The sequence below is a fragment of the Molothrus ater genome, chromosome 6 (assembly GCF_012460135.2).
Source record: "Molothrus ater isolate BHLD 08-10-18 breed brown headed cowbird chromosome 6, BPBGC_Mater_1.1, whole genome shotgun sequence".
Taxonomy (NCBI): domain Eukaryota; kingdom Metazoa; phylum Chordata; class Aves; order Passeriformes; family Icteridae; genus Molothrus; species Molothrus ater.
The window spans coordinates 6047181-6191359 of NC_050483.2; the positions used below are offsets into that span (position 1 = coordinate 6047181).

At 39.0% G+C, this 144179-nt stretch overlaps 1 protein-coding gene across 1 annotated transcript; it reads left to right on the plus strand.

Annotated features, from left to right (window-relative positions):
- The first annotated feature begins 36200 nt into the window (after positions 1-36200).
- METTL15 (methyltransferase like 15) lies at positions 36201-114728 on the plus strand. The gene is made up of 6 exons (XM_036385059.2): positions 36201-36275; positions 37627-37906; positions 66957-67093; positions 103517-103708; positions 106524-106702; positions 113587-114728. Exons 2-6 carry the CDS (start codon positions 37643-37645, stop codon positions 114030-114032), a joined length of 1218 nt encoding a protein of 405 aa, XP_036240952.1. The 5' UTR covers positions 36201-36275; positions 37627-37642; the 3' UTR covers positions 114033-114728.
- Positions 114729-144179: the final 29451 nt, after the last annotated feature.

Consider the following 144179-nt stretch of genomic DNA (forward strand, 5'->3'; position numbering starts at 1 on the left):
AACTGTCCAGCAAAGAACATCCATTGAGAAGAGGGAGAGTTTAAGAATTAAGAGATGGATCAGGCAAAACCAAAAATACCTCTTTTTGACCACTGTCTCTCCTGTAGAGATGGAATGGGTGTCTCGGGAGACTGACAAATCTTCGCCTCCTGCTCTTCTGTTCCATCCTGCTGCATGCCAACCCTTGAATATTTCCCACAAGCTTTCCAGCTTTCCCTGTGCTTTAATTCTCTGAGCAGGGTGAGGGATGTAAGAGCTTTTTGAAGTGACAAATGCTGCAGCTGAGTGTTGGAACCCCTGTGCAGGGTCTCAGTCCTGCTGGCTGTGTCTCTCCCTGTGAATATGATATTTTGCTCTACATACTGGGGAAGTTCCCCAGCAAGAGCCTCAAAGGATACCCCATTCAGCCTGACATTGTTTCAGGAGGGAATTAGCCTGGGAATTTGGACCTGTGAATTCAAACTCCTTAATTTCACAGAAGGGGCCAAGCTAGTCAGAAAGAAACACATGATTCACATTTTACATGCAAAGCTCTTCCCTCAATTATCAATAGTGCTTTCATGTGAACTAGAAAGCAGCTGTTGCAAATAAAATTCAGTGTAAAGCAGAAAGGTAGACTAAACATTGACTCCACAGAGCTGTTTTTATCTGGAGGATGGGTTTACATCCATTATATGTGGCTGCAAAGGCTGAACTGTCCTTTTTAAAGCACTCCATCTGCAGTGTGTCAAAAATAGTGCTGTCCTGCACATGCTTACATTTTTGGCAGCAAAGTGACAGCTTAATTTCTTTTACAGTAAATATATAGATATATTACACAGTGATATGTAGAGCAGATGTTTCTAAAAATGCAAAGAAATTCCAGTCTGTTCATGTTGATGTAGTAGCTTTAGTATTTCAAAAAAAGAGATGGTTTGGCAATGCAGTCATGGTGCAAAGATGAATATTTGAAGAGCCTGTATACAAACACCTTGTATCACTGGGTATGGCCATGACATCTACAAATAAAAAGAAAACTTATTTTGAATTTACCTATGGAAAAAATGAAGCATTCCTTTCAAAAGTTTTCAAAGTGAGGGACAGTTCTTGTATTCAGAGTTCCAGCATAACAGGCTTGACTCATCGATAGATGACACATCAAGCACAGGGAATTTGAAAAAGCACTGCTTAACCTCGCTAAAAAAAATCATGGTTTTGAGAACAGGAAAGAAGGAAAATTGCTTTCTGATCCTTGACTCCACCATGTTCAAAAAGGGTAATGAATGTTCTGATAAAACACACTTCATTGGACAAATAAATCTGGTTCAAACTGACAATGTTATGTAAAGGGGTTGTTCAAGCCTGTTTAAAAATCATCCTGAAACAGAAAAAAAACCCCAAGCAAACCAGAAGGCCAGTATGAGATAAGAAATTAAGTTTACAAATGCATTCATTTTTTTGGTTGTTTCTCTTGTAAGACCTTTTTAATGACAACCTTCACTCAACAGTATAAAAGTATAGGAAGAGAGGAAGGGTACCAAAACCAAGCCTCTAAATTACAAAGTGCCCAAAAAAACCAGACTTTTAAAAAAGAACAAACAGCGCCACACACACACAGATCCATCAAGGCCCAAGGACTACACTCAGCCCTTCACAGGGGGCAGCCCCAAGAATGAGGATTTCTGTTTTCTCTCACACCAAATAGAGCAAGGTGGTACCTTGCATCTCATTTACAGCTTGAAATTAATTATTACTGGCTTAATTCAGTTGCTTCATTAGAAGCATCTCTTGCCATTTAAGGTGCAGTGGAGTACCTGAGACAGATGCATGGGGTTTGGAGATTGTGACCTGTGGAAACATTTAATTAAATTCTAGATTAGCAGCCTGAACATCACAGGACCTGTCAAAAAGCACTGGATATCTGTTAGATACATTGAACTATGTGTTTTCACTGTTTTCATGCACCTCAAGCATCTTTTGAAACCAAGGGGACAGTAATTCCAGGATTACTTCCTTGAGCCCTAAAATTGTGTCATTGTGTATAGCACAAATTGTGTCTATCAGCTTTTCCCAAGGCTACCCTCGTTTGTTAAAGGTGGTATAAGTTATTGCAGCTGGAAAATATATGTTTTATATAAAATTATGGTTTATATATATATAAAAATATAAATATTTATGTATAAAATTATGTTTTATAATATGGTAATGATTTATGGGACACAACCACCTTTTCCTTGCTTTAAGGTTGACGAATGAATAGAACCAATGGAAGAAAAAAAAAAGAAAACCCATCCTTTGCAAAGCAGTTTTTGATTCCCCCCATGATAAAGGACTAATTACATGAAGCGACGAAAGACATAAATATTTATGAAAAATTGAGGTGTTGAAAAGCATATCTAATTGGGTAGATCATGCACAGATTTGCACATCAAAATCTAATATAAAGCATGTGTACAGAAATTATGCATAGGAATATCTGGGAGGCCATTCACAGAAGGGAAAGTAAGGCAAGCCATTCTGGGAAGCAAGCCATAAAAAATATGTCCACAGCTTTTCATGAAGAAAAATGTTCGTTCCAGTAGACAAAAAAGGGGTTAATAACCAGGTGCTGCCTGTTTTAAGAATCACACGAGTGTCAACTCTTAATTTTTCAGCAAACAATCTAAATGCAGCTTCCAATTGCATCCATTTGGGAGATCTCCTCAACTTAGTGCAGTCTGACAGCATGAAAAAAAAAGGCTTGAAAGTGTTTGCATTTTCTTCACACTTGCTGAGCAAACTGACAAAACATTAAGCATCACAAGTGTTAACACTATTTGTTTACGATGAAATAGTAGGTTTTGCTGCAAGAGCAGAAAACAGCAGTAGTGAAATATCACATGGTGCAGCTAGAGAAACTCTTGGGAGACTTACAAAAAAGCTAACAAGACAGGAATCATCAGAGGAAAGATTTGTCAGCCAGCTACTTTCTTCTAAATTTGTGATGTATGTTTAATATCTCAATTTCCCTTTTGCAAAACTGGGGACTTGCACACATCTGCTGAAATGTGCTCTCACATTGTTGTCTGAAACATCATTGCATATAAGAAAAAGAGTTTAGCATAAAAAAATTGAGAGCATTGCTTCCAGTTGTCTGGGTGATATTTCATCCATAGATTCTCGTGGATGGAAACAAAAGAGAAAAATAGGAATATCTGCTATCTATAGAAATAAGGAAGAATAAAATTCTTAAAACCCTTTACAATTTGTATAAGCAAAGGTGTTTTGAAACATTTTTTTGTATAAGTTAAGCATACCATCCCTAGTATGTTCATCACCATCCACAAAAGTGAACTTTCTGACTATCTCTTTAAAATATTTTTTGTCAGCAATTCTCAACCATTTATTGTCTCCCCTGTTGTGCAGAACAGAAGGATGTAATCTGGTATGAAGACAGCTGAGATTTATTTAGTGTCCATGGTCAAGGAGGGAATTAATCTCTAGAAATGTTTTCTTGGAATCCTTCCCCTCAAAAGCTAAAGCCCCTCAGAATCTTGACATTACATACACATGCAATATAAAGATAAACTTGTTTGGAGCTCATGAGATTTTCACTGAATAGTTAAAATTACACAGATGTACAGCTGAGAATTATTTCTTGTTTAATTGTGTGCCTGGAAATGGATTTTTGGGTACTGACATTTGAAAATGTTGGCCTTTGCATAGAAATTATTCCATGATAAATCTGTTCAATTAACGAAATTTTATGTCCAAATATCTGTCACAGATAACAGAACCAGCATTGATTCTATGTCTTAAATTCAAGTTATTTCTAATATTTTGTGAGTTTTTTTAGTGTTTTGTAGGCACAGTTTGTGGTAATTGGCTGCAGCTGTGCAGAACAGGTGAATGCTATTGAAGGTGAGGAGCCATGGAGTGCCCAGGGGTGCTGAGCAACCACACAGGGAGCAGAGGGCTCACAGGGGCAGGGCATCAACAGGAGGGGATAAAAGGGTGAAGAAGGGCAGAGCTTGCAGCCTCCTGAAGTGGTCTGGTGTTACTCTGTATGGGCTGAAGCTTTCTGATATTTCATGGAGACGCTCTGGGTATCGTGGCCGTCTCAGCTGTGGCAGGTTTGGCTTTCCCAGTAATCAAGGTAGGTACAAGAGCTTCTTTTTCCAACACGTGTGGTCAAAAGAATTAGTAAAAGTCCTAAGGCTTCCAAGCAGTTCTGCAGATGCAATAAATTTCTTGACTGAGGAAGGCCAATCATGGTAGACTGGAACTTAAAACCTTTTCTCCTGTGCAAGTTGAACAGTGATGAAGGGGTTTGAGCTCTATTGGAATTGAAAAACAATGGAGATATAAAAGATGTTCTGAAGTTGTTCTAATTTTTCAAATGGGAATTCTAAACTTTTGAGATATTTTTACATACCTTAGTTTTTAATTCTTCTTCACTCCCCATTTGTTTTTCTTTTCTTTTAGTGAGAGGGTTGTAAAGCATTTATGAGAGGTGGGGATGGAAACAGTGGATAGAGGAAAGTGGGCTAGCTAATATTTCTATTGGTCTTGTCAAATGAACTGCTAATGAAACTACTTGCAAAAATCAGGCATTGCAAAGCGTGTTTTTTGTACTTTCACTGGAAGCAATTAACTTCAGTACAACTGTAGAGTCAGTGTTGGAAAACAGTATCCTACTTATATATTTATACAGCTGAACATGAAGGAAGGCATCTATGACCTGGGAGGGCAGGAAAGAGCAGGTACAAATTGAAATGTGAGATATTCAAACTGTGGTTCAGGGGAAGCCCTTTTCACCTTAGGGACTGGAACAGTAGAACAGGTTGCCCAAGAGAATTGTGTGTTCTTCATCTTTAGAGATCTTTCAGGACATGACTGCATCAAGTCTGGAGCAACTGTGTCTTATTATATGGCTGACCCTGCTCCGAGCAGGGGTTTGGACTAGATGAACTGCCAAAATCCCTTCCACACAGGGGCTTTCCGTGTTTTGCAGATCCTGCATTCAAGCTTTTGTTGTCTGAATATCCACAAGCCTTCAAAAACTTTTTTTTCTCTAAAATTAGCGATACTTGAGTGTGCACACCCAAGAGTTGAAAACCTGAGTGGCTATGACTGCTGGCTACAAAACCAGCATTTAAAATAGGTCCTGGAGCACGGGCTGTGATGGGATTCAGTGAGGGACTGAATCTCTGATCTGGCAGCCTGGTGGTCAGTGTGCATGGAACTGTTGCCTAAATCACACAGGCACAGTATATACAAGAAATAGAGATATATGAAGGAAAACTTGAGCTGAGGGATGGCCATCTCTGGTTCCTCTTGTTGTCAATAAAAGAGTTCTGCTTTCTGGCAGAGGCTGGAGAGTACTGCAGGCAGCTGTGCTGGTTTTTATGGTCGTGCCTCGAGTCTATAGTTCTGAATTTCTTGTTACTAACACCTGTAAGGTCCTTGCCTCTTTACTCTCACTCCTTGTTTTCTTCATTGAGCAAGGTCTCTGTGGAATGGCGCTGTGTGAAGGTATCCACAGATATGAAGTGTTTACACTGAAGTGAGGAGTTTGAGTTGACCCTTCATGAATATTTAATGGTGATAAAACTTCTCAGATTAGTACAACCCAGGTATCAGAGTTGAAAAGAGTTACTTTTAACACTCTGTGAAAAAAAGCAAGGATTGATTTTTGTCCACCTATTGAACTGAGTCCTAATAAAATACAGAGATGCTTTCAAGAAATTCCAGAAGGAAAATATTATGTGATACATCCCTGAAAACAATTCTGTTTACCCAGATAAAGTAACAATTTTGGCTGTCACAGCTATGAAATGCCTCTGTGACTGTGTGTGCACAAAAGTTAAGATGAGCAAAGAAAGTTCAGTCCATGCACTCCTGACAAATCCTTGCACTTGCTGTGCTCCATAAATAAAACTCCTGCAGAAGATACATTTGAGGCAGTAGTTCATTTCATGCCAACATTTTTAATCTATTTCTTCTGTGAAGTTTTTCAGAGTTGTTGCAGTTATTTTCTTTAAATGAGAAGGGGATACCATATTTAATTTCCTCCTGTCTACAGATCAATAATTTTATATTCTTCTTGACATTGGGTAGGGTGGTTTTTTTATGCCTCCCACACTTAATTTTAAGCTGCTTTCATTGTAATAAAAGAAAATTTAAAAGCATAAACCAGTGCATTTTGAACATCAATGTATGAAAAATATGTTTAAATGGTTAACCACCTCTTCTGGCCAAGTATAGAAGCGCTCAAATTAAAGGTGAAATTGAACCCATTAAATGTTTTTCATATTTCAGAGTTCAGTTATATATCCCAAAACCAAAGTAAGCCACCTACACTTGAACATGTTTGTATTGCACTACACAACATTAAAAATGGAGAAAATTTTATTATCTAGGTATTTGTTATGGAAATGTAGATTTGATTCTTATCTTTTGGCTCTCTATGTCCTTTGGGAAATATCCTTTCCATTTGGTGATAGATGGGAGAATTATATTAATAGAAATAAGATTTAGCCAAGTTATTAAAATTCTCAGAATCTTAAGTTAGGACTACGAATAATGCAGCAAGGCCTCTTTCCATTTTCAGTCCATAGAAATTTCCTAAACTTAGATGTGAAGCAAAGTATTTACCTAGTGGGTTGAGGAAGGGGCTGCAGGTTAAACATTCTATTCAAATACATTGAACTATTTATTTGTGTTTGGAATATTTTATATACTGAACTTTTTATTTGTGTTTGGAGTATTTTATCAGTTCAAAAAGGAACTGTTGCTCTCTGTTTTTTGGGGGTTTTTCCCTCCTCCCAGTTACTCCTATATTTTAAATCCCATTATATTTATCATTTAGTTGTAGAGATGTTTTACTCAGGTTTGCTCCAATATTTATTTAATTTAGTTATTCTACTGTAAAGTGGGCTTTACGGACAGGACACTGTTCTGCCCTAAACGTATCCTTGTATTACCAAAAACAAAACCTGCTGAAGAAATTGAGTTTGCATCCTCAAGAGCTGTAGAAGACACTTCTTAATTTGAACACACATCTTACTTTTCCCCTTCCTCGGTGCTCTTCAGTGCACTCACTGCTCCCTGCACTGAGAATGTTTCTCTTCTTGGTGTGTGAAAAAGGCTGCTGTTCTTGCCAGAGCATCACAAGGATTTGTTTCTTAGCCTTCTATGTCTATCACATGTGAAGAGCTTCTATTTTAGCTGTTTTCAGAAACATTTCATTTTGGTAGGTTTGAATGTGCTTCACCTAGTTTGCTTACTTCCTCTTCATGCTAATGTTTTCAAAATAAATGTAGATAAAACTGGAGATAACAAATGGTTTGAAATCACCCTAGCAGATGTGTAGGATAGCGGTATTGTGTGCCTTATGTAAGAAAATTTGGATATTGTGAGCTCATATTTGACATTTCCAGAGATAGAAGTAATCTCCAGCCTGTCCTTGCACATAGAGGATTCTACAAGCAATTGAAGTTGGATTCCATAACTCAGGGAACTGATGTCTGGGGAGCTTCCCTACTCTGCTTTTTTGCTTGATGGGAGGTGAAAACACAGCTCAAATTAATCAGGCACAAAAGGAAACTTCACTGTCTATTTATTCTTCCCACTTTCCCCTCCTAAGTGAGTGGAAATGATGAAAATCTATGAGCTCCTGTCAGTCTGGAATTGGAGAAGTTAATTCTTCCCTGAATCCCATCTGTCATAGCTTGACATTTGTTTATTTAAGCCCAGGCTTTGATGCCATGTCTGTGTAATGAGTTATCTTTGTGGTGGACACCAGCTTGTCACCTAAACCAGGGTAACCTGCAGGAGATGGAGCCGAGGCCAGAACTGGAACACAGTGTATTGAAACATCTGGACCATCAAATCAAAACCCTTCTCACTGTCAATTCTTGCACTATCTGCCTCCATTAAGTTAATGGAAACTCATCTTAAAATAAATATTTTTGTTCCCACTGAGGATCTTTTCCAGATCCTTACTCCTTTGATGCCTAGGAGGCTTCTTTTAACCTTATTTATGGACAGCTCATGCATATTTGTTCTGTTGACACGTTGACCTTTCACAAAGCCCTGACTGATTTCTTCCTCTGGCATGTTTCTAGGGAACAAATTTATTTCTTTCCTTGGCTTCTCCCTCTTCCCAAAGTTTTTATTCTACTTGGAAAACTAAGCCATTTTAGTCTAATTTTTCCTTTCATTACTCTATCAATTCTTCTGTTTCCTTCCTCAGTTAAAGTTGTTCTTATTCATGATGCAGAAAAGCCAGGACTATTCCAGGTAGGACTTTTTTATCCTTTGAGAATCTCATGCTTAAAATTCAACCAGTGATAATGATAATGATTTCCTTCTGATAATGATTTCCTTCTTTTCAGAGAGAGTAAAGATGCCACAAGTAAATATTTATAGCAAATGAAAGGTCTGCTTTTGCAAACAATGGCACTTAAGGTGGCATACATAATTGCATCCTCTGCTGTCAGACAAAACTACTTTTACTCCCTAAAACAAGATACAGAGTCCTTGCCTGGGGAGGAAAGTCTTGATCCAGGTGTTTGGCCATCTTCAGCAAGTTTTGTACAAATAGATATCATATCTGTATATGAATGGATATTAATGATTTCTACTCCAAAATTATGGGCCTGATTCTCTCTAGAAACCAAGTAAAAACCATATATATTTTCATCATAAAATTCCATATTGGTTGCATAATGTATCATCCACTTCCCTTTCAGACTCCTTATTAAATTTCCCATCCAAAAAGTCAATATATTAGAAAATTATAATAGGAATTTTACCTGTTAGATATCACAGGCTGAAGTCTCATGACAACACAGGACAGGTGCATTAAGACACTCAGTTTGTTATACATTTTTAGACCTACAGTGTAGTAATTACTGGAATAATTCTAGTCAGCCTTTGTTCAGTAGACATGTATTCATAAGACCCATGAAAGATCTATCAGGACCCAAAGAACAGGTGCAGCACAGCCAGTTCATTCCATCATAATGGGAAGTAAATTTATTTAGTCAGTTGTCTTTGATGTTTTTTATTTCTACCGACACCTTGTGCAGGCTGCCCTAGAGCAGGGGCTGGGCAGAGCTAAAGAATCAAGCAGGGATTGATTCAAAGCATCTCCTCCATGGATCCACCTTGGGCAGCACCAGAGCCCAGCCAGGCCTGCACCCAAGATGAACCAAAATGGCCCCAAAATGCCCCAGCGCTCCCGGGCTCTCTCCCTGGGATCAGTTCTGCTCCATTTGCATCTTGCAGTTCATTGTCCCATTCCAGCTTTAGCCCCTGCAGTCCCACCCTGCTTGTTTTTCTCTCTCCAGCCCACGGGGTTTGTGCTCTTGGGCTGAGATTGGGATCATTTGTCCTTGGTGCCCAGCTGGAGCAGGAATTGTTTTGTCTCCCTGCTCTGTGCACAGAGCTCACCATCCCCTCATGTGAAGCTCAGACCCACCCACTAAAGCAGCACAGAATGGGAAAAACAGAAAAGCTGAACTTGAGGCATCCAAAGGATTCCGTGTTCAGGTGTATCAGTGTGGTTGGAATGTGCCAGCTGGCTGGCAGCAGAGGTGGCACAGCTGTGGCCAGGAAGGAAAGGACAAGGAAGGAACTCTGTGGGTCACATCCAGGCTCCTTCTGAGCCTGAAGCCCAAGCGTTTTTCATCACACTCTATAAAGGCAGGCACCCTGTGGCCCGTAGGGGCAGGACTGGGTTCTGTCCTACCTCCCTGAGATTCCATCCTGTGCCAGCTTTGTTGCCCAAATCACAGAAGCACAAAATCAATTATTCTGGGAAAGGCCTCTGAGATCTATGTCCAAAGAGCACCTTGTTGCCCCGAGCATGGCACTGAGTGCCACCTCCAGCCTTTCCTTCCACACCTGCAGGGACAGTGACTCCCTGGGCAGCCCATTCCAATGCTCAATCACCTCTTCTGTAAGAAATTCTTCCTCATGTCCAACCTGAACCTCCCCTGGCACACCTAAAGGTCTTCTTGTCCTATTGTTGGTTGCCTGGGAGACAGTCTGACACTTTGCTTCTTAAAAAAAAAAAAAAGCAAAAGCTCTATGACAGAAAAATATAAGGTGAATTTCTTGGGGAACAGAATAAAATAACCTAGGTCTTGCTTATTCCATTTATTTGAGAGTAATCTTTGTCTCATATCCAAAAATCTGCATCTAAAATGTTAATATTGCTTGGAAATGGTTATTCTGGGTGTGATGTTACATTGTTTTGCAAGTGTTAACTTTATTGAAAATTAGCTAATAAAATTATCTAATTTTATTAGAAATTAGCTCTGTGAAAATGTAAATACTTTGCTAGATGTGTATTGGGTAAATACTTAGATTGACTGCCAATTAATTGGATGTTCAGCAAGAAGTTTAGGCAAGGTTTCTGTGTTTCAGAGGATGTAATTATGTATGCCACCTTAAGTGTCATTGTTTGCAAAAGCAGACCTTTCATTTGCTAAATATCCACTGATGGTATCTTTACTCTCTCTGAAAATAAGAAGGAAATCATTATCAGAGCAGCACTGGCTGAATTTTAAGCATGAGGTTCTCAAAGGATAAAAAAGTCCTACCTGGAATATTCCTGGTTTTTATCCATCATGAATAAGAACATCTTTAACAGAGCAAGGAAACAGAAGAATTGATAGAATAATTAAAGCATGGTAAAATAATTAAACTGAATATTCAGCAAAAAGTTTAGGCAGGGTTTCTGTGTCCAGGGTTTGCTCATGACCCTGCCTGGTACCCATAAAATGGGATTTGGCTGCTGCACATAGGAACAAGGCATAGAAGAGCTCATTGGGCTGCACCTGACCCCCAGAAGTTTTATTTAGTTTATTTAATTTTATTACTGCTGAAGCTGCACCCATGGACAAGTAAGGGGTTGTTTTTTTGTTTTTTTTGTTGTTGTTGAGCATTGCCTAAGATGAGACAGGATTGTGGATTTCTGAAATCTGCTGAGTGCTAGGACCTGAATCAGCCTGCAGGGCTGGCCTTACTCTGGATCTCTGTGGGATGTTTATCAGCTTAGAGCAAGGAAGCTTCACTTCCTTTTGCTTTCATGATTTACTTTTACTCTTTTTCATGGTTTACTTTCCTCTTGAGAGGAATGTATTCACATGTAAATGAGTATCTTTCAATTTCACCTACATTCTTGTATCAATGACCAGATGCACTATGGACTATTGCATTTCCTTTCTTTTTTTTTCCTGTAGCTTACACCTTCATTAATTCTCCTCTACAATAGAATCTCCCTGAAATGTTTCCTAGGAACATCTTATTAGCAATGCTCCCAAATTGCATTTGCTCTCTTGCTAGAGGACTATTAGAAAGTCACAAGGTTAATTTTCCACAATTAAAATGAGTTGTCCTTAGTCACAGCCTTCAATCTGCTGCTCCTCTGTCAGGAATGATAACTTTGATAGAGCAAGGCCCCCTGGAAATTCTGCTTTATTGGAGTTGGTCTTCCCCCTTGAGAAGCCTATTGTGCTCAGCTCCTTCTCCAAGAGGGCAGAGATAGAAATACTGGTTCAAGTCTACATCAGCCTTCAGAAGAAGCCTTCTTTTTCAATATTAGAAAGATCAAAACATTGGGTGACAGAGTATCCAATTTATTACACTTAAAAGATAGTATTAGTTTTACGACAGACCACAGAATAAGATTTAGATTGAATAAGTTCATCCATTTTCAATTTAATTCAAGTGTTTTGTCTTGAGAAACTAAGAGGATTTTAATTTCAGTTTAACCTCTGTTCAGCAAGTAAATTAATTCTAAAGTTAATACACTTAAAATTTATTTTAAAAAATATTACTAGTCAATTCATTCATTCCTTCACAAGGCAAAGTGAAAAAATACTACTGCCCCTAGCAGAATATTCAGAAAAAAAAAAAGTCTAAAACATTGCTAGTGTGTGTTATTTTGAGATTTTTTTTTTTCCTAGTATGTCTGTATTGTGTTCCTTTCTGGGGACCTCAATTTAAATTTGTTATAATTATCCATTTCTCCTTTGCTGCAGTGATACTGTACACAGGCATGTTATTTTTAGGAGATTTTGTCCTTAAATCAAATCTGATGCCTGTTCCCTTCATGACCCCTTTTTGAGATCTTTTTTCAGCAGCACCAGTCATTCTGCAGTCTGTTGGACATGTGCTGATATTTAGCAGAGAAATGTGAGCAATGCCTCCCCTGAATGCAGAAAAGAGCCTTTCCCCAAAGCAGCTCTTGATGCTTTCCAAAACTCTGACTAGATTCTCCAAGGGAATTGAACTGGTTTCTCTGACTGAGATCTAGATGTGCTCGATTGATTTCCATCCTAAAATATATTTTAAGTTGTAAAAAATGCATTTTGTTTAAGTCTCTTTGTTTAAATTTGTGGGAGGGTACTTTTTGGGGGGTGGGGTAGTTCTTATTCCATGTGATCAGAAAAATTATAATTGATCATTTTCAACAGCATTCTCTGAAATCTTAATCTTCTGAGAACAACATTGTGCTTCTTCACAAGAGTGATGGATACAAAGCAGCTTTATTTCCTTCAGTGGCATTAATTAAAAATTAAGTTCTTAATTTTACCTGTGTTTAAGGGCTTTGCAAGAATATGTACAAATCACAGTGGCACTGTGGAACCTTGAACACAGGTTTTTCCATTATTTTAATCCTGTTTTCCTGTCTCCTGAAGTTTGCTTTTTGTACTTGGTTCCCAAAGCTGGTGTTTTTAACTTGAGATGAGTTGCCTGGAGCTGGCTTTGTTGGGCTGTTTAAGATAAAACGCTTCAGCTATACCTGGGAGCAAATAGTGGCATAAACCTGACCATTTTTTCTTAAAATAAGTTAGAGTCTTCCTGGAAATTTTATTGACATCAGCTCCATACTCAGGAAGAAAGATTAAAAATTAATTAAAAGGCTCTGAAATCCTTATTCAGCATTCTTTGACATGGGCTTTTGAAAGCAGCTTTCATGAGTAATTCTGCACAGCACTGAAGTGGTTCAGTCATAAAATTCAGAAGCTGATGAGGGATTTTCTCTGAAAGTGCAGTAATGGATTCTTATTTTGTTTAGAGGTTATAGTTCATTTTAATATAAATTAATTTTAATGCAGTGGAATGCCACAAAACAGTAGCAAGCTGCAAGCAAGTGACTTTACTTCCAAAACAAAAATCTGTAAATTGGAGAATGATACATTTAACACTTAACAGAATCTTGTAAAATTATTTTCTTGGTGAACCAGTAGTTGTGAATTAGCATTGCATCATGCTAAGGAGACAGAAACAGTGATATGGATCTTTTTGCATGTTTAATGGTTTTGCATAAGTACCACAGTAGCTTCCATGAGTAGTTTTCCAACATTGAAGGCAGCTCATCAAATATAGCAAGTATCACAGACAGAAGTTTGTCTGCAGCAGAGACATGTATCTCCTTGGCAACTCTAACTCCCTGCTTGTCTCTCCTGTCACTTTTTGGGAAGTGAAGTTTGTCACTGAGCTCCATCCGTGTGAAAAGCACAACTGCTGCCTCAGAATCAGCAGGGAGGACTGCTCAGCACTGTTGAAAAAACACAGCCTGCTCTAGACAAAGCAGGTGATTAAGATACAGCCAGAAAGTCCAATGTGGTATTTATCTGCAGTAATAACAGGAGAAAAAGTCATGTTGCAGCTCTTGGTTAGGCACAGTGAGAATTTAAGAAATAGGCTGTGTTTTGTTGTCTATAACTTAATTATTTAGAGTTAAATTCTGTGGTGGTAGCTGTCACTGTGATATTTTATGAAAATCCCTTCGCCAGGGTTTTTCTCCTGAGAAGCTGAGAAGCCTCAGGAAAGAAATGTAAGCAATGATTATCTGATTGCTTGGAATGTGCTCTGGAAGCTGCTCACCAACAGGTGCATCTTGGATTGGTTCCATGGGAATTGCTTTTAATTAATGATCAGTCCCAGTGTTGGGCTGTGTTGGGACTCTGGTCGGTCACAAGTTTTTATTATTCATTCTTGTCCAGCCTTCTGATGTCTCCTTTCTCTTTCTTTAGTGTAGTTTTAGTATATAATTTTCTTTTAATATAATACAATATCCTAAAACAATAAATCAGCCTTCTGAGTACTTGGTGTCAAATCACATCTCACCTCATCCTGGGGACCCTCACAACAACACCACAACAGGTAGCTCCCTATTTTTGCAGTGGGAAATAGACAAAGATATTCACTATCTGTCATTTTGTTTCTGTCTGATCTGGATTATCCCTGGGAAAAAGAACTTGCAAGAGTTGCAGAGTTCCAATTGGAAATGTATTGGGCACCCTGTGAAAGGAGGTCTTGCACAAGCTAAGGGGAGGACAGAAGATGAGGACAAAAACCTTTTTTCTTGATCTTGACCTCGACCTTGAGTAGTCTTTATTATAAGGATGAGGGAGTATATTCTTTTCTTTTCTTTTCTGGAGGGTGCTGGGGTTTTGGGTTTTTTTCAGGCTAGAAAATGAGAACATTTGCTGCTGACCTGAACAGATGTGTAGAAAACGCCTTGTGCTGAGAGGTATTACAGAGAAGTTTGGTTTGTGAAATGTCAGTGTGGGTGGACCTGAGAGGATTGAAAGGAGGGATGTCATGAATTCTTTACAAAGATAAACTTGCCCCAAACTCCATAGCACTTGTGAGAGTTGTTCATCCATGGTATGAATAATCTTTTGGACTGGATCTCTGGTGTGTCCTATTATTGTAGCGCTGCAAATTCTGTGAGAAATGGATGCTCCATGTCTCTTGGAGAGATGGTTCTTTGTCAAACATTGCCATTGTTGTTGAGCTCTGAAGTTCTCTTGGTCTTGCAGGTTTTTCTGGGTGTAGTGGGAAGAAGTTCTTGTTGAAATGTTTTTCAACAGGAATTGAGACACAATGAGATAATAGAAGCTAGGGAAATGAAGGAATCTGCAGTTCTGAGAATATTGCCAGGAATAAAAAGATTCTGTGCAAGAGTCATCTCCCACTAAATAGGTACAAGGAATGTGGGGTTTGTGCTCTCCAGCACGTGGAAAAGCTGCCCCAAGTAAGTGGCAGAGGTGAATTGCCTTCCACCTTTCTTGTGCTGCACCTTCTGCTCATGAAAGTTTTCAGATTTGGAAAATCCAGTGTATCTCTGGATTTCTACAAGGCCCTGGCCACCACCAAAACTGGCACATTAATAGGCATCCTAGGAGAGAAACGCAGGGAAAACTGTTCAGGAACAAGGATCCTGGTGGATCTGGACTATGAAAACAAGCAGGAAGGAAAGAGATTCTGCTAAGGGTAGGAATGCTTTCAGAAGCACTCTGAAAGTACAATTGTAGGGCTGCAGCACTGTTAGGGGAGAGTTTTCCCCACTCAGGAAGGAGGCAGAGAACTCTGGTGTAGCCTCAGCCAGCTGAACCCTGAAATGAGCCCTTACCTGCTTCCAGCTGAAACAAACCCACCCAGAAACAGGGAACAACCTGAGAATTAAGAAGACTGAATGCTTTATAATTAACATAATCTTAAAATAGGGTTCAAGAAAAAAAAAAAAAGTTTTGCACTTAGAATACTCCAGACTGGGTTTGAAATGGTAGCTGGGAGCAGTGTCTGTGGTAGTGAGTGAAGTTGCACTTACCATGATGTATTGCACATTTCTGCCAGCATCACTATGGAAATATGACTTTCAGAAGCAACCAAAAATACTTGCTCTTTTAGTGAGTAGCAGTTTAAAGCACAACTCTATATGGGACAAAAGGCTCCTTGGAAAAAGTAAAACTCCTAGTACCTGTCCTGGGAGATGGTGCATGCCAAAAAGGAGATCAGAGCTAACTTTCACTTCTCCAGCCTTGGGATCTGAGTCAAAGCCATGTTTTCAACAGCCACCAGCATGTTTTATTTCCAGAGATAGGGCATGCTAGTGTAAGGGACAATAGTGTGCATAAAGGATGGATGCTGAAGCAGGATAGAGATCAGTGACTTGAGGAACCAGTGCAAGAGATAAATGTTTGTGTGGGTTTTGTGTAGGCCTCAGGGTCCAGCTTTTCAGCACCACTTGGCTGAGTCCTTCAGGTTTCTATAGAAACCTTTTGTATGAGCCTTTAAATAGAGGCTCTGCATGTACCAAAAAAGTAAGAATTCAAGAATTCTCTGGTGTCTTTGGTTACAGGCTCCTTCTTTCACCCAAAAGTCAAGCCTTACAATGTTGAGAAGATGAGAGATACTCTGGAAGGAACAATGCTACAATGATAACAAATATCTGTATGGTTGCCATCATTTTGTGATCTTAGTTCATGTTTTATGTACAAAGCCAAAAGTTTGTATGCCTCATTTAGTAATACATGAATATTAATTAATTTGCAGTTTCTTTAGGAAAGATAACTATTTCTTTACAATTCTGGATGTTCATTAACCAATATCTTCTCTAAAAGTTGAACAGTATTGGTAGATTTATGCTTAAAGACCATGAGACAAATTCTGTGCCTGAGAGAATTGTCCAAACACTTCTTGAACTCAGGCAATCCACATCATCTGTAGCTTTAAAAATAATTCTCTCTCTCTCTTCCAAGAGGTATATTGTATAGCAATTTGCCCAGAAGAATGTAACTGTGCTAAGCACAACCTTTCCAAAGCTCATTCTAATAAAATAAGTAAATAAAAATACTGAGCCGTGGTTCTTTGATGCCAGTCAGTTTTCCTTTCATGAGTCTTTCCATCCAAGTCCAGCCACCTCCAGCTAACAAAATTTTTTTTTTCTCAAAAATAGATAAATGTCTTACAGTGTTTTTCATTAGTGAGACTTTTATCTTGAGAGGGTTTTTTTTCTTGGATGGTCCAGTTTTCATGCAAAATGAGCAGAGGACACTTTTTTCCCCTTGTCATGCTAATTTTGCTAGAAAAGGAGTTCAATTAATGTTTTTCTTCCCCCAGACAAGGTACTTTGACGTTTCACTTGAAGGGAAAAAAAACCCCTAGAAATTGAACTTCTATTTTCTCATTTCTGCTTCACATTTCCACTGCTTTCCAGGAAAAAGAAGTCATCCAAACTTCTTTTGAGGAACAGAGTAGCCAGAGCCAGAGAAAAGTGATTATTTTGGGTTCATTAACTCACTGCTCCAGCTTTTGATGGCAAAATTGCTGCCTTCTAGAGTGACTGGTTTTGAAAGGATTAGTTCTTTACCAATCAATGAACTCTTCCTCTTCCTGCTATTTCCTGTGCAATATTGGGAATTTATTGTGAAATTATTGCTTGTGGGGTTTATTTGTTTTTCTGGGGTGAATTCTTTGTCAATTTGAGAGATGGGTAAAATGCACAATTACAGGATTTGGATTTCATAGGAGTGTTATGCTCTTATATGTCCTGTAAACTCAACAGGCTCTCAGTGGTGAAGAGCAATTGAAAGATGTACTTGGAGCTGGTAAATTCAGGTAAGACCCCACATAAGGAAAACTTTCTCATTTTAGTATCAATGAAACTGGCCAATACAGCTTTTAGGTATTTTTTTAGACAGTTTTTAGATAAAATTTACAAGTCATTTTTAGGTATGGACCTGTCAGTTATTTCCTACAACTCCATAAGTTATTTAGAGAGCAGGATGGGGGAGAAGAGACTTGAGTAGTTCCAGCTGGAAGGGACCTTCAACAATCCAATTGTAGCCCAATTGCAAGTAGTGGTGGGCAGGTAAATTGCTAGGAGTGTTTTGGATGAAAAAGCCAACTCTATGCTCCCCCAAGAGTTGCAGCAGAAATAGGAGGGGGAAAAAAAGAATCATTAAAATCTGCCTAGTGGAGAAGCAGACTCAAAGCAAAACCAGGTGCTGTCAGACAGCTTGGCAGCTATCTCAGCTGAGCTCTCTGGAGCAAATTTAGAGCTACTTGTAAACTAGAGCTACTTGTAAACTCTAATCAGGTGATAATAAGTGTGCTACATAACTCATGATGATTTACAGGTGGAAAATCACCGTGAGTGTACAGGTGAGGGGCCTCCTGCTGCAACTATTCCATAGTCCATGGATGTATAGTTCATGATTCCAGGGGACAAAGCCTGTTTAAAATAAAAGCAATATATCATGTTAAGATTATCCACTTAATAACCACGTGTACTAGAGAGATGTTGTCATGCACATCAAAGGAGAACACACATTGTTTCATAGTCAGTTTTTTATTTTTGGTGTTCACAGAATTTCAGGATATGGTGCCCTCAGCAGCTCCTCACACTCCTTCCCCTTCCCGTGGCCTCCTTGGGATGGTCTCTAATGGCCTCATCTCTTTTTATGTTGTGGCACCCAAAACTGCCCCAGCACTCGAGGTGAGGCCACCCCAGCTCAGAGCAGAGCAGGACAATCCCTGCCTTGCCCAGCTGGCCATGCTGTGCTAAATGAACTCTGGTTTGGTTTTTTTAACCCTCTGAATGACAATATTTTGTAGTTGAAGTAGCTAATAAAGTACATCTAAACCACTAACATTTTCAAATCCTGATTCCTTGATCAGCCTTGTGCATGACTTTGCATGCTGCTCAGCTCCAAGATCCATGAGGATGAATCTCTCAAACCTTGCCTGCTCAGCTCATCCTCATTCAGAGACAAGATTGTGTCTTGTTGAAATGCAGAGGAGCTGCAGATGAAAGGTTCATCACAGTGTCAAAGAAAGAAGTTAATTTGGATGAAGGTGCAACAGCGTGTTGTGAGCCAGGACAGAGGAGCAATATCACTCTGTTAAATTGCACTAGTTAAATTCTGTGTCATCTTTGGTTCAAAATTACTTTCAGCTCTATGATTTAGACATTTCTGTTGCCCTATGACTACTGTACTTCCTTTTTCAGATGCATCTCAGTAAGGTTTTTGCTTTAATGTGGCATTTGCCAAATTTCTCATGTGCTATTTGATAGATCTTTCTCTTGTTGTTGGTGTAAGTTGGCAGTGCTCAGGTAGAAGAATGTGTTTGTGTACTAGGAAGTGTAAAATGCCTCAGCTCCAGGAAGATGCCTTCACTGGCTCCTCCACGTGGTGTTCTTTCCTGAGAGCTGATTACCTTGATGGGGGATGGATGGCCCAGGTTTTAAAACAGGACTTCATCACATTTCACAAAAAATAACCCAAGTAAACCCTTCTGCTGACAGCTCTGATAACTTCTTAGCTGGTGTAATAGTCACTTCCCAGAAAAGTGATTTCCCTTTGCTTAAGTCCCATGTGGCATATTTCAGATGAATCCACTGAGCTAAGCTCCATGTTCATAATAAAACCTTACCAGCAACAGGTGCTTTCTATTGAAGCTTGGTTAATGTGGGATTTTTTTTTTAACTTTATATGTTCCTTTTCAATGCTCATGGAACGCTTGTGTCTCTAAATATTCAGAGTTTGTTTAAAATATCCATGCAGCAAGCGAAACATTCTTTTTCTATTTTACCTTCAGGATACAACTTTGCAGTGACTGGGAAAAAATGTCAAGCTTTGAAAGAGCATTTGCTGTGTCTATGAGAGAGAACTGCATGAAACTCAGGTAAGAAGGGTCTGGAGCCCACCCTGGTGCTGGGAATTTGTCTGTCACTCACATCTCCTAATTAGCCAGCATGATGCTCCCGGTGAACTCGGAGTTAGGAGCTGTTCCCTGCAGAACTGGAGTCCAGCAGGAAAGAGCCAGGTAATGGCAGGAATGTGAGACACAGGCCTGGCAGCAAGGGCTCCCCATAGAGCAGGGCTGGAAGGAAGTGTTCCATTACAGCTCTCTGCTCTCACACAGCCACATTCCAGGGTGTGTGCTGCACCTTTGGTGACACAGAGCAACTTCCTGCAGCCACTGAAGAGAGTGGATTGGATATGACTCAAACCATTACCAATGCCTCCTAAAAATGGTGCTCATAGTTGATAGAAGAGTAATACAAGCTGGAACTTTGAACTGAGTTGGCTTTGCTCATGTTTTTGGGGTTTTTTAGCTGTAATGGCCTATCTGCTACCTACTGACTTGGCATCTCTTGAGATGATTCAGAGTAATATTTTATTTATTGCTGATTGCCTTGTGGTTTGTAATACTGAGTAATTCATAGAAAGAATTATCTTACCACTGTGACCTTAATAACTTTGGCCACCAGGGAAAGAAGTACATTCAGGAAAGCAGTTATGGAACTAATTGTTCAGATGGGTTTTTTTGCCTGCCTCCTATTTGTATTTACTTTTTGGAAAAGAGAAATTAAGTTTGTTTCAAATTGTTGTCTAAGTTCTGTTACAGGCTTTTTTTATCAGCAGTACCTTTGGGTTAGATACTTATTTTTCAAACTGGATGCAGAGATGGGCTGTAGTGGTTTTGCTTTGTTAATTTGAGATTTTATTGATTTTGAGATTTTTTGGTTAATGTATCAATGAGCGTGGTGGGTTTGGTGTTGGTTAATTACTAGTGTATTTATTTTTTGCTGTGAGCTAGGATTAGGACTAGGTAAAGTAGATTTAAACTTTTAAAGTTTTATTAATAATTAAATATTTTATAATTTTATTATTAAATTATTTCTATAACATCATTATTAATAAATAATAATGATAATTAAAATAAAATGTAGTAAGAATTCAAGTAAATTTTTTTACAATTTTTAATAGTTTCTTATTGATAATGTAAAGAAATAAAATGTCAAATTTTTAATTAGTTTATTATTTTGAATTTTTGGGGTTTTTTCGTTTATTTAGGGAGAGAAGTTTTTTGGGGTTTTTTTTGGTTTTTTTTTTTTTTTTGGTTGGTTGGTTTTTTTGTTAATATTATGAAAAACTCTCTATGGAGAGCTTTTCAAAATAGAATACAGTTTTCCAAAATTATGACATGGGCCCAGTATCAAAGCTATGTAATATTTGCATGTGTTGAATGATTGATAATTCCAAACCCTACCAAAGAGCTGCAAACTGAATTAAATTCCTTGTAGGCTTGAGAAGGATTCTTTTGCCAAGGTGCAGGTGTTACACATGCATGACCTGTGGCACATGTGATGATGCAAACAATATAATAATGTGATAGTTTAAATCAAAAAAGGCATGCAAAAAAACCAACAAAAGTTCATTTAATGAGATCTCAGACTATGGAACACTTTAAAATTGCATAACCAGGCAGCCTATAACAAGCTGCGATTTTAATCAAATTAATGAGTCTACAGATGAGCTCTGCTGATGACTCAGAAAAGTCTTTCCCTACAGCACAACTTCCTAACAACCCTTCATGTATCATTCATTAAACTCACTGGAACACCACCTGAAGCAGAAGGAGACACAGGACAAGGGATTTTGGAAGTGTAACCATACACAATTTTGGAAAAAAACAGCTTTATATCAAGTTCTATAAGAACAGTTCCTTAGTATGCTTGTTACAAAAAATCAACTCTTTGTCTTCACCCCTTCTGTGAGCACTGCACGTGTCCTCAAGTTTCTTTCTATGAAATACTCATATTCTCAGTATTCTTAATGCTTGTTTCAAACATGAGAATTTTGAAAATTTTATTCCACAACTTTTTTCTTTGTTTAACTAAGTTCAATATTGACATAAATTAGCCAAACCATCAGAAATCTGAGACAGCCTCTAGCCCAATAATGAAGCCTGAACTGAAAGAAACACCACCAATATGAAGAAAGCTTCCCTGAAGGGTGGTTATATTTGAAGAAGGAAGTAAATTATTTACGTTGAATTCAGGTTTCTTTAGGTTTTTTTATTGCCCCCCTGTGCTCTCTCCTGCTTCTGATAAGTTTTTAATTACTGAAGTTGCCATGAATCCTATCACATGGTTAGATTTCCAAACACAGGGTACAATTACAGCAGCGCAGGCTCCTCAAAGGATGTAGAAGAGCTGAGTGCATGTCTTTAACTTACAGGCTGCAGAATTATCATCCAAGTGCTGAGATAAAGCTGTTTATTGTTGGTACTTCTCCAGTAAACAGGTTGGTGTTTGATTTTTGAATAACCAATATTTAATATAGAACTATTTTGGATGGAAAAGAGCAAGTAAGCCTTGGACCCAGATCCATTTTTAAATCGTTGAGGGGGGTACTATCAGCTTCACCTCTGTGGTTTTGCAACCCTGGTTTTATTTGCCAATGTGAAGAGCTGCTTCTCTTCAGAACTGGCAAGGCAACATAGAGCAATGTCTTTGGCACCTTGCTGAGGTGATGTTTCCAACACCACTGTTCACTGAGGCCTCAGGTTCAGCTTTTCTATGTTTCCCATTCTGTGCTGCTTTAGTGTGTGGGTCTGAGCTTCACATGAGGGGATGGTGAGCTCTGTGCACAGAGCAGGGAGACAAAACAATTCCTGCTCCAGCTGGGCACCAAGGACAAATGATCCCAATCTCAGCCCCAGAGCACAAACCCCGTGGGCTGGAGAGAGAAAAACAAGCAGGGTGGGACTGCAGGGGCTAAAGCTGGAATGGGACAATGAACTGCAAGATGCAAATGGAGCAGAACTGATCCCAGGGAGAGAGCCCGGGAGCGCTGGGGCATTTTGGGGCCATTTTGGTTCATCTTGGGTGCAGGCCCTGGCTGGGCTCTGGTGCTGCCCAAGGTGGATCCATGGAGGAGATGCTTTGAATCAATCCCTGCTTGATTCTTTAGCTCTGCCCAGCCTCTGCTCTAGGGCAGCCTGCACAGGGCATCCCCACAGTTTGCAGCTGCCACTGGCTGAGCTCCCTCCTCCCAGGAGGATCTCCCTGGGAATGTCCCCAACATTCACAGCCTCACGTCCTTCCCCAGAGTGCTGCCTGACTGGGGAGCATCTCATAGAGTTTGCAGCTCTGGGGAAAATTACAGAATGTGCACTATTGTTGTGAAGGACTTGGTTAACAATGCCAGTGCACAGCCAAAGATGATTATCTTCCTTTTAGGATACTACAGAAATTTCACATTTTCCATAGAGGAAGGCTGAAAATTGTGTATGTGACATTTATACAGGTCTGTAACGTGCCATGGTCTCCAGAAATCTGCAGGTATGAAAACAAAAATTAATGAAACTTTATTATATGATTCTCATGGTACAATTTATAAAATGAGCAGATTTTGAAGGTGGTATAAATTATGTGTTCCTCTTCACCATCCTCTGCAAGCATGAAATGTGCTCTGATTTTTGATAGCATTGCAGTGGTACTAAAATGATATATTCAATATTTGTTGTGTTTGGGTTCCTTTTTTCTTTTAAGCTAGTGAGAATTTATGCTATTTAAATTTGTATGTAACACTAGTTTAATTTTGAAGAAAACAAATATTTCTTAAATGTGAGCGGGATGTTCTTCCCATGGACAAAACTGCAGTTTGTAATTCTTAATGGTTTTTTGTTGCTTAACTAGTCATCTTTTTGCTCTGACAAAATACTCTCATTTTATGTGTGTTGTAAACTTCAGATTAGGAGTGTAGGAGTCTAGTTCCTGAAATTCACTGCCCGCTTTTATACTGCATAAAGGAAATGTTATATATTTGTTTGGTTGGTTTTTAACAAAAAATTAAACCAAAACCTAGTGTTTTTCCATTTCTGCAGTGCTCATCTGTTCAGGTTTCATTTGTCATTTTAAATCCAAGGTGACAGAATTCATGAGCTACACAACATTAGACTCTGAATTCTGAATTGTTAATTTTTATTTTGTTGTTGAGTAATTTTTATTTTCCTAGCAAGTGGAACTGCTAGGCATTTTTTCAGGAATTTTTGGCAAAAAAGCGAAAGGGAATTTTTGGGGAAAATTGGGAATTGTTGGGACAAAAGTTGGGATATTTTGGCCAAAAACAATTGGGGTTTTTTTGGGGAATTTTGGGCAAATTCTCACCTGTAATAAGAGATTCCTTCCTTAACATGGGAATGCTGTTGAGCATTTTTGTCATTCTCCCAAAAACAAATTTTACCAGGACAGGTCATCTTATGTTTTGTAGACTGGGAGAGGTACACAAGCCAGGCCACAATTAATATTAATACAAATGAATATAAATAAATTACAATTCTTCCATCTCCTCTATTCCTTTCATCATCAATGTGCTGAAACTTGTGGCTAAAATGACAGAAAAAGGAATGTACAATGCCTTCACAAGTCATGTTTCTGTATTGAAACATGGTACTTTCCTTCATGGAAAAAGTACAGGAGTTGCCCTTTCTGACAGGTAAATATATTCTTCTTTATATTGATATATTCTTTATTGGAGTTCTGCATCTTTTCATTCTTGGCTAGAAACATTTTTTTGTGTGTTAGAAGCCATGTTGGAGAGAACCCCTCTCTTTTTTTTTCCCACACACATTTTTTTGTCTCTTTTGATGTCACTTTCAGGAAGGTTGCAATTACTTTCTTATCCCAAATTCTAATTGCAAAATGCAATAAATGTAGGTGGAATAATGGCAGCTAAACAGGGAACAGCATACAGGGAGACAATATTTTAAGATGCTCTCCTGCTGTAATGAAATAAATCAGTCATTCTGTATTTAGTGAAGAAATTTCTAAGAATTACATCTCCCCTTTTCCATGGCAAGGAAGGAAAATGCTCTGAAATTTTCAGTCTATTTTATTTTTTTCTGGTTTTGAATGAAGAAGAGTTTGTGATTGTAAGCTTTTGTGTCCCACACCATTATGTTGTGGTGTTGTGGGTTCATTTATTTTCTTTTTTAATTTTTTTAATAGTATAACATGCATTATGTTCTTGTATTTCTTATTATGAATAATCTTTTCTGAATGGAGCTTCATCATAATTCAAGTGCCCACTAAAATAAAGGTTAGATTCCCTGTATGTAACTTTGGTGGAGAAGCTTTTATAAATTACTTTATTGTTCCACAGGCCTTGGAGAGTGCTGCTGTGGATGGCAATGAGTGTGACTCATCTGGCTATAGAGCTGGAAGTGTAATATTAAAGAAAATAAATAACAAGGCTGCAAAGAGCAGTAAATGAGGAAATGAGGCATGGATGTGTGAGACGGAGGCTGGTCTGCTGCATGGAAGTAGGTACCACCTAATTACTTGGGAAAAGGAACTTAGTGAGGGCAGAGCAAGACCATGAATGCTCTGGAAGCACTGTAGGACATGCCTGGCCTCTCAAAGCAGTGTATATGGAAGGGATAGCTTGAAAATTCCAGTCTTGAAAGGAAATACGTTAGAATTGTTGAAGAAGAGATTTGTGCTATCTTTTTTTTTTTTTTTGGTTGATTTTACTGCTTTTTCATGTATCTGCTATTATAAGGAGGGTTTTGCATTGTGCAGGAACAGCTCATTTTATTCAGTGTCAAAAGCTATGAGGTTTACTTCTTTAAAAAAAAAAAAAGAAAAAAAATGCCCAGAACATTCCCTCAGTCTAAGTTTTTACTCAGGGAACTTTTAACAAACTACAGCTGGGAACTGTAATGTAAATTTTGTTGCATGAAAAACGGATCTGAGAGCCAGCAATGCCCCCTGTCACTCACTGCAGCAGGAAAGGCATCACCACTCTCATGGTAACCCCAAAACTGTGCAGGACTTTTGGGCAGTCCTTGCTCTCTTACCACGCTCTTTTTTTTTTTTCTTTTCTCCCCTGGAACTTTTATTCTTTTATAGAAGAGGAAAATAACTCTTCCTGCTCTCCAAAGGAGCATTCCATGCACAAACTTCTTTTTTTTTTTTTGTTTTGTTTTTAGTTGACCATTGACTGTGGGCAGAAATACTTTTCCTATATCACTCAAATGTGTTTATGTTCTTAGGTTAAAGACCACCAACATCACCACCCTATGCAATAGAGAAATTGCTTGGCAAGTCTGAATGTATTAAACTCTACCTCCAGTAAGTTTATTTTGGTAAAAAAAAAAAATAAATTAGGGCATTCTGTTGATGTGTGTTTGCACCAATATTGATGAAAGCACTGGCGTGGCCAAAGCTCTAAGACATGTTACTTAGAGAAGATTGAAATCAGTGGCACTCAGATCTTTCCAAATTCAGTGCTCACATATTCTAGGAACTAAGGACATAGAATGAAACTGCTGAATCATTTCCATGTGGAACCCTGTGATCAAGTTGTGTCCACAAAAGACACAGACTGATAGGGGTGTGCTCATTAACATTTTGCTGTTTGAGTACAGTTTTTACTCCTACAACCAGATGAAATATTTTGCAGTTCATTTTTTGAGATTGTGAAACTGTCATCAGCAAAGCCTGCTGGGAAAACCAAGAATAAAATCTATATTATAATTTCATTGATTGAACATATTAATGTATTAATTATTTATTAACACATTGGATCGAATTATTTCTTATCAAAATGAATTAGAGGGAGACATTTATTCTGTAAATCATGTTTTGGATTTTGAAATAAGCAAGAATAATATGTCTAGGTGTTATCTAAATATTATATCTCTGATATCTATTTTACAAGAATTTTTTTTGTTAATGAGGTGAGCTGTGGCAAATACATTTTCCAAAGCTGCTTCATACAAGCTACTGGAATATAACTAAATCTGGGGCCTTGACAGATAAAAAGATGAAGGTCTTATAGAGTTTGTTATTGGCCTTAGAAATGATGAATTATTTTCCTTATAATGATGCATAATTACATACATAAGTAATATATATATATATATATAAATACTATATATATAATACATTGTATGTTCAATATACAATATTATATAATACATATATATGTATATACTAATACATATAATACAAATATATATAAATATAGATTAAATATTAAATCTATATGTATATGTATGTATATGTATATATGCACATACATTTATGTGTGTAAATATAAATAAAGCAAAAAGAATGGTTTGATTCTATCATTTTTATAGGAAGCGGACCATTTCTCAAGAACTAAATAAATCAGTTTCAACAATGTTTGTCAAGAACTGTAAGTTAGAAAGTAAATTTAGAGACACCAAGGGAAAATACATTTTATATTAAAGTATTGATAGTGGTTTCTTGAAACCATGTTGTTTGTCAAGTGACACATTTCTAGTAAAGATTTGGCTATTCCCAGGGGGGGAAAAAAATCTAACAAATTGGATGATCTGGGGCTTGGGTAGAGCAGGATTATTGTGGCTGTCACTTCAGATATTTTCAGTGCTCAAGCTCAGGTAGCATCTGGATGGAGAATATCCAGGAGTTTTTACAGGCACAGATGCAGAGGATGATCCAAGTCCTGGGCTTCCTGCTGCAGTTTGTGATGGCTGGTGGCAGTTCTCCCAGCTCAGGAAAAATCACTGGACATATTGGAATAATTGCTATCTTGGAATAACTGTATATATTGGAATATTGGATGTTCACGTGAAAGGATGGCTTAAGCCTAGGAAGAGGGTTTTATTAAGGAGAGCTCTCCCCTATTCTGGCACTTCTCTCCCTCTCCCACCAGCATTTTCCATCATCTTGCACTTCCATGTGGCAATTTCCTCTGTGGTGGGAAGTATATGTACTATAAATCCATTTAATATATGGTGTAAATGTGCATGTTTCTTCTATTCTTCTTTTTGAAAAACATTCTTCTTCAATTCTGTTTGAAAAATATTCTTCTTTTTGAAAAATATTCTTCTTTTTGAAAAATATTCTTCCTCTATTCTTCTTGTTGAAGAATGTTCTTCTCATACTCTTCTCTTCTATTCTTCTTGTTGAAGAATGTTCTTCTCATACTCTTCTCTTTGAAGAATATTTCTTCCTCTGTTCTTCTTTTTGAGGAATACTCTTCCTCTGTTTTTCTTTTTAAGAATATTCTTCCTCTGCTCTTCTTGTTGAAGAATATTCTTCCTCTGCTCTTCTTGTTGAAGAATATTCTTCCTCTGCTCTTCTTGTTGAAGAATATTCTTCCGCTCTTCTGCCTTTTGAAGAATATTCTTCTTCTACTCTTCTTTTTGAAAAATATTCTTCTTCTACTCTTCTTTTTGAAAAATATTCTTCTTCTACTCTTCTTTTTGAAAAATTTTCTTCTTCTACTCTTCTTTTTGAAAAATATTCTTCTCCTCCTGCTGAGGTACTGAAATCCAGCTGCAGAGGCCTGTAGGTAATCTTCTGCTCATCTCCAGCAAGAGACTGTCAGTCAAATCCAGATTAGGGAGTCCTGGTTTGACCAACTACAAAAGTTACAGAAAGAACTCCCAGGAGTATTATAAGAAAGTAAAAATTCTGAAAAATAGATAAAAAAATAATAGGTATGGGTCTGACATGTCTTTACACTTAAGGAAATGAAGAACTGATAGTATTGATAAAGAAAACAGAACTCCCAGTTTTGAAAGGCACTAAGAAATTTCACTGAGCTACTTAAAAACTGCTCTGCTCATAAAGCACCAGTCCCTGCTAAGTCCCCATCACACACAATGGGTAAAACCAGGGATGAGATATTTTCCATGTTTTTTGTGCTCTTCACCTGCTATTTTTCATTTTACTCTTTTCTCCCTGAGCTGCACAACAGCAAGCCAAGACCTTCTGAGCACCCTTGACTCGATCTCTCTTCTCAGAAAAGTGTGATTCAGCAGCAGAAAATGTTACAGGTAGGTGCTTTATTTCATTTCTCCTTCTTAGAAATGTCAGCTGCAGCAAACTTGAGCGCATTGTCTTTATTCTAGCAAAGACACAACCAATTCTTATGGATTTGACCTGGATGTTTTCATTTATAGAAGGATACCTGTCTAGGATTATTTTATTTGTAGCAGTGTTTGTTCTTGAATTCTTCTCAGCAAAAATTCACCAAATGCAGCAAACGTTCTTTCTTGTGTTCAGCAAGAAAAAAATCTCTGTCCTATTAGTGATAAACAAAACTGAGATTTGTGTGCACAAACCAAAACTGATCCAAATATTGTCACTTGAGTGTTGCAGTTAGTCTCTTCCAACAAAAGATGGCACTGCTCAATTTTCTTCAAAACTCATCTCCATTCATTGAAATTAAATGCTCCTAAAAAAGTTCCCTTGTCTTTGTCTAGAATCTGCACACTTAGATGAGTATTTGTTATTACCAACCAAGTAATAATTTGGCCTCAGATATTTCTAAAAATATGTTTCCACAAAAAATCCCAAGTGAAAAAAAACCTAAGTGCCAATAATTCACAAATTACTCTTGCCACTTGTTGAGCTTCAATTTGAAGTCAATAATTATTTTATGGACGCAGCTTTTCTACAAATAGGAAATGAAAGGAAAATAGTTTCTAAGATTGTCTCAGATCTATTTTTTTTTTCTTGTAGGCAACACACATTAACCATTTAGATATTAATTTAAATGCCTCTTGGTGAAGGGTTATCTTTTCCTCAGAAGTTTCTGCTTACATTTTGGCTGTACCCAAAAGCAGGGATTTTACTTAAATTTGAACTTCTCCAATGCCTTGTATAAAATTAGACAGCTCTATACTTCAGAGCTTTGCTAGATTCAGGCATAGCAACCATCCAATGATTATCATAAATTAAAAATTAGGGAGGCAATAAGGAGAATGTGGAATTTATTATTATTTATTACTTATAAGAACACATAGAATTTATTTAGTGTAAAAGTCCCCACAGACAAATTTGCAACAGGTCTGTCATACCTGTTGCCATGACTGGAATGTAAAAAACCAAAAGCCAAACCCAAAACATTACTGTAATAATAATATACAAATGTCAGAAAGTAATTTAATTAATTCAGGGAATAAAACCTGAGATACCTCAGCATAATGTAAAAATACACAAAATCATGCATGTTTTTTCCCTTGTCTTATTTTAATGCAATCTGAAGTGTCAAATATACAAAGATAACAGAAATTTCCCACAGTACCCAGAGTGCTCTGTGTTAAATGGCACCGAAGAGGTTCTGAAGGTTTTGGATAAAGGGTAAAATTTACTTCCTGACTTTGTTTTGGTTTTAGTCAGTTGTGGGGAAATTTCTGTTTTTCAGGAATGGCATTTCACATAGTTTTTTCAGGGGTTTTTTGAGTTTATTTCCTAAAAATACTGTAATGCTGTGCTTTGAGAAACACTCTGCATTGCTCTTTTTCAATGCTTTCCATGCTTCCCTCAAGGGGGAACAAAAAAAAAACAAGGATTCCCTCAAAAACAAGGATGTTTAGATCTATTATTATTATTATCTTCTTATTACCTTTTAGAAATAAAATTACTAAGTGAGAGATGCTATATTTCCTAAGAAGGTTCTTCAACATGACAAAATTACTTTTTTTTTTTTTTTAGAAAGAAAGAGTCAGATGTTGTTCCAACCACAAGAAATTATTCAGAGCACAAAAAACTCCCCAAAAATAAATGCCCTCCAATTCTGGTGGGCATCACTTTGGATGGGATCAGCAACAATAGCTGGGAAAACTAAATTAAAAAAAAAAAACAAACATGACCAAATTGTAATCTGTAATTCAAACATGATTGTGGAAATTTATGATAATGGCTTCATAGCAATTCAAACAATGAAACAATTCAATTTCAGAAGGGCAGTAATGAATTTTTTATTGGCAGAGGAGTCCCTAGTTCTTATATGTAGCTCACTAGGTCAGTCTTAGCAGCAAATAGGACAATGAAGCATTGATAAAAATTCATCATTATCCTCATTGGGTGGAAAGAAAATGGTGTTTTTACAGGTCTAGGCCCATTTTCACAGCAAGAAATCACCTTACCTCATTAAAAATACATTAGCACTTTGTTTATCTGCTCAGGAAGAAGGGCTTTAATGAGATTCATCTTAAATTACTGTTTTGAGAGAAACAGCACATTAGGTACTACACACATATTTCAGCATATATGCAGTAAATATAAAAACCCCTTTAACCAAAGGGAAAAAAACACATAATACACTAAAAATTAAGAGGCAGAAATCACTACCTTGTGGCTTTTATTCCCCATTGTGCATGTAGAATTTGTTCTAATAGGCCACTCTTGGAGCTGGGAGTTTCCCCACATGTACACACTTCAATACATTTGGCTTTTTTTTGCCCCACATCTCTTGGCTGCGCAGCGAATTCCACAGTAACTCTGTGCCAGCCCTGTCTCTGAGCTCTTTGCCCTTCCTGTGCTCTGACTGCATCACTGCAGGGCTCTCTCTCTACAAACACTCACGTCATGGCTGTGTTTATTAGAGCTGGAAATGAAAAGTGTAACTTCTCCCAAGGGACACTGCAGGAAAAAGTCATCCCGAGGAATTGGACTTTTTGCTCCCTCCTCGCTCATGGAGAACTCTGCTGACTCCTGTCACAACCCCAGCTGCCAAGAAGTGACCAAGCAGGGGCTCAACTCAGAAATTCCTACAACTTTATCACATCTGAGGTACTGAAAACATTCAATCTACTGCTGATGTGCTTTTGGAAGGAAAACCCAAGTGATATGGAGTAACAGGAGAGAGCATGAAGAAGGGATTGAATGTGATGGTCAAGGTGAACGCAAAACTTTATCAGGAGGTCAGTCCTGTGTTGAGTGTGGATGGTAGTAAACTGAATTGCAAACTTTGCCACAATGGCTTAAAAATGCATCTGGTTCTTTCTAGGAGGGATGTGATTTTCCTGGCGTGCTGCTCCTTCATGGTTCTGCATCAGCAAGTGAAATTCAGCAATTTTATGAGGTGGGTGGCTTGCAGATGTTCTCTCAAAACTTGGGTTCTTTCACAAGTGGCGTCACAGCAATATGCAGTTAAAGAAGTCAAAATTTCATGTAAGTCATCTTTTTTTAATAAGCTAATTTAGATGTACCGAAAATAAAAAGCAACAGTTAAATTTTTATTCGTAAAGTGAACATTTTAAAAACAATGCGGAGATCATGAAGGTATTCCAGGCAAAGGTTGTTTTAATTTTATACATTCCAGAAAAAGAACAAATTGTGGAAATCTTTGAGACCACCTTAATTTCAAAATACCCCATCTTCAATGAAGCTACCTCACCATATACCTAAAAATATCATTCTGTGTTCCTCAGGATGTCAGCCAAATCCATATGGTGAGAGGCAAAGCACAATAAAATGTAATGGAAAGCAGATTTTGGAGTATGGTATGTATAGTATAGTATGTATAGTATAGTATGATGTTTGCAGCCAAATTCCTGAGTAAACCTTGGATCTCTTACCTTCAGCTTCAGTCCTGTGCTCTGGGGCTGCCTGCAGACCTTAGTGTAGGTAATTAAGGATGTTGAATAAGTGGTAAAAACTCTCATTTGGGCAGTTTGATTGCTGCTGCTTGTCACAAGATTCACAACTCTGTTCAGCAGAAATTACAGATTGAACAAGAGCTGTACCTTCCATGATGCCAAAATAGCATCAGCATGGGAAAAAAAGGAAATATTCTTAAGAAACATTGAGCACAATGTTCTTCCAATAAACCCTTCTGCTCTGAGAAAATCATGGCAAATATTTGTTAAATTATCAGAGGAAAAGTCGTTTTAATTCTTATCCCATCTACTGCTGCTCCTTAAGTTCAGGAGCAGTGCCTCTTTATGCTTGGCTTGCAAAAAGCTCCTCCTCTTCCTTGCTCCATATGTTTTGGCCTGAATACAGAAGGTTTTTGTTTTATCAGGAAAGCTCTTGGCACAGTCTGCCCTGCCCCTGATGCTTCCTGATAAATTTCTATTTGTTTTCCTCTGCCCTGTTTCCCAGCCCTGTTAAATTCCAACTTGATACACATCATCCAGGTATTTAGGGCACATTTGGTAAAGGCCTTAGCTGTCTAGGATAGAAATGAGAATTTAGATGCCTCCATCTAAACCCATTGCTTATGTGCTTTTTTCAGTTCTCTTTCTGGGTTTATTTTCTAAAAATAATTCGCTGCGCTTTGAAAAACAGTTCTTCAATCCTTTCAATGCTTCCCTGAAAAACAAGGTTTCTATTATTATTATCATTATTTTATTATTACTTTTTGGAAATAAAATTGCTAGGTGACAGATTCTCTACTTCCTAAGAAGCTTCTTCGACACAGCCAGTGCAGAAAACAGGAAAGCAAGGATAAGAAATCCAAGACTTCCAGGAGCACGTCCCAGCCCCTAGCCACAGAAATAGTTAAATAAGTGAGTAAAACCCACTCCCACTCTCTGCCATGTGGAAGCTGCAGGCACCTGACTGCACCTGAATCTGTAGGGTTTGGACCATGCTTGTGAAAAAGTCAATAATAATCATAGGAGATCATAAGTAGAGACCATAAGTCAATAATAATAATAAAAGACCATAAGTAGAGAAAGGGAAAAAAAGTAATTTGATTTGCCCAATATGAGGTGTTCTCTGTTCTGCAAGAGTATTATTTGACTTGCAGAATAGGAAGAATATAGTAGGAATTCTCCCTTCCTACTAGAAACAGTAGAAAGGAATATTCGAAAATTTCTGAAGCAAAATCTGTTCCTCATCCTTTCAACTTCTATAATGAAAACAAAATTTATCTGGGCTGCTAAAAATCAAAGTCAACACTGTTTGGATTCAAACTCATTGGTATCATATAAAAGCTTTTTATCACTAGGAGCTTCCTGAGCACTTAAAACTGCTCATTATAGAGAACAGAATGTTCTTTCAAGTTCAGGTTCATTTAATGGAGGTAGGAGTTTCTTTGATAAAACCATTTTATTTGCTTCAGTGTTTATTTAAAACATTATGCTAACATTCTTTGACAACCCAAATGAGAAATATTGATAGTATAATACTATTAAAATAATAAGAAAAAATAAATATAGTCTTCTTCCATACTTTCTATTTTTATTATTAAAATAAATAATACAAATTAATTAAAAATATATGATATAACAATATATAATGATATAACAATATATAATAATATATAAAGAGTCATATCAAAAAGTACAGTATTTAGATTGCAATATGCAAAAATAAATCCAATTTCAAGTGTTGCTCACTTGCAACAGGCAATTAGGAGTCAGTCTCTGTTTGCATTAAATGCAATTTCCTTGTGGTCAATTCATAACTTTGTTTCTTTGATAAAACCATTTTATTTGCTTCAGTATATATTAAAAACATTATGCTAACATTCTTGGACAATACAAACCAGAACTATTGATAGTATTAAAATAGTATAGTATTAAATAGTATGAAATAGTATTAAATAGTAAGAAATAATAGTATGATAAATAACAGTGTGATAATAGTATTAAAATAGTATGAAAAAATAAATGTAGTCTTCTTCCACAGTTTCTAATATTTTTATTAGAAAAATAAATACTATAAATGAATGTATTAAAATATGAAAATATATAAGAAATATAACAATATATTATATGAGAATATATTTAAAAATAAATACATTTAAAAATAAATCATATTAAAAAATACAGTATTTAGATTGCAAAATGCAAAAATAAAAATCCAATTTCTAGTGCTCACTTGCAACAGGCAATTAGGAGTCAGTCTCCATTTCCATTAAATGCCATTTTCGTGTGGTCAATTCATAACTTTTTCTTGTAAAATCAGGCAACTTTAAGAGTTTGGAAGCCTCAACAAATTATGTGATTCTGATTTCTATGCACTCAAAGAGAATTACAACTTTAATTTTTACTTTTTTGAAAAATTTACATCATTAGCATTAAAAAGTTTTAAGGCGATAAAATACTGTAACTTTAAAGTACTTTGAAATCTGCCTGCATTTATTTAGTTCTGTGTTATAGCTTCTCTTATATTCCTGAATTTAGAGTGCTGGCTTCTATCACCTGAATAGAAAAATGAACTTTTTCCTCTGGAAAAGAGGAAGATGGATGATATATATATATATATATATAGATATAGATAGATATAAATATATATACATAAAAATATAGATATATAGATATAGATATAAATATATATATATATATAAAAATATAGATATATATATAGGTATAAATATACATATATATATAAATAAATAAATATATATAAATATATAAAAATAAATATATATAAATATATATTTATATGAAAGGCCTTGAAAGTATGCAGAAGAGATACCAAGTTCACATGTTGGGGTTTCACAAAATTGTTCCTGTAGTTTTGAAGACATTTGAAGGCAGGCTGTGGGAATGTAAAGAACTCATAGTAAAGCAAAGGAATATCAAATGTTCCATTTGTTATTCCTGCTTTACTGTTTCCCCTGTCATTATGGCTATCAAACTGGCTCTTTCCTAGTTAAATAAATAAGATTTTATTTTTCCAGCATAGCCTTAAAATGTCATGTAGATTGTCCCCTACACAACCTGCCTTTTTGGAGCTTTTTAGGAGAAAGGAATTGGATGGTCCTTTCAGGACCTCATGAGTAAGGGTGCAATCCTGTTAAAGCTATGCCAGTGGGTCACTCTCCTCCTCCTTAGGATCAAAGACCAGCATGTGCTGGTCGATGACACGGACCACCCTGCTGAAGCTGCCCTGCTTCTCCTTCTGGCTCTCTGGGCGCACCCGGACCACCACTTGGACATGGCTGCAGACATCTTCTTCCTTGGCAGGAGTCATCCCTTCTGCTCCCCAGCTCCACTCCCAGCACCCTTTCAGATCCAGCAGCCGAATCCTTTCTGCAGCACACAAGAGAGGTTTTATTTGCAAGAGGAGCCTTTCACTCTTCCAAGCAGTTCACGCGTTTGCTCAGGCCCCTGTGCTGGGCCCAAGGGCTGCCCCAAGGAGACTTTGGCAAACTCTGCAATGGCCTCGAAAGGTGCCTTAGCTCAGCACAGCTTCCAGAAAGGAACCAACCAGCACTGCCCCAGGGAATTCTCGAGTTTATTTCAGAATGTGAAGTACTACATGGCCTACAGGCTTTCCTTTATACAGACCAAGCTTTCAGAGGAGGCACCGCATTTCTGTGGACCAAGGCGAGCAGTCTTTTTGCTCTTCAGCACAAAGAGGAGCTGCCCGTGTTGCCCTCCCTGGACTGACCCAGGCACGTCGCGCGTACATTTAAAGAGAGTTAAAGCGGGATTTACGTTAACGTGCCCCGCAGTACAGGGGATGCAGTAACCGGCCCCAAAGCGGAATTCCCTTTAAACAGCCCATTCCCTTTAAACAGCCCATTGCTGCTGTTGGCAGCGCGCTGCTGGCTCGCCCCGAGCAGGGACACGGTGCAGGCTCCCAGCGCCGCCGCTGCCGCTCCAGGGCCGGCTCGCCTCCCTCAGCCGCGCCCTTCCCAGACCCGCCCGGGCCGTGCCCTCGGCCGTTCCCGGTCTCTGTCAGCCCCGGGCCGTGCCCTCGGCCGTTCCCGGTCTCTGTCAGCCCCGGGCCGTGCCCTCGGACGTTCCCGGTCTCTGTCAGCCCCGGGCCGTGCCCTCGGCCGTTCCCGGTCTCCCCCTCTCTCTCACCCCCAGGCCGTGCCCGCACCGTCCCGGGCTCTGTCTCTCGGTCGCTGTCCCGCACCAACCGCCATCCACCGGCCGCGCAATTCAAACACGGGCAGGCCGCGCTCCTCGCCTCCTGATTGGCTGTGCGCCGTGACGTCAGCTGAGCGACGGCGCCAGCGGTGAGTGCGTGGGACCGGGCGCGCAGCGGCGTGCGCGGGGTCTGAGGGGCGCGGGCGGCGGCGGAGCCCGCGGGGAGGGCAGGGAGGCGGCACGTAGGGAAGGGAGGCTGGGAGGGAATGAGGGCGGCCGTGAGGGAAGGGCGGCGCTCCCGGTGCTGCCGGGGAGCGGCCGCCTGTGGCTCCGCGTGTCCGGCTCCAGCCCCCCTGGGCTCTCCTCGCGGCGCTGCTCCGGCCGCCTCCGATCCAAAGCGCTTCGGGCTGGGGTTTCTGTCCCCGCCGCCTTTGGTTCTGCTCCAGCGCCGGTGCCGGCCCGAGGGAGCGGCCTGCAGCGGTGCCCCTCAGGCCGCCCCTCCGGGCGTGCGCTGTGTAAAATGAAATAAAACACAAACTCTGCGCTCGCCGTGAGGAGGAGATGCCCGGGGTGCAGGAGGAGGGGGCTCTCTGTGGGCAGAGTCCCTCGCGTTCCCCCAGGGCAGGGCAGGGATGGGGGCACTGCCGGGGCTCTGCCGCTCCTCGCCCTCAGCGGAGGGGCCGGGACAGAAGGGGAAGGGAGAAAAGGCCCAAACTCGGCGGCTGCCATGGAGAGAGGTGAGCAGGTGAATCAGAAGCTGTGCAGACAAGCAGGGCAGAGCAAGGAAAGCCTTCCCGTGGGCTCAGCCATCTCCGGGAGAGCAGGGCCCATCTCAGGTGATAATTAATGGTCACCATTGTTGGGAACAGCGGTGCCACCACCCCGATCCTGCTCTGCCCCTTTCTGTCTGGAGCACGGTGTCCTTTGCTCTGGGGAATCCCTTCAGTGCCTTGGGTCACTGCCCCAGCTGTGTCTCCTCGCTGCTGTGCCCAGCAGAAACCCCAAGCAGCCCAGCTCAGCCCCTGGGGAGGAAATGAACTCCAGCCCAGCCAGAGCCAGCAGAGCACACCGTGGTAATGCTCATGTTTTCTGTAGGCACACCGGGGATTGTTGCAAAACACACATCCGTGTGTCTGCTCAAAGTTAGTGATGTGCACTTTCAAATTTAAGGTGGGGGAATTATGGCCCTGTTAAAGCCTAAATGATCAGCAGAGTAACTTTATCAGCATATCCTTATGCAGGCAGAGTATTGGTAGCCTCTGGCAAGGTAAAGTCAACAAAAGCACATAGTAAAATCTGATGGTGACAAGAATCTACTTACTGCTTGAACATTATTGATTTGTAGATAATCTTAGAAGTTCTGAAAACATTTTGCTGATGTGACATATCTATAAAGCTGCCCAACTTTGAATGTGTATAGCTTTGCCTATAGCATTTCCCCTATGTTATTTAAACAAATGTTTGTTTGAAAGTAATTCCCAACATCTACTGCTCTTCTAGGCTGATCAGCTCCAAAATGTTACCTCAAAATCTGTGCCAACTTTGCAAATGTTTGTTTCTGAGTAAGTTGAAACTGAACTCAGTAAATGTGGCTGGTTTGGCCAGAAGGATCCATTCTTCATCAGAAAAGCTTTCTGACTCTGAGTCAGAGGAACAAACTGTCCAGAAATGTGAAACTGAAGAGCTGCCTCAAAATACAGAGAACAGTAATTCTGGAAGATTGCACGTACCAGTGATGCTGGAGGAGGTTGTTAATTGTTTATCCCCTCAGCCAGGTCAGGTGAGTTAAATGATTAATTGTCATCTGTGATCCATTAACAGTGCAGCAGACCAATTTGTGGAGTGTGGACTTTTGTTTAGAGGAATAAAGGGATGCTCTTAAACAATCATCTGTATCTTTCAAAGGTTCTCAATTGTTTTGAAGTTCCCATTAAAACTCTGTATTCAAACTAATAAAATTCTGGTGTCTGTGTGCCTGAATGCCCAGGTAGGTGGTGTTTATTAAAACTGTCATATTTGACTCTTCTGTTGCTCTTGTGCTTGTCTTTCTGAGTTGCACTTGTGTGTTCTTAAGGTGATGTTAATCACTCAGAGGAGAGTTCTCATGTGTGGTTATCTCATCAGTTTTTGAAGAGCCCTCTTCCTCTTGGATAAGAGGTTGTAAGTATGTAAGTTTTAAAAACTGTTTAGCCTCATTGGCATGGAGAGCTGGTTCAAGCCTTTTGGTTTGGGTATGGTACTGAGTGCTTTGCTTTTGGTGTTTGGGGTGGTACATGGTTACACCTGAAAAAAATTGAAAAAAAAATTATACCCAGGGAAATGTTTTTTTTCTGGTGGTCTCAGTATTAATTTGAAGGGCTTTTTTGAATAATGTAAATTCTTAAATAACGTTCACATTTCAGGTACTTTGATCTGTGATTTTAGTGCTTATGTTAGCTTCATAGAATCTTCTAGTTTAGGCTTACCAGTGTGTTGTTTTACTACAAAGACTGGAACAATAGGCCAAGAAGTAGAAAGGTCCAAGTGTGCATGTTTTTATTTTTATTTGAGAACAGCAGGATCCCACAGTGGCAAAGTGATGTAGCAAGTTTGAGGTGGATTCAGCGGTCAAAAATTTGCAGTCAAATCTTGTTGTGTTGCTTTGTGTATCAATTTTAAGTCTTTGAAGAAGCAGTGAAAATGCAGATAGTGTTGATACACATTAGCATACAAATTGCTTTAATTGCATGTGTTCTACTGTTGAAGACACCTAAATTAGAGAAATGCATAAGGAACTTGGAGTTCAGATTTTATTCTGATGTCAGAACTGTGATGACATTTTCACACATTAAATGAATATATAAACTGTGATGCACTATGTGAAATATTTTTTCCAGTTGTGTAAGTTTTTTACTTTGATAAGAAGAGCCTGATGAAGTCAGTGTCCATTACACTCTCTTTGTTGATGTAGAAAATCTTACTTGGCAACAGGACTTGTAAAAGAAGCTCTCCACGGTTGTGAACTGTGAAGAGTAACTGTTACTGCCCCTGGAGACTTTTTCTAATTTAAATATTTATGGTTGTAAAATAGCTTATTATTGGGATGGGATTTTTTCAGGTCTGTGTATGCAGATTTTTCAGATTCCTCAACTGGTTGTGAACCACTTATGACTGCTGTAAGAGAGCCCAAGTGTGTTTGCCTCAAACACAAGCATTTATAATGCTGCCAACCTGTTCAGCATGACTGCAATTGCAAACTGTTCAGCACTTCTGTTTTTCTTTTTCTGCATGTATTCACAGCACTTTCTGAAGCCTCGAAAAATAAGTAGTGTGCAAAAGGATGCAATGTGTCAGCTGAGTTTTGCTAGTGTCAGTGAAAGTCTAAACAAGTTGAGACAGTTCCTCACTAACCCTAGTGATGGTTATCAGTTTGTACTAACTTTCACGTCAGCTGGGAGGGTCACACCAATTTATATTTTTATGATTACAATCATGACAGGAAGTCTATGAACGCTTGGTTTTGTGGGCAGGAAAGGCAGTGCTGCTCTGATCTTGAATTCAGTTTTTCTGCTTTATTTCCTCACACATAAAGATTTCTTTTGCTCAGCTTTAATAGAGTTATATTCCTTGTTATAAAATAGCTGATTTGGGCCTCTCGTTCTTCTTGTGTCTTAAGACAAGGAGGTACCAATATAAAAAAATCTAATTAGAAAGATGATGTTCTCCCTGTAGTTATGGTCACTGAATGGGATTTTCATTTTACTTCTAGAGGTTCTTAGGAAAGGAAATGTTACTTAAGAGTGAGTCACCGCTGAGATAAAGATGTTAGTGCCCTCCCACTGAATATTCTTGTTGACTGTCTCCTTTGGGGAATCTGTTTGTCAGGAGTTGGAGCAATAATACTTCCATTTATCTTTGAATCCTCTTTTATTGCCTTGTTTCACAAAATCCCTGTAGTAGTCCTGTCTTGAAGCAAGGACTACCAGTTAGGTTTTACCAATCCACCTCACTGCTCAATGAAAAGTCTTTTGCACTCAGTCCACACATAAGCAATTTCCTCTTGAAGTTTACTGTGTTGATTACACTACCTTTTCATCTTGTCAGTCCATGGGTGTTGTTATACCTGCAAATACCTGACCAATGTTTTTGCAGTTGTCTGGGCAGTTCTCTGTTCTCTTAAAGAACCAAACCTATTTTGAATCAATGTTTTGACATCCAGAAGCATGTTTCCCCAGTTTTCAACCTATTTTGTCCTGTTTTTTTCCTTTGCAATACTCATGTTTATTTTAACTTGAGATGTGGATCTTTTCCACATACTGTGGCTGTAATGTTAAGTAAAAGAGCTTCAACAGCAAGGAGTTCTAATATGAATGCCAGAGGATGAAACTGAAATTTTAACTGTTCTTATGAGAATCTTAAAGGTTTTTGAGTTGCAAAGGTCGAGGAAATGATAGTGTTCCAGCGCCAACAAATACTTCTGGATATAAACTTTCAACTCCAACTAGAAGAGAAGCAAATATTATGCAAATATTACTCATTATATGGGGAAACCTGTAACCTGGTGACATCTGTGGTTTTATGTGATTGATTTTATCCATGGTTGAGTATGATCTAGAAGAGACTATAATGGAGCTACTATAAGCTCTGCTAGTATGATTTACTTTATGATAGTTCTAGAAGCTGGGCTTTTTTTAGTACTTGTAAATTAAATGGTAGGTGGTCAAACTTAGGGTGAGAAATAATGAATGAGACCTTTCAATTTTCTCCAGTGTTTAAGTGGTTAAGCCATTAATAGTAGATGTTTTTTTTACCTCATGATGTTAATTTGTATTAAAAAAAAAAAGAAGGCAGGTAATTTGCCCCAAAGAGATCTGATCTGACATCATCTTGACTTAGCCAGGACTTACTGTGGATATTTCCCTTTTGATTCGCCATGATGTCATTCAGATTGGTTTTGCTACTTGGCATTCATTGAAGGAGGTACCCTCTTTGTCTTGGAAATCATGAGTTGCTTTCTGGAAAGAGACAAGTATTTCCTGAGAACATGCAGCTTTGCCATGAGCTTTCCTTTCACTCTTCCAGTTACATACTGCTTTGTTTTCAGGATAGTTACTATTTTCACACATCCAAACATCAAATTATTCTCTTTCAGAAGGAGTGTGAGCATGGACTTGTAAATTAACAGGAAGGAAGTGTAAGACACTGCTGACAGCCAGACATTGTTTTGTTGTGAGTGGAGTTCTGCTGGAGCTCTGGGGTTCAGGTTTGAAGGCAGCTTTTCACCTCCTGGAGGTCCTTTTGCTACTCTTGGGTTTTGATGTGGAGCATGGTTGTTTCCTTCCTTTTCTGCAGAGCTAATCAGGCAATAGAACACACCTGAAGGAAGCTGAGGGAGACTGCTGCTGGGAGAAAGCAGAGTCACTTCTGGAGTTGTTCTCTTACTTTCTGTTTATTCTTGTCCATACATCAGTATTCCCTCTGTGCCTTGTACCAAGTGTAAAATGTAAGGCAGAACTAACCTTTCTCTGTACAGCACCCTGCAGAGGGGACTTCTGTTCTGTGGCAGAGCTTTCCAAGTGTTGTGCTGTATAAATAGTTACATGGTCGTGCTGGTGACCAGGCTTCTTCTCAGAGCACCTCCCAAGCCATCTGCAAGTCATTTCTAACTGCAGTGAGCCATTTATGCTAGAGGTGCTCAAAACTGATCTTTTCTGCTGGGTGCCCAAAGTAAAGAGGAATTGAAAAGGGATCTGGAAAAATTAATTCTGACTTCTCAAGTTGTATGAGTGTTTTGGTAAAATGCAGCCAAAATACCAAGTTTGGAAGGGAATATTAGTTGCATCATCAGGTAAATGATTAAATACTTGTTTTGGAAAAGCACTACAGACACGTGGACGTAGTAAAAGTTTTTAATGTTTTAGCTTGTTTTTCACTGGACTTGTAAAATGAATAAGGTGACATAAAGCAGTCAAATTGCATAATGTTCTTTATTGTAGAAACAACATTTTTTTATGGGAAGCATGCTGAAAATATCTTTCCATATGCAAATTTTTTGGCTAATTTTTCTCTGTCAGCAGCACAGTGAGCTTTGTAGTGTTTGTTGTAAAAAAGGAATGAAGATAGAGAAACTTGCGAGTCAATAAGTTAACATGGAGTAATTCTGAAAATATTCTGGGAATTCCAGAACACACGTTTTTCCCCGTGGTACTTGGGTGTTACTGGGGCATATTGAGAGCTGTTTCAGTTGATCATGTAGTTCCTTTGTGTTTTTTCTGTCACTATTACCTTTCCTGATGTCCTGGCTGCACATATTGTACATTTACAGAAGTGGCTAGCCAGGCTTCAGATCACAGCCGTGTGTGAAAGTGTGTAATAAAATGTCCATGCAATAAAATGTGTATATATGCAAAATATCTTTATTTTTGGGTGTATCTACTAGGAAACTAGTTAAATGGATTCTCATCAGATAGCACTGTTTAAAATACTTGGCTAAAATCATACTTCAAGAGGGATGATTTTAGTCAAGTTAGCATTTGAAGTTAGTGCATGAAATTGGAAAACATTCTCAAAATAGTTTTGACTAAGATGTGCAAAAGATGGTGCTTCAGGTCTTTATTATTATTTTAAATACTGATATTGTCTGGTTTTGCAATGGTAGTGTATGCATGCAGATTTGGAAGAGCAGACCCCATTTGCTTACGTTCCGTGACTTAGAACCAGTTGCTCTTTGCTGTGACATGCAGGCAAAATCAAATGTGCTAAGGGAGAAGGAGTGTTATTGAACAGTGTAATGCCAACAAATGTCATGTGTGTTTTACAGTATCTGCATCTGTGTGAGTGCCATCCCAAGGTGAGAGAGGACAGAAGGGGACTGGGAAGACAACAGGCCAGGAGGGGATACTCAGGAACAGCTTGCCAGTTGAGGAGGCAGAGGAGGTCACGCTCTTCAACTGTCTGCTTGTTTTACTGACTTCTCTAGTGGGCTTTCCAAAAGTACAGGCATCTTAAATTCCATATTGACGGGTGACTGAAAGCATGTGTGATTTATCTGAGAGCACTGCATAACTGTTCTCTGTGTTGAAGCTGGTACTGCTGAGTGATTAGACTGTGGTACCAGGAAATGAAACATGTCCGTGGGTTTGGATCTGACTGATGGCAGGATATGAATGAGGCATGCTGAAGAAGTCCTAGCAGATTTTACTTTTTTTATCCTTCCAGAATTAGGTCTTCAGAGAGGAAGTAACTAGAATACTTGGATGAGAGGAAGAAAAAGTTGATGGCTATAGCTGCAGAGGAAAGAATGTTCAGGCTCTGTAGTTCTTGCACATCTGCCTGACCCCCTCATCTTCCCAGCTGCATCCTGGCTCTCTGGAGCCATACCTAAATGTTACCAGTGGCCACAAGCAGAAGACCTCTCACCAACTTGCTTCTGCATCTTTCTCTGTGGCAGTAGAGGAAGGACAGCCTGCAGCTGCTGTATCCAGAGAGACCAGCAAGGGAGCAGGGGCTGCCTGCTGCAAGCAGCTCTGCAGATGTGCACATCTGCTTTGATGGAACATCTCCTTTGCTGTTCCTGCTCTATCACATAACAAATGACAGCCCTTCAGGAGGCTGCTTAAGATGCTGTGTTATAATAAAGGAAGATTCAGTGCTTTGGGGTGACTCAGCTTGCAGTGACGCTGTGTATGCTCTCCTTTGCTGTTGTGACAGCATTAGTCTTTGCACCTCTTGGGGAAAACTAATAAAATTCACCAGAAAGTAATCTAAGCCCTTTAAATTTTAACTTGAGTGAGCCTGTGTTCTCAGAAAGGGTGATAATTAATATATGTAGCTACTCATTTCCTCCTCATCTAGTACTGTGTGTCTTTAGTCAGCCTTTTGGCTAAGCTTTCTTATTAAATATTTGAATTTGAGTTTGCAAACAGAAATGCAGACTTTTTTTCTATCACACAGAATATTACTAGCAATTGAAGATAACAGGTGGAGTATGGGAGGTATCTGCAGATTTTTTTTTCTTATTTTGTGTTTTATACTGTTGGGAGTAGTTTTGCATAGAATTAACTTGGGTAAAGAGATGATTAAGAGGTTAAGCTACTAAATTTGTTGTTTAAACAGGTATCTGAAGGTTCATACGCATATGTGATCTGATTTTTTTTTTATGTTTTTTTGTTTTTTCCCAGACTTCCTGAGCATGTTATCTTCATTCCAGTGATGTTTGCTGATGCTCAGCATCTTGGGAAAATACTTTTCTAATAACTGTGTTTTAATAAATGGCAAATTCTTCTGTTTTAATAATGTCCCTGAAATAAATGAATATTGTTTCAGGCTGAGTCTGTATCAAAATGGTATTATTTAATGTCAAATTGCTGTAGGAACCTGGCAGCCAAGGCTTACCAAAAACACATCCATGGCTTTTTTGGAGTTGGCTAGCCATTAATGATAAAGAATTAGATTTTTACTTGAGCCTTTGTAAAATTTTCATTACATCTTAAATATCTCCTCAGTTATAATTGAGGAAAGACGTTTCTTGTGAGTTAGGCAGAGGAAGTCAGCTTTTTCTTGTTAAGTCTGATGATTAGCTGAAGTCATTGAGACACTGAAATTTTAATTTCCTATGGAAATGTTAATAATGGTGTGTTTGAGTCATAACGTCATTAAATCTAATTCCAGACAACATTACTCTTAGGAAAATGAGTGAAGTAAATAATGCATAGTGAGGCAAGGTCTGCCAGTGCTTTCTAAAAGCAGGTGGCAGAGGCAGGTGGTGGTTTGCTTCTCTTACCTCTTGTGCAAGGGGGAAGGGGCTCTAGAAAATGAGTAAGGAGTGCAAAACAGAGCAGAGGTAAAATGCCTTTTTCTATGTCTTCATACAAAACCTGTTCAGTTTTGTTCATGTGTTGTCTCATGCTTAGCTGTAATCAGAAAATGAAACCCTTGTGAAGAAAATACATTGGAAATTATTTTGAGGCATTAAGTGGTGGGTGGCATGATGGGTGCTGCAAAATGTGTTCGTAGGAATCTTGTTTCTCCTCTGTGTGAAATGATGAAGAGATGGTTGGTGGTGCAAGTTCCTGAAATTCTTGGATATGCCAACTTAGTGATGTTATAGATATTTCAGCTGTATACTAATACAATCTAGCAGCATCCTCTGTTGATGTACCAATGGGATGAATGGGAAAAATGGGAACTGATGCTTGCATTACATTGAATTGCTGAATAGGCCAATACTGGGAAATCATTTTATATTGTACTTAATGCGTGATCTGAGGAAGCTGTTTTCCTGCAAAATGCCAACTATTCATTTATATTCTCTTTGTGATCTAAGTTGTTAGACTTGGTGTGTAAACAACTTTTTTATCATTTCATAGTCTGTCAAAAATTACTTGTGGAGAAACATTAGTCCAGTTGTGTTTTACCTATCAGGCCGTATTTTTTGAAATTACAAGTGATAACTTTTTACGTAGGTGAAAGACGTGAACTGTACAGAACTGATAGGAGACATCTTTTGCTTGACACCAAAATTCTTTTTTGCTATGTACTTAATTTGATCACTTCCTTTTTGTAGGTGCTAGAAAAAAAACAGGTTTTTTGGTGTAATTTATTACCACTAGCAAAAATAGAGAACTGTAAATTTTTGCTTTTTTGGTCAACTTTATTTTCTGGCAGGCCATGTCATCCTGCAGAATACCTTTTAATCCCTTTATAATATTTTCACTGACAAGTTCAGCTCTTGTTTACTTGAGCAAGCTTTGGATGGGAATTATGCCTGTATAGGTCAGTAGCTGCTCATAATTTTCATAGTGGTGTTATCTAAAGCACCTTATTGGTTTCTGGGTCTACAGATTTGTATAAAGCTTGTTTACCTTGTGTAGGTTTAAAACATTTTCCAGTTTACTGCAAGGAAGCCTGTAGTGAGGCCTTGCTCTACAGGGTTACCTCAACCACTTCTTGCTGCAGATGTTTTTATTTTCCAGAAGTTGCTTTTTTGCTCCTTTTTATTGTTAAGGAATTTTATGTTGCAGCATGGCAGTGTGTTGTTAGTGATTGACGTTGAGATGACATCAGAACGTCACCTCTCATTTTTAGAGTTCTGACAGAAGTAACAGAATGCAAATGGAAATTGCAGCGTCTCAGGATGGGAGCATAGCACAGCAAGGTGTCTGTGGACCGTGTGTGATTCACTGGATTTGTAATATTATTTTCCCTTCTGATTTTGAACAGGTGATTAAAAATCAAAGTGCTCTAGTTGAAAAACAGCTATGTCTGATTTACTTCACAGAACTTATTTGCAAAATATTTTGAATTCTCCTAAGAGAAAGTGAAGGTTATTAGCATGCTGAAGCCTAAATATTGCTTCTTACTGAATTTGAATAAAATTGTATGAAAATGCAAGAATAACTTGGTCTCATTGACCTCTCATTTTCTTAGTTCTGGGATAGATTTTCTTTTTTGCATATGAATAGCAGCAAGGTATGTTTTAATAATGTTTTCTTCTGAGACTTTGGGTCTGTGTAGTTTTTTAGATCATTTGGAAAAACAGGACAACTCTTCCAGCATTTCTCTAAAAGTACATTTATCTACTAACAAATCTTTGTTGCTCTCTCACAAGTAATTTATGTATCATGTCTCACGATGCCAATAGATTTTAACAATCTGGTTTATTTCATGTAATTTCAAAAACCCTGCCTGTTGTCAGACATATAAAACAAGTATACTGTTTTAATTCTTGTATATTTAATGGGAATTGAGGACACATTCTTGGGTTGTTATGCAAAAATTAAAATACAAACTTTTCTCTACATGTTTGATCTGTGCATGCATTAGGTAGGACATAGTGGTAGGTGCAATAAATAATTTTGAGATAAATTGGGAGGACCCAGAATACTTACCCATTTTAAGTCACATCTTGAGTCAACCAAAGAAACAGTGCTTAGGATGGAGAAATGCAATGGCAATTTGTAGACACATGCTTTGCTCAGGGGTAGGCATGCTTTGAGCTGTAAGATTTAGTCTGCAGTCCTTGTTCAGTGGCTTTGAGAAGCTGCAGGTATTTCAGCTTACACAGGTCCTGTTCATTCAGCAGAGCTGACTTGTGGCAGAGCAGAAGGGGAGGAAGCTCCAAGGAAACTCGGTTTTCTCCCCCTGGGGGCTGAAATGCTAAGAAGGAGATCTCCTATTGCTAAATCTTCTAATCAGTATTTTTGCTTTAGCAGAAGTAGTTCTAGATTTAGAGTAGTTCTAGAAACAGGATCTGATTTAGTAGTTTAAGTTTTGATAGATGCCATTACTTACAACCAGCAGTATTGCTATTGTGAGTTTGGGAGTGGGCATACATAGTGTGTATTTTGTTTGTATATATTGTTTGACTTCTCTCTTTTTTGATGAAGAATTTTTTACATGGGTAATTGGTGAGCGGGATTGAATGCTGACCTTTGCTGGCATTGAATTTATAAGCAAACTGTAATCTTGGGACACTATTAAAAAAAGAAAATGACCTTGGAAATGATCTGGAATAAAACCTACTGGCCTTTGTGCAAGGGCCCAGACAAAAGGGTGGTTCTGTCCTTTGAGACTCTCCTTCCACTGGCCTGTTCAGGTAGGTACAGCCAGACAGTGCTGGGGAAATAAACTAAATATTTTGTGCATGGGCATGTCTTATATGCTGTTTACTGTTCAAACTCTGCTTTGAATTTAGACTTTTGTTTCTTAAATTACATCCCTACAACCTTTAAATCATCCACAGATTATCTTTATAGGTGAATTAATTCAAATTCATTGCACAGAATTTATGTTTACAGCTCTCTTATAAAGTAGCACAGTAGTATTGCTTCCACTTGGTAGAATATAGAGGCAGCAATGCTGAAATTCTGCTTTGAGTGCCCAAGCAGGAATGCCTCTGCCTGGTTTTTCCAAGAGGTCAGCATTTTGGTGGAGAGCTTTGCAGCACATTGGAGGGACATCCACCTGCAGCTGGTGAGGTCACAGCATGTCTGGGAAGCAGATTCAGAGTTTCTGAGTTTTACAGACAGAAAAAAGAGGAACAGCACGACCTACCTGCTTGGTGTGGTGACCTCCTGAGTGTCACAGGGGCTGTGTGGCCAAAGTTCCAGTGTCCCTCTCTCAGCTGGCTGCATTTCCACTTTGGGAAAGAAAACTGGAATGGAGGTGATGGATTGTTCCTGAGGGTTTGCTGGAGGAGCCAAGCCAAGCACAAAGGCCAGCGGAGTGATGCCACTGAAGGGCCAGGTCCAGTGTCCCTGCTCCCCACTGTGTCACCACCTCCCTTCTGGGGTTTTGTGTTGCTGAAATGGCTCCTGAGGTGTTAGAAAGTCTTTTTTTCCCTGCCCCACAACCAAAGAAGAAGTTGAGATTCCTCAGTTCTGCTTTTCAAGGTTGTTTATTTTCTCTTATCTATTCCATTTTTTCTCTGACCTGCTGAGGTCTGTCCAGCAGGTTGGTTTGTGGCACAGTGACTGCCCTTGGGGTGGTGTTGGCTTCTTATACTAAAAAATACATGTACTTTATTTACAATAATTTTCCAATACCCATCACCTCTGTTAGACACCTCTGTCTCTACTCTAAACCAATCCAGAAGTGCCACAACCGCAGCAGAAGGTGGAGGACAAGAAGAAGAAGGAGAAAGACAGGACATGCCCAGATTCCTCCACCTAGCCTCCTGAACCCCCATTCTAAACCCCCAAAATTCTACTTTTTCACCCTGTGACAAATTCACTATCATTCTACTCAAACCCTTGTGGCTTCTATCTCCTCACACAAAGTTGGTAAGTGTTTCCATGGGCTAAAATCAAAGGCACAGGTGTTGGTGACTCCATGCCAAGGTCTCTGAGCCCCCTGCCAGGGTCTCAAGTTCTCCAGGGAAGCCAGAGGAATGTCCTGGGTCCTGACACTCCCTGAGCTCCTGTCTCTCCCTGACCCCTGCACATCAGCTAAACACACCCCCATGTCAGAAAAAAATGCAGCTTTCTCTGTTTCTCTTTTTTTGGGCCATGTTGCTGAGTTTAATTGGCTTGTGAAAGTACACAGTAAACACCTGTGCTGAGAGAAATTAACTGCAAGAGGGAAAACACAGGAGAAAATAATGCCTAATTACTCCTACACCTACCACTTCACATCTTGTGCAACTTGGTAGCCTAACTGATTGGTCTTGTACCAACGTTAGGTAAGTGGTCCCTCTTTGTCTTTGCTCTGAGAAGATGACATGTGCCTGTTCTGAGTTACAGCTTTTTCACCTGCTAAAAACTCATGTTAAATACTGAGATTTGTAGGTTCTAGTGTAGTTCTGGAGAAAACATGCTTTAATTTAAAAATATTTCTTAATTGCAACATTCATGCTCATTTTAACCCTCAAGAGCCTTACCTGTTCCTCCAATTTCTTCCAGGCCTAAAATAAAACTCTCAAGTTCGTAGATCAGATGAGAATAATTAACACATCCTTTTCCAGGATCCTGCACTTGCAGCTTTGGCATCATAGCCTGGCACAGAAGTCTTGCTTGGAAATCTTAACAGGTTTCTGGAGGTCCATGTGAATATCACCAGAAGAATCTTTCACCCAGGATTATCTTCCTGTTGTTTTCACTGCCAAACTTGAAAATCCCATTACTGTTTAGTGCAATGGTAGAATTGTTCAAATTCAGAAATCTAACCACAGGGTTGGTTTTTTTTTCCCCAAAACAAGGAGATGGCTGAAGACGTTTTGTCACTCTTTGCCACCCCCTTCCATCAGCTTCCAACTTCCAACACGGAAGAAATTTCGGCCTTCAACTGTGCAAATCAGCCAGGACTCTTAAGTGACAGAAAACAGGATTTTTGATGGTAGATATTTTTATTAATAGTAAATAATGCTACTTGAGCAGCTTAAAAAAAACAAAAACAAACCCCACCATATTTAGAATGTGCTTCTTCAGCCTCAAACTGTACAAAGCATTATTTGTACTTTGATTTTTTGAGATGTTTATCTGAAATGGAGTTAAAACAGTGCTCCTGAAAGTCTCCCTTTCAGAAAGCCTACTTGAGCACTTGTGTCACTATCTACTTTTGGTCATCTAAATTTAAAACAAGACTTTTGCTAAGAAGGTCAGTGTAAGTACTTTCCTTTTGATCTTGCATCCTTGTGGGTGCCCGGGTAGTTGTGTAGGAAAGTTTTCCTGAATGAGTCAGTGCACTGAGTCATAGCATGAAGCCTGTAGTGCTGCAGACTAACTAATTGGTAACAGTCTCAAATGTAATTAAAGCACAGTTGTCAGCTCTGTGTTACTGACTGCCATCCTACTCAAGTGTTTTGGTTTTAGCAACTTGGATTAATTGTTCTTTGCTGTTAAAGTTTGTGTGGTGTAAGATGTTTCTGTTGAATAGACCTGTTGTTGTCATTATCTTTTACTATCCTCTCTGATTTTTATCGTACTCAGTTTGGATTTTTTGCTCTGTTAGGTCACATATTCAGTAATTATGCTCTTTACCCTGCCTGTGCGTTTACAGATGTTTAGAATCCTTTGAGGACCTTTTAAACTTGTAGTCATTAAGAACTGTCCTATTAGTACTGATTAATGTTTCTTCACTATTCCTAAACTCTTTAAAGCATCATTTGAGGCTTTTTAAAAATCAGACTTAAAAATAAATAGATTTTTTTGTGTTGTCTTGCTGATTACGTTTTCAATATTGGTAGTTTTCACATCTGATGTTCATCTTGTGTTCTGCCCTGTTTTATAATAATAAATGGCTTTTTTTTTTGTCCACGTGTGTGCCCACCATCCCCAGGTAATGAGCAGTGTTTTCCAGGAGCATTTGGAGCCTTTCTTTCTCCTGTTCCTCATTTCCTTTGTGTGTGTGTTTCTTACCATCATGCAGCTTGAGGCAATGGGCTGGATGGGGCACATGGGACAACAAGATATGTCTTGAAGCTGTCTGTTTCATTAAGGAAAATAAAACTACCTTAAAGCATTGGGAGGACAGCAAGGTTTGATTTGATTTTTTTTTTTTTTTGGTCATTTGCATTATTAGAGAAAACAGACCTTGCAGGCTTCGTGCAGGACTCCTGCTTGTTCCCACTGAGAGCAGAGGACCGAGAACATGAATGGATGGTTGCAGCTGAGTTTCTTATTTCTAAAAACTACTGAGACAGTAATTTTGATGTGTAAGAAAGGCATATACAACTTCCATAGGTGATGAATGCTGAAGCTGGGGTGGTGAGCAAAGGCCTCTTTAGTGATTGGAGGAGGTGGAAGATTCTTTGATGACATATTCTTTTTCTCTTGAACAGTTTTTCTTCTCACTGAAGATCTTTAGATGGAAGGACACTGCTGAGTCACAGGAGCATCAGTGCCACAGCACTGGTTCACATGAGGAGTGCGCCTGGCCAGGTGTCCAGTTCCTGGCACAGCCAAATTCCATTGCTGCAGGTGCTTATAGAAGCCTGAAAGAAGGGAAGGGAGAGAATTTTTATTTTCTACCCGGTGCTACCTTCACCTGACAAAAGTCATGGAAGGACTTCCTTGCAGTGGGAACTTTGAGGGTTGTACTTGTATAATATCATTTGTGGGCACGGAGTTTGTGGTGATTGGGAGTGGGGCTGAGTATATAAAAAGCACGTATTTAAAGTATTTTAATTATTTAAATTTCTTTTATTTTAATGCTTTAATAGATTGCAGGTCTGCACAGTGTGGGTTTAGTGCTGGTTAATGACTAGTGTGCTCACTAGAATGCAGTTGTAGGAATAGAGATTGTGGTGATCCCAGATTGGTGCAGCTGTGCAGGACAGGTGAATGCTATTGAAGGTGAGGAGCCATGGAGTGCCCAGGGGTGCTGAGCAATCACACAGAGGGCACACAGGTGCAGGGCATCAACAGGAGGGCATAAAAGGCTGGGCTGAGGGACAAAAAGCAGCCACTTGCAGCCTCCTGAAGAGGTGAGGTGTTCCTCTGCATGGGCTGACTCTTGCAGCCTCCTGAAGAGGTAAGGTGTTATTTTTATGAGTTGAATCTTTCTGAAGTTTTCTGGTGTGCGTTGTGGCCCTCTTGACTGTGCCGTGTGCTGGGACAACCACTGGCACTGTGTTTTTTCTACTTCCATCTCTTTACAAAGTGTGGTATGTACTGGACTTCTCTCCACATTATTCATGGTTTCAGTATTTGCATGAAAGACACTTTTTTATTTGTTCTAACTTGATGCTTGATAATATCATCAAGTTCCCTGAGCTCTTTTATTTTGAGATAAGTGAATCATACCATCTGCTGCAGCTGTATAAAAACAATTTTAATAGCCCTCCACAGAAAACTGCTGGAGCCTTTGGATGTTTTATTGGACCAGAGAGATGTGTCCTAAGGGAATTCTTTTCCACATTTCCTATTTTCTTGTCCTCATCTAAGCCTGGTTTCATATAAAGCAGCAGTGATGGAAGGTGTTCTGCTCTCTCCTGAAATGATCAGTTGGCTCTGAAATTTGTTCTTTGAATGTGATTTTATTGTTTTTCTGGACTGGAGATTTCCCTCATACCAACTTTCTCCTAGGAGTGTGAGCCTTACTGATGCAGGTCTTTTTTCAGCCTCCCTCCTTTCTAAAGGATTTCCTTCTTCCTGCATTTTTCCTTTGTTGTCTTTACCTTGGTTTTATCTGGCTTTGCTCCTTTTCTAACAGGTTTTTATGTTTCTCCAATTTAGTTTTATTCCCTATCAAAGTTTTTATTATTTTGATTTTGCACGTTAGCAACATTTAAAAACTAAATTTTTGAGTAGTTTTATGGCTGTAACTCTTGTCATGTAGGTATTTGTTCTATTTCATCAGTTGTGAAGAAGCTTAGATGTTTTGAATATGGTCACCAAAATCATATTTGTCCTAGAGACTAGCAATAGAATTAGTTCCTGAAGAGTAAAATGCAGTGTATTTCAAAGCATCTTTTTCAATTTGAAAGAAAGCAGTAAAGATTTAAAGCAAAGTATTCACCTGAGGAGAATAAAGCTCTACTTGGAAGTATTCTGTTTCTAGGTAAAATCAGATAAGTTTAGCTGAAATGGAAGATTTTTTTTTTCTTGCTCTGTGAAGGAGATTTAAGAGAAGATTGCTGTGGTGGAAAGTTGTAGCTTGGATTTTGAATTTAGTAATTTGGGAACTGTTGTCTTGTGGTTTGTACAGTAGTACAAGCTACAGCAGTAGTTTTGGTGATAAAGTTGATTATAATTTGTAAAATAATATTCATGTAATCCTGGTTATAGAGTTAAAAGTGGTGATAATTCCCTATTTGTTCTCATCCCATTTCTCACACACCATTAGCACATATATTTTTTGGGTTTTAGCACTTCAAAATTCTTTGGATTAGGCAGAATTTGCTTGGCAGAATCAGTCTGGTCTAAGCTGGAGTACTGAAGATAAACAAGATTCCTCACCTGTTAATGGGATTTTTGTATGTCAATAGAAAAGTCTGGAAAATCTCATCACTACTGGGGTTGTCATTTGCTTTAGGTAGAGGAACTTTTCAGGAGTGTTCATGTACCCTAATTAACAAACAATGTTTTTTTGAATTGTGTGGGACAATGCTTTCTTCTAACACCACCAAATTAATGGTGATGACCTACTTGGAACACTTGAGTGCTCAGAGGTTTTCTTCTGTGTACAGGGACATATTGCATGTCACAGCCAGTGCTTCTGCCTTGCTGTGGTCGATGGATTGCTTTTACAAATGGTGCACAAAATTTCTAGTGGGCTACTTTGTTCTTCCAGGCAGGAAGGGAAAAACTAAAATCACTAAGTGGCATCAGCAGCACCAGTCTTGGAAGTATTTGTTAGTCTTTTATCTGCTGGTGGAGAGAATAATTAGAGACTTGAGACTTCTTTTCAGCAAAGGTTATAAAAAATTCTGTCTTGTTGACCTGGCTCTGAGTGGGCACGAATAAGTGCTCAGAACTTGGCATTTGGAAAATCCAGAAGATAAATTTTAACACTTACTAGGGCATGAAACTATTAAGGTACCAACTTTAGAATAGTTTCAAGGACTTTAATAGTTAAAATAATTTATCAAACAGTCCAGTAAGTGCACTTGGAAACATATTCTTAGTCCTGTGGTTTTTATGGTTCTGTAAAGCATTTTCCTGTACAGTTTAGCAATTTCATTATTTTTGCTCAGCAAGTCAGGTTGCTAGTTTTCTATTTGAGTAGTATATTAAAATATATACATGCTGAAAGCAAAAGAGTGGAATGCAAGGGCCAAGTTACCAAAAACAACAACAACATGGAAAGAAAAGCAAGAATGGTGCTGGGTTTTGCATTAAGGCCTTTGACCTTTCCATACAGAGATTTTTAGGGTGATGACATGTATTTAGAGTAGACATGACTATTCTTGAGTGGTTCCACTCATGGAGAGGAGGTGGAGGACAACTCAGCTGTGCCCTCATTTTTGTGGTGCTGGTATAGGCAGAGTGCCTGGGTGCATCCACCTGCATGAGGATGTTCTATGTTCAGAACAGAAGAGTCCTCCCATCTTAAAATAAGTTTAATAACATAAGAAGTTACGTGAATTTCAGTAGGAAAAAAATGTATCCCACTGAGATAAACTCTTAATCCTGTGTCCTGTTTGAGCTGTTCAATGTCTAACATGGATTAGAGCACACTTGGTGGCTCTGGTTCTGCTTGTTGAAGAGATGATTTAAAACTGTAATTATTTAATTATTCTCTTCTTGTGCAACTGACTTTTGGATGAAAATACAGGGTAAAGCTAACAGTTACAAAACTCACAGGCCCATCTAGCTGTGCATGTTGATTCCAAGATAGCTAAATAAACACAATTAATTGCTTTGTGCTGAAGGATGCAACTGCTTATCTGTAATTGCATGGAATTGGTACTGCTATCTGCATGGTCTTCCCTACTCTGTCATATTCATTTGTTTGATCTTGAGTTAGATAACAGGTTTGCTTGAAAAGAACTGCATTCTTTGTGTGTGCAGATCATAAAGCAAGTCACTTTTGCTAATGGTAATTGCTTTGGTCTCTAATAAAGGATCATGGCATGCAGGCATCACTATAAAAAACTGAGTAAAACAACTTGTTTGCAGGCAATAAATACCAGACAAAGGAGAGCAAGCAAGTTTACTGGATTTATACTCTTCTTGTGGTAAAAGCTGTCTTATTTTCTGTGTGTTTGTAGGCATTTTTAAAGTAGCTTTTTGCAGTAGGGTGTTCAGTGTCATTGGGCCCATTTATTGAGTTTTCCAGCGCTGCTGTGTTAGAACCAGCTAATTAAAATACTGTCTCTATCCAGTCTGTGTAATTAGATGTAATCCTTGTTTCAGCCACTGGGAACTAACAGGTGGGAGCCAAAGCCAGCTCCTCCTTGTGCAGCATGCTGCCACAGGCAGTGCTTTGTTGGTAAACAAAGTGTTCTCAGCAAGTGGAGTTGGCTCTGCTGCCTCTCCCCAGCTTTTGGTTCCTGAGAGCATCTCCGCTGCCACGTGGAAACACAACCAATTGGCTCAACAGCTTCAGCCCCAAAGTGTGGTTTCATGTGTTCTTGATCCACTTGTTTATGCTTTCTGCAACTCACAGCTGAACGTCTCGGTTTTTTAAAAAAATAAAACCTCCACTCCGAAAATTTGCTTGATTTCGTCGTGCCATTGCATTCTGGGATTTCCAGCATGGCATTCTGTAGTTAAGTGCACAGCTGGTGGAATTGAGGATGTTTTTGCCTTAAAATGGAAGCAAAGAGACCCTTGTTCAGATGGCAGATTGTGCATGCCCGTTTTTTTTCCACTGGCTTGCAACAACATTTTAAAGATATTTCATTGCTATAATTGCATTCTGCTCAGACTTTTTATGCCACTATTGAACCACCTGGGCAGTTTCCACAAGAGGCTGGGAATTCCTGGTCTTGGATTTTACGCTCTGAAGGGCCAAGTAATCAATAGATTACTTCTCTAATCAATAGATTATATGAAAACAAATATAAATATGAATATACTATATAGATTATACTGCATAGTTCTACAAGGTTTTTATTCTCAGTATTTTTGTCAGGGGTGATTGACAGTTTTTGTTTTGATTGCTGTATTAATGTAATAAAGGGTATAAAAGCACATTACAAGTCATGCTGTTCTCACTAGGAGTTGGAACTCGTGTTTGTGGTAGGAAATTAATCTGGTTTTAATTGCCTGTGAGCCTGAAGTATGTTCCTTTTTGTAAAGCTGATCTCACATAAATATAAATCAGTAACTGCCTGTTCTTTAATTATGTATTAGTGTATAGTATCTGCATGCTGGATGAGAATATGAGCATCTCCAGTTACAGTGTACTGGAGGTCATTAAATCTTCCCTGTTGGATGAAGTTTAGTAGCACTGCATTTCTAAATACTGAAAAACGAGCTGTGCTGCCACTTGTTTTAGAGTGTGACTGTGTTCAGCTATAGTTAGTTACCTTATCAGTGAAGTTATAGGGGTTTTTTTTACCATGTGGTAAACAATTGCTGTAAAATATACTATAAAATTGCAAAAGAAAATTAGGGTAGTTGTAAATTATTTTGAGATATTTTAATGCAAAATAAAGTAAAGCCTTCGAATTGGTAAGCCTTGGTATTTCATAAATATATGGCTGAGTTCTACCATGGTGCAAAAATATTCTGTAAATTTTTTGAAAAGAGGGCTAATGTAGCCTGCATTCTTACATGAGTTACAGAGAATGAAAGTAAGTGGAGAGAGAAGAGAATTCACTGAGTTGGTTTCTGGAAAAACAGTTAATAAACTTATTGCATGAATGATGTTAAAATCAAATTGGAAATTATTCCCAAATGACTGCCTTTTGACTTGCTCTTGGAGAAGAATCATGTATTAGAAAATATGTTGAGGTTTTTTGTTTTGTGGTTTTTTGGGGTTTTTTAATAGCCATTACTTAATCAGTAGGCAATGTTAAGTGAAATAATAGTACTAAGAGAAAACTGTTTAAAATGTTTGGATGAGTAGTTTTTTTTTGATGTTGAGGGCAAATTACTCTTAACAGCGACTTTCATTCATAGTATAATTGAGTTGGTAACTTTGTGCAAGTTATGATCTTGGATTTACACTTCAGCCCAAGATGAACACAGTAAAAATACATACTTTTTCAAGGAGAATAGGAGAATGTGTTCTTCTGGAGAGGCCTGGGGGTATTGGTTGAGGTTTTTTGTGCGTTTGTGATTTTCTTTTTTAATTGGTTGAAGCTTTATTACTCTGTTACATTTCAAATAAATTGAGCATTGTTAGAAGAACTAATAATGATGATTAAGATAATAAATAAATAATAAGTAAGTCATTTTTATAGTAAGAATTTAGAATAAAGGTGATTTTTAGCTATTGGCAGGAGAATACTTGTGCGGCTTGTACACACCGTGGGGTTTTAAGCATGCTGGCCCGATCAGAGCTGTAAGCTGAGTCCAGCCATGAACTTGAGTTGACAGAAAAAAGACTCCATGTGTCTTTCAGAGGAAAAGTGATCCCACTTCCATTAGTCTCTCTCCAATGGATTGTTTGTTCCCATAATAAGGTGTCCCAAAGCCCACACCGAGCTGTTGGATTGCTCTGTGTAACTGAGCTGCTGGCAGTGGCTTTACCTGGCTGTGACTTTGCACTGGCACTGCATTAATAGCTTTGGGGTTTTTTTGGTTTGGAAGTGTTTGTTTACCTAGGTTTTTCAAGAATTGCTTTTTATTTTATTTTTATTTTTATTAATACATAAATATGTTCACAGGGAGTGGTTCAAAGTTCCTTTTGCGCCAAGTTCTTTTTTATTTGCTGCACACACTGACCATCACCGTTTGTTCAGAAATTATTATGAGCAACTTAAAATGCAAAATGATGCCTGAAACAGGTTCCATGTGAGGAGATTTGGAATGGTTTCCTTTCTATCTCTGACAAAATTATACCTTAAAGTTATTACACGATTAAAATTTAGCTTCCTGTTGGTTATTACAATTTTCTGGACTTGTTCAGAACATATTTTAAGAGAAGACAGTCCCAGTTTTTTTTTCTTTTTCTTTTCTATTATATTTGTCCATGATCTGTCCAAACTGCTTCAAGACATGTGGCTTCAAAAGTGATGAGCTGCAGAACCAAGATTTTCTGCATGTATCTCACATAATAATTTTAGATTCACGTGTTTTGCTGTGCTTTGCAAAAACTGATAGAGAGATGTCTTTGAAAAAGCTCACAGTCCATGTAGGAAAGGAGATGAAATGGTGACTCTGATTTAGTGGGAAATTATGGACAGAATTATATGTAGTGCACGTATAGTGCTGTAAGAAATGCAAATGTTGAATATGTGGTAATTGTTTAGGAGATTTTTTTTTTCTTTAATGTAAAAAACTTGATTGTTCAATTGCTGTTTTCAGCATATCTAAACAATACTTTTAACATGTTTGCCATGTCAGAGAGCTCCAGGGGATTATCAGTGCTGACATAAGTTGATTCACAATCAGCAGTTTGTGGAAATCTGGATTATAGCTTTGAGTTGTGCATGCCTTGGAGGTGACCAGGAGAAAGAGAGCAGGAGAAATATAGTGTTCATTTTGTTGGTGAACAACTTCAGCAGCAAATGAGATTTAGATCAGGTATTAGGGTCAAAATACATAAACCTGACGCTTTTGCTTTCTTTTAGAACACTTTGCTACAGAACAGGTATTTTTTCCTTTCATTCATTTTTTGTGGAAGTTTGTGAATTAGAGCATTACATCCTCTGAGAATGTATTTTCTGTTAATTAAAAAGCCTTTTCTGTAGCAGGTATGTGGTTTTGGTAGTGTGAGAATGTTTTAAATTACGTTGGTCCCAGAAATAACTTGGCTGGCTTACGTGTGTGTGTGGAAAATCACACTGTGGAAGGGCAGTGTCCACAGAGGAGCCCTGCAACAATCTAATTTATTTGAATAAAGCAAGAGATTGCACTAGGCCATAACCCTGAGAGGTGTCTCTCAAGGTTTTTGGGTGATGCAGCCTCCTTTTATCCTGAGCTCCTGGCTGCCTGCTGCCCTCCCCTTTTTCTGCTGCCAGACATTCCCCCTGGAGCACTTGGCATCTCCCTGTGCACGTCCTGCATGGCCATTCAGATGTGCCTTCAGCCCACCCTGGGCAGAGAAGGTTAATATTGGCCCCATTGAATTCATCCTAGGATGAATTCATCCTATTGAACCTGTGTGCTTTTGCCCCAAAACTTTGAAGTTCAGTGTGCTGGCCCCTGCTTGGCTTGATGGCCATAAAGACCCCATTTCTGCTCTTCCAGGGCTTTTGGAGTTGTGAATTTGGGTTTTTGGAGGTTGTGAATTAATTTGGATGAAATGTTTTTTTTCTGCTTTTTTTTTGTCGATATAGAAATATAGAATATATGTTGGGCTTTTTTTTTTTCCAATCCTGTAAAAAGTGGAAAGAATAGCATTTTCAAAACAAATATGTTCTGCAAGTTTCTTGAAAATATACTAATTTCATAATTGTAACATTACATGGTACTTAAAGTTACCAAACAGGATGATTTTAGAGTTTGTTGATAGACATGTCCTGAACAGAACTCTCTATATATATCATCTCCTTGTGCATTTCAAATAGCATTAAAAAGGGAATAATCGTATTTTTCTGTTCCTAGAATTGTCATTTAGGATGTTGCTGCATGCAGTGACCTGGAAAGTTTTTTTCTGAAAAAAATTTTTGCTTCTCTGTCCATTTGGACAATTATCTTAAAATGAAAGCACTTCAATATCTCCATGGATTCCTGCTTTTTAAGGTGCATCATGGTCAATCCAAAGTGGTTTGATGGCATAATAAAGAGGTGGAATTAAAGAAAAACCTCAGCAATATACAAATCCTTGTACCTTTTGGCCATCTCCCAAAGAATAGCTGTTAGAAAAGCCTGAATGACATGTTAGTAACTCAATTTGGGTGAAAATTATGGATTTCAAAGCAATAGAACTTCTGCTCCTGTCTGGTGCCATATAGACTTGATGCGTTATAGGATGAAAAATCTTTGCTCATACACTGAAGCTGAAGTTGGTCTTGAAATTGGAAGAAAAGAGGTTGAAGTTTGGATGTATTTTTCCTTACTCTTAGAAGGAAAAGATTATAGATTTCATTTGTCCTTTGTATTAATTTTCTCTCTGTGTTTATTGAAAACATAGGTTCAGTGATGTTGGTCTTGACAAAGGCCAGCACTAAACATGAATTCTCAATTTTGAGCTTTGCAGAAGGAAAATAAAATCCTGAGGAACTGAGAAGAGATTGCCTTTTCTCACAGTGGACTTTCAATATATAGTCCCAAACAATAGTCTGTGTACTTTATTCAAGGAACACTGACAACAGTAACTATTTTTACAATGTCTCTATTCATACCTTTGCAGTAATTAGTTGTGAAAGAAGTGATAATAAAAGGATAAAGCAGATCAACTATTTCTTGGGGGAAAAAAATCACTGCTAGAAAAAGTTCCTATAGAATTTGTTGTCAATGCTCCCCACTTCAATTCAGCTTGTTCTGCCTAGTGTATATTAAATAGTTGAGTGCCTTAAAATAGTAAGCTGTAGAAAAACCCAAGGTGTTTGAACAAGAGGTCAGATGTCCTTTATTGCACTTAGAGTTGATATTTGGAAAATAAAGCAGAGTGGAAAACAAGTTGTGTTGTGACAATGACCAATTTCTGTTGTGAATACCAAGGAAATTCAGACAGCGAGTTTAGAGAACATGACTCATCGTAGGAACACCAGAAAAATGAAGTAGCAAAAAGCATCTTGCAATGTGTTGATTGTTTTGTTTATATTGCTTTTCTGCTCTCAGGATTTTTTTTTTTCCACAAAGAGATGGAATAGATACAAATAAAATAAGAAGAAATACTTTGATACAGACCAACAGTGGCTGGCAATGCAGTAATAAATATTTATTGTTAGCCTTAACAAACATCCTCGTGTTTTGACCTTCTTTGCATTTTCAAGCAAACACTAGCTCTTATTTCAAGTATGAAAAATTTATTATTGTGAGAAATGTTGGCTTGTCATCCCACTGAGGAAGATCAGTAAAAACAGAGAGGAGCACTGTGATCTAACTTTGATTGGCTTGGAATACACTAGTTGATGGTGGCTTTGATATTACAGAAACACTACAGAACCTAATTGTCTCATCATGTTTTTCTTCTTGTGCACTTACCTTTGTTAGACTACTCAGTATAATAATAATAATAATATTACTCCAAGAAAAAATATTGTTACTTTGACATTTGCATGAATGCCAATTGCATGAGAGAGTCTCCGTTTTATTTCTCTTTCTTCAGGCAGCAGTTTCCAGGTGTTTCCTTTTCTTCTAGGGAGCTGAAATGTTAGGCAGCATAGCTTGGATGCTAGCTAGCTATTCTCCAGTTTTTCCTTTGTAGTATGTTTTAAATAAATCAGTACTCTGGTTGTGGGTGCTTTTTCCAATCCTGTCAAAAGTGGAAAGAGTGCCATTTTCAGAACAAATAGTTCTGCAAGTTTCTTGAAAATATACTCTTTTCATCATTGCTAAAACTGAAACTATACTCTTTTCATCATTACTAGCATTGAAAATATACTCATTTCAACATTGATACAACTGAAAATATTCTTATTTCATCATTGTTGTTCTTTGTAACTTTTCTGGGAGATGAAACATGAGTGGTGAGGTGCTGGGGCTGGGTTCTCAGCTGTTGCAGCAGGGTTTGTGGCTGGATTTCCTTTCTCCCACAGCAAAGTTCTGGGTTTCTAGTTTATTTTTTTTTTTTTTAATCTGATTTCTGGTTTCCTAGTTTCTTGACTTGTGAAGCCCAGTTTTGGGTGGAAATTCTCCATTTGGATCACTGTTCAAGTGTTATCTATGGCATTGATGTGGTACTGGCTAAGGGTGGGATTCTTGCAAGCTAATTTTTCTTCTGATCATATTTTAAACATGGCATTCATGTTGTTGGGTGATTCTTATGAGCATTTAAGTTGGGAGGAGTGCTGCAAAATGCTCTGCTCACTGTTCTTGAATGGCTGCCATTCAATGAAACGTTTTTCTTAGGCAAGAAGGGGACAAATGCCAACAGCAGGAGCTTCAGAGGGGAGAGGAGTGATTGTGGGGCTGTCTCTTGTGGTTCTGTATTAAACCATTGCAGGAAGGAACAGCATTTTCTGGGAAGGTTGTTTTGAGGCTGATTTTTATTTATTTTATTTTTTATTAGAGAACTTGGAGGGAAAATGGTTTAGCTGATTGCACTTGCTGAAGGCACCCAAGGTGGTCACTGTCAATATGGATTTTTAATTTTTTATTTCATAGAACAAGTGTGGATAAACAGGACTGGGGATTGAATAATATAAATAGAATTAAAGAATCGAACTAAATAATATAATTAATTAATAGAATTAAATAAATTCTATTAATAATAATTAATAGAATTAAAGAATTATTCATTGCATGGTCACTTTTTGGGGAAAACAGCCTTTCTGGTTTCAGAAGAAATTAATTCTGTGTATTGGAAAGAGCCATGGGAAATGCCTTATGTGTGCTTGCTTATCACAATGTGTTAATGATCTTTATCACAATGTGTTAATGATCTTTATCACAGTGTATTAATGATCCAGAGAGATTGCCTGGACAAAAGAGACATGGCAGGAGTTTGTCTCATGGAGTGGGGAGAGAGAGGCTGCTCATGGGGCACTGATGCCCAGGACAGGAGGTTGTTTGGGATGTCCTGTACCCTAACTCAGCCTGTCTTAGGGGTTTTGTACAATTTGCCACAGTCTTTTGGAGATGTTGTCCAGTATGTCAGAGTCCTCTTTCAGACAATGTCAGGGTTGTGAGAGGAAGAAAAAACACTTTCTGAAAGATCATCTGCTGGAGTGCTTGAAGTAATTAGGGGAAAATGAAGTCATACATCTAAAGGATCAAATTACTTAAAAAAGAATGTAAAGTTCTTGCCTTTAAAAAATAAAGAAAGGAGAGAGTGGAAAATACTGGAATTGTGAGCTTTTAAAAGCAAGCATTATGATGTTTCAATTTATGTGTCACATTTGAGTCTCAATTTTGTGTTAAGTTCTGCAATCTCATTTTGTTACACAGCAAAGGAAAAATAATCACAAAGGCTGTCAAGTGTGTGGAGTTAAGTTTATTACGTGTGGAACATGATAATTACAGGAATTCCAGATCAGCCATAGTAAAATGAAATGCTTAAAAGGTATTGTTTATGGGGGCTTTTCTGTACCAAGTCTTGTATACCAAAATGGTGAACCCCAACTCTTTGTGTCTCTCTAACTGTAGTAGATCTAGCTGCAAAATGAAAGCTGGGAGATTTTAGTTTGTTGCTCTCTGTGTGTCATGAGAGAGCCAAATGCTTTCTAAAACGTGCAGTCACAAACTGATTATGAAATTCCCAGGGGGACTCTGATGGGACTATCGTAATTTAACAATGGAATGATGAGTCACTGCAGGAGAAATTCATGTAATAATCTTTCCCAGTATTTATAGGACCGGGAGGATAAAATGTCATTTAATTTCATTTGATTAAAAACTAGTAGGCAAGAGAGAAAGAGGAAGAAAAAAAATGATGTATCTTTTATTTCAGGTGTGAAAGATGGAGGGAATACGTTAAGAAGCATATTATGAAGCAGGATATTACAGTGATTAATTTCTAATCTGATCAATGCTCCAAAATGGACATGTTAATATCATAATCATTCTATTTGCTAACTTAAGGTGATAGGTTTTGGTTTGTTTTTTTTTTTTTTCATATTCTAGATGCAGAGTGTAGCTTTTGAGTGGAACAACTGGGTTGTGAGGAGGTGCATGTGGATTAAATCTGGTGCTCTCAGGTTAAAGACCATGGCTGGTGTTGCTTAAAGGTTTGGGGTGGGGTGTGTTGGTTCTTTCAGAAAGGGGAATTGAGTGAGTTTGTGTTCATTCCCAGCAGGTCAATGGCTTGCTTGGGTTCTTCACTGAAGCTTTCCAGTGCTGTCACAACATTGGGAGTTTGTCACTGTGCCATGGCACAACCACCCCATCCTCTCTCTTCTCCTCCACCTTGCATTGCCAATGTTTATTTTTGGTTTATCTTCAGCATCTTCTGTGTGGTTTGTTAAGAGGCAGGGTGTATAAAGGGCTTGTCAAGCTTCAAGCGTATCAAATTGAAAATGAATGAAAGCAGAAGCAGGTGTCTGTGAGGAAAGGTAAGACTATTAAACAAAATACAAGTATTCTTGAATGAGCTAGAACATCTTCAAAAATTCATCTGGAAATAAACATCTCAGTGTTACGTGTTGCTTAAAAAGCAAAATTGTCTGCAGGTTTGGCCAAAAAGGTCCCTAATTGACTTTTTCATGTTCTGCTGTTCAAACATGATGGAACCAAGGACTTGGTAGAAGTGGTGGTGGTGAAAGAAGCGTGACATGTGTTCAGTACTTTGTAGAGATGACCAAAGAAGAGTCAGATGTTTAGAAGACAAGAAGACATGCAAGAAGTAAGTAAGTAGTTAAACATATTAGTGGGAAAAGACTATCTTCTGGAAAGTCAGTTTGCTAGTGAGTTTAAGTGGAATAAAATTATTATTTCAAATTATTTTACTTTCAACATAGAAGTAACTCTTCTGACACTTCCTATCCCTTCCATGACTCTTCCTGCCAACACTGTAGGTCAGTTTTAGAAAGGAAAATACTGATTTTTTTCAAAGTTTTCATCCTAGTTTTCTAGCTATGATAGAGAACAAGAGCATTTGTTTGGTTTTTTTTTAACAAAACAAAACAACCAAACCCAACCATGAAGATGTGACTCATGCTGATTAAACTTTTTTTTTTTCCAAGAGGAATTATGATGTAGTTTAGGTTGGTTTTGATTGTAATGTGTTGCTGCACAATAAGTGCAATCCTAAATGACACTTGGGACTCCTGTGATTGAGTTTTTGAGTGCATTTCTGAGTGGGTTAATCTTATGCAAAAAAAAAAAAAAAAAGCTGGTTTTAATTTTCTGTTGCTCCTCCACATATTTCTAAAGGGATTTTCTAAATGGATTTCCCTACAGAGCTAGAATATAAAAGCTAGAGGTCTGTTTATTGCTTATGTACATTAGTTCTGGTAAGGATTAAATGGAAATAACTTGAGTGGAAATCAAAGCATGACAGATATACCCTGGAAATTTTAAAAGTAATTTAGGAGGATTTGTATTTTAGATATTTAGGATTTTTATTTTAGTTTTCTAGAATGCATGTTCATTTTTACAATTTGCTGAACTAAATGCAGAGTGAAAAATTACATTTTTATATTAATTTTCGTTGAAGGGAGATAATAGATAAGTAGCTAATTAGTTTAATATCCCACTCAATAGCCAGTGTTGGAATTTTATGGGTGCAGTAGATGTAACAGTTCAATGCAAAGAAATCCCGAAGTGATTGCAGTCTTTAACAAGAAAGCTTCTCTGAATCTTGCAGGTATGTGAGAACTTATAGAGAACATGCTTGGAGTTTTTAGCATATGCAAGTATATCTAAAATTTAGCTAAATTTTTCTGTTCACTTGTGTTAAAGGAACAACCACATTTTTTAACTCTCTGTTTGGTGTTTATAAATTGGTTTCAAGGAGCATACTTTTGTTTTTGTCATGGCAGAAGATAAACCAGAATGCTTAAAGAGATGGTTTAGAATGGATGGTGTGTCTTCTGTAACATAGATTTGTCCTGTAGATACTGCTTACAAAACATTCTGGGGTCAGTGCTTTATTTCTTCATCTGAGTGATGCAATTTAATATTGGGTGATCACCCAGCTAAATTTTGTTTCCTTCATTAACTTTGTAAAATATTGTAGGGAACTTTTGCTCCTAGAATGTAGGCTTAGGAAATGTGATAGTATAGCACAAAGAAATTGTGTTAAATAATTGTTTCAGCCACAGCAGACTTAGATTATTAGTCTCAAAAGTATGTTATTTATTTTTTGGGGGGGAATTTCATATATAAGTCTCTGTTTCCTAAAAAATGTTTCTGGAAATATGTTTGGGTCTTCATTGCCTTTGAATTTCTGTTCTTATCCAATGGAGTTTGTGATTGAACCTTAGTTCTTCTTGTCTTTGAATTTCTGTTCTTATCTAAAGGAATTTTTGGTTGAATCTTAGTTCTTTCAAGACTCAGATTGGATGATTTCACTTAAAAGGTATTTTTACCCTTGGGCTCTATAATTTGTGAGAATAAGTTTAGTTCATATCAATTTCTGTTGAATATGATTGTAGCTGATAAATAGTTTTCAAAACCTGTTTCACATAAAAAAATAATCTGAGAGGTGGAAAAAAATCCCCATGCAGATATTAATATTGAAGTATATGGAGAATTTGTTTTTCAGGTCTAGCTTAAGTTTCCCTCAGTCAACAGAGGTCAGTTCAATCAGGGCTGAGAGAAAAGATTTATGGCAATGCCAAGGTGCAGAGAGTCAGTCACATTTGTACTTTGGTTTAGATACAATGTCACAAAAACAATAAAAATATTTTTTTTTCTGTTTGCTAGTATGTATTCCCCAGACTATAGAATTCCACTAAGAGGTTTGGGGTTTTTTTGTTGCGGGGTTTGGTTTTTTTTTGGTGTTTTTTTTGGGGGGGGGCGGTTTTTTGGTTTGGTTTGTTTTGGTTTTGTTGGGGTTTTTTTTTGGTGTTTTTATTTATTTGTTTGTTTGTGGGCGTTTGGTTTTCCTTTTTGTTGTTTTTAGTTTTGTTTTGGTGAGAGATTATTTTGTGCAGAATTGCCATGATGTCAGAATACAAGAAACATTTCCAAAAAGGCAGCGGTGTGTTTCCCTCTAGTAGACGAGGGGGATTTTCAAACTTAAGTTCTACACCAGCCCTCAGTTTGTCAGTGCTCTGAGCTGAAAATGTTTGTGTTTTCCCTCCCCAGAGTTTCCTGGATATGACATTTGGAGCTGGAGGCCACACAGCAGCTCTCCTGGAGAGAGCCAGAGACATCACAGTGTATGCCCTGGACAGGGACCCCACAGCTCACAGCATAGCTCTGCAGCTGGCAGCAGCCTACCCGTAAGTTATCTCCTCCTGTCTCAGAAAAATGGCTGGGGTAAGGTGGGTATTTTGGTGTTTGAGCAGTAATTTAATATATTTATATATATTATTACATAATATATAAAATATAATATGTAATATAATATATAAAATATAATATATTAATATATAATATGAGATATATATTATATATTAATATATAATATGATATATATTATATATTAGATATATTTTATATATTATGTAGTCTTAATGTCTTGTTGTGGATAGTGTTCTGTGCTCTGTGCACCCTCTTGAACAGGAGATCCAATTGAATTTGTTTATGAGTGCATGCAGCTCCTTCTTGGGTTTTGGAGTTAAATGTGTTCTTTTAAGCAGGCATCAAGTAGCTAATTTTATATTTTAAAAGGGATTTTAAAAAGATTCGTGTGTTCTGCTTGCCCTGAGATGGTTCTGATTGCATAGTAGCACAAAAACTTATCTTGGTGGTATGAATTTCACAAAAATGATGGAATAATAGGTCTTAAAATAATTAGGTCATTTAAATATGGATTATGAATATTTTAATTTTAAAAACCTCAAAATAATTGTAATTCAGTATTGGGTTTGCTAAGTATTTTGCCACTGGCTTCAGAAACTACTGAACAATTTAATAAGCTACAGTTTCTGTGTATAGCTTATGCTTCAATTTTCTTTTTAAATAAGAGTGCTGAATTTGCTAAATGAACAATTGCTAAGTGCAAATTTTCACATCTTTTTTAGTTATGCAAAGTTCTTGCTCCTTTGTTTAATTCAGGAAAGAACCCAGTCAGAACATCAGTGCATTGGTGCAAAACTGTGCAATATATGAAGTTAAATGTGAGCTTTTCAGAAAGTGACATTTTCAGATCTGACCAAGAAGTAAAAATATGTAGATACAAAATTAAATACCGTGGAGTAGTCAAGACTTGAGAAATTTAGGTGAGGTAGTAAGGAGAGAATACTCACTGTCAGGTTGAAAACATTATTTCAAAAAGAGCTTTACCATGAAGGAAAGCAAATATTTGCAGTGAGAAGAGATCTGGAAGAGGCCGATGAAAAACCACCTGGTTCTTCAGTCGTGTTGTCCCACATAAAGAGAAGTTCTAGGGCAGCAGTAATATTTAAGCCATGCAGAAGGTGCTCCTCAGCTTTTCTAAGATAAAGGGCTAAACTGTGCATTTCAAGTGTGTTTGACAGAGACCCAGTGTGAGAAATGCAGGCATGTGCCAGGACAGCATAGCTTATTTTCTAGCCATCCTGCTCTCTAAGACCATTTACATCTATTTCTTTAAATTTTCAGTTCTCTCTCTGGGCTGAAGTGACATGCAGTGTACCCTTACAAATTTGTGGAATGCCTCTCCCCTCTGTTATTTCTCCAGAGAATACTTTTTTTTGACAGAATGCTGTGGAGAGTATTGTCAAGGAAAGTCCATTTTCTTTTAAACTAAGCCTGCAAACATGTTCTGCCAAATGTCATGGGAAAACTGGTCTTTGAGAAACATTGCCACAACGTAAACCAACAATGAGCGGTCCTCTGACTCTGTAGAAGTTTATCTCAAAGTATCCTATGCAAACCTGGATGTGAAAAGTTCATTTTCCAGATAGATGAGGAGAGTTGACAAGTGTTGGGTGCTCTTCTGACAAGAATTGACACCAGTAATTTTCTGCTTGCTTGGAAAAGATGAACTTTGCATAACGCTTGATGTAACTTAGGATGGTTTAATAGACAAAGGCGGTCTGGGTCTTAGTTTTGGTGCTGGTATCTACCTTAGTGGATGCAAGTTATCCTTAGAATGAAGTGGATCCTTAAATAACATGGTGTTCTTGGTGAACAGTCTTAATCATTGAAAGATGACTGCATGTCACCTGGATATGTATTGAAGGATACAGAGCCATATTCTTATTTGCTCCAGTGGTTTTCCCTCATTTTCTGTCCTTCCTATTGGAAAGAATAGGTGAGTCCTTTTTCATAAGTAAATACTATCTTTTCTTATAATAGTTTGTGTTAAAATTTATGGCAAAAGAATGTTCTATATGTGCTAATTATGAATCTGCTTTCCCTGGGAAGTCAGTTGCATAAACCATTGTCAAATTAAGAGGAGAAAGGAGGTATAAGGATATAATTTATAAACAGGTATTGTTTGTTTACAAATTAGTTGACTATAAGGGATTTATTTCAGAGATATGGAGCTTTTATGAATGGATTTTTTTTCAATATTTGTTAAAAGATAGTTGGTCTAACATTATGGGATTTTATTGTCTATTTTCTGCACTGTGTTAGAAACAAACCTTGCATCAGTTGAATTCAAATCCGCATGGGCATCAAAAGCCTGGGGAATTGATCGGGGTGACATCTGTATCTGCTCAGGTCTGTTCTCAGGTGAAACAGCAGCCTGGCTCACCAGGGAGCCACAGAAACAGCTGTGCTACCTTAGAAATGGCAATGGCAGTTGGAGAGAAATGTGGGGCTGTCCCTCTGTGAGAGGCACAGCCTTGCATGTACCTCACTGAAAAACTGCAACACAGGGCTGGGAACATCCTCCACTTCCCAGGCAGTTCTCCACCTCCTCTGTTTGGCACCCCTGTTCAGGGAGAGGTTGTTTGACTTGCTGAAGTGGCTCCTGTGCTTTGGAGGTGACAGCACCAAGCTGGGCAAGAGGCTCTTGTGTACCCATCACCAGTAAAATCTGATTCCCACTGGCTGAAGCTGTGATTGCAATGGGCAAACTGAAAGTCATGCTTCAACTGAGTTTTCTGTTGCCATTTTTTCCCTGCTTAAACCCGAGTGCTGCACATGTTACTGGTTATTTTGGTTAGATGGCAGTAATCTTAGTGAAATAATTTTGTTCCCATTGTTACTCAGTGTGTGGCTTGGTTTGCTGATGGCCATAAAGTAAAACACAACAAGTGCCACCTGGACATGAGGAAGAACTTGCTTACACTGGGGGTGCACACCTGCTGTAGGTGAGCCTGTCTGGGCAGGCCAGCTGGACTGGGTGGTCCCTCCAACCTCAGCATTTATTTCTGTGATTCTGTGAAATACAGCCAAAGGTTCTGTGCCAAGAGCAGGATAAATATGGATAAATTAAGGGGTTTTTCTATATTCAGAACTCATAAAGGAAATCCTCCATATATTGAACTGAAAGACAGCGGGAATAATAAGTCACTGGAGGAGAAAACTGAGGAAAAATACATTTGATGTTTGCGCTTTAAATGTGCCTCTATTTTTTGCTAGCGGTTTTTTTTCAGAGCTGAAATCTGAAGAGGGCAGAGGAATTCCAGCTGCAGCTCTCACATTCATTTGGTGTTGCTGCTTATTATTTTTCTTTTTTTTAAAACATGTAGTGCTGCTTTAATAAGGCAAAAATGGGTCAGGGTCTGTTAGATATTCAGTGTGTGGGTGGGAATCCTTTGACGTGCTTTCTGGGGAAGCCACCAACTTGGGAATTGCTGCTGAGGATGCAGGAGAAGAAGATAAAACTCAGGCAGTAGCACCAGATATTAGAAATAAACTCTTTCATGCCCACTGAAAGGAGGAGGCTGGAGAGGTGGCTGAAATTTGGCCATTAACCAACAGCATGGAAAATTTTTAAGTATGAGAAAATCTTGCAGAGGGAAAAAAAAATGTGTGCTTTGTAATTCTTTGAGCAGAATGAGAAATTTTGCTCCAAAAGTATGGTTAAATAGTACAGAATTCATCATAAAATTTAAATGCCTTTTTTTAAGGTAAAGTGATTTTGAAGTGTGAGGGTGCTTGTGGATTTTGCTTTCAGAATTACACCAAGTTTGCAGAAAAAAAAAAGTGATAGATCAGCTGTGCATTGTATGCTCGGGGGAAAATAGATTTTTTTTTTCCCCAGTTCTAGAAAAAGCAGCTCTCTTTTTTTCAATTTTGATAAGCTTTTCTTTGTGTGCTTATGAGTTGTAGCTGAGTATTATATATTGGTGCTTTTCTTGCTATGTAGTGTTTTTTTTTTAGCTTTTAACTGTAGTTGTGGAAGGAATACAACTAATTGCAGTCAAGGTATATTGATTATAATGGTGCCTTAATTGCATATAAGTATACTTAAGTAGTTAGTGTTAGGGTTATTTCTTTCTAAAGAATTCTCCATGTATGTCAACATCTGACTGTCTCCCAAAAGCAGGCAACGAAGAGAAGTGAGTTACTTGAAATATGAAGTGGAAAAAGTCAATTGAGGGTAGTTAAAAGACCCTCAAATGCCATTAACATTCAAGTATTACTTTACTGGCTTTTATTTTGTTTCCCAAAACATTTGAATAGGAAAGCCAAACATATTCCTGTACCAAAACATAATGTCATTTTGATCTGAGTGCTTTTGAATAAGCTGCTTCATCATATTATTTTGGTAGGACCATCTTAGAAGAGATGGGTTTTACATTAAGTGAGGTTCAGTTTTGTGGATAACTGACATTTATCACTTTTGGTTCAGTTTCTCTTGCAATATACCCTGGTTCCAGCCAGGTTAACTTTGGCAGCAGCCAGGAGGGGCATGGCCAGGACCTGGATGTCATTGCCCACCACCCCACATCATGGGCAGGGGGGAGGGAAGGGGTCTTCCCCAGGTGTGGGTGGGTGCTGGGGAGCCCGTGGAGTTCCATGTGGTCCCACACGCCTGTGTGTGAATTGTTCACCTCTCCTGTATGCCCTGATACTGGGATGGCTGCCAGGGCTGCTCATTTTCTTATTTCATTTGCTGCTTCCAGTAAATTGTTCTCAGCCCAGCCTGTGATCTGCATCTGCTGTGCCTCCAGTTCTCCTTTCCTGTCCTGCTGCAGGGACAGGGGGTGTGGCAGTGATGCCTGGTGCAGGCTGCCCTAGAGCAGGGGCTGGGCAGAGCTAAAGAATCAAGCAGGGATTGATTCAAAGCATCTCCTCCATGGATCCACCTTGGGCAGCACCAGAGCCCAGCCAGGCCTGCACCCAAGATGAACCAAAATGGCCCCAAAATGCCCCAGCGCTCCCGGGCTCTCTCCCTTGGATCAGTTCTGCTCCATTTGCATCTTGCAGTTCATTGTCCCATTCCAGCTTTAGCTCCTGCAGTCCCACCCTGCTTGTTTTTCTCTCTCCAGCCCACGGGGTTTGTGCTCTTGGGCTGAGATTGGGATCATTTGTCCTTGGTGCCCAGCTGGAGCAGGAATTGTTTTGTCTCCCTGCTCTGTGCACAGAGCTCAGCATCCCCTCATGTGAAGCTCAGACCCACCCACTAAAGCAGCACAGAATGGGAAATATAGAAAAGCTGAAACCTGAGGCATCAGCAGAAGGGGAAGTTAGCCAGCAGTGGATGGTTTGGAGCACCAAACTGGGGAGTGCCATTCCCAAACTGTGCCACAATCCCAAAACCATTCCCACAGGAAGAGAGCTCAGGATGTGGTCAGGTCCAGCCTCACACTTCAGCCCCATCAGTGTGATCCATCTGCTCATGCATCTGGATTATCTTGGAGAGCTTCAGATGTCCTCAAACAATGGAGGGACAGGTCAGGCAGCTCCATCCCTTCCTGGCTGGAGAGGCTGCACCTTTTAGAGCACAGGTGTGGATCAGGAAACAAAGAAACACCAGGATGAGTTGGTTTTCTTCCATCACAGTTTGTTTTTCTAGGAATACTCTGAAATGCTAACTCCTTACATGTGGGGTTTTTATTTGTTGGGTTTCTTCTTTTATTTTTTTGGGGGTTAGGATTGAAAGTTTTTGGTGTGATAGTGTGTGTTTAGATTTAGGTGATTTTTTGGTTTTTTTTGTATTACTGTTATAATTTTACAGCAGTGAGTTCTGCAGTTTTTTTAAGTAAGGTATAAAATGGTTAATTACTTTTTGTTACAAGGTTTTTTTTAAAGTTAAATTATTTAAGAAATTATACTTAATTTTTTAAAACTTAATTGATTATTTGAAGTCCACAATGCAGACTTTTTTAGTTATAAAATATTATTTAAACTTAGGAAGGAGAAGGAGGAAGAAAGTAAAGAAGAATAATTTGTTTCTGTTTTAAAACCTCTATTTTGCTTCATATTTATTACTATATTCTAAAACCCTAAACTTGAAGTTTTTTACTTTGTGATATTATCCACTTCTCACCAACTACACACCCATAATCCCAGTGCCACTAATCAACTTTGGAAAACTCTTTATAGCTTTAGGTCAAACGTAGTGTCCTCTTGTGAGTTTGTGCCTCTCACCACAGAAAGCTCAAAATTCTCAGTATTTAGGGTTCTAACACTTAGAGAATGAGAGAACCATCGTGTAAGTTGATAGAGAGTGTGGTATTCACATTCTCTGAAGAGAGGAAGACATAATTCTCTCTCCCAGGATTTTTCCTGGAGAAGGCAATGAAAATGGTAGCTTTTTCCACCTTTTTTTTGTTTTTTCTTCCAGGAGGCTTTATAAGAATATATTATTCTTTATTTCATATATATATATATATATAAAATATTGTATATTTTATATATAATATTGTATATTTACATTTATATATAATATATAATATTATCTATAATATTATGTTTTATATAATGCTATATTTATTAGTTATATATTTATATAATTATACATATACTATTATATATATTATATAATATTGTATTCATTTAGAATATGACATACTATTATATATTGATATATAATATAATATTCTCTATATAAAAACATATTATATATTATACAATATATTGTATATTATCTATAATTTTATAATATAGATTATTATATATATTATATAGAATTGCTTTATTAAAATATATGATATTATACTAACACTGTATTAAATTACATACTAAAGAGATACTATATTAAAAGAGATACTAAAGAAAAACCCATGGCTGTCTGAGTCAGCCAGGACACAGCTTTGACCCAGCTGGCCAAGGAATCCAAACAACCCTCAGCAGAATCCAGTTGGCAAATCACTCTGGGTGAACAGTCTCCATAACACATTCCACACGTGCCAAACACGAGGAGCAGTGGGTAGAGATGAGAATTGTTTTCTTCTCTCTGGGCTTCTCCAGGAGCACAGTGCTTGGGAAGTTGTTCCTGCTGCTCTCTGTGAAGAGAGCTGTGGCCACGAGAGAGGGGTAAGAAGCCTCTGAAATAATTTCAAACAAGGGCAAACCCCTCTGTGTTTTGGTTAAGGAGATAGAGCTGAATGTGAGTAATTTGAGTTCCTTTTTCATACAAATGTCCAGATCCTTAATTTATTTTTAAGGACCTGTTATCTCAGTTGGATGGATTGCAATATCAAGTGTTCCTTTAACCAGTGGTAGTTTCAGACATGCTCATGATATTCTCATTCTTTAATTCATCTGTATCAGTGTGGTATGAAAGTGCTCAGGAAATCTTTAAAGCTTACTGCTACAGCTTTTAAACTAAGAGTATTTCTAAGAACAGTTCTCTGAGGCTTTATTTGGGTTGTAGATTTTTTTTCTAAAAGGAAAATGTGTTTTCAGTACCCATCAAGTAAATAGCTACCATACTGAAATAATCTTTGCATTTTTTTGATCTGTAAAGGAGACATCAGCTTTTTCTTTCAGCCAATATTCCTTCTTCTTGGTTTTGATGATAAAGTTTCAAATAGGTGTTTGGATGACTTAAGGAATTTCATACTGCTTTTGTAACCATCTCGTTACGAAAATGATTGTAGAACTTAAATTCTAATTATTAACACTTTATAATGTATGCTTCAAAAATATTTAGAAATATCTTATAAACAGCTGAAGCATTTTTTTCCAGATGAACAGTTGAGTTCTGGATTTATTTTCATTACAGTAACAAGAGTTTACAGTTTGATTTTTATGAAAATTATCCTTGTTTCATAAAGGACACTGACACAGTACTGCTTTCATATTTTCTAAAATTTATTTCATAATAGCAAAACTCTTTCTGATGGGAAGGCAGAGAGGAAGGCAATAATTTCCAATCAGAAGGTTTTTGTACCTGGTGGCTGGTTGTCTACAGATCTTTTTGTCTTGATAAGAAGATACTATTTTCATATTCCTTAGCAATTTTGTACCCGGCTGCATATTTCGCTTATTTTTTGCTCACGCTGACAATGGGAGGCATTAAAGCACTTTGCACAAATCAAGAGGACATAAACTGATTTAAAATACTCCTCCTTGTATCAAACAATACAGACAAAAGTTGGTTTCATCAGTAGATAGATGATAATCACTGGGGATAGAAGACAGCAGCAGTTTGCTGTGAAGGTGGAAATTATATAAATGTGTGGACAAAAAGATGCTTGTCACTTACTGAGAGAAGGTCAAGTCATGCTGGTATTTAAGATAAACATATTATTTACTAAGTGGCTAAATTAACCCAAAAAAAAGCTGATAGTCTCTGATTCGTAATCTTATTTTTTCTACTTTGATAAAAAAGGAAAACAAGTAACTAAATGAAAATATTTGTAAACAGATTTTTGTATCACAACTGAGCTTCACACTTAACTATGAAATATAACAATGTACAGAGAAATTCAGATTATTTTTTCTGATTGAGTCATTGGGTTTCAGATACTTTTATTCTTAGAAGCATTAGGATCATGCATATAGGTGACACAGACCATAAAAATGAATTACTTTGACTACATAATTCTGGTTTTTCCTTGTCATGATAATAAACATAATTTGCATTTTAATTTGATTCTAGCCTTCATGACTCAGCTGTGCCAAGTATTGTACAGAATATTGAAAGGGCTGAAAGTAAAATCAGGCAGTTAATTGCTGCTTTGTATTTGGATGCCTGAAAAATACATCAGCTTAGCTTGATCAAGAAGCAAAGATTTGGGTAGAGAGATTTCAGAGAGTTTCTGTGTAAAATTCAGAAGAGTTTCTGTGTAAAATTCAAAAGAATTTCAGTGTGAAATTCAAATGAAATTCTGTGTAAAATTCAAAAGAAATTCGATGTGAAATTCGAAAGAAATTCTGTGTAAAATTCAAAAGGGTTTCTGTGTAGAATTCAAAAGAAATTTCTGAGTAGAAATCAAAAGAAATTTCTGTGTAAAATTCCAAAATCAGTAATTTGGAATGGAAGTTGCCTGTGGCCTTGCCCCCGCTGAATGGTGCGAGTGTTTGAGACCAATATTGACTGAGTGGTGTTGACACACACAGAGATTGATAAGGAGCAATAGAGGTGTCAAATCTCACCAGCACAGACAATCTGTGTTGTTGGTGCTCTTTATGCTGTCAGTCTCACTGTGGTCAAGAGAACTTCGAGGCTGCTGCAATTTAAATATTTAAAATCTCCTTGACCTGAGTATTAGGGTAAGTTTTGGCTCCTTGCACTACAGTCTGGACTGAGGCTGGAGTGATGTGTGACTCCCAGCATGTGAGTGGATTCAGCCCCTTCTGCAGTCTGCTTTTAGGTGGATGTTAGCACCCAGTGAGTACAATATTAAAATTAAATACCTTCTGGCATTCAGTAGTGTTTAAGGCAAAAGCTGGTGATGCATGAAATTACGCTAATACGTTTTGGTGTTCCAAAAATAAATAAGTAAAACTAATTTTCCACAGATAAGTAAAAATTATGTGTCATGGCAGGATTGAATGTGTAGTTTGTTACTTTTCCAAATATCAGGACCAAAAGTGTGTGAATATTGCATGTTGTGTGAACGTTTTGAATAATCAGTAGTGTCACTTTGTTAAATTTCATGCTACAACAAAGCTGATTTCATTCAGAGTGAGCTGACCATCTTGGATACTGCTCTGAGAGTATAAAGGGCAACTTCTTACTTCAAGCTAACAAAATTTGGGTGTGTAAGGTGAAATTTTCTTATGCAGAAATTTATGTCCTTTAGGTTAATCTGGTATATGTGTCAATACCAGCAGCTAAGGAAAGGCTGAATACAAAGGTTAATGCTAGTGTGGTAATGAAATTATTATCATGGTTATTATCATGGTAATTATCATGGTAATGAGGGGGAACCCCACAAATAGGTTTACTTTTACAGTATGCTTAAGGTAGGATTTTTGTGGCTGTGGTTTTGTAGCTGTGGTATGACTTGTGTGGTTCAAATCATCTTATTTCTGCCTGTTTGGAAAGCATACCGTGCCATGAAAAATATTTAGATTTCCCAAAATAAAATGCATAATCAAAATAGCCTTCTCTTTTGCCTTCAAAATAACCCATTGGGTTTATTTTCAAATAGATTTCAAATAGAGTTTGAGAACTTTCAAATAGATTAAAAATAAGATTAAAAAAGATTAAAAATAGACTAAACTTTCAAATAGATTAACAATAATATTAGCTAAAATGGCTGGTAATAATGAGAACATGACATGACCTGTCACAAAACCAGGCTTTGAGCAGGTTGTAGTATTTGCTGTGTAGAACCAAGTGGATGAGACCTCTTGAGTTATTCTGGTGACAGAAAATTGCACAGAATCACAGAATAGGTCAGGTTGGAAGGCACCCCACAGCAGGTTCTGTCCAACCTCCCTGCTCAAGCAGGGTCATTGCAGAGCACATTGCACAGGGTTGTGCCCAGATGGTTCTCAGATATTTCCAACGAGGAGACTCCACCCCTCTGTGGACAGTCTGTTCCAGGGCATGGCCACCTGCCCAGGAAAGAAGTTCTTACTGATATTCTGGTGGCACTTGCTGTGCATCAGTTTCTAGCAAGGAAAGGAAAGGAATGATAAGAAAATCTTGTGACCGCCCAGAGAGTCTGAGACAGCTGGACTGTGATTGGCCATTAATTAAAAACAACCACATGAGACCAATCACAGATGCACCTGTTGCATTCCACAGCAGCAGATAAACATTGTTTACATTTCCTTTCTGAGGCCTCTCAGCTTCTCAGGAGAAAAATCCCGGCAAAGGGATTTTTCAGAAAATAGCATGGGGACAATCAGCAAGCATGCTGAGGGGGCATCTGCTCCTTGGTCCAAGTCATTGATGAGTGACACAAGGAGTGACTGCACAATTCTGGGACCAGTATTGAACCTTGGGGGACACCAGCAGTGACAGGCCTCCCTCCAGACCCTGTGCCCCAGCGCTTGGGATCTGTTCTGCAGCCACCTCTGCATCCCCTCGAATGTCTGCTCCTCCAGCCCAGCTCCCTGAGTTTGCTCGTGAGGACCTTGTGAAAGCTTTGCTCAAGTCCAGCCAGACAATATCCACTGCTTATTTCCATTCTGCTCTTCCCAGGTATTTGGACTGTGGTGGTTTTATGGGGAATTTAGCAGAATAGAGCAGCATACATGGCAGACACTGGTTTTCTTGGTCTCATCTTGTTTCTTTGTCTTGCATGGTCACGTACTTGATGGACAGGGCACCAAAACGATGTCTGGAGGAAACCTTGAGTTGTATTTCCTGGGATATTTTGCAGATAAAAAAAACGGACTGAAAAAGAAATCCCTGTAGGCTTTTGATGTTAATTTGATGTCTTTTTTCATAGCTCTTTAGTTGAGATACTAGATTATTATAAATTCAGATCTGTCGTAGCAAGAGCTGTGAATAAAAAATGTTACTGAATTTTAAAAACTTAAAATTCAATACTCCTTTTGTGCAATGACTTCATGGCTTAAAACAAGAACTGAATCTCATTGTATAATCAGGGGAATTTCTTGCTTTCAAAGGAATATGTTTCTATTTTAATTATAATAATTAATAAGATATTAAACATTGAAAAATAGAAGTGGGCAGAACTAAAAATCTCTTGTTTTCCCCATCTCCATTGCTACAGGAAGAAATGTCCATATTTTCGGTGCCAATCTGGAAGCTTCTCAATGATTTGGTGTTGCACATTTCATAGAAGTAGATAAATATGTAATATAAAATTATGGTACATAAAAATGTTTATGGATTAATTCTGCATTCAGAGAGGCAGTGTAAACCCTTTCATTACTGAATCTTGCTTTTGAGTTTTCAACCCAAAATTGGATCACCCTGGCAGGTCGGGAAGGTTTTTGTCTCTGGAAGGAAACTCTCTCCTCCTGCTAGACTTTGAGGTGCAAGTCACACCTTGATCCATTGCACCAACAGCCCTTGAATCCAGATTTTTGCCCATATTTTGTGGCTCTAACATTGCCTGCCAAGGTAATAGAGGAGAAAAACCAAAAGCTGTATTAAAATGGAATTAAATATACTGTTTACCTGCTATCTACAGAGGCAGGCACTTTGTCTTAGATTTATTTAAGGTAGAGCACTCCTGGATCAACCTCATTTATTTCTATGTTGCCTGTTCTCATCTTGCTCTTCAAGTTCTGGCTAATAGTTTTCATGCAGACTTCATGCAACGTGTAATGATGAAGGAAGGTCTGCCAGCCTGTGGTTCCCTGGAAAAACCTTCTTGATGCTTTTTTGACGTTAGGATGGCAGTGACTTTGTCACAGTTATCTTTTGGGATTTGCCCAAAAGCTGGCAGAGCTTTGACATCAGCCAGCTCTCCTGACACGCTCTGCTCTGGTGTCCAGCTGCTCTGTGTGACACCCCACTGGTCCTCCTGTGCTGTGGTGCTTGCACTTTTCCCTCCTGGGTTAGGACAGTGGGCACATTTTGACGGTAAATACTTAGCCAAAGGCTTTAATTGCCTCAGCCTTTTTAGTGAAATTAATTACCTGGTTACCGGTGCCATTCTTCAGTGTTTGATATCTTCATGGTTTATCCTTTTGGAGTTTCTGCTTCAGGCAGATTTAGGTGTTCTTAAATCCAGCTCAAGATTTCTCTGAAAGTAGTTTGCCCTGCTTCTTCCCCTTGGCCCTGTTCTCTTTGACATAGCCAGCATTTCCCTGTTCAACCAAGCTGGCATCTTGCTGTGGCTTTTTGTTTTCATAGGAGTGTGGATTCCTATGGATTCCCTTGCACCTGGCAGGAATTGTTCCTGGGCTTTGACCTGTTGTCCTGAGTTCCTTCTCATGCCAGGAGGGGCCTCTTGTTTACCTGTTCCCTCAAAAGGCTGAGGTCTCCTGTGTGAGAAACGCCAATCACTTGTTTTTAAAGTTTTTAAAGTTTAATAGTTATAAAATGGTTATAAAAATAGTAATATAATTAGAGTAATAATAATTTGGATCAGGACAATATGAGACAATAGAGACAAAGGGTTACGGACATTCGGGTACCTTGTCTGGGCAGCATAAGCCTGAAAAAGGACCCATGTTTAACAGAGGATTAACCCTTAAAAAGAAAACCTGTTGCACATTCATACACCTCATACAGGATACATAAATTCCATTCAAACACAGGATTCTGTCTGGACAGTGTCAACTTCTTCCTCTTAATCCTCAACTTCTTCCTCCTAATCCTGAAGTGTCTTCAGGGCTGAGCAAGGCAGGAAGAAGTTCATTTCTCCTGATAATGGAGCAATAAATTCTTTTTCTCAGCAAGATTTAGGTGTCCTGTGGCTGCTATCTTGGTGCGAGTCCTCTCTTTAAAAAAATATCTTACATAGCATAGTTTCTATTTTAACATTTTGTTATAAGCTAAAACTATATTTAACCCACTACTTAAGAGAATTAATACAGCATTACTTTCTAACATAACACATATAATATTCATTTTAATATTTGCCAGAAGCCAATCATAAAATAAGCATTTTTCACATCCTGGATCCTGTGGTTTCTAGTTTGTTGTCTCCTCTGCTACCATCACCAGTTTTGCAGTTTTGCCTCAAGAGTTGGATTGCAGGGTGTCACTGTATCTGGGATCAATGGTCAAAAGTATTATTAGACCCTTGTGTTGTATTGCTTCCATGAAAAATAATCTGTTGATGCACCCTTCACTGTTATTCCTCCAAAATCTGTTTGAGGCTGTGTCAGGAGCTGTGACACCTGAGGTGTCAAATATTTGTGGAATGCTTGTTTCTTATACCAGAAGGTTTTTACCAACTCCTTATTTTTGGTGTTGTGTAGTTTACTACAAGTGTTCCCTCTTGTCCTATGTTAAACTGGCCTAGCACTTTGTTACTGATTAATTTCATGAAATGTTCAATTCCATTTTTAAGTTAGAAAATGAATATAGTTTCTGATACTCGTAGTCGTGTAAAGTTTCAATTGCTTTTGAGAAATAGAAGTTGTCATTTATTTGTCTTTGAAAGATGCTGCAGTAGGAGAAACGTAACTTGCATGACATATTAAGTACAAAAATGATCTTTTAAGATGAACTTAAGTCAGCTGTGTCACTGACAGCTTTGTTTAAATTCATCAGAGAATTTATACTTGTCAGAGATGAAGTTGGACTTAGCTTCCATTTCTTTTAAAAGTATTGTTTGTATTGTGAACATAAATGCTGGCAAACCCAAAAATGAGCTGAAGCTGTTTGAATATGCCTTTTAAAGAAAAAAAAACAAAACAAGGAAAAGCAAAACCTGTACTGTAAATAATAAGCAGCTTGATGATAAGTTGAAACTCAGTTTTTCAAAGAAGATTATAAGGTTTAAATGAGATTTTTTCGTTTGAATCACTGGAGGGGTTTTTGGAAGGTTCCTGTCTAAGAGTCAAGCAGGGAATGAATGGCATCTTAGAACTTTGTTTCTGTGATAAGGTTTGGGGAAAAAAGAGTTGTGGTTCAGGGGTTCTTAGTAAGCATTGCTGTATGGGGAGGGGGAGCTCCTCTCTGAAAGTGGCCTGTGGTCTTGGGCTGTGCTCTCACCTGAGCTAAGAGGGGATTCCATACTTATATTTGACTTTGTTCTAGAGTTAAATGATTTAAAGAGAAAAGGGAATTATAATTTACTGGTTTAACTCATACCCAGAGTCAACACAGTTCATCTGCAATGCTCGGCCCAATCACAACTTAACACACAAGTTTAACACGCATCTAAAGCATTTTCATCTTGGAATATTTTAATCTTGAATGACAATTTCAATAAGAGTTTTTATGAAAAAGAATGAGCACCCTTTAACTAGAACCAGAATGATGTTCTTGTTTTGGCTTTCTGATGTCTTTCTGCCCCATAATCAACTTTAGGAGGTACTGCAGGTGGTTTGGAGTTTGAGTGAGTTAATAATTAATAAGGATTTACATGGCCTTTGTGTCACCTTTTATTTCCAAATCATTTGCCAACAAGTCACCTAAGGGCTTAAAGTTGACCAGGACCATAAGCAGCAGGAGCCTGTGGTGCAGTTGATGCTGATGAACAAAGAAAATAAATTGTAGAAGCAAAAATGAGTATTACTGGTTCACTTAATAGTATAAAAAACTGCTTTCTTGTAAGGAATACAAAGAACCAATTCAAATGAAGATTTTTTTTTTGTTGGTAGTTTTATGTAAAACCTAAACCTTCCTCTTCATATTTACTGCAAAGATTATTCAATTTATCAAATGTTACTGCTTTGATGTTGCTCCAGAGCATCCACTCAAATGGATGTCAGTATTGTGTAATTTTTGTTTTCTTTTTTTCTCTTACTTCTAAGTCACTCTGGAGATTGCCATTACAGCAGGAAGGCACCAAACAGTTCAGGACTAGAAGAGCACATACTTTTCTATGACCTATAGAAGGTTTCTGACTAAAGGGTAGAGTTTCTTCTGGTCTCTCTCTCTCTCTCTTAAACCTTGTGGTCCTTTCAAATCAGAGCAAATATTTAGTAAACATTTAAGTAATGATAGCTACTGCCTTTGAAAGAGACCAAGTTTTGTTGTATGTGAAACAAGGGGATTTTTTTTTTTTTCTTTTTGCCACACTCCCCTCCAGGTTACTTGACTGTATTCAGTTATATCTAGGCAAATCTTGGTTTTTTGAATGACACTTGTGGCAAAATTTCCTTTCTCACTCCAAAATTTTCATCATAGATTTCCTACTCTAATACTTAGACAATTTGATTACAAATGCAGATTGTTGCACTTGGTGCCACGCTTTACTCCCATTCTTCTACAGGCTCCTATAATTATTAAATCTTTCCTGCCCAAAGATGAGGTCAGTGTAGGTAACTTGTGAGTGTTCCAGCAGCCTTTTACAAGGGTGGGATTTCATGTGTGTCATCTCTGATCTGCAGTGCTGGGAGCTCCTTGAATTCCCTTTGCTTTGGAGGCTGTATGGAATGGTACAAATGTCTCAGTATCCTTGAGCTGAACCTTGGAGAGCCTACAGGTCAAAAATGACAATTATCGCTATTCCTACACTGCTCTGGAGTTCATGTGATTTCTTCTAACTTCTTTCTAGCCTTCTGTCTTACCCTAAGAGAATTGTCCTTTCCTTCCCTGTGAGTGCAGCCATGTCTGCACATCTAAAATTTTTTGTTTGGTTTGGTTTAGTTTGTTGTTTTTTGGTTTTTTTTGTGTAAAGGATTATAGGATTACTTAGATTGGAAAAGACCTCTAAGTGCCACTGTTAACCCAGCACTGCCAGGTCCACCATAGCCCTAAATTCAAGTGTTAAGCACTGTGTGTTCAAGTTCCTAAATGGAAATATTCAGCTCCATCCATGCACCACAGCTTTGTCCATCAGCTGGGGTTGCTGAATCCCTGAACCATTAAACTCTTATTTTTACAGGCACAGCTCAAGGTGTCATCTTGTACACAATGAAAGGGTAATTTGTTTAATTGCTGCACTGCAGAAGGAATGGAAAGACAAAGCTTCTTTGCTACTTAATGTGTTTATTCAAGCAGGACTCAGAGATGTGTTGTAATGCAGATTTTTTACAACTTGGGTTTTACTATGCTGTCTTCTGGGTAAAGGTACTATAAATACTTTTTAAATGTCACTTTCACTCAAAATTGCTTACTCTGGTTTTGGCCATATGTTTTGAAAAACAAAAGAAAAATTGTATCTGCCTCATTTTTCCCTCTCAAATCTAAGTAAAAGGATATTATGAGGTAGAAAGTACTATTTTTATACCCTCTGTCACCTTTGTTAATATTTTATTAGACATAAATCATGTAGTTTCAGGCTGCATAGTGGCAATATGGTTCACTGTGCGTTCTATTTTTATAACTTTATTTAAAACTGACATGTAACTTGCTGTACCTGAAACCCCAAATGAGCCAGTTATTGGAGTGTAACAAAGTTCTGACGTCAGAACTGCTATTTATTCCACTGGCAACCATTAGAGATGCATTACCCTTTGGCACTCGTGTTTTCAGAAACACGGTTAAATTTTTATGACTGGCTCTAGCCAATTAGGATCCTTTCTCAAGATAGAAATAAGGGAAGGGATCTTTTTTATGACTTACTAAATGTAGCTTTCCAGAAACAACATAATAAAAAAAAAAAAAAAAAGTGAATGGTTGCGCTCAGAGCTCCCAAAAGGTTCTGTGGGGCCACACCTGGGCTCTCCTGCTGGCTGCACACGTGTGCTTGGGATGCAAGGGTCCAGCCCTGTCAGAGGCATGAGCCTTCATCGGGATTTAATGTCGTTACAGCTGAGTCATCCTCTCAGCTCAGTCTGGGAGCTTCAGCAGGATGTTGGAGGGGCCAGGTAGGGACAACTGGAGAGATGCAGTCTTGTACTTGTGAGGTCGCCCGTGAGGAAGGAAGGAATGATTAATGTGACTCCATGTTTTTGAAGGCTGATTTATTATTTTATGATACTATATTATATTAAAGAATACTAAACTAAACTGTACTAAAGAATACAGAAGGGATACTGACAGAAGGCTAAAAAAATAATAATGAAAACTCTGTGACTCTTTCCAGAGTCCTGACACAGCTTGGCCCTGATTGGCCAAAGAGTCAAAACAATTTGCATGAAACCAATGAAACAATCACCTGTTGGTAAACAATCTCCAAACACATTCCAAAGCAGCAAAACACAGGAGAAGCAAATGAGATCATTATTATTTTCCTTTTTCTCTGAGGCTTCTCAGCTTCCCAGGAGAAAAATCGTGGGCAAAGGGACTTTTCAGAAAATGTGAATGTGACAATGCAGGTGGTGTGGAGGGGCTGGGCTGGTCACAAACAAATGGGGAGCAATTTCACTGGGGGTTTCTGATGCTGCCTTTTTCCTCTAAAAGCTAAACTTTAGCAACACTTGAGAGTTTTTGTAGCATATTTTTTTTAAGCACATTTTGTAGCATATTTTTTAAGCATCTTTGTAGACCCTACACACCAAGAAGGGATGGAGCAGCTGTATGAGAAGTTGCTGTGGTATGTGATTCCTCCTTGTTGGTTCACTGCATAAGAAATGTGTGCAAGCAGGACTTAGAAAACACCAGATGTGCTTTCCTTCTGTGTGAGGTTCGGTGATCTTCTCCTGAGGGCTTGGTGATCTGCACTGTGCATTCAGGCGTGAATTCAGAGCTGCCTGTTGACTGAAGTTACAAAATGCTTGTTTGTACTCGTTGCTTTGCTGGTGTGCTGTGGATTCATTTGGAAGGGAATGCTCTTTATAGAAGGTTATTATTCCATTCCTGCACTTTATTAATGGTACTGTGTTCTTTGTATCAGTAGTGAAAATATCACCAGCTTTTGTCATAGGTTGTTCCCTGCAAAAACTGCTTCTCTTCAAGGCTCTGATCTTTATTGTAAGGGGGCGCCTTTAACGTGTTGTGTAAAAGGTTGTGGCTGCAATCTAAATTTGGCAGCTACATCCTGATTTTCCAAGTAAATAGAAGCTGCTTGATCTTAAAGTATCAGCTATCTGCATTTATGTGTCATTTAGTTGTAATGTGATTTCCAGGCGGACAATTGTTTTTTGAGCAGCCACAAGAGGGAAACTTTTTGGATATTCTGTTTCTGGTTCTTGTAGTTCGCATGTGTGGAACCTTTGACATCCCTCACTGCTCTCTCCTGTAATTTGGATGTTCCTGTAATTTGGATATTGACATCCCTCACTGCTCTCTCCTGCAATTTGGATATATAAAAGACTTTTACCTGTCTTCTTTTCTTTACCTGACTTTTGTTGGGTTTTACCAAGCTGTAACCTTACCATGTTAATGGGGACAAGCATTTTCTTTGTGGCTGAGAAAATTGTTGAAGGTAGAAAAAAGTAGTTGTGAGGCCCTAGAAAGAAGGGGTTGTTTGAATGGAGGGACTGCCTAGGAGATGGCAGAATTTGGAGACCATTGAAACAAAAAGGAGAAAATATTCCAGAAGAGAAGGAAAGCTGCAGGAAGTGTTTCCTGTTGCTTTGGGGAAAAACAGGAAGGCAATTAGAGAGGGAGAAAGCATTTAATTGCCTGGTAATTTTATGAAGGAGGCATTAGGTCTTCCAGAAGGCCTTGTTGGTTCCTCCTGGGTGCACATTTGTCCTGAATCTCCTCTCAGAGCTGTGCAGTCATTTGGGTCTTCACAGCTGTCATCTTCACAGCTGGGCAGTGAAAGTTTGTCACATTAAAAATCTCAGTTGTCTTTCTGAATGATCCTTCCAATATTTTCTCTAAAAAACAAAAATTTCTGGTGCAGAGACCACTTGTTTCTGCTTCTTGGGTGTCAAGAAGGAGATCAGGAGCAGCCTTTTCTCCTTGGAACAGGCACCTTTTGGAGCTCTCTGTTGGCTAGTTGCTTGCGGGGCCTGACTGGGAATGTGAATACAGGGCTGACTACTTCTGGAAGATGGAAAGCTCCTTTAAGTCTCAGATTTAAGACTTACACTCCAAGGTTAATCCAGCTTTAAAAGTACAATTCAGTATTTCAGCTGTGTTTTCCTGGGTTTTTAGGCCATATTTGGAACAGTAGTTTTTGGATATCTCAATAGTGATTGTAGACTTTCTCCTGCTACTACGCATGCAAAAATTGAAGAAAAGGTCTCTTGGAGAACATGGTGTAAAAAAGGAGATCAGGGTAATGATTGCTAAAGTTCTGAAGTAACTGGTCAAAATGAATTTGTGTTTAGGCTGTCACAACCTGCAAAAAATCCAGCTAATTGCAATGTGGATATCCCTAACAGGCAATTTTTTTTAAATCATGAGCTAAGGTTCTTGTATGTCATCAGTAGTTGCACAATTTCACTGTAGTTTTAATTGCTGGATTTTCTTCATCATTCCTTCCCCCTTCCCCCCACTCCCCAAGAGAGATACTTCTGTCACAAATGCTGGCTTCTAAGATTAATCTGCTTGACAATATTAATCTCCTTCAATACACTACATTACCCTGTATAGGAGAATATTTGTAATTCAGCCACCCTGTATTCTCATGGGCACGGGAATGAACAAAGTCTCTAATACATGACACTGATGATACACAAATTAATTTCAGATTAATTTTCTTAACATTGGCTGTTCCATGAGAAATTGGATTGAGCTAGACATGCAAGAGTCACAAGTGATTATTTCAAGTCCAGTCTGTGAGCTGTGGTAGTGGAGAGCTTTTTGGGAAGAACTGAATCATACCTACAAATCAGAGTTTCATCCCTCCAACTCCAGTGGTTGGTTGGTAAAACTTGGTTTAACTACTGAGCTAAAAAGGCTGATTTTCATTTGTGCAGCACTGTAAAATGTCAGGGATTTCATATCATTTAGGTAGGATTTATTTGTAATGAACGTGAATATGTTCAATTTGATCACCGTCCGTATCATACTGGAGAAGAAGCCTGGCTCATAACTATTTATTTTATACATTGGTAAATTAGATACAATAGCAAGAAATAAGCATCCTAAGTAAAGACAAAATTTCTTATTCCTAGGAAGTGGGAAAAGTTTTCTATGTGAAGCTTTCTGTGGTAAACACTTCTTTATTGTTCACAGACCATGGAAATTATTATGTTGCAAGAATACCTATGGGATTGCCTTGATAGATGTAGAAAAGCAGTGGGGAAGAATATGGAAGAGAGCAGGGAATGAATGAACATGTGGAGAACTGGGAAAATAGAGCAATTGAAGGGTAAAAAGCAAGCCTAGAGGACAAGAGCTATGTGTAAGTTCTGTTGAGAAAAATTCCAAGAAAACAAGTGGTTTGAATAATTCATGATTGAAGGGAATATTAGGAGATAGAGATAAAATGAATGGAAGAGATGCAAACATGCAATGTGACAGGCAAAATGCAAAGAACAGAAATTAAATATCAGTTGGCCATTGGACAGCAGCAGTTAAATTGATGAGTAAGTCAGGGATAGCCAAAAAAGAGCTTCAGGGTACGTCTTCAGGGGGATGTATTGAGTGAAAGACAGGTTTTGGTCTTTTGTTTAGAGGGAAAAAACCCTGTAAATTGTGCATGGTTGTGCATTTCAGCCTAGCTGCTTCTTCTACTCTACAGAAACATATATGGCATGTCTTAGAGTTGCCATGGAAAGTGCTGTGGCTTTGCACCTCTCTGTCCACTTGAGCATTAAATCAATCAGTGAAAAGGCTTCTAAGTGTACTCTGCTCCCTTCAGACTTGACTGGGAATTAACCACCTTTTTTTTTTTTTGGTTTGTTTTGTAGCATCTATGTTCATATGCTCAGCTTTGAGCTAAAATTTTCAATTTCGGAAAGAAACACGGGTTCTGTGTTATGCCTGTTTAAAAATACCCCAAATAATGACTCAAAAATAGTTTTGGTTGGAAGAGAACCTTAAAGATTGTCTGTTCCAACCCTTGCTCCATGGGCAAGGATGCCAACTATCTGTGTCCTTGTTGTAATATGAAGAAATAAAGATACTGGTAAGATAAAGAAACCCCTGATGCAGTTACAGGAGTATCAGGAGATAAGACAAAAGAAAGAACAGAGTGACACAGGTGAAAATTTCATCACTTTTCCAAAGATGTGAAATCAGATGTCACCAACTTCAAATTTAACTTGCCAACTTGAAATTTAACTTCAGATTTTCCTGATCAAACTTAGCAATGAAACAACTTAAACCCTGAATGATTTCAAAAGAAAATTTAAATAAAATAAATAATGAGTGTTGGAAACTAGGGGTTTAAGCACTGTCAAGAAATTGCAAAATTACAACAAAATCTAATGATCTTCTGGAATTCCTAAACAGTGTTTGCCTTTCCTCTTCCTAGAAGCATTCCATAATAACAGGAATTGCATAAATAATATGTCTTGGTGATTTCTTGTGGTTTATACATGAAGAAATTTTCCCAATGTCCATCTCAGAGCTCCTTTTCTGCCACTTCAGCCAAGCATTCCTTGACTTGCTGTGGCTTGGCACGCAGAATGGCTGAATGCTGAAGCCTTTTTAATAACTTGGTACAGAGATAACCATCAGATCCCCTCCAGCCTCCTTGTTCACAAAGAAAAACAAAACCAAGCCCAGCTTCCAGCGTTTCCACATGACTCATGTTTTCTACCTGCTTCTTTGCTGCTCTCTGGATCTCTTTCAGCTTGTTTGACTCCTTGTTTTAAAGCACTTGCTGTAAAATTTGGCCCAGTACTTGAGGTGATGCCTGATTAGTCCTCTGACACATTGGCTACTTGACTCTTAATTTTGATTATTAGACTTTTGCTAATTGTACTGTGAAGGTGTTTGCATTTTTTCCTGGTGGATGCATCTATAAAGAAGCAGTGCCACACCCTTGTTGTGCAGAATGTGGTTCTACTCTCTTCTTCGTTTCAGACAGAGTGTTTGCCTAATACTTGTCAGAGTGATCTGCACGTTTTGAGAAGACCCCAGTGTGGTTTTGCTGTGATTTAAGTCTTTGCCTGAACTGTTTGGCTCAGCTCCTCCTGTGTGAGATGCAAGATGCCAAACAGCTATAAAGAGGTGAAAATGCCTTTTATCCCCCACATCTGATGGCACCAGCACTCTCTGACAGCCCTTTTGGCAGGCAGTGTCTCCCATGAGGTGTTAATAATCTGTGTGTCAGATAATTCACCCATTTTATGGGCTGTGATGTGAGGAGTCCTGTGGGTAGGGAAGTCGGCACAAATGCAGGAGGTGCTGAGCAGTCAGACCCACAGTGAAAAGTTCCTGGGCCACAGTTCCTGGGCTCTTTTCTGAGACAGAACAATAGCTCTGGGATTGTCGGAATGCAGGACATCCCTCTGGCTGTCCTGGATTGCCAGGACCCCTGCCAGGGGGCTCAGAGACCCTGGCACAGAGCCCAAGATGCCCCTGTGGTTTTGATTATGACCCATGGAGCAAGTTACCACCTTATATGAAGATCTGCAAGCCACAAAAGTATAAGTAGAGTAATAATCAGTTTGTCACGGGATGAGAAATAGATTTTTTTGGGGTTTTTAGAATGGGGGTTCATGGGACAAGATGAAGGAATCTGGGCATGTCCAGCCTTTCTCCTTCTTCTTCTTGGCCTCCATCTTCTGCTGTGATGTTGGCACTTTGATTGGTTTAGAATTGAAGCTCACTGTCTAACATAGGTGATAGGTATTGGGAAGTTATGGTAAATAATGTACACGTAGTTTGATTTTGATTAAATACACAGTTACTACATCCTAATCTCAAGTTTGTCTTGGTAATTCTAGGAAAAAAAAATTAAAACCAGTATCAGCGATCCGTAGTTGTTTTTTTTTTTTTTTTTTTTTTTTGAAGACTTAAATAACTGAAAACCCTTTGCCAGCTTTGTGAACAATTTGCACTGGAGTTCTTCACCTGCCTGAAGGGTTGCCCCAGAGCTGGAGTCTGGTGGAGGTTCTGAGACATGGGTTAAAAGGCAGGAAATTCCCATTATAGTTGGCAGGGAAGGAGAGGGCCAGAGGGGCTGTAGTACTGGAAGAGGTTTCCTGGGGAATATCTTTGGGGATGTCCAACTGGACCTGGCCTTGGGGAGCCCACCTAAGTTAGGTCTGCACTGAGCTTTGGGCTAGAACGCCTCTGGAGGCCTCTTTTGCTAATTGTTACCTAGTTCTGTGATTCCTAGGTGAAAAGATGGCACCTAAAAAAAAAATCCTCTGCGACAGTCTGAGCATTCATGGATCAAATGGATTCTTGCCTAATTCCAGTTTTGGAAAGCTTGAGTTTAAACAAATGCTTGAGTGGACTGTAGTTGTTTTCTGAAGGCTGTCAGGATCATGTTGTGTTTTCTGGCAGCTGGAAGGGCACTCATCTTGATGTGAAAATTGCCTGTAATTATTTTACTTGTAGGATCTTAACCTGTAGTGACATAATAGAAAGTAGTTGGCTAATTGAGGAATCAGCTGCTTTACAAAACAGATGGGAACCAGCTGATGAGCATGGAGAAATAAATACAGCCTACAAAGTCCCAAGCCATGCAGCAGAGGGTTAAAATGTTCTTAGAGGTGCCCATTCTTCTTTATTCCACTTGGATAGAATTATACTTAAAAATAGCACTAAAACACCTTGGGATTTTGTTTGGGAGTTTCTTTTTTATCTCCTTTTATATCACATTAAGTTAATGCCTTTAGACTATTTTATTGCACCCTATGGAAAAGCAGACACTCAACTTTTGAACTATTGAACTCTTCCTTCAATAACAATCAAAAGTTGTTGATCTTGGGATCCTAATTATTCTTTTGTGGCGGCAAATGGGTTTGGAAGTTCCTTTTGGAAATTCCTTTCTCATCTTCTGAATTTAAGAATCAAAAAAAAAAATAGCTAAAAAAAATGTATCTGAGAGCAGTGTATTTTTTGAGTTTTCTATCAGAAAATAGCAGTTGCCAGTCAATATCAAGGTTATGCTTGGTTAAAAGTTGCCCAGTAACTCATTTGGATAAAATTAAGAGAAAGAAGCCTTTTCAGTGCCAATGTTGTATTTATGCATTCAGTTAAGGGGTTTCTAAAAATAAAAGGAACCATTTCTACCTAAGGGGTAAGTTATTCTTAGGTTGGAGTATGTTTATACACATGTAAAATGTGTAATGTGTATATGTCATGATAAGTTTGCATAAACATTTTCAGGGTGAACTTTTCAGAGGAGAATTACAATAGCTGTTCAAATATAAACATGCTGTAAGTGACTTCTACAGCACTGAATCCAATTGCATGCTGTTATAAGCCACTGCATAATTTAATCTCCTCCTCTGTGCTCTATCTTAAAAGTAATTAGGAGTTCTATATGCAGTGCTCCAGCTATTCCAGAGTCTAATTTTTCATTATTTGAAACTTTTTTTAAAAAATTTCCAGTTAAAGCAGTTACCTATTTTAATTTTAATTGAAGAAAATGAAGTAATAGTTTATTAATATCTCTTAGCTCTTTTCTCTCCTTGGCATTTTAAAATACTTGCTGTAGAATATTGACATCTATTCTTGCCCTCCTTTTTTTGTATGCAAAACAAGTCTGGGGTTTTTTAATCTTTTCATAATCTCTCTCTTCTGCTCATCCTGTTGCAGCTCCTCTGTGCCAGTTCCACTCTGAGCTCTTCTGTTTTAGACAAGGCTCCTGTAATGTCATACCAAACTCTGGATGAAGTCCTACTGTTCTATTTTAAATACTTCTCTATTCCGATTGAGACTTCTGGCTTCCATATTGTAGGGTTTTGTTTCTCTTTTCCCAGCTGTTTGCTGTTCATATGGCCAAATGAAGCTTGCTGCTCCTTTTCTTCATGGTTATGTCCAGGTGATGAACTTTCAGCTCAGGCAAGGGGGTTTTTTTTTTCAGTTTTTCAAGGTTTTTTTACCATATTTAGTACATATTTTCACACGTGGCGCTTTGAGCTCATCACATTTCTCTTTGGTAATCTTTTAGGAACTTTGCCATCCTTTACTGGGGCACAAAGAACAAATTTAGCTGGACTGACACTTCCCTTTCTAGGCTAGAAACTTGCTGCAAATATTTTTTTTTGGTTTATGGAGTTGTAAGGATCATATCTCATGATGCTTTAGGTGGGGTTATGCAACAGCTTCTGCTCTCATGGTCTGCCACACTTTTATACTTCCATATTACTACTTCTCTATGGTGTCTTTATGGTATCTTTTTAAATGTTGATTATGTGCCTGTTTCACTAACTTGCATATTTGGCAGAGCTGACTCACAGCTTTTTTTTTTTTTTTCCTCAGAATGTTGTCTTATTTCACTAAAGGGGTGCTTTTCTGGTCTTTTTCTTTCCAGTGTATCTCAACTGAATATATTTTCCCATTAGAGAGAATCAGAGCAGTAATTTAAAATTGTATGTGCACTTTCAGGAGCAAATATCATTCAATTGAAAGTTCTTTCTCCAAATACTTACAACTTCAGAATTTATGTTGTAATCTGCAGTGGCAAGTAATTAGACTGCATGTAGTCTCTGTGCAGAAAAAATAACATTGTTGAGACTAGGGTATTTCAGTAAAAAAAATAATTATTATTGCTGATATTGACTTAAAAGATAATGTGCACAATTTCTGGATGCTCATTTTATAGGAGGGAAGTTCATTTGAATGCAGCATTTCATGAGTTGCATCAAGTAAAAATGTCAGTGCAGGAAACACTGAATGTCAGGATAGGTTGTCACTGGTGTGATGCATTCAAATTTCCCAGCTCTTATTACAAGGCTGGGATTATTACAGCCTTGTAATAACATTATTACATTTATTACTTAATAAATGAAGTAACAGAAGGAGACTTTGATATAGAATTGTCTGTATAATTCTACATGGATGCTAACTGGTGGTGTCCAAGATGCTCGTGGCTCCTGAGCAAACTGGTTTTATTGTTATGATTCCTTTCTGAAATTGACATTTTTAAACTGGAAAAAAGGTCAGGGTCACTGGGGAAGTGAATGGCTGCCAACTTGTGTTTAAAAACAGCATTTTCAATCAAAAGCATTCTTAGAGTTGGTACTGTATAATAATAATCTTTTGTGTACCCTCGGTAGTTTTCCAAAATTTAATTTCCAAAATGTAATGCTTACTGTTGTAACTGAGGTTTTCTTGAGGGATATACCTAAGTTTGCATATGCAGGATTTGGAAATCATGACTCTGTGGAGGTTTTCATTTGATTAACAAGTTGATTTTTTTTTTTTTACTTGTAAAAAAATACTTTACAATATTTTACACATATCTTTTCACTATGCAGATACGTGTTATAATCTTTAGCAGCATTATATTATTATACATGTTATAATCTTGAGTAGGGTTATATTATTATACATGTTATTATTATATATTATTATACATGTTAGAATCTTGAGTAGAATTATATTATTATACATGTTACAATCTTTAGTAAATTACATTATTATACATCCTATAATCTTTAGAAGGGTTATACTATTATACATGTTATAATCTTTAGTTGAATTACATTATTATACATGTTACAATCTTTAGTAGGATTAAGCACATTACTTTCCTCCCAAGATTGGATTGTAATGTTCTGAGAAACAAATATAGATTTAATTTTGATTTTAAAGTGTTTCATACTTTGGAGCAATTTTCAGAGTTGGTAAATACAGATGTAACAAGTGCAATTTAGCAAGGTAAAGTTGTGTAGAGAGTGAGTAGTGGAAGCAAAGCAATCTTCTGGTGTGGATTTTCTGCCTGAATTTAGGGGTCACTCTGATCTCATTTCAGATGATCTCACCAGTGCAGTGCCACAAGGATGTGTGGGTGCAGCATGCCACTCTAGTTATTCATCACTTATCAAAATAAGCCATTATATTGGTGGGCTCTTGGTTGGTTCTTGGTTGTTGATTTTAGCCTATGTTACCTAATACAGCAAAAAATGAAGCTTTTTTTTTTTCTGGAGAACTGCAGAAACCCCACAAGGCAGCAGGTGGAAAGACATGGAGTTAAGAGGTGTGGCAAAGCATGTCAGGTTCATTCGTGTGGGCGTTGAGCTGACCAGAGGCAGGTGAAATTCTGGGCTTGTCCTGGGAACCCTAATGCGTGGTGGTGTTCACTGCTGGGTAAAAGAGCATGCTAAAAGCCACTGGGAAAGGAACAGAGAACAAAGTACTGCCTGTTGGCCTGTCTTTTGAGCCCATGATGTGATGGAATTGGTAATTTTATGCAGAGCTCACGTTGCCTTGTCTGGACAAGGGTGAGACTTGGTGTGAGCCAAGGCACAGGAGAGCAAACTGCAGTTGTGGCTGAGTGATGCCCCATTTCCCTGCTGTCCTAATTTGCCTTCCTCTCGTGTTCTGCCTCTCTGATTTCTCCTCCCCACAATTAGGAGCATGGGATGCTGTCCAAGGGACAGGCAGAGAGTTTAGTGCTTGAGGTGAGAGTCAATTCCAATTGTAGATGTGTTCTTCTATGGCGCAGCTTAGAAAAGAAGAACAGGAAGGAAGAAAAAGTTACTTGTTTCATCTGTAATAAATGAATTCTTGATGCTGGATGTATTTAGAGAAAGGTGTTCTGAGGTTTAAGTACTGTTTCAAACAAGGAAATGGTTTGTCAAAGAAAGGATAGTTGATTATTTGTGGTGGTGTGAGGTCCCTGGGACGAGGTGAGAGATGAGAATTTGACTCCATGTTCTTAGAAAGCTGATTTATTATTTTATTATATATTAAAAGAAACTATATACTAAAACTACTAAGAAAGGGAAAGAAGACATCAGAAGGCTAGAAAAGAATGATAATAAAAACCCATGACAGACTCAGAGAGTCCGAGTCCGACATAGCTGGACTGGGATTGGTCATTAAATTAAAACAATTCACATGCTGGGTAAACAATTCTCCAAATCACATTCCAAAGCAGCAAAACAGGGAGAAGCTGAAGCTTCCCAGATTCCCAGGAGAAGAAATCCTGGTGAAGGGATTTTTCAGAAAATATCACAGTGACAAATTACTGATTAAAGTAAGACAGAAACTGATATGTTGCAGTGGGGGACAGCAGGTACTAGAGGAATACACTTTTTGTTCATTTAACAAATGAGACAAAACTGAGGCAAGTTCTTGTCTTTTTAGACTGTAGCATATTGCATTTTGGTCGTTGTACATACTTGATCACAGTTAGTCAGTAATTGATCAGTAAAGCTGACTGAGTGATAAATCTGGGTTTGTGCCTTGACTCCAATCTGCAACACTCAATACAATTTTCTCAGATTGCTCTGAGACTGTGTGTTAACCCTGGAGAAAAGAGATCTGCCCCTTTCCTGCATGTTGGAAAAAATTCTGTCTACAATGCTTGTTGCTACAGATTTTAGTGTTCTTACCTTCATGGACTGAAACGTGTTCATATACAGCTTTTATGTTCCTGGTGTTAATTTGTACCTTTCAACCTGCTGGTGTACATCCAGAATTTCTTTCTGTTTTCTACTGGCTTTGGGTAACTGATTGAGACAGAACTTTCCTTCCTTCCTTCTATGGCCAGTAGCAGCATTGCTTTTGAGTTCAATTAAGTACCATGGTGTCTCTAGTGAAAGAGTGAGTTTATGTGTGGGTTGTTTTGGACTGGAGAGGCAGTTTTTATCCAGCTGTCTTTTAAGATGCCAATAGAAAAGAATACCATTATTAAGATTGATCAACTCTAAGAAAACTTGCTTTGCTGTGTTTTCTTACAGTGAACAAATAATCTTAGAACTTGAGCGATGAGCTGGGTATTCAGCTTTTAAAAGTGTTTGTGCCAACTGTCAGCAGAAAGGTCCAACAAAACTTCTTGCAGTAATTGTTGAAGTGGTAGTAGTTTATAAGGAGAGGTGAAAGAACAGGCACATTCATCTGGTTTGTGCTGGGGTGGTTAAAATTGGCAATAAAGCTGAAGGGGGGGTCACTGAGTGTTTGTGAGTCCTGAGGTGGTGATGATGATGATGATAACAACTCAGCTGTTCCTGCTTGTGGCCACTGCCAACCTGAGATCCCAATGAAATCCCCAGAGAAACCAGGACTTTTCTGAACTGTTATGTCCTATGAGTGACAGGCAGATCATTCTGACAGCTTGGTTTTCTTTGCACATCTCAATGATGGCAGCATATTATGTGTGCCACAAATATTATGTAGTAAAGGTGTCACTCATAATGATGATATATATTTTATAGCAAAGGCTTTAATGGCTAGATGCAATTGCATAAAGTTTGCTCTTATTATGCAGCAAAACTTTGTGTTACTTAGGAAACTAAAAAATAATTTTTTTAGTGAGTTTTGGTGAGACGTGTCATTTTGAAATTTGCCTCCATTGTCTTTTTCTGTTAGTCTTTGGTTTTCCCAGAAAAAGAATTGCATCCTTAATCTGTAATTTAGCAGGACAAATTGTTCATTATGAACTTAAATTTTCATACTTATTTTAATGAGATTGAGTATACCTGCTGTGGAAGATGTCTAATATGGCCAGATTTTGGATTTATACTCACCGGAAACCATCTTTGATGTTTGTGCTTTTGGTTTACAAGTTATATCTTTTCCTTTAGTTGGAACAGTGTCTTCTCCAGCAGTTTTTGCTGAAATTGTGTTCATGGACAGAAGAGTGGAGCCCAGACTTCATATAGAAATAAAAATGAGCATTTAAACAGTGAGCACTCTGTTTGGAGCAGGTGTGCTTGAGAGAGGTTGTTACAAACTTCTGACATTAAACCTCTAAATTAAGTTTTGGGCTTATTTGGTGCCCATGGCAGAGGAGGAGTGAAGGGTTGCATCACTTGGCAGAAGGTGGCAGAGGAAGGAGAAGGGGACATTTTCCTGGGAGCTGGAGGAGAAGTGAAGCAGGAAATGACCAAATCCATGAGGTTGGTGTCAGAAGGACACTCAGCTGGCAAGAGGAGGCACAGAAAGGCACTCCTGGGATAACATTCCTGACAGTGTAAGGTGCTCAGTGCTCTACAAGTCCTTACAAAAAGGGGGGATTGTTTTTTGTTGGGAATTTTTTTGGTGTGATGTCTTCAGGTTATATGGAGAGAAGTAGCTGACTTTTCAAATGTATGCGTGCCTTTTAAATGTTCTCTGCTCTTAAGTGGGAATATGTGGTAAGTAAAAGTTGACCAATTTAAAAATACTTGAAATGGCATTTCAGGGATCCTCAGACAGAGTAAAGTTATCATTGTAGCCCTCAAATTTGAAAATCTAAACTTGGTTCTATGGAAATTGCTTTTTATGTATGCTTCTTCCAGTTCTCAGGCCTTTGTTAATCAGTGGCTGAGATTTCAGTTTGTAATTTTGTTGCACGAAACACAGCCTAGACTGAGTTGTTCTCAACTATCTACCTTACTTTCCATAGATCTGTTTCTTATTTTTATATAAAACGAGAAATGCAATGACACAGTTGGTTTATAAGGTGATGGATGCCGCAGTTTTTGGTTTCCCTTTTTTTCTTGGTGCTGTGGCTTCACCCTGGCCAGATGCCAGGCACCCTCAAAAGCCACTCACACCTCTCTGCAGCTGGACAGAGGAGAGAAAATTTAACAAAGGGTTCATGGATTGAGATAAGAACCAGGAGAAATTATCTGGGCACCTCTGCCCAGGAGGTCCATCTCCATGGAGGTGCATCTCCTCTGCCTGGATCCCTGCATCCCCCCCCTGGGGATCCCTGCATCCCCCCCCTGGGGATCCCTGCCTCCCCCCCCCTGGATCCCAATGGCTGCAAGGGCTCAGCTGCTTCACCCTGATCATCCCCAAGGTCTGCAGAGGAATCCCAGGTGGGATTCTGGCCCCTGGAGCACCTCCTGCCCCTCCTTCCTATTGCCCTTGGTGTCTCCAGGGCTTTGCCTCTCGTGTTCTCACCTCCTCCTCCTCCTCTTCTCTGTCTGGAATTAAAAGTGGCCCCCAGCTTTGCTTTGATTTCTTCTTCAATCTGTTATCCCAGAGGCATTCCCAGCATCTGTCCCTGTCCCAGCCTTGGCCAGCAGCAGGGACTGGCTCTGCTGGGCATGGGGGAGGCTTCCAGCAGCCTCTGACAGGAGCCACCTCTGGGCCCCCCACTGCCCAAACCAGGCCATGCAAACCAATACGCTTGGCAGGCATGAAAACCCCGCCAAATTTCCATTTGGCAAAGGCAATGTAAAGATTTTTGCAATTTTCAGGTACATTTTTTGAGAGGGATGTTGCACTGAGGTGCAGTAGCACACCACAGTTCCCAGGCAGGAGCACTGGAACTTGCTGGGGTTTATGACTGGAATGCTTCACAGGTTGCCTCTGGGTGTGCCTGGGGCAGTGCAGCCAGGAGTGAAAATGACAGCTGTGGGTGACCTCAGGCAGGTGAGGCAGTGTCACACCAGGTCTGTGCCAGTGTCCTCACCACAGCTGCGGCTGCTTCACCCCCTGAGTGTCGCAGACATCCTTTTATGGAAAATCCTTTCCTTAGGATTTTTCCTCCTGAGAAGCTGAGAGGCCTCAGGAACAAAATGTAAACATTGATTATCTGCTGCTGTGGAATGCAACAGGTGGGTCTGGGATTGGTCTCATAGAGTTATTTGTAATTAATGGCCACTCACAGTCCAGCTGGCTCGAGCTCTCTGTCTGAGCCACAAACCTTTGTTATCATTCCTTTCTATTCTTAGCTTAGCCGGCCTTCTGATGAGAACCTTTTCTTCTATTCTTTTAGTATAGTTTTAATGTAATATATATCATAAAATAATAAATCAAGCCTTCTGAAACATGGGGTCAGATCCTCATCTCTTCCCTCATCCAAATGATGGCAGTCCCAGTGCAGTCACTGCATCCAAGCACCACACTGGTCTCCCTGTTTGGTGTGCAGTGCCAAGAGTTGGCTGGAAAACTTGGTTTTCTCTTCTCCTGGAGAAAGCATTTGTTCTGCTTGGGTGAAATGTAGTTTTCACTGCTGACAAGGGATGGGCGTGTGTTTATACACTGAATTTTTAAATGGAGCAATAGTGAAACATCAGGAGCAAGTATTATTATATAAACATAAAAAAATGCTGAAGCACCATCAAAGCATCATTGTACATCTCTATGAAATGACCTGAATGATTGATGTCATGTCAATGTCTGTGGCAATCAAGAGAAATTAGATGAGAGAAAAGATTCCATTTATTTTGTCGAAGCTGCATTAATGCTTTACTTTTTTTTTTTGCTGTGTGGATCCCTCTCAACTGAGTAAAATGAGAAATAAATATTTTTATAAAGCATTGTAGAATACCAGAGATTAACTGAAACCTGCAGAGCCTGAAATACCTTAGGAGACACTGAACTCTTTCTCATTCTGCTCTTTCCTGTGTTGAGAAGTGTGGATCAAGCCCTGTCTAGCAGAATTACTATGCTACGTGTCACAATATAATAAAATACGGTGCTATGACCTAAACAAAGGACCTGAGCCCAAGGTTCTGTATTATTTTCCAACTGTGTTATTTCCCAAGAATTCTGCAAGCTTCTGAAGTTGTTGCACAGGAAAATCTATTGGGGTCCCACAACCTTAGTTGCTGTGAATAACTTTTAATTCTTTTTAAAGCAGGCCAGGTTGTCCATATTCCCAGTGTTCTTTTGGAATCTTACATACATTTTTCTTGTAGAATGTCAAGATCACTAAAGAGGGAGTGAACATGTTGAATATTTTGAGAAGTTAGAGATTGCTTGCCTGTAGCAGTTGGGAATTTGCTGAAAAATTGCCATGCTGTTACCCCATACACACCCCCCCAAAATGAGACCTAATATGACAGGTATTTTCTGCTTTCTTACATCCTCAGACCATGGTTTCTGAAATTGTCTTAGCTTTCTACATGCTATCTTCAAGTCCTTAAATATTAAACCCTACAAGTCTTGTTTCTCCATTTATGAGAGAGGAGCTAAAAGCTCTTCATAGTTTTTTTATGTTTCTAAAATATTCTGTAAATATAAAATGCTGCTCAAGTACCAAGTTTAAATCTTTTCTCTTAAACAAGGCAACTTGGTTTAGTCAGATTTTAACCTTCTAAGACTGCCTAAAATGATTACAGGGACCCTTTGTAGTCCTAGCAGCTTTCCAAGGTGTCAGCAGTGGTGAAAATCCCCATTCAGTCTTGCTCTGTGATGTTTTGAGGCGCTCTCTCTCTCTCCTCTCAGGCTTCTCAGAACTATAAGCTTGGCTGTTTTTCTTAGTGTTTACAGATGTTCTCTGGTTTGCCTTGCCTGCTTTTTCCACTGAGCACTGGTTTTGCAAGAAATTAAGACAAGAAAGGGTAATAGATTTTCACACGAGGTAAGTGTGTCATAGAACATAAATCCTCTCTTGACCAAAGAAAACATTGGAAGGCTGAACAAGCCAGTGGCAAGAATTCTGCACACCTGGGTAGAGCAGGAGGCATGTGACTGTAGGAAATAAAGGTTTTTAACACGTAGTTTAAAAGTTCATTATTTATTATTTGTTTGAGATTTTTCTGGAATGTGGATTTACAGATCACGTAAATAAAAACCTGAATTCCAAAGGAAGTTGAGGGGAAATGAATATTTTGAGAAGTCCTGTGTGTAATGGGCAGGTTTTATTTGAATGTAAAGATAAAGAATGGTAGACTAGGGGAGAGTTTCTTTGTCTTCTAACAAATGTTCTGAACTCTTGGTAAAATATTTTATTTCAAATAAATGTGTCATGCTTATAATCTGGTAGATTAGGCCTTTTCATCGCTATCATTGTTACTATCTGACCAAAAAAAGAGTTGATATTTGTGTTTCCTTTCATAAGGTGATAAATCTTTCATTGCTGTGCACTTGGTTTGATTAGTGGAAGGGTATGAGTTAGCCAAGATGCTTCAAACTGTGTCTTCTGTTCCACAGAGAAACAGGAATCCAGAGAGCCAGCCTGAACCTTGAATATACAGTCATTACAACCTCATAAAAACCAGTTGGTTTTAGTGAGAATTGATAAATTATGTATTCATATTATATTATTTTATACTAAAATATTTTGTATTATAATTAATTATAATTTATAATCACCAGGATTCCTGTATCCATCAGCGGTACACACAGGGCAGTGCGTAACAAACACGTTTTATACAGAAGCTGTAATTCCACACAGCTGAAAGACTGACATCAAATGTCAACCTAATCATTTCTCAATCTTTTTTTTATTTGCAAGCTCCAGATTTTTTTTCCAGCTGAAGCATCTCTCTACCCAAGAGTAAATTTCTACTTACTCAAAATTTACTTCTTTTTTTTAATTAACCTTTTCTAATAACAAATGTTTGGCAGGTCACAAATCAAAAGCTGTCACAAACATCTTAGCTATCCACATATTTATCACTTGTTTAAAGAAATGTAAGAAAATTTATAGCAATAAAAAATAATGTTTAGAGTAATTTTTCAGATGGGTTGGCAGAGCACTACTTCAGAGCTCCTGACATGGATTACTGGCTGCTGGGGAACTGGACAATGGCAATTTATAGTTTTATCCAGGTCTCATTTAATTTTCATCTCCCACATATGGAATTTTTAAGTTCATTTATTTGCACGAGTCAGGAAGGTAGAAACAGTGCCCAGTTGGAAAAAGCACTGTGCATTTTCAAGGAAATTCCCCTCATTATGTTGGGGAGGAAACACAATCTCAAAACTTTCTAACTATGTAGCTTAAATTGGTTTTAGTGTCTGAAGTGGGTCATTGTGCTTTTCAGGAGCTGTCAGTTCTTATTATGCTGAGTAGCTGTGTTCAGTTATGGGCTGGAGAGAAACCAATTCCACATTGTGTGCTCCATCATGATATCCCTGGTGGACATTGTCCATTCACGCTGTTTCCCAGGTTCTGTGCTGTGTTTACTGGGTGGATTTGTTCTGCTCTGATGAGGAGATCCTTGTGTAGCTGAGTGTTCTTCCATGTGGTTGGATTCATAAGGGTCTTCCTTTTAATGGAGCGTTTCCTCTCCACATCTGGAGGCCGTGGCTTCCAGAAATGTGTTCTGTTTTTCAGGTACTGCTTAAAAATGCAGCAATTTGTTGATGAATCTTTCTAAGTCTGTGAAATCCATTTAGATTTTGAGAGACAGATAAAATAAATTGTGTAATTGTAAGCCACCTTATAGAAAGGCGAAACCCAGAAGTTTGGGATTAGATACCCAAGAGAACAATGGGAAACCTCAGAGATGATGGAATCACATCCTGGAGCAGACTCACCAGGATCACAGAGTCCAGGACACCCCAGGAACTCCATCCTGAGCATTGTCCCAGCACTGGCTGAGCTCTATGTGGTTGGACACACGTGTCTGTGTGCCCAAGGTGTGTTCTATCCTCCTTTGCCATTCCTCTTTTCCTTGTCAGCTTGGGAACATTAAGAAACAACCACTTTGAATCCAAGAAAGAGCACTAAGCACAAAAGTACATGTTAAACCACTCTCTGCAGTCATCAGGTGCCTAAATCCAAAATGCACTGAGGGTTTTGCCTGCTTGTGATTGAGTGCACCTCGTTCTCAAAGTTATCTTTAAAATGACAAATGCCACCAAAAACGTGTTTGGTCCCATGGCAGGAACTTGGAATTGTTTTCCTGCTGGGTAAATACAATCCACAGGGTTGTGCCCTCTTGTTCCATTTTGTCTGCTTCTCTAGATCTTTTCTTTCTTTTCTGCACCTTGGCCTTGCTTTACTAAGGGCCCTGCTGAGCAGGGCAGGTACTTCAGTAGTCAGGACATTGCTGCTCAAGGTGTCCTCTTCAGTTCCTGCATACTGAAAAAAGTAAATTTTAGTCAGTTTTCTATTTCTTTCAGATAAAGCAGGAAAAGAGTAAAGAGTTAAAGCTGAAGCAGCCACTGAGGGGTGTTCTGGACCAGTTTTCAATGTTGGCATAAGAAAAGACATAAACTATTACTTGGGGAATAGCCCTATTGCTTCTGAGACAAGTTGAGTGCTATTATCTAATTCCTGCTGTGCAAGGGGGAGAGATGGAGTTGTTATAACTAAACTTGGGGCTATTCATTTGTTCCTTTCTTACAGGAACCAGCTTCAGCCTCTCCTGGGAAGGTTCAGCCAGTCAGAGGCTTTGTTAATCTCATCTGGGGTTGAGCCAGGCTCTCTGGATGGAGTTCTCCTGGATGTTGGCTGTTCTTCCATGCAATTAGACACACCTGAAAGAGGCTTCTCCCTGCAGAAGGATGGGCCCTTGGACATGAGGATGGATCATGACAGGTACACTATAATAGAACATTTCTTCTTGAACCTCAAAAACTGGCTGCTGTGCAACCCCTGTGCAGTTCCTTTCCTCTTAAAATGGAGAATTCTTATCCTCAAACCACATCTGATACTGCACGAGTGTCCTGTCTGTCTTTTGCCAAAAAGCTTTTTTCTGTCTCAGTGCTCAGCCCTGGTTGTTGCCTTTGCCTTCTTTGAGATGAGGGGAAGGTTCCAGTGGTGAGTGATTAAATCAGTAATGTTTTATTAACTGCACCTTTAAATGGTAGCATTTTTGGAGCGTGTGGTACACAGTCACAGGAACATCTCTCTTTCAGAGGCCTGTTATTTCCACAGTTTCTCTGCCTGTACTTGATCTGCAGGCTCACAACTTCTTGCTGCAGTCCCTTTCCTTTTCTGCCACACTTGCTGTTTGTGGAAACTTCACTTGAGCAGGTCCAGCTGCTCTCTCAGAAAAGGAGCAGCATCCCTCTTTCGTGCAATGATCATTTGATCCAGTTGCTTCTCTGTGAAAGGAACATCATAAAAATAAATAAATAAATAAAATCCTGTTGATTATATCTGCTAGGTTAAATCAGATAGCCACATTGCTTGTAGCATGCTGGTGTGATGTTCTCTTCCATGCCCATGGGTTTGTTGTAAGTTCTGCTCAGCAAAATTATAAGCTTCCTTTCTCTTTGTGTAGGAAGCACATCAGGCTTACTTAATTGTCAAATTAATGGTTACTGAGTAAATCACCTGTATTTAAATTTGGATTGGTGTTCAGTACTTTCAAGAGCATGAAAATTAGTCATGGAGTGATAATTTCCACTTATGCAGTGTTTTTCATCTTCAGACAACCTGATGTATTTCTGCAGCACTCTGCTTTTTGCACGAGCAGCCAACGATCTGTCTTGTCTGGGTGATGGCTGTAGTTTCATGACACATTACATGACAGAGAAGGGCAATTTTTTCTTGGTGTTTTGATGAATGTGGTGTCTTAAGAAATGCCATTTGTTCTCTCATTGCCCGCAAGAGCCAATGGGAAGCCTCAATTTCTAAGGAATTAGCTTACCATATTAATGCTAAATTTTAACACAGCAATTTCATGATACTCGCTTTTTCTGGTCTTGTGCAAAATGCTCCCATGGTTCTCCTGGGATTCAGTCCTCAGATTCCAGGAATCTGAACTCCAGGCTTACGTGTAATTCGGATGCATCATGAGAAAACAAACACAGAACAGGAGCCTCAGAACAAAGGGTACCTGAGGCATAACAAAAACCTTACACTGTGGCTGTTGCTATGATACTACTTGCCTCCAAGTTTTTTTATCTTTTGTAAGATACTGCAGGGGACTAAAAAATGCCTGAAAGCAAAGAGGAGAATTTATTAGGTAGTTTGTCTGTTTTCTCTGATTTGTAAACCCACAGATGATGTTCATAAAATACCCTGAACTATTTCAGTAGCCAAGTGTGAGAGATGTAAATACATAGGTTGAAGTCTTACACTGTTTAAATTGTAATAAGTCCTGTAGTTTATATGACTAGGTAATTTCTGTTATCTAAGGAGAGTGTTCCTATATAGATTCTTATGCTTTTTAGTGAAAAGTAATGTTTAATTATCTTCATTAGCAATTGTTTTCATATGAGGAGATTTGAAATAAAAGATCCTTGAAATCAGTTCTGGCTAGAAAACAACATATTGTGCAAGGTTGCTGAAATGAACCTGTAAGAGGCAAGTTTATATTCTAAATCTGGCTAAAGAGAAAGGTCACACATAATTTTCATCCTAGCATGATACTGGAATATATTTATTCTTAATTTAACATTACTTTTCACTAAAAGGCATAAGAATCTATATAGAAATACTGTCCTGAGAGAATAGAAATTACCTAGTCATATAAACTACAGGACTCACTGCAATTTAAACAGTGTGAGCCTTCAAGCAATGTATCTACATCTCTGTCACTTGGCTACTGAAATAGTTCAGGGTATTTTATGAACATCATCTGTGGGTTTACTAATCAGAGAAAATATACAATAAATTATTTATTCTAAACTATTAAGCATAGTTTATGATAATACTTGGAAGTTAAAACTGTTCTAACTGAAGTTAGGGAGCAAACTCCACCTAGACCAGTGAGAAAAGGGGATTTAAAAGGCAGAAGCATGGTTTATAAGAATACTTGGAAGTTAAAACTGTTCTAACTGAAGTTAGGGAGCAAACTCCACCTAGAGCAGTGAGAAAGGGATGTAAAAGGTGCAAGCATGGTTTGTGATAACACTTAGAAGTCAAAACTGTTCTACTTGAAGTTGGGGAACAATCTCCACTTAGACCAGTGAGAGAAATGGGTTCAAAAGGCAAAAGCATGGTTTATAACAGAACTTGTTAGTTAAAACTGTTCTAACTGAAGTTAGGGGACAAACTCCACCTAGAGCAGCGAGAGAAGGGGATTTAAAAGGCACAAGCATGGTTTGTGATAACACTTAGAAGTTAAAACTGTTCTACTTGAAGTTAAGGAACAATCTCCACCTAGACCAGCAAGAGAAAGGGGTTTAAAAGGCACAAGCATGGTTTATAACAGCATTAGGTAGTTAAGAGTGTTCTAACTGGAGTTAGGGAGCAAAGTCCACCTCGACCAGCGAGAGAAGGGGATGTACAAGGCGCGAGGTGTTTCCACAGCGCTGCCCCCTCCACTGTGCACCCCTCCTAGGCAGTGTGCACAGTGTGTCTGTGTGTCTGTCTGTGTGTGTGGCTCCATGGAAGCTCACCTCTGGTGGATGGCCGCTGACCTCAGGGCACTCACTGGGCTGATGGGCTGCTGTGTGTGCAGGTGCCCCGGCATGGCCACGGCCGCGGATGTGGTGAACGCGCTGGACCGGCGGGCGCTGGCGGCGGTGCTGAGCGCGTACGGCGAGGAGAGGCACGCCAGGAGGATCGCCTCTGCCATCGTGCAGGCACGCAGCATCTACCCCATCACCAGCACCAGGCAGCTGGCCAGCATCGTGGCAGGTACCCGCATTAATTCTGCACAGGAGGGAAGGAAATATTAATCCCCACCAAGTCCCAGAGGGATCTATTTGTACTTGGAGTGGCGCGGGGTCTAATCCTGCCCCTTCTGCTCTGATGTCAGCTCTCTTATTTTTTTTATGTTTTTATTTTTGTATTTTAATTTGACAATTAGTTCAATAATAGATTTAACATAAAGTGATTTATCATTTTGTCCACCACAGAATGACAGCAGCCTTGGGTATTCTTTATCCCGGCTATTGATCCTTTCAAATATCAGATATGTCATATCTGTCCTAGTTTTAAGTGTCTGTATCTTAATATTTCAAGGGCAGATACTGTGGCAGTTTCCAATTACCAGTAAAATCAGATCATTTCTGTTTTTCTAAAGAATCAGGAAGCACAAAGCAATACATGGCTTGCTTCAACTTGTGCATGCCAACTAGATCAGCCTGAAGAGACCATTGAAACACTTCATCTTGCTTGCTCCTCACTGTAAACAGCTGGAAGAAAATGCAGTTAGGCAGGAGCAGTGCTTGCATCAAGAACCTTTATGTTTGTTTTCTCAAGTAAAAATTTTTGTAAGACAAAAATCCTGGTCATTAACATTATATGTAGCATCACTATGTTTTTATTATTTTACCCAAATGATGAAAATCACTACATCTTGTCACAAATAGTCTAAACTCCTGACTTTGAATACAGACCTTGAAAACTCTAATCCAAACTTCACATTTGCTAAAGAACTGTGCAAAATATTTCATTGCTATCTTGAAGAGTATCAAAAATTTCATGGTGTTCTTAAGAACTTGTATTACTTAAACTGGAAGTCTAAGGCACTTAAATTTAATGATGGAGAAATTGGAAAGTCTGTATTTGTGGAAGTCAGAATACTTTAGCCCAGTCAACCAAGGCTCAAAGTTTAGCTGATATGATAAAAGGACCTGAAGACACTGCTTGCTCTTGTAAGGCCCTGCTCTAAATACAGTGAATGTAACCAATCTTAAAAAAAAAATAAAAGAGACAAAGCACTATGAGGCTTCTATAAACTTTTAAATTTTTAATGTCATCATTCACAATATCCTGAAATAACAATTGTGAGCTTTGTCATATATATTCCGTGCTTTTTGAAAAAGTGTTGACAAGACAATGTACTACCCTGAGCTGGAAGCAACTGTCTCACTGTGCTAAAGATATAACATATTACACACAAGCAACTCAGTAATTCTGAAATAATTTGGTGCCATAGCTGAAAGTAAGGGAATGAAAATACAGGCGTATGCAAGACAGCAATTGGAGATCCCTTCATGTTTAATGGGCTGCATGTGAGCCAGCAGCTGATGCTCCCTTGCTGTGACCATGAGAGGGATTTTTTTTTTTTGGTCCTCACTTTAAATTCCCTGCTATGTTTGAAGAGGTTCTTGATCCACAAGTCAGGTATGCATCAGGTAGTGTACATGCCAAAAAACAATGAGTCCAGCACACATCTGCCAAGACAATAAATATGTGTGTTTGGTGTGCTTTTCTGGGAGTACACAAGTAATTGTAACAATTTTAGAGCTGTTACACTGATCCCTGTTTGCATAAAAGTTCCTCCAGTTTTAATTTGGTTCATCCAGGAAGGAAGCACTGTGGTGGATCCTATCAATTTTTGAACTGATTAAGAAAAACCTTAAGGAAATGTTTCATAATTGTGATATATTTTGATTCATTCATCACCTGTAATTAACATGTATTCTTACATGGAATTATATTGGTGAAGTTATTGGGATAAGCCAGAGCTACAGTGCCAGAGACCACAGCTACAGGAACCTCTTGATGGCACAGCCCAAAAAAACAGACTAATTCAGGACTTGACCAGAGTAAGATTTATGACCTATTAGTTAAATGTTATGTCTTTTAAAAAATACTAATTAGAATAGTAAAATCTTGCATTTTAGATTTTGCAGATTCTCTGCAAGCCTGATTATCTTCCAGAGCAGGGTCGTCATTTTTGCCTGGTGTAGGAACCAGAACACAAGCAAAAGAATCTAGCCAATGAAGCTGGCTGTCAGCATCTGAGAATCTGTGTAGTGCCTGTATTTCTTTCTCCTCTTATTGATTACTGTGGCTTCAGATGTTCCAGAGCTCCCAAGTTTTATCTTAAGGTCCAGCTGATCATCAGAATTACAGTGGATCTAGACTTGGACTAACCTGAGCTTGGAAAATTTAATTTCTTTTGATAGAATGCTAGATGTCTGGTCTTTCCTACCACCCTCCAAAAGCTTAGGACTTGTGTTGCAGCTCCTAATCCATTGGGAGATAAAGGTGAAGGATGTAGTTAAAAAAAAAAAAAAAACCCAAGGAAACAAAACAGCATTAAAAATTTGTTCTTGCTCCTGGTGTTTATAAATGTTATCCAAAAGGCTTCTGATCTGGTTAAATAAGATCTCTAGGAGCTGTGGAATCTGCAGTAGGAAGAGTTTGGGGAACAGCATCTTCTCCTGCAGCACAGTGGAACTCTTCTCACTGTCTGTAATTTTCACAGAGCTGTTTGCAGCATTGAGTGCTCTGTAAATAGTGAAAATCAGTAGTTCTTAGCTGAAGAGTAGTGAATAGATGTGTGAAAGTTGATTAAGAGGCACTTCCTCATGTCTGTTGTTGTACCTCATTGAGCTGTTTGGAAATACTAGCTCTGACTGCATGTGCAGGAAAACTCATTAAAAATGGTGAAGTTTTTTTAGGATGTAATTTTCATATGCTTTTCCTGTGCAACTAATGGTCTATTTTGATTTCTTTTCAGGGGGCAATATACCCTTTTATCTATTAATTTTTGTTCAGAACTTATTTTTTCTGAGCATTATTTAGGTACATAATCAATGAACAAACGATTTTGAGATCATGTGATCATCTGGCCTTAACTTGAAAGGAGTTGATGATGACATGTTAAAAAAACGTTCAAGATTTAAGAGAACTTTAATTGGTGAAATCAATTTCTTTCCGACCGGCTCACTTTTACAGGCTTTAATTATCAGTTTGGAATTTGTAATATTGCCTGCATTTCAGCTGGGTGAGAATTAGCACTGTGCTGAGGGAGCCCAGACAAAAAGGACATTGGTTGCGTCACAGCAACTTATTAAATGCAGTGCTAATTCAACAGACGAATTCCTGCCAACAGGTGCAGGCTCTGAATTCATTCTTGCACTCTCCCACTCCCTCACACTCTGGGGACTTGCACAGTTCCTATTGACAGGCACAGCACACTGCTAACTCCATTCACAAGCTTTTCAAATTTCAATACGTTTCAGTGCGAGAGCCTATTAGATTTTTTTAAAGTGTAACTATCATCAGGGCATCCTGAAACTAAAAATGGATATTTCTCTCACTGGGATTCCAAAGCAGTCATCTAGCCAGAAGCGTGGTGTTTTTATGAATGAAATTCACTTTGCAAGCTTCCCATACAGATTTTTTTTTTGAATTTTTAAAATGTTTTTGTGCATTGAACAGCCAGTTAGCAGGAAGGATTTTCTTTAAGTGTCTTGGTAACTGGAGGGGCCTGGGTGAGAAGTGATGTGCCTGAGTAGAAAGCACAAAGAGATTTTGTTTTAACTGAACTAGAGGAGTAAGAGTGATAGGAGAATTTTTCAACCTATCACCTTTTCATGGAACTCATGGAACATAGATCAGAATCTATTGGCTTGGCTAAAAAGCTGAAGACCAGTGTGACAGAAATCACATTTAATATATAATTTATTTAATATATAATTTTATAATATATAAAAGATCAGAATAATCAGAGATTAAATTTATGAGTTAATTGCAGTCTTTGAGAGTAGACCAGTAAGTCTTTGAACATGTAAACAGTTTGATTTTGGGTTTAGTCTGGGAGGTTTGGGTTGCATAAAACTGCACCAAGTGGCTGCATTTCTTTACCAATTTCCTGAATTACATTTAATATATAATAGCAAACATTACCAATTTTCTGAATTAAATTTAATATGTAATAATGACCAGATTAGAATAACCAGAGATTACATGTATGAATTAATCCCAGCCTTTGACAGTAGACCAGTAAGTCTTTGAACATGTAAACAGTTTGATTTTGGTTTTAGTCTGGGAGATTTTGGTTGCATAAAACTGCAAAGTGGCTGCATTTCTTTACCAATTTCCTGAATACTAGTGTTCTGTGCTTTATTATAGGAGCTGCAGTGCTCTTTGTGTGTGTTCAACTGAGGCATGTAAGGTTGTGTTATACTTACAGAATAAATCTGGGCTTTAATTAATTTTTCTTCAGTGTGTGATAAATTATTCATAGTGGTAAATTAATGTCAGAGTTAATTGTCACAGAAGGTTATTGTAGGAGGAAGCTGCACTCAACAGCCATGGCAGGATTAGTGGAAGAACCTCCCAAAGACCTGTTAGTGTCCTAGTCATGCTAATAGCCTCAGTGTCACTGTTCTTTTACTCATCTGTTCAGAATTGCAGTTGCAAAATATCAGTGTTGATGAGCAGACCAATGAAAACCTGCCCAGATACCAGCATACTCTGTCCATTTACATTTTTACAAAGCCTTTTGAAGTTGAATTTAGATGGATAGGATGGTTTAGGTTGGAAGGGGCCTTAAAGCCCGTGCTGCCCTGCCATGGATAGGGACACCTTCCTCTAGACCAAGTTGCTCCAAGCCTTGTCCATCCTGGACTTGGACATTTGCAGGAATGGGGAATCTACAGAGCAACCTGTTCCAGTGCCTCCCCACCCACAAAGGGAAGAATTTCTTCTAATCTGATTCATTCCATAGTTGTGAGCATCCTATCAGTGCCGGTGGCTGTTACTGGACCTTTAAACCAAGTTGTGTTTATTTTGCCTAGCACGGTGTTCCTTAGGCTATCAGACAGTTCTCATCACACACAGCTGGCACTCAGTGGCTGTTCTAAGGGGTCCATTCTCAAAGAACCCATTTTTAGGTGTGCAAAGAGACATAGAAACAGAGGCTGTGCCAGTAGGCACGAGCTTGGTGTGGGTTTCTTGGGATTCCTCATGCTCTGTGGCTTTTAGCTCTCCTTTTAATTGAGGTCTTTCATCAAAACAAGCTTTGTGACCTCATCAATGAGAGCACACATTCTGTTTGTGGTTCATGGTCAGTACAGAAGGTTATGTTCTCAGGGACAGGAATTACATTGACCAGCTAGTGTAGCTTTTTCTGGAGTTGGTAAATGATGGAAAAGCCTCACTCCTGCAGGCTGCATCTATTTATTGTTTGGTGAGACAGCTTCAGACTACAAATTCACATGTACTCCTTGGCTGGGACAAGTCTATCCTCTTGCCAATTTGTGTCTTGAAGCATTCAGACTATAAGGATTGGAAGTAGCCACAACTACAACGGGGTCTCTTCAGTGAATTTAGGAGCTGTTAGCTTTGGACATCAGAGGAGCAAGGTAGGTAGGAAAATGAATTATGCAGAAACATAGCTTAGGGACATAGCATATGTGAAAATAGCTGTGTTAATACCAATTGACTTTTAAAATCCCATTATTTTCCTCTGTCTTTGCTGAGGACTGAGATTGCTTTTGTGTTTGTGATGTGCTTTGTGAACGCTTAGGCTTTCTGACATAAGTAAAATCTTATCTTTAAAAGCCTCAAGAATTGCACTGATAAATTTTTCTGTGTGAGCCTCTCATGGGTAATGAGATCTCTCTTAATATTTTTCAATCACCCATGCAAATTTGAATTTAGACAACTAGTTTCAGAGGTACGGTATTGCCCTCTTTGACTTCACTATGTAGAATAACAGTTACTTGATTGTGAGCTGTGTTTACTTCCAACTCTTTGCTTCATTATGTTGTAACTCAGCACTGACATGAAATTGGGGCATTCTAATGCATACATACCAATTGTATTGCCTCTTGTTTAGAAAAATAACTGTCCACTTATGTGCTAGCATGATTTATTCAATTTATCTTTACCAGACTCCTGTGGTCACTTAGGTAATAGATGATAAATTTACTCAAGTTTCACAGATATTGCACTTTAGTTCCTCTGATCCATCAAATCAGGTTTCTCTAGCTTTTTGTTCTGTATCCATGTAATGAAAGTTCAAGCTTAAAATACATTAAATATTGATATATTAAAATTTCTATCAAAATTTCAGCCTCTGCAAAAACTTTTTTGACTCATAAGAATTTTGGGTAAAGGAAGAGGGAGTTTTGTGCATCTAACTAAAAAATATTTAATGTGGAGATTTTAGGTCTGACAAACCTTGACATATTCTGCTGTGTAGGCACGTGAAAACAAAGCAGTGTCAGCTGCATTTTCTAAATTTCTCAAGAGGTTTTTGTGAACATTTGAAGAAACACAGGTGTAGTGTTCAACAATTTCTGTTTCCAAACAAGGGTACCTCTTTTAAACTTCAGGTAGTTCATTGAATGATAGTTATTGCCAGGTAGACATTGTCTTCAGCCTGTGAAGAAATGCAGTTATCTGGAAGCCACAGGTAAGACTGTGTCCATTGTATATTAATTTTTTTTCCTTAAAAGTGTAACACAACCACAAATTCCAAACTGACATTGGTTACGCTGAGCTGTAAAGTGAGACTTGTCTGTCCTATCTTTTTTTTACTTTATCTGGATTTCAGCCATTATTTTTTAGTTTCAATTGGTGGTGCTTTTGGAGAAGGAACTTCTCTAAAAGATTCTAGGGAAAAAACCCAACCACAAAGCATCTTAGTTTAATAGGCTTTACATCCAGAGATGGGAGTTCAAAACATAAAAAAAAGATGTATTATAAAGAAGGAAGCTCACTAGTCAAGGTTCAGTTTTTACTATGCTTTCCTTTAAAGTCATCTTGCATGAGGGATGCCAAGATGTAGAACTATTAAGTTATTAACATGCATATTTTAAAATGTGTGACAGGTGCTTTTCCAGCATCAGCGCTCTACGCACGGAAGGACTTGCTTCAGAGACCTGTGCATGTTGCTACTAAAACTTTCCAAGGCCTGAGGATATTTGTGAATGATGAGCTCCATGAACTGCTGATAGGGCTGAAGACAGCTGAGAAGTTCCTGAGGCCTGGAGGTCGCCTTGTAGCCCTGTCCTTTCACTCCCTGGAAGATCGAATCATCAAACGTTTCCTTCATGGCATTGACATGACAGAGAAGTACAACCTTGGCTCAAAGCAGAAGATCAGACAGGCTCTGAAAAATGCCTCCAAAGGAGAAGACACACAAGGATCTCCCTGTGGAAAATCCAACTCCAAGTGGATTTCTTTACAGAAAAAAGTTCTCACACCCCAGGCCAAGGATATTGAAACAAACCCAAGAGGAAGGTCGGCCAAGCTAAGAGCTGCTATTAAACTCTAAACCAAAATATATGATTACATGATTGTGTCATTTCCTGAAATTCTGTTTTCCAGAATGCTAACTGGACAGATATGTTCAAACTGAAAAAATAAAAGGAAGGCTGTGAGAAAAGATTTCTTTCTTACCTTTGTCCTTCTTTGTGCTTTGGTTAGGAAGTAGTATAGAGCATGAAAATGTAAACAAAATGCATATAAGTGGGTGTCACTAATTATACAAAAAAGACATCTTTTTTTGAAAGAGCATCAAACACCAAGTTTATAAAAATTGCAGGTTTGATGTATTTATAGTATTCCCTTAAGATTAATTTCAAAATCCTGGCATTAAGAGTCTAAATTCAGTAGTGAATTGAGATGTATTTTTATGGGGGTGGATTTCACACACCTGATTCAGATGTCTGGTTTAGTCTAGAGTAAGTTTAAACTAACCTAAGAATTGTTTATATATCTGTTTCTGTATCCCAGCTAACTTGTTGCATGAATGCCATTGGGATAAGAGGTAATTCTGACATAAAGTGACATCAGCGTGCCACGTTCTGTCCAGGAATTTGTAAATGGACTCTTAGCTTTTTTAAAGTAAGTATTTATGTCTGAGTGATCACCTGGTCGTTTAATGATAAATAATACGTGTATCTTGGGGGTGAAAAAAGGGTTATTAAAAATCCACTGTTGGCATTTGGATGCTACAGTAAAGCAGTCAGATTTGTACTTGATCATCTGAATTTCTTCCTGCAGCCATAACTCCTGTGCACAGATCATCTTCAACTTTTAGGTACTGATGGAATTATAATTAACCCATCAAAAAAGCAGTGTTGTGGGCCTTATGAAGTATTCTCCTTTGCTGGTGATCATTTATTAAGAGGTAAGTATTCAATTTTTTTAGGAAAGGCCCACTCTTAACACTAGCTTTCTGTTTGGGTGCTATACTCAGCTGTAGAACATTCAACATAATTTCTTGTTTAGTTACTATGAATTAAATTTAGTTTGTGGTTTATATGTTATCTTAAGAGACCACTGGTTTTCTAGTTTTATTTGCTACAAATGAATGGAAAATAATACAAGTTTCAACTTCTTTGACCTCTGACTCATCTCTTCAGGAAAAAGTCTTAATTTAGACAATCAAATTGGTACCAGGATTTCATTTGTGATGTTTGAAACTTGGTTGGTAGAATAAAAAAAAAATGATGTTTCTGATTCTGCTAAATGACCATTACACTGGCTCCTGAGCAACTGACTGGATCATTCTGAACTTGACTTTCACCAAGCATCCTCTTTGTGTTGATGTAAATGATGACTTCCTGGTGGTTTTTTGGGTCATACTGACACAAGTTGATATTTAGGTTTACTGTCTAATACACAATATAGTGAAATAGCTGGATATTTAATTCCTTGGTAAAGGTAAGTCATATAATGTGTTCTTAGGTATAGATGATCGTGGCATTCATGTTTTCTGGAAAAATCCCCTCGCCCAGGATTTTCTCCTGGGAAGCTGAGAAGCCTCAGAGAAAAAGGAAAGCAATAATTATCTCATTTGTTTCTCCTGTGTTTTGCTGCTTTGGAATGTGTTTGGACATTGTTTATCCAACAGGTGATTGTTTCCTTGGTTTCTGCTGTGAATTGTTTTGACTCTTTGGCCAATCAGGGTCAAGCCGTGTTGAGACTCTTTCCAGAGTCACGAGTTTTCATTATTATCTTTTTAGCCTTCTGTCAGTATCCTTTCTGTATTCTTTAGTATAGTTTAGTTTAGTATTCTTTAATATAATACAGCATCATAAAATAATAAATTAGCCTTCTGAGAACATGGAGTCAGATTCATCATTCCTTCCTGCCATGGGGCACCACCCAAATACAATAGATGACATCTATCCCTAACCTGAAATAACAGTTAAATGATGATGGGCATTTCGTTCTTTTCTGAAATTTCAATATTTTTCCACTAGCTTCATTATACATGCTGCTTAAATAAAACATTCCACTTCAAATAATATTGCTTACTCTTGTCATCTTTGAGACAACAGACTGTACCCTAAATAGACAGATTTTTTTTTTTTTTTTGGTGCAAACATTAAATATAAATAGCTAAGGTTATTTTTAGCTGAGATTTTGTACTGGAATGCATTTCAGTTGTAGATTTGAAAAATTGTGCCTCCAGCATAGGCTCAGAAGAGTTGTAGTGCCATGCCGTGCCTTGTTCAGGACACACTTCAGGGAAGGACCATCCAGTTATTATAGCAGAATTGGTACCTCAGAAATTATATGAAACCATTAAAATTCCTTATGCTTAAAACAGTGTTTAAAATCCACACTTCTCACACCTAAATTTAAAGGCACCGTTTCTTAGGATAACTGAACGACTGCATACAGGGTTGTGTAAATACACTCCCTCATTTAGGAAAAGAGGCTTTTCTTTGCCTTCAGGTAGGAGTTGCACAGCACATAATTTGTTGATTTTTTTTTTCCCCTAAGAGGGTCTGTTTCTCTCCTCTCAGCATCTCCTCACTTTCAGCTTTGAACCTGACATATGGAGAGTCCCAGATTTTTAACCTCTGCTTACCTGAAAAAAAAGCCTTCTGGTTTCCCAGAAACACATCTGGTTATATTTGGTTAAAGCCTTCTTGTACCTGTAAGCATTTCACTTAATTTCATTTCATAAAAAAATGTGGACTTTTACCATAGATATGCAGTGAGAGGAAAAGGGGAAATGGTTTTAGTTAAAAGAGGAGAGATTTAATCTGTTGTTAGGAAGGAATTGTTCACTCAGGAGGTGGCGAGGCTCTAGAATAGCCTGCCCAGAGGAGCTGGGGCTATGCCAGTCCTGGAGGTGTCCAAGACCAGGGCTGGATGGCCTCTGAGCAGCCTGGGACAGTGGGAGGTGTGGTGACAGTGTGGTGTTTGTGAGGGTACCAGTATGAGGTGAGAGATCAATCTGACTCCCAAGTTCTTCGAAGGCTGATTTATTATGATATATATGATATTATATTAATGCTATATTCATACTATATTATATCTATACTATCTATACTACATTTATTATAATTATAATTATTATACTATAATTATATTTATTTATTATATTTGCTATACTAAAACAATGCTAAAGAAAAAGAGAAAGGGATTCATCAGAAGGCTAGACAAGAATGAATAATAAAAATTGTGACTCCTCAGAGCCTTGACACAGCTGGATGGTGATTGGTCATTAATTAAAAACAATTCACGCGGAACCAATCCAAGATGCACCTGTTGGTAAGCAACCTCAAGACCACATTCCAAATCAATCAGATAATTACTGTGTTCGCTCTTTTCTGAGGCTTCTCAGGTTCTCAGGAGAAAAATCTTGGGCAAAGAGGATTTTTCAGGAAATATCACAGCGACAGAGGTGTCCCTGCCATGGCAGGGGACAGGGAATGGATGGTCCTTAAGGTCCCTTCCAACCCACACCACTCTGTGATGGTGTGACTTAGTGAGCCACGTGAAATTCTGTGCAGGGTATTGGACATTGATCCTGCTAGCAGAACACAAGTCTACAGAGCACACCTTAAATTTTTCTAATGTGGTGTGTGTATGTCATATTACTAAAACTAACTGGTTTTTTGCCACAGTTGAAAATTATATTTAAGGAGGAGACAGCATCCAGTGGTAAACATCTCGCTGGAAACCAAGGCTTGCTGTCAAGGTACAGGCGATCACTTCTAGAAACTTCCATCCCACCTAAGCAATGCACATTTTAATACAGCTAAAGCAAGGTCATCTATCTATCAGGAGATAAAAAAGGGTGTGGGCTGTATTTGCAGGAAATGTGACAAGAATGTGGTCCTGTACCCAATGGGAAGGGTGCAAATATCCAATATTCTCTAATATAGAATATTCTATATTCTGTAATATAGAAATATGCAATAATTGTGGAGAGCATCATGTGGCAGCTCTGGTGCCATACAATATGTGCATGCAGAGCACATTGCTGAAGAGTGTATCTTTTCAGGTTAGTACTTTAAAAGAGTGGGAAAAAAATTAAAAAGGGTAAAACCCAGCTATAAAACTATTTGTATACATTGCAAACATGCATTGTATTGAATTTAATAAATAATTAGATTTAATTAGTTAATCCAGGTTATTGTAGGAGTTGGTATTCCGTCAGAAGTACCTGCCTGGTAAAGAAATTGGCATAGAATAATTATTTGAAAAGTAGGCACACTTATCCTGTGATTATGACATTTAAAATAAAAAAAATCAGTACATTTAAAACATAATTTAACAGTATAAACACAATTGTCTGCATTTACAGCCAGTGAGGGCCTACTGACAATTATTGCTTCCTGAAGAAAAAGAATGAGTTTCATTGTTTCATAATGCAAGTGATATAAGGAATTAAGATCTCTGCAGTTTCGATTATTTGGAGGTTGTTTTTAGCTTTCACAGTTGAGTATTTCATCAGGAGTCTTTTACAGTTATGATTGCCACTTGACTAGAACAAAACCCCAGTCTGGAAGTTGAGTTTCTGTGAAGATGTGTGGAGGTATTTGAGCGATGGAAGCTGGAGGCAAAGGATTCCTAATGGGGCACAAATGGGGAAATGCTGACTTCAGTGAGCGCTCTCAGCAAGTGCCACCTCCAGCAGCAAGTGTTCTATCAGGTGCTTTGCATTCTGCTTCCTAGAGTAGCATGTCTTCGGTTATTAATGCTTCTTTTAATTGCTCTGAGATTGCTTTTTGTGCAGGGGAAGGCATGGTGTTAACTGGAGAGCTGTGTAACAGCAGAGTTGTGCCCTCAGGAAAGGGCAGGAAAGGGAATTTGATGTGCGGGGGTGGGGAGCGTGGCAATAAGAAGCCTTTGACACAGATTGTTGGTGATTTGATTAATTTAAATTCTAAAATAACTGTGTTGTTTTAAGTAATCAGTCGTGACTCACTGGTTTTAGTGCAAAAGTGCTGGTGAAAAATGACATAAATTTGAATAAACAGAGAAATAATGAACTCATAAGTCAGTTTTTTGCTGTCCACCTTACTTAACATCTTTAGCACAGCTCAGGCCTGGTTTCCTTGTGCTCTTCTCAAGAAAGAGCCCTCCACTAGATGTAGTACCATTTACAGCAGGGTTTTCAAGAGGATAGAAGTCTTTATATCCACACATTTCCTTTTTCATCAAGCACCTGCTTAAAACTTATCTGTGAGTTAAAATAATCTGAAATTAAGTTTATAAGTCGTTCAGAAATATAATCAAATGCAGAGACTGTTTTACACGGGAGTTATACTGCAATTAAAGCAGGATTTTGGGTATTAATTAAGACTTCATGCTACAAGTGAATCTTGCAAATAATTTAAATGAATGTAGATCAGCCTTTTCCCTCCTCCTTCACCCAGACTCTGTAGGAGATAGAATGGAAAAATATGTTGAATTTCAAAGATATAGGCAGTAAAGTTGAAAAGTCTTTACAAGTTTTCTTTATGAGGTTGATCTCCAATTTTAACAAAGTTTCACACATGCAGTATTCTGTTCCTTTTTCTGTTCATTGCTGGGTTTTGCCTGTTTGGGGACAAAGAGCAGCAGTGGGAGAGCTCAGTGTCTTCACCTGGATGCAGAGCATGGCTCCTCATGCATGGAGAGATGGAATAGTGGGAAGGGATGTATGCTCCTAAATATGACCTCTGTGTTTTCCCTCTGTCTCCTCTGCAGTTAGAATTGTGTTTACCTTTCTGGATCCTCTTTAAGCTTTTTTCAGGTGAATGAGAGGGAAGGGCTTTTCTTTTTTTGGTGAACCATAAAACCTGTCCTTAGAAGTTTATTCAAACTAATGCTAGATAATACCTTTCTCTTGACATGTTTCACTGATGACATGCCATGTGCTTCAGTATTGCCATTACATCACTAAATCAGGAAAAGGGGCAAATATTTGTTCATGGGAAATCAAAGCTAAAAAAACAGAGCAAGTCATCAGTTGTCTAAATTTCTTAATGGCATAGCACTATTTATAAAAACTAAACATTTCTTCATTGTACCATGATCTTTAGGCAAATCTTATTCTTCCTGTTGCTTTTACAAGTTTAATTTGATCGTCTGTAATGGTGAAAAACAAGCCAGAGGGTGTTTTTTAATTTGTTTTTATGGTTGCAAGTTCAAACTTGACAGCTTGTGTATAGATGTCTTTTTAAAGGGGAAAACTGGAGATACAGCTCCCTCTGTCTGTCCTGGGAGTGCCTCTGGTGTCTTTTGAGAGCACCTGCAGATGATCACAGGAGGAGCATCTTTATTGCCAACATGACAACAACATGGGGATAACTTGGTTTTACAGGTCAGTAGTTGTTTTAAGTTACCTTAACTGGAATTTTAAAAGAATAAAGGGTCATGTTCTTAGCTGAAAATACTTCAGTGGAGGTGCCTAATTCAAAACACAGAAAAACAAACCTGTGCAGTTTCTCAAAATTTATAATTAGATTAATATTATTAGAATGAAATATATATGTATAAAAGTTCTGTCTATTCTTTAGTGCCCATACAATTTTTACAGACATAACAGTGGCAAATACACTTCATGGTTTTGACCATTCATTTAAAAAATATGCCCAAGCTGTGAAACATTAGCGAATATGACAGAAACTGGAATGAAAATAAATGACATCTTAAATAAATCACATCTTAAAATTTTTACTTTCTGGAATACCTAAATAGAAACTTAGGGTTTAGGTACTCCATTGCCATCTCTTCAGTTCTAGTCTGTGGATGTGATTCTGGCAAAGAAAATGTAGAAAAATAGAATCTGTCTGTGGTTTCTATTTGTACTGAAGGTACACTAGAGCTCAGAATAGGTTTCTGCTAGACTTACCATGTTATTAGAACTTTCTATTAGCTGTAATTATACTAATGATATTAACATAGATACACAGCATCAACAAGGTCATAGCACAAGTTAGTAACTGTAAAAAAAAACCCTCGAAGCATCATGATAGCCTGTACACTAAAATCTGTGGAAGCTTAGTAATCACTTAGTCATCAACAATTCAGGCCAGAAGAGATTCTTTTTTAATTTGAACAGTATTTTAAGCTCATCCCTCCACATCATTCTTGTAAATTATAGATATACTTTTTTTTTTTTTAATCAAGTAGTTTAACACAGAAGAGTCTCTTGTAGACATTGCTAAGAACTGAAATGAGTATTGACAGTCTTGGCTGATATGCATCTGAAAATGGAGATTCCATGAAACTGTTTTGAAATACAGTGCAGAAGTCACATTCTCAGGAGAAATGAGACATTCATGCCTGTTAGTACCTGCCCAGCCCACAGCTGTGGGAGCAGCCTTGCTGTGGAACGATGGAGTTGTGGAGGTTGGAAACGACCCTTCATTCATCCCAGCACTGCCCAGTCCATCCCCACAGCGCGTGCCCCAGTGCCACAGCAGGTGTGACGTGTCTCTAAATTGCTCAGCCACTCCTTTGGGCAGCCTGCTCCAGTGCCTGGCAATGTGTTTGCCTCGTTTCTAAAGTGGCCCAAATGGAAATTGCAACCTTGGGGAGCAATGAGAGCTGGCAGAGCAGGGGTTAAGGTCGATAGGCCTCTCTGGAAGCAGAAGGTACTTGGAACTCTGCAAAGCAAGGTCTGCTGAGAATGAGGCAGTGCAGGCTGACTGCCAGCACGTGTGTGATAGTGACTGAACGTGATGATGCTGAATTGAACCAGTTCTGCATGTGGAGGCAAGTTCACAAGTGTAGGATATAGTGCATTCTAGAATGGCTTTGTGGGTTTTAGAAAACTCAAGTTAGGAAAATTATAATTTAAAAAAAAACCCTTGGAATTGAAGCTTGTATATTTTCTTTTACCTGCCTCTCTTTGGAAGGGCAGGAGGATGACAGAAAAATTATTTGAGATAAAAGGGTATTTAGTCTCTAGTGTTGCTGCACCTATTGCAGATAGGAGAAGTTTCCACTGTTGTAAAAAACATGAGCTCTGTACCTCAGCAGCACACATCCTGTAGTTATCACTGTTACTCAGGCTGTTCAAAACTAACAGGGGATGTGAAATTGTAAAATAGTAGATGAATTAAATGAGCTTGGCAAATGCCCTGCCATGTATTTGTCCTGCCCTGGAGAAGCCAAGGTGATGAAGGGATGGCTGGGGATTTGTCACAGCAGCCTTTCCCCAGCACCCTGCCCATTGCTCAGGGTCTGTGTCTGAAGCAAACCCAGCAGCTCTGGGCTGCAGCGTGCACACCTGGGCAGGAGCACTGCTGGAGCCATCATTGTGATGGCTGACTGACTGACTGACAGGGAGGTTAAAATCTCAGCCTCCCCTTAAAGTGTGCCAATATCTTACTTTTCAGAGCACTGACTTTAGGCTTTATTAATAAATCTCAAGTTATTTGGAAAAGGCAGGATCAGCATAGGGGGCATTCTCTGATTGCTGGTTGGACTTGGTAACTTTTGTTCCTCCAGGCAAGCTGGCTGTTGTTCTATTGAATTAAGTGAAACATCAGCAGAAATCAGCATTTGTCTCTGAGACAAAAATAATTAATGAATCTAATTGCAGTTACCATTAGATCCAGTTGTACACCAAAGGGAGCACAGCCCTCCATAAATACCACATTTCCCAATAGTTCAGTAATTCAACAGCGTATTTAAAATGCTCTTTCACAGTTTATACGCTCCCATAGTTGCAGTTGGCAAATATTTTACTTGACCTAGTCAAGTTTTAGCTGTTTTCAGGATTCTGTTTCATTTGAGCACTCTTTGTACAGAAAAAAAATGTTACTAAGTGCTTGGGTTTCCAGAGAAAAGGCAATTCATTGTGTTTTTCAAATACAATCTTCAGCAAAGAAAAGTTTGCACTTTTTTGTTTAGTGTTTGGGGTTTTTTAGTTTGGTTTTTTTGTTTGTTTGCTTGGGTTTTTTGTTTGTTTCTTAACTTTGATGAAGAAATAAACATCTAAGCATTTGTGCCGTAGTTTCTCCTTTGAAGTAATTCATTATTCGTATTAGGGATGCAGAATTAATGCTGTCTGCTAAATAGAACTGCTGACTGTCATTCATGTTCCCCCTCACACAGGGTGCCTCCTGACCTGGCATTGATCCCTGGCACTCCCTGTAGCCTACAGAATATCAGGCATTCCTCAGCAGGCATTCACAGTTTGCTCCTCTTCATTTGATAGTGAGGTTGTGCAGTATCTGTGCTGAACTTGGCTTTTCTTTTCTCTAAGAATAAGCCTCACTTGTGATTCTGCTTATTCTTGCATGTAAAGTTATGAGATGTTGTCGCTGTGTTCAAGTCCCCACATCAGATTCAGTGCTGACAACACTCATTACCTTTGTTGTTAATGGTGCTCCACGTTTCCCCCTGGGCATGAGAATGTCAATCTCCTGAAACATTAAAGCTGAATCCCAGCCTTCATGGCAGCAGAGAAAACCATGCAAATTGAAGCCCTTTATCTTTCCCAGAACAATGTGTGATAGTCAAGTAGAATCTTTCTGCATTTCCCTTTTCCATTTTCCCCCTTTCTCCTTCCCTCCTTTAAGTTTCACTTTACTCCTTCCCACCCTCCATCCTCTCTCGCTTCCCTCAGGATGGCCATGGCATTTTTGGCCCCTTGATTCTGATTTTTAGGAGCTGCAGTTCTTTCCATCCTCCCCTGCTCTGTGTTTGCCACTCCAGGAGATGTATGCAAAGGTTTGAACTGGAGAAAAAAAGGCTCATTGCTACATCCTGCTTATGTGTGATTTATCAGCTGATCAGGTCATCTTCAACACACCCATTTTTGCTCTCTGAAGCATAAAAGGCTCTCTTAAGTCTGAACCTTTACAAATGCATCCTTGAAAGTATTTCTTATACTTTATATGCTGTGAGGAATTTTCAAAGAATTCGAGACGGGACCTCGGAGTATTTAGATGATGGGATTTAGTTTTCTTAACTTCTACATAGAAAGGAAGGCTCAGAACTCACTCTATGGCTCAGAAGGTCACAAGATCTTCAGCTACAAGACCTTTTAAGGATTTATTGACCAATAAAACCCTGCCAATGAGGATATTTATAAATTTGACCCAATCCGTCAAAATTTCATCTTATGGGCCCATGTTACAGTGTGAGCTTTCTTAGCCAATCTTTACCTTTGTAACTACTTTTTTTCTGTATCTTAAACTCTAAACTTTCCTTTACTTAGCTTAATGTGTTTCTGCTTTAAATTATAAATCCACATTCTCCCTTCCAGCACCTGAGTTTGGAAACCTTTTCCGAGGTCTCAGGTCCAAAGTTCTGAGAATTCCCTGCATTTCAGATTCCAACAATATCCTGGTAAGGTTCTTGTTGAATTTAAAGGACTGTGTGAAAATATTTATCAATCCAGCTTTGTAATCACAGTTTTTCCCAATGAGCAATTTCCTTAGTCTTGAATGCCAGGTCAATCCATTTCCAGAGGAGGCTGCTGAGTGACAGGATGTCACTGTGATATTTTATGAAAAATCCCTTTTCTCCTGAGAAGCTGAGAAGCCTCAGAAAAGAAATGTAAACAATAATTATCTGAGTGCTTGGAATGTGGTTTGGAGGTTGCTTTACCAACAGGTGCCTCTTGGATTGGTTCCATGGGAATTGTTTTTAATTAATGACCAATCCCAGTCCAGCTGTGTCAGGACTCTGGTCAGTCATGGGTTTTTATTATTCATTCTTGTCCAGCCTTCTGATGTCTCCTTTATCTTTCTTTAGTATAGTTTTAGTATAGCATTTTCATATAATATGATATGATATATGACATATAATATAATTAATATAAATCAGCCTTCTGAGCACTTGGAGTCAAGATTCTCATCTCTCACCTCATCCTGGGGACCCTCAACAACACCCCAACAATTGGTGACCACAACAGGAGGCACTTTGCCAGCACCAGACCGGCTTTGGGGACAGCTGGAGATTTGGGGTCTGCAGTTGAGCAGCTCCTCATGCTGTCCCTGAAGCAATCCTGCATGGCAAAGCAGGGAATTGTCAGAGACAGCTGCAGCCTGCAGGGACTGCTCAGTGGTGCTGAGGGCTGCAGGATGCCTCTGGCAGGACGTGGTGTAATTGGTGATTGTGCAATTTACAGTTGCCTTGGGTAGCCATGAAGGCTGAGGGTTGTTGTTGGATAAGGAGGATCATTTCATCACTCTCAGAAAGAGTAATACACACGGCTTTTCCTGGGCAGGGTAAATTGCAGGGGTATATCTTCTGCAGTGGAGAGAAGTGTTTCATTTGAAAGATGCTTCTTTGGGAATATCTCTTCCAGTGATTAAAGTTGAGATGGAATTCAAATTGCCTGAGTCATGCTGCCATTTTTTTCCCCCAAATTATGCTATGCTGGTGGGCAGTTAGCAATTATATGGGATCTGTCCCTGTGTTAAATCCAGCAGCTTGAAATGCTCTAAGGCTTTCAAGTGTTGTTGGGAGAAAAGTTGAGAAATGTTAGAATGTGTGTGACTGGTATCCAGTTGGCTTTAATAATTCTTTTTAGCTCTATTTGCATTCCTGCAGCCACTGCTGCCTTTCCAAATCCCAAGGAGAAGGGAGTTGCAGCCCACTACATGCCCTGACAGCTTTTAGTGGCAAAAAGGGGCAATGGCAAAAAAATAACATTTTCCTTATTGCAGCAAAATGCAGGGGTAAAGCTTAGGCAGGCCTGAGGGGTTTTGAGATGCCTGAATGTGACAGGAAAAGCTGTGATTTCACTTAAAATAATGATCTTAAATACACACAATCTGTAATTACTTGATGTGGATTACTTGATGTGGATTACTTGATGTGGAGTAAAAACTGCGCAGATTAATGTTACTCCTGGAAATGAGAGCAATTTAGTTAAAGCAGAGCTGTTAATCCTTGTTCAACAAAAATCTATTAGCTTGGCTATGTTGCAGCAGGGGCAAAGAAGAAGCCATGTCTCTCTCACAACCTTTTTTCCTGAACAGGCTGACCTGACTGGGGCAGCTTGGGTTCCAACTCTACTTAAATAGCTCCTCAGCTGAATTGCAAGTATGTCAAAATGTCATTAAATCCCAATTCATGTTTTATCTTCAACTGCTTTCTTTGCAACGCCTGCAATTGTCTTTTTACAGCAATCATGGCACCTATCCCTCCATTTAGAATGATTTATAGTGTGTGATGAGCAGCAGAGGAGCACACCATGTTAAAATAAATCAGAAGAGGTTGACAGGCACAGTTTTGGCAAATGCAATGGTTTGGGCTTTGGTCCGAGAAGGGTTGTTTGGTCCAAGAAGGTTAAAGACTGTTAGAACCCTGTTGTCTTTCATGTGAAATGGCCATGGAGCCCCTCTCCAGCAGCATCTCAACAGCTATTTTTCACTTCTCCTGGGTTTAATCTGCTGGAGAATCAGTCATCTGGGAGAGATGTCTGTAAATAGAAAACCCTATTGATCTAGGGTTCATTTTATGCAGATATTAGCAGGCAAAGATGTCAGTTCTCCTCCATACTGAATGTAAAACATTGTGGTTTTTTTTTTCTATCTAGAGAGAGAAAAGATGAAAGTTAAGGGGGGTTTTGGAGCACTTCTGAATAGCAGAGGTTAATAGGCTGAGAGTGTGTGCTTCCATTATTACCCTTGCTTCTTTCCTCTCATCTACACTCATCAATAAATAAACAAGTTAATTAAAAAGCTGTTTCTAAGGGACAAAGTACAGATCCTTAAGACGTATCAAAGTCTCAGTAAAAAAAATTAACCACTGCCTGGAGAAATCCACCCAGGGTTATGAAGGAGGGATGAAAGCCCTCAGCCGTGCTGGTTTTTATTGTCACAAAGCGCTGCACAAGTTGCAATAATAAATGGAGGGTGTATCTCTCCACCAGTGGGCCCATGGCAAGGCCCATCATGCAGAAAAAATGAGATGAAAATCCTGGTTGCAAAGCTATCCAAATATCCATATACATATATATGCTCAATAATAATCCCAATTTTTTGGAAATGTTCCAGATCACCAGGATGCATAGGGAAAAATATTCAGAATCTAATTCAATGCCCATGGGAGATTCTATCTGATGCTCAAGCAGCAGTTTAGGAAATCTGGGTCTGCATGCAGAAAGAAGGATATTATTTAATATTTTAACCCATTATTTAATACATTTTGCCAGGTTTTATTTTTATGACCTCTCTTTTCTGCGCTGCAGGCTGCCTGTGGCTGTTTTGCTCACCCAGGCATCCTGTCCTTCTCCTTGTCCATCAGGACCTTTGCTGACCAAACTTTTCTACTAGAAGTAACCAGTTCTGCTTGCAAAGTGCAGGTTGGGCTCTGGTGAGTGTTTTGCCTGTGGTTGTTCCTTATTTGGCTTTCTGCAGGGAATCAATTAAAAAACTTCATTGGGTTAAACACAGGTCTTTGAAAGGGACTTGTGAAAAGGTCCTTATCTCTATCTCTACACAACTGGATAAATTAGGTTAAATACTGATATTTCCAAGAGTATTATTATGATATTCAGAGGTGTTAACAGCCAGGGTAAGTAGGTGCTGCTGTTCAAGTACAGCCCAGCACTGCAGGTGGCTTTAATGTGGCAGTAATTCACTCAACCCACAGCAAGGCATTTGGTGAAGAGTAAATTGCAAAAGGAAAAAGGTTTATTAGCAAGCTTCACTTATCTGGGTGTTAAAGATGCACAGAAGCTGAAACTGTTAAAAAGTATTTTCAGAATGAGTGTTTTCATTGGTCATTCAAGGGGTCATTCAGGCTGTTTGAGCCCACGCAGTAAATTAAAATAGCTGCGGTGAACACTTGTGAGAAGTCCTCACTAGTGTTTCACAGGAGTCAACCCATACTCATTAGCAGAAAAATTTAATTTTGCCTGCTTAGGTTTAAAAAAAAAACCACAAAAAAGCAATAGCAATCAGGGAAAGCAAAGAGTGGGTGATTGGTTCCTATTATTTCTCTTTTTAATATGAACGTGAGGCCTACAGCTTTGTGATTCAGTTTCACCATTTCCTCCCATTTAACCTAAGTGGCTGTTTGGGGAAAGATTCCTTTCCTTGAAGTGTAGTTCATGTGTGGGTTTAATATGTTCTTGCAGAAATTTATTATTGTTTTCTTTTATAATCTTGGCAGAATTTCAGTAATTATATCTTTCTTTATTTAAAGTTTTCCAGGTCTTAAAACTAACAGTGTTATCACCTGTTTCAGCAGTCTACTCTCTTTAAACTTTCAGGTATTCTTTTCTAAATGAATTAAATTTGTATTTAAAAATAGAGTTGTGGCACCTCTGCCTGTATAAACAAATTCTGGTCTTCCCATTAATAACAATCCATCTGCTGTAGATATTTCCAGTGCTCTGTAATGGGGCTCGTCCTCCTCTCACAGGGGAAGTAAAGTTGTCAGATTGAGGAAAAAAATCTGTGGAAAGGCATTGCTAAAAGTGGTACTGATTATTGCACAGGGCTGGAGTTATCTGAAATAGCAAATAGAGTATTTTTAAATTCCCTCACCTTCCAGTGTTTATTAGGGGGATGAGGAAACTTCTGGTGCACTTTATCTCCTTAACCTTTTAGTCATTTCTGATGAGGAAAAAGGGTAAATAGCAGAAATATGTAGTGATCATAAATACGGGTAGGCTTACACATATCTACAGCTATTTGCAAGTGGCAAGCGCATAGAGAACTAACTGACAGCAGAGCTGTTATTAATATAGTTACAATATAGTCTCTGCTGCAAAACTCTTGTGGCACCAGCACAGTCTCAAAATGGTATTATAGCTCTAACTCCAGCTTTATTAGCATGTTACTTTGTCTACAATATAAAACATCCACCGCATTTCTAATAAAACTCTGGTTTCTGCGTGTACGAAACACCTTCTGTTGAGTAAAGCATCACTTAGGCAATGAAATGCAAGCTCAAGTAACTCATTTGAAATTATGCTAATTGCCACTCTTTAAGTCTTTATTGGTGCTAAAGTCTTTAGATGCAAACTGAGGGGATAAACACATTGTCTTACACAGAGCAGTTTTCACGTGGTTGTACCATTTAGTTGCTACCTCCCAAGAGCCAGGGCATTTTTTCTCAAATTCTCCCTTTTCCCTGCATAAATCCTATTTCTCTCTTCAAATCCTATTTCTCTCTTCCCTTCATGTCACTGAAGCAGAGCTTGTTGGAAACTCTTAGCTTGTTGCTAATGAGAATATTGCACTTCTTCCAAATGATGACCACTGGAAAATGCAAAACACTTTCAGTCAGAATGCTGAAGGAAATAGAGTTGCCTATGTATCTGAAAACGAGTATGGAGGTTTTTTCAGATTTCAAGTAGAAGCAAAGAAAATTCTGCTGGTTTCTTCTGTACCCTAAAATGAAGATACAGGAAAAATAAGTGGAGGAGGTTTTGGCCATTCCTCCATCTCTGTTTCCTTTTTTTTTCGGAATGAATTCTGCATTTTTTGTTTACCTGACACAGCACATGTATCTGTGCTGTTTTACCCAAACTAATGGTATGTGTATGCAGGTGTGGTATGCATACAGACATATGGGCATATATATACGTACCATAAAGAAATATTTTGTCATTTGTTGTATTTGGGTGGTGCTCTGTGGCAGGAAGGAATGATGAATGTGACCCCATGTTCTCAGAAGGCTAATTTATTATTTTATGATACTATATTCTATTAAAGAATACTAAACTAAACTATACTAAAGAATACAGAAAGGATACTGACAGACGGGTAAAAAGACAATAATGAAAACTCGTGACTCTTTCCAGAGTCCTGACACAGCTTGGCACTGATTGGCCAAAGAGTCAAAACAATTCACATGATACCAATGAAACAATCTCCAAACACATTCCAAAGCAGCAAAACACTGGAGAAACAAATCAGATAATTATTGTTTTCCTTTTTCTCTGAGGCTTCTCAGTTTCCCAGGAGAAGAGTCCTGGGCAAAGGGATTTTTCAGAAAATATGAATGTGACAGTCATTATTTACCATGGCCATCCTTAGGGTATTTGAGAAGATAAGGCCTTAGTTCAAGAGGAAGAAGCAGGCTAATGAAGGAAAGTTCCTATGTTAGTGGCTTGTAAGCCCTTAAAGGTGAACAACAGTAATGGACTGCACTTGTAAATCCATTTATTGCAATATTGTCTTGCCCCTGTACCCCTGTGACAGCTGAGAGACTGGCTCACAAATGACCATTGCAGAGAATTGTGATGTTGGATTAGAAATAATCGGAATGTAGAAAAAGAGAGAGATGGAAGCAAATCTGGGGTGGTTTGAAGGAAAAAAAAATTGCATAAATAGATTTAAGGGTGAATTTTGTGTCACTGCCCAGGTTTTTCCAAAGGTGATGCATAGTTGGTTTTCCCAATAGACTTGATGAAGAAATGGCAGCTATCATGTAAAGTTTTATTCTGTACTACAGGAGATTGAAATAAAAGAACACCATTTCTCATTTTAGGTCACTAGATTGCATTGACCTCTGGTATTTATGTTTGATACCTCAGTAGCTGGAAATAGAAAATGTTGGTAGTCACCTGCTTCTTCCCAGCCGTGTTCTGTTAGGATTTTCTTTTGACAATAGTGGGAACCAGCACTCCCATTTTCTTCCCAGAAAGCCAAGGAGTTTGTTATGTTTCCTGTCCATGTTCAGCTGATATTTAGTTGAAATCAAGATGAGTCGATGTCTGTGTTTCTGCTGCAGTGTGATGTTCCTGTGGTTTGAAAGAGCCGTGTATCAACAGGAGTGTGGAGAAAATAATGGAACTAATGCAACTAAAATGACAGAACTGAGGTGGCAAATGGCATTGCTAAACTCCAGCTTCTTTGTCTGTGATGCTTCAAATTTTCTTTCCCCTTTGTGAGGTGATTTTCGTTTATGTAGTGCTAAGTTTGTAGTCTGTATGGCACAGCAGAAGTCACAAGGAGGCCCTGTGTTTTCTCAAACTCTCTCCTGTAGTGCATCACTTCCCTGACATGTGAGTGATGCTGCAGAGATGTTCTGGGCTGTAGGAAATTGCCAGATCTCCTCTGGAAAGACCCCACCTGTTTTGGAGCTGTTTGTCTGCAGTGCTGCCGCTGCTGAGTCACAGAGCACAGATGTGGGCTCTGTCCTCCCATGGCTGTATCAATTATTCTTTCCTCCTCTATTGCTTAATGATACACCAGCTCTTTCCACAGAGCCTGCATGACTCAGGCCTTGCCTTTGCCCCTGAACTATTCTTCTCTTTCTGAATCACAGCTTGGACTCAGAAAAGATGTGGAACAGGGAAGGATGTGTTCGGGGCGATGCTTGAGGAGACCACGCTGCGCCATGCTTGTAACCTCAGGTGCAATTCTTAAATTGGCACTTTGCTTTAAACACATTTGTTATTGGCACATTGGAAATGTAATCTGGGAATGTTCAGGGGTTCAGCTTTACAGGAACCATAGAAGTTCAAAATTTCTGTCGAACCTCTCGTAACCCGAAAATACATTTTAGACTTAGATGGGATGTTTTCCTCATGAGCTGATTTGATTGAGTTCAGAAACACTATACATGAAACCTTCCATTCATGATTTTTCAGCATTAAATAACCTGAAGTGAAATAAAGGAAGAGCTGGAATTTTTAAAATTTTATTGGCAAAAGTTTGGTAAAAACTAAGAATTAAATACCCTGATAATCTACACTTGCTCTTATCTTCATTTTTAGGTGTTTGAATGGCAGGCTGTTTTCTGGAGATTTTTTAGCTTTCCTTCTATCAACAAATAAATTTAGAAAGTAATCTAAAGTGAATCACTAAGACTTTTAAAATAACAGACATGAAATTTGTATCAGCCTACATAGCCTGCATTGCTCATATGTTACAAAGTATTTTCCTGCAGGTTCTTGCCATCTTGTCCTACAAATTTGCAGTGGCTTTAAAGTAAGGAGACCAAAAAAAAAACACCCATATCTAGGAATAAAACTAGCAATGTTGGAGGTTACTGTCACTTTAAATGCCAAACTTTTCAGCAGTGTTTTTCAAAGAATACTCTGATCAGGTTTTTTATTTTATCCAGTGGTAAGAGATTCAAAGGTTCAGGGTCTAAACCCAACATTAATGTTGCAACTTTAGTATATTGTTACTAAATTATATATAATATAGATATAATTTAGTATATATATATATATATATAATATATATAATTTAGTATATTATTGCTACAACCTCATTCTTCTGTGTCTTTTTGTTTTGTTGGCTTTTTAAAAATTTTCCTAAATGATAACACACACTTTTGAAAGTATTTGTTATGATCATTCAAATTATAAGTCTCATGCACACCTTTGCAAGGCACTGATAGCAGTAGCCTATATTGTGTTTAAAGTAGACCTTAAAAGCCAAATATTCCAGGTTTTGCAACCTCGATTCTGGCCAAGATGGTCTCTGCAGCAATGCAGCTTTGATGTTTCAGGGTCAAACACGTGAACAGACTGTATTTGGACAGCAGGAGCACGTCTGTGATGAGGCTGTGCCTGATCTAGCTGCTGCTTTGGAGCCTCCCTGGATGTGTCTGCACAGAAGCTGGCCCAGGTCCTTCCTGGGTGCTCCTGGCAGGTTCAGGTTGGAGTTGCATTTGACAGCAGGTCTTGGGTTTGTTGTTGCTGAAAGTGGCTCTCAAGGTATTAAAGAGTTTTTTTTTCTCAGCTTTGCAACTGAAGAAGTTGGAATTCTTCAGCTTTGGTTTTCAAGGTTGTTTATTTTCTCGTCTTTAATACATTCTTTTTCAGACTTGTGGAGATCTGTCTGGCAGGTTGGGTTGAGGCACACTGACCACCCTTGGGGCAATGTTATCTTTTTATACTAAAACTTACATGTACTTTATTTACAATAATTTTTTAATACTTATCACCTATGTTAGACAGTTTGTCTTTATTCTAAACTAATCTAAAAGTGCCACCATCACAGCAGAAGATGGAGGACAAGAACAAGAAGGAGAAAGACAGGACACACTTAGATTCTTTTATTTTGCTTTTTGAACTTTCTTTCTAAAAACTCTAAAATTCTACTTTTTTACTTTGTGATTAATTCACTATCATTTTATTCAAACTTTTGTGGCCTAAAAATCTTCACACAAAGTTGCTAATTGTTTCCATGGGTTAAAATCGAAGGCACAGGTGTTTTTGATTCTGTGCTAAGGTTTTTGAGCCCCCTGCCAGGGTCTTGAGTCCTCCAGGGCAGCTGGAGGAACGTCCTGGGTTCTGACAAACAGGGTGACCACAGACACATAAATCCTGCTGGGCATCCTCCAGACCACTTCCAGAGCTGGTCAGCTCTAGCCTGGTGCTGATAGATGTGCATGAAGAGGACCCACATGGGCAGTGATGGTGTGTGTGGAGCCCCTGACCCTCTGCTGGCAGTGCTGGGGAGAACTGCACACAGGACTCAGAGGGAAACCAGGTAAGTTTGCAGATGACACGCAATGGGAAGGAGCTGCTGACTCTCCCAAAAGCAGGGAGGCCCTGCAGGGAGACCTCAAGGTGTTGAAGAGATGGGCAATCACAAACCATGTAGAGTTCAGCAAGAGCAGTGCCAATTTCTGCACCTGGTGGTGTAGGGAGATACAGTATGGGTAAATGAAGGTGGTATAGAATGTAACTTTATCCCTCAATGAGTTGCAGCTGGACCAATTACTAAAGATTAGGAGCAGGCCTGATCTTAACAGGCCACACCTGTAGCCAATAAGAACAAGTGGTATAAAAGAGTGGATTGGTGGCATCTGGAGTCAGTGACTACTGCAAGGACCAGGAGCAGTCAGTGCTTAGAGGGGCTGCCTGCAAGAAACATCTAGAGGTACGAAACTCTGAGGATATGGAACCCTTGCACTATAATGATAACAGAACCCTTGATATCTAAGACAACAAATGCTATATAAGACAACATGGTGGGGACAGCCCTGGCTGGATGTGTAAACTGGGGAGCAGCCTCATGGAAAGGGACCTCGGGCTCCTGGTCCATGGCAAGCTGGGAATGGGCCCTGGCACCAGGAGGGCTGGCCCTGACCTGGGGACATCAGGGACGGCATGGCCAGCTGGGCAAGGCAGGGATTGTCCTGCTCTGCTCTGAGCTGGGGTGGCCTCACCTCGAGTGCTGGGGCAGCTCTGGGAGCCACAACATAAAAAAGAGATGAGGCCATTAGAGACCATCCCAAGGAGGCCACGGGAAGGGGAAGGGCCCTGAGGGGGAGGAGTGTGGGGAGCTGCCGAGGGCACTGGGTCTGTTCAGCCTGGAGGAGACGGAGGTCAGACCTCATGGTGGCCTTCAGCATCCTCACCAGGGGCAGGGCAGGTTCAGGCCCTGAGCTCTGCTCTGTGGGACAGGGACAGCACTCAGGGAATGGCTGGAGCTGAGGCACTGGGTCTGTTCAGGCCCTGATCTCTGCTCTGTGGGACAGGGACAGCACTCAGGGAATGGCTGGAGCTGAGGCACTGGGTCTGTTCAGGCCCTGATCTCTGCTCTGTGGGACAGGGACAGCACTCAGGGAATGGCTGGAGCTGAGGCACTGGGTCTGTTCAGGCCCTGATCTCTGCTCTGTGGGACAGGGACAGCACTCAGGGAATGGCTGGAGCTGAGGCAGGGCAGGTTCAGGCCCTGATCTCTGCTCTGTGGAACAGGGACAGCACTCAGGGAATGGCTGGAGCTGAGGCACTGGGTCTGTTCAGGATATCAGGAAAAGGTTCTTCCCCCAGGGGGTGTTTGGGGCCTGGCACAGCTGCCCAGGGCAGTGCTCACAGCACCAGCCTGACAGAGCTCTGGAAGGGTTTGGACAATGCCAAGTGTTTGGGCTCATGATGTGACTCTTGGGGTGTCCTGCCTAGGGCCAGAAGCTGGACTCCCTTTGAGTCCCTTCTAACTCAGAATATTCTGTATTTCTGTGGATTGTGCTGTGCCTGTGTGTTCTACGGCGGAGTTTCAGAGGGACTCCTCACGTGTCTGGGGAAATATTTTCACAGGTGAGCTCAGCTGCAGATGGCATCAACCTGTACAATAATCTAACCACCTGTTAGCTGAGTTATCTCAGTCTCATCTGCTGGGGGCAGGCATTGGGCTGAAAACTGCAGAGGTGGAGAAGCTGGGGGCACCTAACTGCACTGTGTGCTGAAAAGGTAAGCCTGAAGTAGCCAAATGACAAAAAATCCTGATAGCTGAGAAAACAAAGTCTGCCTGTGACATAGATCTTGAGAAAAAAATCCATCAAAAAGAAGGAGAAGACTATGGAAAGGCTAGCAATAATCTTCACTGTGTGTATTTTGGTGTGAGCAATTACTTCATGCCCTGCTTTGCTGATTCTCTGTGGAATAACCCATCCTTGCTGGGACACAAAAATTCCAAGGCAGAAGTAGCTTTAAGTCTGTATGCATCCAGCAGGCTGAGAACACTTGATTGTTTCATGTTGCTCTTGTTCAGTAGAATAAATTCCTGCTCTATGATTGTATCTTGAAATCTTGGATGCTGTCAAACTTCGGGGACTTGGAATTGCCTTTAGGAACTGGGACGTTGTAAGACTCCAGATACTAACCAGATGAGGAGAAAAAATCAGTTCAGAAACACATCTAAACCTCATTTAGTTTTAATCTAAGCTTCTATGGAATTATTTAGTTATTTTAGGTGTGTAAGGCTTCTGTGTTTAAAAAAGAAGGAATTGGACAAAGATTTGCTTGGCAAAATTTGAGACTCTCCAGTACTGAGAGGTAAAATGCAGTGCCTGTGTTTCTTTATGTTAGCTATCTTCCTAGTGGTTTTATTAACTTTCCTACTACTTAAAAAAAAAATCATTTTCTGCTACATGTAAGTTAAGGAAAGGAGGCCAAAAACCTCACTATGGTTTCTGACAGATCCTGTCAATCATAATAATATGCCCAGAGTAGAGCAGCTCTTTCACAGGAGGGCTTATTCACACATAGAGGGACGACTAAGTGTACAGCAAGATGCATGGTTGCATATTACATTCCACTAAAAGAGAATATTCTACTTTTAATTCACCCCTTCAGTCATACCTAGAGGTGTGCAGCCACTCAAAGGGCTGCTGGAGTGCCTAAGAAAATCTACCCAGCTACTCAGGAACTCTCTAGCCCTAGGCAAGACTGGATCCAAGCACATGCCTCACATGCCCAAAAGAGGCAAGAAAAATGAGAGGTGTGTTTTAAAAGCTGGAGTTCCCTTTGTTTGTGGGTGCACTGGAGCAGTGTCAGCGTGGATGGAGTGAGGGCTGCTCAGCACCGTGGCCTTGCTGGCTGAGCTGGAGCCTTGTCAAGGCTCTGGAGCTGAAAAGGGATAATCACAGGCTAAAAGGGATTTTCACAGGCTCCTCTGGGGCTGTCAGAGCAGGCATCAGCTCTAACTGAGGACTCAGCACCACTGGGAGGGTCACCTTGCACCAGTGGGCTGCAAATCCTCTGCTGTCCCCTGCCTCTGCTTAGGACAAGCTCCTGGGCAGAGGAGGAATAATCAGGAAATTCTGATCAGCAATCTCTTGCATGTGTTTCACTGCTCATGGCATCACTGTAGCAGGCTGAATTGCTGCTAGCATGGTCCAGAGTAAGGAAGCAAAAAAGACCTTTGCATGGTATCCACAGGTGTCGAATTCAGCCACGTGGTGAGATGACCAGGTCCCAGGCACACACACATGGAGGGTGTCACAGACATATTTTCTGAAAAATCCTTTTGCCAGGATTTTTTCTGCTGAGAGGCCTCAGAAACAAAATGTAAACAATAATTATCTGCTGCTGTGGAATGTGGCATGTGCATCTTTGATTGGTCCATGTGAGTTGTTTCTACTTGATGACCAATCACAGTCCAGCTGTTTTGGGACTCTGGTCAGTCACAAGATTTTATTATCATTCCATTCCTTTTTTTTTTGCTAGCCTTCTGATGAAATCCTTTCTCTTTCTTTAGTGTAGCTTTAATATAGCATTTTCTTTTAATATCAGACATATCATAAAATAATAAATTAGCCTTCTGAAACATGGAGTCAGGATTCTCATCTCCTCCCTCATCCTGGGACCCCTGTGAGCACCACCACAGGAGGGTCCAGCCTTCTCTGGCCTGGGGGCTGGCCCTGGTCTCTGGGCAGTGCAAAGATGAGGGCTAGTCAGGGAATAGGCAAGGAGTGGCTCAGGGACACAGGAACAGACACAGGAACAGGGGAAGGAGCCAATGGGGTCTAACAGCTTTTTGAGGGAGGCTTCTTGTGTCTCCCTAGACCAGGCAATGCCCCCCCACAGGGTCTCCACAATTCCCTTTTTTTTATATTATTAGGAAAGCTTCTCTGAAGGATCAACTGAATCAACACAAAATGACAAAAACAATCAAAAGCACCTATAAGACTATTTTTAAAAATGAAAACAATTCAGAGTCCCCAGTGTCCCAACAGATTTCCTGGAGTGTCTTAGAGCTGGCAGGAGGGATGTGGGGTTTTCTTAGCATGGTTTATCAGCAAACTGAGTCAGGAGAAGTTTTTTCAGCAGGGACTGGTCACGTCGCTGCTCGTGGCATCACTTCAGTGCTTGGTGCTTCCTTGCACAGAACCATGGAATGGCCTGGCTTGGCAGAGACCGCCAAGGTCACCTCGTTCCAAGCCCCTGCCATGGGCAGGGACACCTTCCACAGCACCAGGTTGCTCAGAGCCCCATCCAGCCTGGCCTGGAACCCTTCCAGGGATCCAGGGGCACCCTGTGGCAGTGTCCCTGTGGTTCTGTAGGCAACAGGAACCTGCTGAGCTTGGAGCAGGTTTGTCTTTAGTCTTCTGCTACACCCCTGAGCCCCTGGCTTGGTCTGGGCTCTCCAACAGATGGTGCAGGACAAACACTGGAGCCCAAATCTTCCTCTGAACTCTTCACTCTTCTCCTTTCCAAGCTCTTGGGGGCACTAAACTGATCAGGTCCTTTTATGCTATTTAATTTTTTTTTAAATTTATTTTCCTAAAGTGATGATGGTTTCTTTCCTCTTATGTCACGTTTATTGCATTTCATATAAATAGAGTAATATTAAAGTAATTAATGTCATGAAGCTGTTAATCTCTTTACAGGATTTGGAGCTCCTCAAGGAAAAGGTGATGTGTAAAGGCAAAGAAGCCTTCATGCTGATACTTTCATATGGCAAAATGTACTTGTGAGTTTCAAAGATAATATTCACCATATCCACCTTAGGCCAAATATTTTTTTCTCACCAATTCAGGATTTTTGGACTCATTTTTTATTCCCTTTTCCAGGAATAATCAGTTTCCTGTTGTCATGCAACATTCTGTTGGGTGCATCCAGAGTTTTACGTCTGATAGTGGTGCAAAATATTGTTCTCAGCATTTTGCAACTGTCTATGCATTTTTAGAAATTTTTAATGAACTTGACCCCACTTCTTGGTAGTGAGTATATACATTATATTTTCAGAACAAAAATATTTTGCATTTTCTTTTTTCTATATTTTTCCATCTAGGCACAAGTAAAATATTTTATGTTTTATGGCACCAACGAGTCCTGCACTTTCTCTTCAAGAAGTTTTTGAAAATCAGCAAATCGTGAAAAATTACTGAAAGTGACGTTAATGCTTAAATTCACACGTGGTTATTGTTCCTGAATGTTTGCTTTTGTATTTTCTGAAAGACTTCAGGAACCAGATTCCCATGTGGGGAGGCATTGCTCAGGAGAGCTGAACTCCTTCTCAAGGCAGATTTTCCAGTGCAGCCTTTTCCTCTCTGTCTCATTTTGCAGCCCGTGGAGCTGAGCCTGGGAGAGTTTTACCTCTCTTTTTAAAATCAGGGATGGTTTGTTGAATGAGGGAAGCATTATCAGCTGTGTCTCAGAGGACCTGAAAATGACTGAGTGAATATTTGGCAGTGGGCTGGAAGAAGAGCAAAGGCACTGCTCTTACACGTAATGATCCACGTGCTGATGAACGTTCTAAGGTGAGTAGGAGCCACCCATTCCTCACAGCAAATTGTCACCATCTGCAGTGCAAGGAGCACTGAGGAAGCCTGAGTGCCAGAAAACCTGGAATTTCATGGCACCTCAGCACTTTTTTCCCGTTGATTTTGTGTTAGCCCAAAGTAGAGAGGATCTCTCAGAAGAGGATGAAACGTGCTCTGCTGTTGGTCTGGGGTGGTGTCTCCATGGCTGGCTACTGAATTGAACACTTCATGCAAGCCTGAGAAAAAAAGGGTAAAATCCTCACAAAAAGAGGTGTAAGGAGTATGAGAACATTATCCTAAGTGTAAACTGTGTCCTGAAAGTGAAGTTATTTGCAGGAATCTGTTCCAGATGTGCGAAAGGAGCACCTCACAGCCAGTCTGTAAAAATGCACACACTTCACCACGGGGCTTCCTTCCCTCTTTGCTCTTGGTTATTCATCTAGAACAAACTGTGCTTAGGTGTTTGGTCTCCTTGCAAAAATTCCCTTATCCAAAGTGGCATTTCATTTCTATGGGTATTGGCAAGAAAACACCCACTGTTCTGCAAGAACTCATTAAACAGGGACATGTTAGTTTACAGGTTTAATCCATATGATATTTATTGGCTGTCCTACAGGCAGTGACAGGCAGCCAACACACTATTCAGTGGACTTTTCCACCCATCTGTTTATCCATCTGTTACTTGAAAAATAGATTTCTTACTCCCCCCACCTTCCCCCCCCCAAAAATAGCATTGTTCTAGCAGGCCAGCCAGATAAAGATGCCCTGGTGTATGGAACTCTCAACAGGGCCATCTGAAACAGCCACCAGTAGTACCTTGGTGTGAAATGCCACTAGTAACTCTGCCTCTGCTCCCCACACCAGTGCTCTTATTAGTGTATTATAAAAATAAACTCAGAATGGGCAAGCTGCATTTATTTTGGGTTGACAAGAAGGAAGAAGGTGGCTTTTTGACCATCTTCTCAAGGAGTATGTTCACCTTTGCTAAGATCAGAATGCTTTGAAAAAGCTTATTCTGATTTTTAATCAAACTGTCAATATTCATTTGTTCATGTAGTAGGAACACCTCGAAAAGAGACTCAAGGTTTGAAATTTTCATCAGGGGCTTAAAAACTCCATTCAACTTATGTGAGCTGGTTTTGTAATACAGATTTCTGAAGCCTAAAATTTTAAATTGCTTAAAAATTTTATTCCTATGTAAAAAAAAACAACAACTAGGAATATACTTTTGTGGGAAAAAGTAAAGACTTGGTAATTTCACAGAGATGTTGTCTATATGGATGCAAACCAGGGATATTTCAGGCATCTTTAATATGGTGGTGCACTTATGCTGATGGAGACTACTTGTGTCGTCCCAGAGCTATTACATCCCTCTTTGCTGGTCAGCTCTAGGAAATCTTCGTTAGAGTTTATTCTTTACACCCCATGGACTGACAGACTCACAACATTCCCGGGGAAAGTGACTTAATAGCAGATTTAATATGATTTATTTTGGCACCACAGTTTTGTGCAAAACCAGGAATCGATGACCATGTCCAGCAAAAATTTCAGTGGGAAGACCTGTGTTCAGTTCATCACAGTTACTGTGCTGTCCCTCTGGAGAGGGAGGGAAAAGAACCTGCTCTTCCTTCAGTTTAAGGAGGTTTATCCTTAAACTGATCCAGTTTAGGCAGCAATGGAGAATAATAGGGCAAAGCAGGAAGGAATCAAAGCACTATAGGGCAGGCTAATCATTTTTCTTTTGCATTTCTGTTCATTTAGAATGGAGTAATTTGTTTATGTTTATTAGTAATTTACCAAAGTGGATCCATTTTTAATATTTCCTAAGATGGTTTATACACAGATGTCACCATTACAAATAATCTAGTCTAGACAAAGGTAGTGTAGAATTTCCCTCTCTCTCTTGGGCTACTTGTAAGACTGTTTGTGACACGTTGCACAGTGGAACATCCATTGGGGGACACAACTGAGAAACAGTTTTTAATCTGGAAAACGCATCTTGTTTTCTTACAGCGCTGTGGAAATGCCATGAAAGAAAAGTAGAATGCAAGGTGAGAAAGAAATGGGCATCTTTTGTGTCCTAGTGTTTTTCTGGGATATGTATGCTGCTGAAAAAAAACATGGGACATCATTCACTAAAGGACTATGATGAGCATAGTGTTCATTTTTCTAGAAAATAATCAGTAAATTCAAACCACTCATCTCTGCAATCATGATCCATGGACAATTAAAGTGGACATCATGGTGTGAGTATGGTAAGTGCACAAAGCTGGAAAGCTTTTGGCAAACTGTAAGGAAGGACTTTCCTGGCACGAGTTTAAATTTGTAAGCAGGTTTAAGCAATGCAAGGGAATAATGTGTGTAATGCTGAGAAAGAAAACTCGAACGTAAATGTAGAAATCAAGGAATCTGAGGTAAAGGCACATGGCAGCTCACCAGAATTTTCTAAGCTAGGTCCCTGTGCTGATGTACTTGAGGTGCAACACACACAAAGTAACTTAACCCACCCCATGTAGGCTTTTTCTGACTCATTGGGGCAATAAGATCTGGAAATTTTAAATATATCATCCTTAGTCTGAGCCAAGGGAGTCTTAAGAGTCATTCCTATGGCCATACTCTGTAAATGGTTATTCCTATTTCTGACACAACAGGAAATCATCAGAATATCTACCCTTCTGAGGACTTCTTGGTCCTCAGAAATTACAAACAAAATTGTAGGTAAGGAGGTGCATCTAAGCCCTAGATGGCCCTTAAATTCTTTCACATTTCACAGAATACCTGTTTCAGTTGCTGGTGAGCAAAGTGAAGCCCTGGTGTCTTTGCTCCTTCAGAAATGCAGGAGGAACTCACTGTTACCCTTCTTTGCCAGCAGCTGGACCTTGATTTTGAGATGTTTGTCCATATGTGTGCTATTCATGTAAGATCAACCTTTCTAGAGGGGCTGTGCCAAGGCTCAGTCAGGCCCAAAAAGTATTCTTTAGTAGGTCTTGTTCAGGTCAGATTACTTCAGGCCTTTGGGGTATGTAATGTGACTGCACTTCCTTGGGTGTTCTCTGCAGTAATTGCTGGGGGAACTCAAAAATTTGGAGTCAAACTTTAATGTTAATTCTTGTATGAATGTGACAGTTTGGTAGCTGTTGGCTTGGAGAGAGAAGTGTTTGGTAGTAAGAAGAAAGGAAAGAAACTATAAACAGAAAGGAAAAACTAGAAGAGGTGGAAAGAGGAAGAAACTAAAGCTGAAAGCCAGAATAGCTACAAAGGGGAAAGGCAGGTAAGGGGTTTGGAACATTTTGTGTGCAAGCTGGATTATTTTAGCTCCTCTATAAGATGCTGTAAGAGGCAGCTGCAATGTTTTACATGGTGTCATGTCCTATCAAAGCTGCCCAGGTGTCCCCTGATCCAAAGCATTAAATCATCCAGTGAAGAACTTGCCTCTCCAGGGGAGGTGGCTGGGCATTTCCACATGAACCTGTGTGAGTGTAAACCCACGGTACTCTGTGTTTTCAGCCTTCTCCAGCCCCAGGTGGATCACTGACCATCCCTTCCACCCTCACACTGAGAGGACTGGAAGCTCCAGTGGGATGCTGGCAGGACCCACTGACTATCCCTCTGTGACATTCTTTCTCTTCCCCCGTCTTTTTTTTTTTTTCTTTCTATCACTCCCTCCCCACCCACATTTACTGTTAGATATAAATCTTTAGTATTACCTTCAGCATATCGGGATTTTTGCACCCTCATTTGGGCAGAGACCATTTGAACAACTGGATCTTAACACCTCTCCCTGACCACTCTGTGCTCTGAACTGGGAAAAATGGCTGAGCAGGGAATGGGCTCCTTTTGACCAGAAACCACAGAACCATAGCAAGGTTTGTGTTAGAAGCAATCTTAAGATCAGCCAGCTCCAATCCCCTGCCTGGGGCAGGGATGCCACCCACCACAGCAGCTTGCTGTTCCAGAGATGGGGCAGCCCCAGCTTCTCTGGGCAGCCTGGGTCACAGCCCCACCACTCCCAACAGTGAGCAATTTCTTCCTAACACCTGTAAATGTCAATCTCTCCTCCTCTAGTTTCATTAGGAAGTTTCATTTTTCATTATGGAAAATGTAGCAAAGCCTTCTATTTGGGGGCTTCACTGTTCCTGGTGTCCTTTAGGATCTGTTTCTTTACCTGGGAATTATATGGGAATAATATGTGTAATGCAGAGAAAGAAAACTCAAAGGAATATGTAGAAATTGAGTTAGTTTGAGGTATCACAGCTGTGACATCTGTCTCCTGGTTGGTGATTTTCATCTGTGCCCATTGCTGTCATTGGTGTATATAATGCAATCATTTCAAAAAGCAGTTTTAAAACAGAGTGGGCTTAAAAATGTCTGTAATTGCTCCTCATGCAGTGACCCTGAGATGATCTCAGCTGGTCAGAGCATGGTGCTGATAACACCAGGCTGCGGGCTCCATCTCCATGTGGGACACTCACTGTGGGAGTCCCTGTGGGTCCCCTCCAGCTCAGACTGCTGGGTCAGAATGCTGTGTGAGAGTGCCTGCAGGACACTGCTGGGGGTTTGTTTCCATCCTGCTACCCAAAACTGACACTGGCATCCTTTTACAGGACCCCAGCACAGCAGAAGCATGAAGGTTGAAATTTGGTTAAGTTGAGAGATATGTCTCACTGCTGGCAAGGTATGTGAGTTAACCCAGGGATCACACTGTTCACTTCCACTGAAAAAGAATAAAATAAAATATAATAAGATCCAAAAGCAAATGTCAGAGAAGTTCATGCATGGAAGCTTTTAAAAGTCCAGGAAACAATCTTTAAGCTTATCTCATGCTTACTTTTCATCAGCCAATGCCTGGATCTCCCTTAGCCTTAAACCTCTGATATTAAAAGTTGGCCTTTGCTCTGCAGCTGCTCATTTATTCCACCTTCTTTCTAAGAAAATTGCATGCAATTCTTTATCTTATGCACTTGTCTTAAGGGAATTCCTTAAGGGTGTTGGCAAAAGTTAAAAAATCCACAAGAATTGTGTAAGGCACCCAATTAGTTGGTTTGTTTTTTTTTTTTTTTTAATTTCCATTTGAACCTGTGTTTAGGATTTCAACAGGACTGTTTCTGCTTCCTTTGGAGATAGTATTGTGAGTAAAATGGACTGTGGACAACGGATACGAAATTAACCCTTTCTTGCACAGGCCTGCTTGACCTTTGGAGATAGCATTTGCAAAGCTATTTGTCTCCTGGTAGTGAGACACTAGGGGAGATATTTTTGCACGTGGAATACCTGTGTATTTACACTGTGCAAAAACTTGTGAGACAGACCT

Excerpts from the sequence above, each read along its gene's own strand:
- METTL15 (XM_036385059.2), top strand. The coding sequence starts at position 37,643 with ATGTTACCTCAAAATCTGTGCCAACTTTGCAAATGTTTGTTTCTGAGT. Across the intron at positions 67,094-103,516 it reads CAGCTGGCAGCAGCCTACCC|GAACCAGCTTCAGCCTCTCC; the intron begins GTAAGTTATCTC and ends CCTTTCTTACAG. Across the intron at positions 103,709-106,523 it reads ATGAGGATGGATCATGACAG|GTGCCCCGGCATGGCCACGG; the intron begins GTACACTATAAT and ends CTGTGTGTGCAG.